The sequence below is a fragment of the Camelus dromedarius genome, chromosome 23, assembly GCF_036321535.1.
Source record: "Camelus dromedarius isolate mCamDro1 chromosome 23, mCamDro1.pat, whole genome shotgun sequence".
Classification (NCBI taxonomy): domain Eukaryota; kingdom Metazoa; phylum Chordata; class Mammalia; order Artiodactyla; family Camelidae; genus Camelus; species Camelus dromedarius.
The window spans coordinates 24,107,756-24,251,934 of NC_087458.1; the positions used below are offsets into that span (position 1 = coordinate 24,107,756).

The 144,179-nt window shown below is 39.5% G+C and overlaps 2 protein-coding genes across 8 annotated transcripts; one reads left to right on the forward strand and one right to left on the reverse strand.

Annotated features, from left to right (window-relative positions):
- The first annotated feature begins 4,130 nt into the window (after nt 1-4,130).
- TOR3A (torsin family 3 member A) lies at nt 4,131-18,423 on the forward strand. 2 transcript variants are annotated; one of them, XM_010992900.3, is made up of 6 exons: nt 4,131-4,452; nt 5,590-5,703; nt 6,306-6,571; nt 8,216-8,394; nt 16,819-16,943; nt 17,545-18,423. In XM_010992900.3, exons 1-6 carry the CDS (start codon nt 4,158-4,160, stop codon nt 17,793-17,795), a joined length of 1,230 nt encoding a protein of 409 aa, XP_010991202.3. In that variant the 5' UTR covers nt 4,131-4,157; the 3' UTR covers nt 17,796-18,423. The 2 variants fall into 2 exon arrangements, with proteins under 2 accessions (XP_010991202.3, XP_031291550.1); XM_031435690.1 differs by lacking the exon at nt 4,131-4,452 and adding an exon at nt 5,021-5,048.
- Nucleotides 18,424-19,497: 1,074 nt separating this feature from the next.
- Nucleotides 19,498-113,888, reverse strand: ABL2 (ABL proto-oncogene 2, non-receptor tyrosine kinase). 6 transcript variants are annotated; one of them, XM_031435688.2, is made up of 13 exons: nt 113,459-113,888; nt 46,387-46,449; nt 44,928-45,098; nt 40,908-41,203; nt 38,067-38,339; nt 36,931-37,015; nt 35,815-35,992; nt 35,014-35,198; nt 33,828-33,980; nt 32,851-32,940; nt 29,680-29,853; nt 28,913-29,146; nt 19,498-28,603 (listed from the first exon to the last, which is right to left on the reverse strand). In XM_031435688.2, exons 1-13 carry the CDS (start codon nt 113,613-113,615, stop codon nt 27,432-27,434), a joined length of 3,231 nt encoding a protein of 1,076 aa, XP_031291548.2. In that variant the 5' UTR covers nt 113,616-113,888; the 3' UTR covers nt 19,498-27,431. The 6 variants fall into 6 exon arrangements, with proteins under 6 accessions (XP_031291548.2, XP_064334115.1, XP_064334114.1 ...); XM_064478045.1 differs by lacking the exon at nt 113,459-113,888 and adding an exon at nt 51,097-51,246; XM_064478044.1 differs by lacking the exon at nt 46,387-46,449.
- Between the last annotated feature and the right edge of the window lie 30,291 nt (nt 113,889-144,179).

A 144,179-nucleotide genomic window follows, 5' to 3' on the forward strand; every position in this document is an offset into this window, starting at 1 on the left:
GCTCCGCTGGCCAGGGCGGCACAGGGCACAGACAGACTGTTGGACAGGGAAGGCCCGTCTTCCTCCCCTTCGCCTGCTCAGGTCTGGGTAGAAAAGGGAGAGGCTGGGTACTACACTGCCACAGGCTTTTAAGGAAGTAAGATGTTACTCACAAATACAAAATGTTTGCAGGGGAGTGGGAATAACTTACTGGGAAGTTAATTTATTTGCTTGAGAGGGACGTGTGGGAACTGCTACCCTCTGTTTTGATCTGCCAAGGATTTCCTCTCAGAGCTGTTGCACAAATAGAGGTTGTGCTTGGTAAGACATCAAACAAGACAGATATGCACCTAAATTTCTAATGTGTTCTATGGGTTTCAATTCTGAAAAAAAAAAAAAGAAAATAAAGATTTTAATAAGTATTGGTGTATCATCATCTTTTCCTCTTCGTCTTTTCTCCCCCTGGTTCAGGACATTTCTGTTGTTTTCAACATGTCTGTTTCCCTGTTAGAGGACAGAAGAAGAGCGCATCTCTGCAGCCACGTGAACTTCCACGTGGGCTGTTTCACAGCACTGGCGGATCAGACCTTTCCACTTCCTCACTAGTCTTCAGAAGGCCATGCCTGCTTGTGACTGGACCGAGATTTTCAAGAGGGTAATTCTTAGGTGCTTTTTGTTTATTTAGTAGAATTCCATTCCTGCAGCTTCTTTAGAGATAAAGAATTACGAATCTCAAAGAACCTGTTGTCAGCACAGCTCCACAGAGGCCTGGGAGAGAGACCGGTGGTTATTGTAATTCTTAGGCACCCACACTTTTATCTTTAGAAATGGAAATGAAGCACCCTCAACCTCAACCAGACAAATGAGCAGACTGAAGATTTTTACTTGATTTGTGGTGGTTTTGTTTGTGCCAGGTTTTGTCACTTGTACTTGAGTACCAAAGGGAGTCCTCACTGACTCACCTCACATGGTCCTTTTCCAGGCCAGATTTCATGCTTCATTTGCTTCTCAAGCATAACAGAGAGATGGTATTGAAGCTGGAAAAGGCAAGCTCGTAGTAGGGTGGGTGTGATTCTATTATGGGCTCATTTTGCCGAGGGTATTTGCCTATAAAAACTGATTTTTAGCAGCCCTCATTTTGTAAAATAAAGACAAAAATGGTCATATGGTCATAACTACTGATTTTTACTGATGGATCTTGTCAGGTAAGTTGCTGAATCCCAGGGAATGATGAAGTCACAATTTGTAAAGTATTGGTCTTTCTCCTGTAGGCATTTGGGCATTGTGCTGGATGCCATCAAGATGATAATGACTGTCTCCTCCCTCAAAGAGCCTGTAGTCCCAGCAGAAGAGATGGCTTGTAAAACAGCAAATGCCTCAGGAACCATGTAAATTAATTAGAGTGGGAATAAGGAGCAGGAAAGAATCACAGGAGTCAGAGTGAGAGGTGGGCAGGGCCTTCCTTGAAGGAGGAGAGATTGATCAGCTTGTCATGTGGTGTGTGTCAAACCCCTGACCCCGGAAATGCAGTCATATGTTTAGAAGAACAGGGCCTGTACTCTGCTTTCAGTACCTGAGTCACCAGAAATACCCCTTGAGGGGTTTCCTGTAGTTTTCCAGGTGTGCCCTGTCTCTTGAGAGGAAGTTTCAGTCCAGTGTGATGCCTCAGTTGCTCTGTGTCTTAGATGTTAAAGGAGCCACTTACGTGAGCTGTGACACATTCATTTTATGTTTTCATAGTTTGCTTTTTACATGCCAGGCTTATGTGGAGAGAATGGCTTGACTTTTACCCAAAGATTGTTTTCAAGGCAAACGGTGTTCTGACAGCCTTCAGCAAGGTGGGGAAGATGTCTATTGCACAGCAAGGTCCCATTCAGATGACCTCAGTAAAGGTACCGTGTGCCCATTTTCTCTTTGAAATACTTTGGTAAAATGCATAATTTTGACTGAGTAGGTTTGGCGCCTGGATTTCTGCAAGTCTAAGAAGCTCCAGGGCAGTGCCAAGGCAGCTGGTCTTTGGACCTTACAGGAGCAGCACTGAGACTGCTTGCGAAGGAATCACCCACCTGTAATTTCCACAGGCGCCTCCAGGTGTCCCCATCACCCACGAGATCCTGCTCCTGGAAGCTGAACAGTGTCTCCAAGGGCTGAGTATGAAATATTGGCAATTTATTGAAAATAGAAGCTTATCTAAAAACTGGTGTTTGGATTCACTGTTTCTACATGAAACTGACTCTGGTGAAAAGAATATATTTTTTAATCTCTCTTAGGAAAAAGAGCTCTTGAAATCAAATTGTCCAAGTACTTCCCAGCTACCTACTTTATTTACCAGAAACTGTTAAATCCTAATCAAAACATCTTAGAAATGAGCAGTTAGCCCTACGTGAAAGTTACAAGTAGAAAATCATTCCCACAGTCTTAAAACTTGGATTTTCTTTAAAGAAACCAGGGTGAATACTAGTAATTTTATCACCATAAACTCACCTGTAAATTTCACTAGTATAAATAAAAGTTTTCCAAACTTTTATTTGTGTGGACCATCCAGAGTCTCCTCCAGGGCAAGGCATATACAATAATAAAGGTTAACATGGAACTGAATTAGTTCATTAACTCTCACGGCATCACTATGAAGTGACTCTTTTAAATCCCCCCATTTTATAGGTGGGGAAACTGAAGCATAGGACAGTTAACACCCAGGCTGACACATCAGAAATGGTAGAGGCCATTCATGGACAAACAACATTTACTGAATGAGTTAATGTTTTCAATTTCCAAATAAGCATAATGGTGTGTCCCTTGTTAACTGTTCTTTGAAGGGTTTCCTGAGCTTGATTGCACATAACACAGCACTGGTGTACTGGCCACTGCTCTGTGGAAGGTTTGGATTTAGTTCTGACGTCACTCTGAATGGCTAAGACATACAATATACATACATAATGTTACTTTCCAGTGTGACTTGCTTGTCACACTGGAAAGCACTTACACAGCTGCTTATCCGATTTCTGTAGCTGTTTGAATGAAAGGCAGAAGCACACGTGGTGAGCTCTTGAGGAAGGAGCAGACCTGGCATCAAGTGCTATCGAAGAGACTGGAGTGACATATGAACCAATTTGGCTGTGACGTTTGTGAGAGATGGCGCCAGTATTCACCTTGCTGTATGGAGAGCCCGGCCTCAAAGCCACTGAGCCTACGAAATTAGTCAAGTCTCATGATTTCTAGACAGCAATTTCTTCCTAAGACAAGATGGCACTTAGGCAATGGCTTCAGTGACTCAGGTGATTTTGAAAAATGCATTAAGTTCTTCAGAAATCTAGCAACTTTGCCATATGCTCATGTTATAGAGAAGGGAGTCCCAGGAAAGAGCCCTCCAGTCTTTTGCTAGTGGTGCCTGAGAAGTTGCCCATAGTCGCAAGCACTTGAAAGCTGCAAACTTAGCCAAGAAAGTGCAGCCAGTACTCAGCCTAACTTGTTTTTAATGGAATATGATTACATTGACAGGAGACCTTGAGATTTTTCCCCTAACTCTGGGAGTTTCCAAAACCCAGATGACTCCAGACTAGAGCCCACCAGCTTCCTCTTGCTTTTGGTGGACTCCCAGCTGTGGAAACCTGCTGACTATTTGCTGCTCTGTTTCAGTTCCCTTTGTAGAGGAGCCAGGCCCAGGGCTGACTCCCCTGGCCGACTCCCCTGGCCAACTCAAGCCCCTGGGTGAGACGGTTGCCCGGTTTCGTCTAACAGGTTGGCAGGAAGTTGATCTGCAGACGGGACCGGGCACAAATGGGGCCCTTACTGGGTAGGCCTCAAATGGGCCACCAGAGCTGCCCTAAAGTAACTGGGTAATCCCAGTGGGCGGCCATCTCAAGGCCTGAGTTCAACCTCTTTGTAGCCACAATCACCCAGAATAGACTGCTGCCCAACAGCGAGCCCCTGTCGGGTGGGCGGCGCCTGCAGTTGGGCTCGGGATGCCTTCCCGGGCACCAGCTGGGTTTCGGTTCCGGACCGGTGCGGGGCTCGCGCTGGGTCACATGAGAGGCGAGCTCAGCCTGCCCGCGGTTCCCGTGGCAACGCCAAAGCCCGGCCAATCAGGGCCTGGGAAGTGCCGGCGCGCGCCCGCCCCGCCCGGGGCTTGACAGAGTCGGGGAGGCGGGGCGGCAGAGGGACCGGCTGCCGGCCAGGCCATGCCTCGCGGGCCGCGGCGTCCGCTCGGGCCCGGGCTCTGGCTCTGGCTCGGGCTCTGGCTCGGGCTCGTGCTGCTGCTGCCGCCCCCGGGCGCGCAGGGACACGACGGCCGTGCGAGGCCGAGCGACAGGGCAGAGGAAGCGGGCTCGGGCCGGGCCTGGACGGCCTTCCAGGGCCTGCGGGAGCGGCTGCGGGCGGCCGGCGCCCTCTCCAGGCGCTACTGGGCGCTCTTCCGCTGCCGCGTTTGGCCCGAGGACTGTGGGGAGGAGGGGGAGGCGCCGGCGCGGCCCCTGGGTAAGACCCGCGGGCTCAGGAGGGCGGGAGCGCGGGCGGGATGCCCGTGGCACCGTGGAATCGGGGCGCGGCGGTCAGCGCCTCGCGCCTGCCCTGGGCCAGCGTGACTGGGGCCACCAGGCGGGCGCCTTAGCCGTCGGCTTTGCTGTTCTGGTCCCGCCTCTGGTCCAGGCTGAGGGCAGGGCAGCTTCTGCGGGACCGGGAAGCCCCATCACTGCCCTCTCCGGAACCACCCCTGGCGCTGCGCCCTTATGCAAACCAGGGGGCCTGGCTGCCCTCCCCAACGCCCGTTCCCGACTCATCCTTGCTGTCTCCCAGCCTGCCCTGGCGTTATTCCAAGGAGCTGCTCTTGCCCACCTTCTTGACGGCTTTAAGGAAAGTCCCCTGTTGGATACACCCCCAAGTGCCTTCTCTGCTGCTGTATGTGGAGGCGGAGCCTGGACTAGGAGTTTCCCCGGCCTGAGTTCTGGATTGCTGCTCTGACACTGACGAAGTGTATGGCAGGGTTGTCACATAACAGTCGTGGGCCCACTGATCTCTGAGGCTCCTTGAAGTCTGGGTCGTTAATTCTGGGTCCTGTAACAGTACTTGTGATGGTAAGCCTGTAATGGTGCTATAAACATCTCATTTAAATCAAAAGACCCCTAAATTCTAGTGAATGGTTTTGTTTTCATTTTTGTTAATGCTAGGCACATTCAAATTGACATTTGATAGAATTTAGAGTCGCTTGGGGCTGGCTGTGATCAGATGATTCTGGAATCTAAAGCAAGTAAGAAGAATGATAATCACCAGTTACTGTTTGTCTTCCTACTCGACTGCAGACTCCTTGCAGGCAGGGCCTAGGTTTCTTACACTTCTGGTACAAAGTGCTTAGAGGCTTCTTTGTTGAGTAAATGGATTCTTTGCTGCAGCTGGAGCTGCATCTCTAGCAAAGCCATCTACTTCTCACAGCTGGAGGTTCCCACTTGTGCCCATTCCGCGGTGCCCGAGGAAGGCCCAGGGCAGAGCAGTGAGGGGTGGCTCTGGAGAGAGGATGGGAAGAACTGCCCTGGTCCATTGGTTGGTCTTAGGGAGGCAGTGCTTGGCTCTCCCTCGGCCCTAGGCTCCATCTCTGCATCACAGTGCCTCCTTTTCCAGGCTGGAGCCTTCCCCTGCTGGGCCAGCAGTATCTGGATATCCTGACGACGTGGTACTGCAGCTTCCAGGACTGCTGCGACAGTGGGGATTGCAGGATCGTCAACAACTTCACAGGTTGGACCTTACACGGCCCTAGGGGCCAGGAATCTGTGGGGGGGAGGCAATTCAGGGAAGTGCCAGGGTGAAGCGACCCAACCTCTGCCTGCCCACCCCTGGCAGCACACCCTCCCTGTCTCCACCGTGGCTCCCAACAGCCCTTGATCCAAACCCTGCAGCCTCGCTCACTGCTGAGAGGAAGTAAGGGCTTTGCTGCCCTCAACAGGTGTTTGCTGAATTGAATTAAAATGAATAAAATGAGAGTGTCCATAAAATACATAGGGGTCCTGAAACTTCCAGGAGGGAGCAGGAACCTCATGGTGGTGGTTGGGGGGGAGGTCCTCCTCCAGACAGGACTCTGCTGACCATCCTGGGACGTCCTCAGGGGTTTCAGAAAGGGTGATTCCATTCTCTCCCTAAAGTCATCCTTGATTTCTCAAATTCTTTAGAAAATAGCCCCTGCGTCTCTTCCGCTGCAAGGTCTGCCCAGTGGCTTCTTGTCCTGAGGCCACCAGACAGGATGGCTCCCACCTCAGAGGTGCTCAGTCTTGACCATGGCCGAGCCTGGTAGGGACTGCGCCTGTGTGCGCCTCTCACCCTGGCCTCTCTCCTGTCCCCAGGCCTCGAGACTGACCTGCGTGTGCGACTGCATGGCCAGCACCTGGCCCGGGAGCTGGTCCTGACGGCAGTGAGGAGCTACTTAGAGCTGCCCCGGCCAGACAAGGCCCTGGCTCTGTCGTTCCACGGCTGGTCTGGCACAGGCAAGAACTTCGTGGCGCGGATGCTGGCGGAGAACCTGTACCGGGATGGGCTGAGGAGCAACTGCGTCCAGGTGTTCATCGCTACGTTGCACTTCCCTCACCCCAAGTATGTGGACCTGTACAAGGTGAGGCTGGCCGTCCTGGGGGGCTGTGCCGGCGGGGCGGGGGCCCCACTGTGGCCTCGACAGCCGAGGCGCAGGCCTCTGTGCTGGGAGGGAGGCTGCAGCCAGCCCTTCCTGTAGGAGGTGGGCCCCAGAGAAACCTGGGTGTGGTGGCTGGGGGATGGGGGCCGTTAGGCAGAACCTGTGACCCCCACAGACGTCCACTCCACACAGACGAGGCCCTGAACAGCGAGGAAGGACTGACCGTCCAAACACTACTCATCTGAGCTCTCTCCTTATCAGCCATACCTGAGAGGCCAGACACTGAGCTTTTAAACAGAGACTCCATCTGTTCAGTTTACTGTCACAGAAGTAGTGGAAGTGCCTCGGGAAGCATGGAACAGAGAAAAGCAAAAGCGTTCACAGTCTCCCCACAAGGGACACAACCCCAGTTGGCATCCTGGTGTACTTCCTTCAAGCCTTTCCCCTGTGCTCTGCTCACTGTAATTGTATTAGGCAGAGTGTTGCACATCCCCCTATATTTTTTAAAGAGACTTATATCATAAGTGATTTTTCCACGTCTTCCCAAAATTACTCATTATATGCCAACAAGTGGGTAGCAATGTCCCTGCTGCTCTGCTATTTTGGGCTTCGTTCATTTAGACAATAGCCAGACGACGACCAAACCCCATCCACTGCCGTACGTCAGGCGCGTCTGCGTCTATCTTTGGCTCTCAGTTGCAATATTTGGAGTGTGTTAACCTGGGAGATTATGTAAGCCTTTGAGGACAGACTGCCTGAGTCACCGGCAGTTTTTGAGTGCAGCCTTGGAGAGCAGGGGTTGGCTAAACTGTCCTAAGGGCAGGCTGCGGGTCAGCCAGGCCTTCCCAGAAAGAACTGGCTGGCTTTGCAGCAAAACTGCCGTGGATCTCTGCTTTCACTGTGAAAACTGACGTGTACACACTCTCTCTCACCCCCTGCACATCCTTTCACACACACATTGAGGGGACAGAGGGCCAAAGTCAGAATCCAGGAAGGCTAGAGGTGGCTAGTGAGTGTGGGCTTTGCTGCAACACCCCACCCTGGGTCAGGAGCTCACCCTGCTTAGTAAACCCTGCAGGGCAGCATCTTTTTAGTCAAGGGCTTACTATCTTGCCTGGGGTGGGAACCCCAGTTTTGAGTTGGCTGGATCCCAGACAAGTCCTCCCCTAGGTTATTCCCTGAGATCTCAGCCAGCAGGCACTCTGCTCCTGGGAGTTCAGGACAGGGGACTGGCCGCCTCCAGGCACTGGAGCCAGTCTCTCCCCATCACCCCTGTGTGAGAGCCCGCTTCCTGCCCCTGGGTGGGAGAGTTAGCAGTTAGCTCTGAGATGAAGCTCATCCTGGAGGGGAGGGAGCAGGGCTGGGGCCACTTCCCCAAAGCCCTCTCCCCAAGCTGGCTCCACCTAGTTGACTTTCAAACCACAGGGTGCAGGAGAAACCCCTGGAAGGCTTGTTAGAGGCAGATGCCCCAGCTCCACCCCCGGAGGTTTGGACTGGGTAGTTCTGGGGGTGGGCCAAGCCCCAGGTGATCCACTGCAGCTGCCCTGGGGACACCAGCCTCACCAGGGCCCTCCGGTCGGAAGGCACCTCCCACTGCTCCCCAGCAGCTCCCTGTACTCCATGCAGGAGCAGCTGACAGGCCAGATCAGGAAGACGCAGGAGCACTGCCACCAGACCCTGTTCATTTTAGATGAGGCTGAGAAGCTGCACCCGGAACTGCTGGAGGCCCTCCGGCCACACCTGGAACACCAGGCCCCCACGAACCCCAGGCCCGAGTGCCCCAGAACCATCTTTGTTTTTCTCAGGTGAGGTCTGAGGAGCCAGAAGAGGTGGGCTGGGTGGGGGGAGGAGGAGCCCGTCCAGGTGCCGCGCAGCGCGTGCACCAGGCCCAGGAGCGGTTACTTGGCCTGTAAGCTTGTGGGGGCTTCTGCGCTTTCCTAGGCTGCCGGCTGGCCCTTTTCCACAAGGGAAACCAACACAGACTCCAAGAGAGAAAACAAAAGCGCAGCTGCTGGGGTGGTAGCAACGGGGGGAGCCTTCGGTCTCCCTGCTCCTGCCCTGATCCTACCAGGGCATTTCTGAAGGACTCTGGCCCCGCAGCACAGGCCGGCTAGCTCCCAGGAGCAGCCTGGGGAAGAGCAGCTGTCCCTCTTCTAGCCTCCTCCGTGGTGCTCTTAGGGTGGGGAGGCCTCCCTTAGCCTCCCCAGTTAGTACACAGTTTCCTGAGGGAGGGACACTCGGAGTCCCCACTTAGAAGGGCATTAAGTTTTGGGTTTTTTAAATTGAGGTATAATTGACCTGTAACATATTAGTTTCAGGTGTACAACATGATTTGGTATTTGTTCATCTTATGAAATGATCACAAGTCTAGTTAACATCTGTCACCATACATAGTTACAAAACTTCTTTGGCCTTCTGATGAGAACTTTTAAGATCTACTCTCACAGCAACTTCCAAATATGCAGTACAATGTTACCATAGCCACCATGCTGTATATTACATCCCCACAACTTATTATTTGACGTTTATACTTTTTGACCCCCTTCACCCCGTTCTTCCACTCCCACCCTCCTTTCCCCCTCTGGCAACCACTAAGCTTGGCTTTTTGGTGTTTCGAGTTTTTTGGGTTTTTTTTTTTTTTGAGATTCCACATGTCAGATTATATAGTATTTGTCTTACATGTCTTTGATTTATTTTACTTAGCAGAATGCTCTTAAGGTCTATCTATGTGTTGCAAATGGCAAGATTGCCTTCTTTTTTATGGCTGAATACTCGTGTGTGTGTGTGTGTGTGTGTGTACATTTTCTATATCCTTTTATCTGTTGATGGACACTTAGGTTGTTTATCTTGGCTATTGTAAATAATGCTGCAGTGAACACAGGGGTGCAGATATGTTAGTATTTTCATTATCTTTGGATAAATACTCAGAAGTAGAATTGCTGGATCATATGGCAGTTCTATTTTTTATTTTTTTGAGGAACATTCCATACTGTTTTCCATAGTGGTTGCACCAGTTTATTCCCACCAGCAGTGCACAAGGGTGCTCTTTTCTCCACTTCCTCACCAGTGCTGGTTATTTCCTGTCTTTTTGACTGTAGCCATTCTAACAGGTACAAGGTGATATCTTACTGTGGTTCTGATTTGCATTTCCCTTGTGATTAGTGCTGTTGACCATCTTTTCATGAATCTGTTGGCCACTTGTATGTCTTTGGGAAAAATGTCTATCACATCTGCCCATTTTTTTATTGGATTTATTTATTTTTTGCTATTGAGTTGTATGAGTTCTTTATATATTTTGGATACCAAACCCTTACCAGAAATATGATTTGCAAATATTTTCTCCCGTTCAGTAGGTTGCCTTTTCATTTTGTTGATGGTTCCTTTGCTGTGCAGAAGCTTTTTGGTTTGAGATAGTCCCACTTGTTTATTTTTGCTTTTGTTGCCTTTGCTTTTGGTGTCAAGTCCAAAAAATAACTGCCAAGACTAGTGTCAAGGATCTTCCTGTGTTTTCTTCTAGGAGTTTTATGGTTTCAGATCTTAAGTACTTTTGTTATTTTTTGTGTAGGGTATATGATAGCAGTCCAGTTTCATTCTTCTGCATGTGGTTTACCAATACCATTTATTGAAGAAACTGTCCTTTGCCCATTGCATATTCTTAGCTCCTTTGTCATAAATTAATTGACCATATATGCATGGGTTTATTTCTGGGCTCTCAACTCTGTTCCATTTACCCATGTGCCTGTTTTTATGCCAGCACCTTACGGCATTGATTGCTAAAGCTTTGTAATATAGTTTGAAATGTAACTCACATACTGGGAGTCCTCGCTTAGAAGGGCATTACGTTTTCAAGCCAGCACATTAGTTGAAAATTAAGTACAAACTACCCTTAAAAATTCCCCCCAAAAAAGTTTTAAAAAAATTCCCAGGGTATACCCAGTTAGAGGATAGTTGCCCACTAAGTCCACCATGGCCAGTTCTTTATCCAGCCTTGGAAGGTCTGCTTCTTTGATCATGAAAGGAAGTCACTGGCCTGCAATTCAAGGTGTAATGTTTTGAATGAAACGCTCTGTGGCTGTGTTGAGATTTGCAACTCGACCATGCAGGACTAATCACTTAACCACTGCACTACATTTCCTGTGTTGCTTGCCTGTGTGCCCCAGGCTCTGGAAACGGCTTTGCAAAAAGTGAATTTTGAAATCAACTTTTCCAACCGTATCTTTTTATAGCAGCTGCAATGGAAGGTCCTGCCCAAGGTCTCTTAAAAGTCAAGTATGGGTCCCTGTTGGCCCAACTTGAATGCTTCACAAGCAGCTTCTTGCACCCAGTGGACGGCACACCAGCTGCTCCACCGCCCGCCCCTGCCATCAACCCCCCCCCCCCAAAACTGGCAGGCCAGTACACGCTTGCTAGGGATTTTCCCCAGCTTTAGGGTGCGCCCTGTGAGGAGACGTAGGGAGTCTGGTTTTTCATCCGTGCTTGGAAAGTGTGAAGGAGCAAGCTGTGGAGGGCGGATCTTGTTTCACTGTAGACCCACAAGACAAGGTGGAACCGGTTTACACAGTTGCTGGGTTGGGGTTTTGGTGTGTTGCTGGTTAAGTCCTTCCGGGTCTATAAGTAAGGCAGACAGGACACTGCAATGCACTGTGAAGGAGGGCAGAGGAGCCCTAATGGGTGATTTTAAGAGAAAAACAAAGATTTTTCTGATTTTTTTAAGTGATCAGAATTGGCACATGAGGACAGTGACATCTTTGGATTAACTCGCCCCTGCAGCTCTACATTACTTATCACCTGGGGCAGCCCAGCAGGGCAGCTCTCGTCCTGAGGCAGTGAATCAGGTGGGGGCTCCGAAACGCAGAGAAGGCCAAATAAGGAATCACCTTGGTCCCCGAGGCTTCCCCGCCCTCCAAGCCCTGGCAGGGGGCGGGGGCAGGGAGCCCTCGGAACTGTTCCTGCAGTTGAGTTCTGGTGCCTGGCTGCCTGGGCACGCCCTTTCCTATCGCAGGAATCCTTTGACTTCGTGCGGGCTTCTTCCCTGTCCGCTGCCTGGTTCCTCCTCCCTCCCACCAGGCCTGAGCCAGCTTCTGCCTCGTGGCTGCGGCTGCGGCTGACCTTTCCCCGATTTGGCCCCAGATGCCTGGGTGCTGCCTTCGCACGGGTTCTCAGCTTGGAAAACCTCCCCCTCGCCACTGTCGGGATTTCCTAACGCGACCCAGGTGACCCAGCTGTCTCTACGCAAATGTTTGCTTTTGTAGTAATTTGGTCATTGACCCGCTGACAGTGCCCTCGTTCCTTCCCCTTCCCACACCCTCGCCCTTTCCCCCAGTGACCCGGCCTCTGTGCACTGTCCCACCGTCCGAGGCCACACGGCCCTGGGGAGCAGATAGACAGCAGGGTGGAGGCAGGGCCTGAGAAGAGAGCCTCCAGGGAAAAGCTGCCCAGTGGGCCTATGCTGGTGGGGGATGCAGAAGCCACGCGGGCCCTTGAGGCGCCTTTGAGCCCCCTGGGGAGGAGGAAGCAAGGACGGGGCCTCCAATTCCAGTGGCGCTGGTGTGGGCCTCGGCCCAGCCCGTGGTCCCTGACAGGACTGGGCGGACTGCTTGGAGCCTGAGGGCCAGCCGGCTGACGGTGCGGCTCAGCACCCCTGCCCTAGGCGCCCAGGATAAGCAGCACCTCCAAACCCCAGCTTCAGGAATTCTGGTGATGGCTGGGGGAGGCAGTGACTTCAGACCTGACTTCTACAATGAAGGAAAAGTGCAGCTGATTCAGTCTGTGGAGGTGGTGTGAACAGGTCACTAGTGTGAGGCCAGCGGATTCATCCTGAAAAGACCCCTAAGCCCGCCGTTGGGGTAAAGTGCTGGCAGCTTCGCTGGGCCCCTGCAGAGTGGTGGCGCCTGCGGGCAGAAGCGGGGAGAGGGGAGGCTGGAGCGCCCGCTCTCAGAGCAGGCCTTCGTCTGGGCCTGAGGGATTCGGGGCCCCGGGCTGGCGCCGGAAGACCAGCACTGATGACGTTGACCCATCTCTACCAAGTATAGGCAGTTCTGTGAACGGGGTCCCAGGCCGGGAACTCGGGCTCCGGAGATCAGAGCTACTGTCCTCGTCCCACTGAAGCTGGAAAGGACGAGGGTAACGAGCGCCTGCTCTCCTTGGTCTGATGTCAGGAGAAGAACGCATAGAAAGGACTTTGATTCCATGAAAAATTTATATTAGTATAGTTCTTTTAACTTTTAAAAGGCCTTGCGCCCCAGCACATAGAAAGTGCTCAAAGAAATGTTTAATTGTTGACTGACCGCTGAATCTCAGGTAGCCTAAGGAGGGCTTTTAAAATTGTCTGGTTCAACTCTCTCGTTTTACAAATGAGGAAACCAAGGCTCAGAGAGAGTGTGATTGAGTCAAGTTTGTATCTGTTCCTCAGGCAAGACTTAGCAGGGAGGCCTGGGGCTTGTTACCGGAGTTCTGGAGAGGCCTCTGAGTGCCCGTCCTCTGCAGTCTTAGGGCTGGTGACATTGCATGTTGTCCTGTCCCAGAGCCGGGGGAGAGGGCTCGTCTCTAGAGGTGCCTTCTGTCCCTGGGTCCCTTCAGGCCTCCAGGTCAGCAGGTGACCTGGGAGGATGTGGAAGGGGACTAAGGTGCTCCAGAAAAGCAACATCTGTCTAAAGGTGTGGTGCTGGTGCCAGAGTGGCGGTCCCTCAGGAGCTGAAGATTAGGGGAGGGGGTGCTAAACAGAGAAGGGGTCCAGGTCAAGTATTGGTGGGTGAGGTAAAGCCGGTAACATGGAAGAAGAAGTCATTGGCTGTGGGACAAAAGAAGAGGAGAAATTCAGGAGGGAGGTGGAGACAGTGTAAACATGCAGAGACGTCCGTTTATTCAGCAAGCATTTAATAAACACTGAGCCCCTGATAGGCACTCAGCGCGTGCTAGGCACTGTGCTACCTAAACAAACAGGCTAAGCTTCTGTTCTCGAGAAACTTCGTATCAAGTGGCATTCCAGGTAGAAATGGAGTCTGCTCCTGGGGCTGAGTAAGTGAATCCTGCTTCTCTCCCCTCTGCCCTGGATGCCTGCCCTGCAGTCCATGCATGTGTACTCCTGCCTTTGCCCCCTGTGAGGAATGCAGGGTGGGGAAGTCCCTTGGCACAGGGCAGGTCCTGCTGCCGCTGATGCAACCGTGGTCTTGCGTGTGCACAGATGACCTGCTGGCAGGCCTTCCTGCAGCAGCTTCCGCTCTGCAGGTGTCAGGGGAAGTCTGGCTGAGCAGCTGAACTTGAGCAGGGTACAAGGCGTGGGGACTGCCCTTGTTCCTGCCAGGCTCTCCAGCTGGGGCCCACGGCCCTGGGTAAAATCTGGCTGTGAGGGGCACACTGACCCCTCCAGGAAGGAGGACTGGATCCCCCGGCAGGGAAGGACACCTGCCCCAGCCTCTCCTTGCCCATCCACGGAGGCCAGCAGGGAGAGAGCCACCCAGCTCCTCTGTGTCCTGAGCCTACACAGGCCCCCGGGATACACTTAGATGAGTTAACGCACCTGAGTCAGAGAGCCAGTGAGAGCTTGGTGGGGACAGAACGCAGGTCCTGGGCCCCCACTCCTTCACTTGCCGGCCGCCCCCCTGCTTCCTTCATGCACTTACTCCCTCACTTTCTGCTGGGCCTGAGAGAAAAGCAGGGCAGAGCTGGGTTTGTGTTAGGAGCTGACAGAAGGGAGCCATCGCCTGGGAGGGGGGCGATGGGCACAGTGAGGTGGAGAGAAGTGCACGTGGGCGCGGGGGGCCGGGCAGGATGTGCTGCCAGCCCCGGGTCTCCACTTCCTCCTCCCAGCGTTCCAGCTTTACTTCTCTCCCTCGTCTCTCTAACAGTCCTCTTTCCTGTGCTTTAGACCCGTAATTCCAGTTGCCCAGTGAAATCACATCCCCTGGAGAGGTCACAGGCAAGTGCACAACACTCATATGTGTGTAACTCCACGCTGGCACCTCCGCCTTCTCTATTCGACGTCTGCTGAGGGGGCTGCAGGCCACGCGAGGCAGACACTTGTTCTCTTTGTTGACCTCCTTTCTCTCACTTATCACATCCATCAGTTACAGGGCCCTGTCAGCTGTGCCTCCTGCACTAATGCTAAACCCTTCCCCACTGCCTTCATCACCTCTAAACGTGGACTACTGCAAAAAGCTCCCTGACTAGCATTCTCTTCAATCCACTGTGGTTCAAGAATGATCTGAGGAAGTAAGGCTGATCAGGTCACCCTACTACCCTACACTCCAATGTCAAAACCCTTCACTGGTTCTCCATGGCCCGTGAGCTGAAATCCACCTGCCTGGCTGACACAGGCCTCCCGCCAGCCTCGGCCCGCCTTGCATGCCTGCGCCCCTCCAGCCCCTCTAAGAAGCTCATAAGCCCCGAGCCCCACGAGCCCTCTCTCTGATGGTCCGTGCCTGGACACATGCCCGGACACATGCCCGGACACATGCCCTCCCCTGCCGTGTCTGGTGATCACTGCTCGGTCTGCATTTGCTCAGAAGCCTCATCCTCCTCCGAGGTCTTCTCCCTAAGCCTCAGTAGCTTCTACATTAGCCCTTGCCACACTGTGACTCACACACACGTGCCTCTCCTTTCCCTCAGTCAAGGGAAAGAACTACATCCTACCATCTTTGTGCTCCCTGCAGCCAGCAGTCTGTGTTTGTCAAAAGGGAGCGAGACAGGGAGGTTGGGAGGCAAAGCAGGACAGTGTCTTTTCTGTACAGACTTTTGGGTTGTGACAAGATTTCCTGGAGGAGGGGAGGTCCAGCTCCTCTACCTCCATTATTCTAGTCTCCAGTGTAATGGCTTCAGTGGTAAGATTATCCACTTGGAAGCTAAATATAAAAATAATGAAATCTAAGACATGACACCATAAAACTCCAAGAAGAGAACAAGACAAAACAGTTTCAGACCTAAATCTCAGCAATATTTTCTTGGATGAGTCTCCCAAAGCAAAAGAAATAAAAGCAAAAATAAACAAATGGGATCTAATCAAACTTAGAAGTTTTTGCACACCAAATGAAACTATCAATACAAAATGAAAAGACAGCCTACAGAAAGGGAGAAAATACTCGCAAACAACACAACCAACAGGAGGTTAATTTCCAAAATATACAAATAGCTCATACAACTCAGTATCAAAAAAACAAACAACCCAATCAAAACCTGTGCAGGCCTAATTGACATCTCTCCAAAGAAGACACAGATGGCCAACAGGCACATGAAAAGGTGTTCAACATCGCTAATTATTAGAGAAATGAAATCAACACCACAGTGAGATACCACCTCCCACTGGTCAGAATGGCCATCATCAAAAAGTCTACAAGTATTAAATGCTGGAGAGGATGTATAGAAAAGGGAACCCTCCTACACTTGGTGAATGGAAATTGGTGCAGCCACTTAGGGAAAACAGTATGGAGGTTGCTTAAAAAACTAAAAATAGAGCTACTACGTGATCCAGTAATCCCATTCCTGGGCATATATATCTGGAAAAGACAAAAACTCTAATTTGAGAAGATACACGCACCCCAGTATTCACAGCAGCACTATTTACAAAAGCCAAGACATGGAAAAAACCCAAATGCCCGTCAACCAATCATTGGTTTAAGATGTGTTTATATATACACAATGGAATATTACTCAGCCATTAAAAAGAAGTAATGCCATTTGCAGCAACATAGATGGACCTAGAGGTAGTCATACTAAGTGAAGTCAGACAGAGAAAGACAAATGCATGATATCACTTACATACGGAACCTAAAAAAATAATACAAATGAATTTATATACAAAACAGAAACAGACTCACAGACATAGAAAACAAAGTTATGGTTACCAAAGGGGAGAAAGGCGGGGGAGGGGTATAGTAGGAGTATGGGAATAACAGATAAGCACTACTATATATAAAATAGACAAGTAAAGAGTTACTGTGTAACACGGGATAATATACAGTATCTTATAATAACCTATAATAGAGGATAATTTGAAAAAATACATATAACTGAATCACTTTGCTGTACACCTGGGACTAACCCAACACTGTAAATTGACTATACTTCAATTTTTAAAAAATCTGTGGGGGGGCTGGGGAGAGAATAGCTCACAGTGGTAGAGTGCATGCTTAGTATGCACAAGGTCCTGGGTTCAATCCCCAGTACCTCCTCTATAAATAAGCAAACCTAATTACCTCCCCCTCCCCAAAATTAACAGGGCTTCTCTCTTTCAGCAACCTTGGAGGCAATATCATCAATGAAGTGGTCCTGAATCTGCTTAAGGCCGGATGGTCTCGGGAAGAAATCAGTATGGAACACTTGAAGTCCCACCTCCAGGCTGAGATTGTGGAATCCACAGGTAAGTGACTCCCGGCCTCACGGAAAATAAGCCTCTAGTGAGAGCCACCGTAGCGGGTCATGTGTATGTGCTGAAAGCTGTGCCCATGAGGTAGACAGGGTGCTCAGGACCACAGAGGACGCGCTGTATAATCAGTCTCCTCATTGTCAACCTCAGGTAGGCACAAGCAAAGTGCCAAGAAAGCCAAAGTCCCTTCCTGAAAATGCTTTGAAAGGGAGTAGTCTGCCCTGGCCCTGGAAGCACGGGCCGTGGTCTATGGAGCGGGTGGACCCTGAGGTAAGAGTCTCACTGTGAGAACCTCGTGGCTCCGCCTCCAGTCGTAGGTAGGGTGGCTCCACCTTCTGCCATCATCAGATGAAACCGTGACCTGGCAGGCACAGCCCCACCCTCTGGCTTCCCCTGCGGCACACACCCCGTTCACCGTGGCCCTCTTTCCCTAAAAGAGACAGCGGCATAGTTCTTGACACAAACCCCAGACAGCCCTCCTGGACTTGGCGTATGAGAGCAAACCTTGCCCAGGCCTGAGGATGGGGGACTCCTTACAACTCCAGTTGGGTTCAGCCCCAGGTAGGACTCCATGTCCCTTTGGTCTTGATTTCAGACAGCGGCTTTGGGCACAGCCGTCTTGTGAAAGAAAACCTGATCGACTTCTTCATCCCCTTCCTGCCACTGGAGTACCGTCACGTGAGGCTGTGTGCACGCGATGCCTTCCTGAGCCAGGAGCTCCTGTACACGGAAGAGGCACTGGATGAAATTGCCAAGATGATGGTGTACGTCCCCAAGGAGGAACAACTTTTCTCTTCTCAGGGATGCAAATCTATTTCCCAGAGAATTAACTATTTCCTGCCTTGAGGGCTAGATGGAAACGTCTCAGGAAAGCTTAGCTGCCTTCCTTCCACTAACAGGACCCCGTCAGCACACTGTCCAGGACCTTAAGGGCAGGCTAGCCTCCAGCAGTCCACAAGTGATATGTAAAAGGAAGGCTTTAAACCAGAGCAGAGCCAATTCTTAAAATCACATGGTGCCTTAAAAAAGAAATATTCCAAAATATGGGCCAGGTGGTTGGAGAAAGCCACGTGGGAGATAAATCCCAAGGATTTATTAGCATCTCAGCTCTTGCCGGCAGTCTCCTGGACTTGGGTGATGGGCCCGAGGCTGCAGTATCTTCGGTGATAGGGAAGGGGAGAATGAAGCTCTGCTTACCAGTGGCAGGGAAGACACCTCGAGTCCGCGGGCTGGGTGGGCCAGCTTTCCAGTTGTTATTCCCAGAGGGAAGCTGAACAGCTCCTACCTGAGAGATCAGCAGAGCCTCAGACTGAAGGAAAAAGTGCACAGGGGAAGTTTGTTTGTTTTAAATCAAATCAGTGTAGCCTGAGACTTGTTCTGCTCTGCAGATTTAAAAAAGAATTGTTTTTCTGAGTTAGGGATCTTGACATGATTGTGTCATATGCAAAGATTAAAATTTTGTATTTTTCTAAAACCCTTGGCCTACCTTCTTACTGAGACCTAGTAATCGTGCTCACTCTGCAGAAGTGCAGATGCCAGGCAATACGGATGGGGCCTGGTGGAGACGGGCATGTGCGGGCACTCATGGAGCTGACGGGGCGAGTGCCTGGTCCGCCAGTTTACTTCAGTTTGCTTTGGGACCACATCAGCTGAGCTAGGGTACTTCAGCCTCTTACTGAAGAGGTGTCCACAACATACTGCCCATATATATGAAAACAGCATTCCTGTGCTCCCAGCTTTAAAAAGAAAAACAGTTGTTCTTGAGGATTGTTATGCAAATTTAAATCCTTACCTTCTCCACCGATAAGCTTCTAGAGGTTTGGTCAACCTCTTCCAGATACGGCAAGGGAGCGACACCCTTACAAACAGAGCTTTCCCTCATAAATGTAAGCATCTCTTGCAAAAGGTTAACTTTGACTGTTTTCAGAGCTTCAGTGTCTGCACTTTCTTAAAGATAACCAGCTTAAAAGAATCCTTAAGCCAAAGCAGCATATTTTGGGGTGGCAAATTCTGCTCCCTGACAAAAGCCATTTTTATTGGACTTTATGTGCATACCACTTGAGTATATGTTACTCATCCTTAATCAAAATGTTACTTCTAAAAGCAGTGAACCCTTTTTTTAAAAATTAAAGACCAAGTCAGACAAGACCAGAATGTCCCCTGTGTGGTTCCACATTTACTCTGTTTAGTGCTACCTTGACTCAAAACATTTTTAGAACTTATTTGAAGCTGTCCTTAGAATGAACTTTGAGAGAATTAAGTCTCATTTTACAGTCACCTCGTGTTGGATGGATGGACCCACGCCCAGCACCCACCTTCTGTATCAGCTGGGCTTCAGATGATGCCTTTGTCCATTTCCAAAACTGTAATCCATCAAAGGATGAGAAGCCACCCCCAAAGAGGAACATTCTAAAGACTGTGCCAGCGGGATGCTTGCTCAAGCAGCTTCTTTACCTCAGATGTTTATTTTATATGTAGAGAGAGAAGTTCCGCTTACAGTACCTATCAGTTAAAATCATGGGAGAAACACTCCAATCACAAGCCCACATTGCCAATAAAATATTGCAACCTTTATTTAAAATAAAACACAAGTTGCAAGCCTTGTGAGACAACAGGCAGACAGCATTCCCCTTTCAAGGGCCTCATTTATTTACATCAAGTTTAACACTGTTAGCAGTTCACAGTCAGACAACAGGGTGAAAGTATTAAATTAGAAAAACAAAACACCTGAAAATATATTACAATAACAATTAAGAACATATACCTGACAACACTGGTAGTGTGACCCATGACTGATGAGTTTTCAGTTAAATCCCATACTGTCTCACTGTGTCCCCTTAGCAATACACACAGGCAGGCCCCCCAGACCTCCCCCTCTGCGCACCCACCACACATACACCTGCAGAGCGTGACCTTTGGTATAAACATTAAACAAGTTTTAAAGAATCTGAATCATAGGTTTTAAGGACAAAGTTCTATCAACCACCATGAAATGTTCAAACTTATTTTTGCCAAGTGAGCATAAAACTAGGGTTTCTCCATGGATAGTCATTAGAGAATCAGACTGCAAGAAGGAGGAGTGTGGGGTCCACCCAGGAGACGGGGTTCGGAGCATGCACCAACAGCTCAGCCAGCCTGTGCGTGGCACACACACGGACCAGGGCACAGCTTCCACTCACCACAGGGAAAGGTCGGGCTCCTATGTCTCTCCCCCCTCCTTTCTTAGTGAGCAGGGCGGCAGTGCACCCTCCACACAGATCTGACCTATCAGTTTTCAAACAGACGCCCTAAAACACTGTAAGATGAGTACCTCACTGTTCCTCCTAGTTGCTGAATACTAATCTCGCTGAGGGACAAGCAGCCTAATCAAGGTGATTTCTCAGGATCTCCGCAAATCTCCCTCATAATGGAGTCCCAAGAACAGTGGCCACAGTGAAAACCGGCTTGTCACAATGCGGGAAGGCTGGTTATCTGGCCCTCGTCTACCAGAAACCTGTCACTTGGCATTCCTGCCACTCACAACACATGGTACGATGCTTCTGAATTGTACAAAACAGTATTTGGATTCTCCACCAATGACCCTAAAGTATCACAGGATCCCGTGAAATCTCAATCAAGAATAAATCTGGCATACCTGTTAGGATGTTAGAACTGCTGAAAAGTAAGTATCTTTATATGTGAAAATTTTACTAACCAGAAGTCCCACTCTCCAAGTGAAGTTTATGATGCTTAATTACATGATTTAAAACTCCTATCCTGAGGCTCAGAAGCAAATCTTAAGCAAGCTCCAAACAAACTCTGTATTTCCTTTCTGAAAGCCTGCTGGCATTTGACAGTCTGCCTCCACCGTGTCCTAAAGAGTGAACTAGAGTGTTCCAAGACCTCAAGCCCCGTGTGTATAGCTCAGCAGCTTGCAATGACACGCAGGACCTGGAAACGTGTTGCTTCGAGTACGATGATGAACAAAGAATCTCACAGAACAGGCACAGATGGCGTGCATGGGGTGTGGTCTGAGGACAGTGTGGGGCCTGGCTTTTGAATTTAAAGGAGACACCCTTTCCCTTAGATGGTCTGCAGGTCTGAAGATCTGCTCACATGCCATCTGTGACCTCAGGCTGAGGTAACAGGGTCTCGCTACTGTGTTCGGGTCACACAGTAGCTGGGAGGGTGAAGGAGATAATTTTTCTAGGAGAGGTAAACAATTCCAATTTTGTAATCATACATAGTGCACTTGGAGGGAGAGGAGGGTCCAGTCAGCGTGTCCTCCCACCAGCTCCCCAAGCTGACGGAGAAGAGTGCAGCAGGCTACCAGATCAGCACCCTGGGTGGAAGGACATCGCACTGACTGCAGCCTGAGCCACCGCGACCCAAAAACTTCATTTCTGCCAGTTCTAATTCGATAATCGTGCAACATCAACCCAGCTGACAAGTCTTTGCCTCTGCAAAATGCACAAAACCCATCCTTGAAGGCACAATCCTCTAGGAATAATCTCTACCACTCCGCTCCCGATCGGCCCAGAATCAAGACCACCTGGCCAGGCCTCCTCACCCAGAGAGAAACACTGCATCTTCTTACCCCGATTATCACAGGGTGCAGCCTTTCCTAATTGCCTGTCCTTTGGATCTAGGCTATTGAGTCAGAAGTGAAGGAAGTATCTTGCATACTTGTTATCTCAAGATAGACCATACACCTCAGGTGGGGGCATGAAAAGCAGCAGCCCAGAGCAGAAACTCGTCTCTTTGGACACTGCAGTAAACATCATAGAAGACAGGCTGGAGCTAAGACAGTCACTTGGGCAGACGCTCTGAAGCAGGGCACAGCCCATTCCACTGCCCTGAAATCTACCCACACTTCCCCAGTGATACCGGAAGACGGGATGGCAGTGAAGGTCTGGCTGTAACAGAGCTGCAGCAAAGCAGGTAATGATAATTGTCACTCCAAGCGCTTTTGGCTTGCTAAAAAGCTAGCCTTGTATCAGATTTTGTAAAGTCTGGTAGATGGAAAATTGGAACTCTCTCCAAAGAATAAAAATATCCTGACTGTTAAGAGTAGGGCAAGTTTTAGAACCAGCCCAAGGCCTCTGCTCTCTGACTAGTGAGGCTGTGGCTAGCAGCAGTTTCCGTGTTGCCATGTAGAAGGTACAGGCACCCCTGGGGCTGCCCTTTCCTGTTTCTCTCCCGCTCCCACATAGCCCAGACTGAAGCAGGCATTTACAAAAGAACTAAGCTACTGGCTGACAGAAGCTAAGAAATACAGAGAGCTGAAGTCCATTGATACATAATAAGAAACTTACATCCAGAGAAACTTACCTACATAAAGGGGACTGGTCACAGCAGGTGCTTAGGGCACAGAGATGGACCCCAAACCCAGGTAGAACAAGTTAATGCAAGCAAGATGACGAAACCCCAAAATCATCAAGAACAAGAACGTAGACAACACGAACTCCTGTGGGGGCACAGCCTGACAGTAATGACGACGTCAGTGGCAAAAGGGGGAGGGAGCGGGGGAGGTCAGAACGCAGCACAGCTGTAACGCACAAGCAGCCGCCTCTGCAATTCACTCTTGAGTGTTTTTATAATGTAACAGGTGAGTTATGTTCAGCTACTCCTCTTAGAAAACAAAATAAACATGGATGATGAATATCAAGCTCATTCATAACTGAGAGGGAATCCTAGAAAAGTGCACTGGTTCTAGAACCATCTCTGACCACCCCCTCCCCACCAAAAAAACCCCAACAAAACTATGCAGGACATAGGTTAAAAAAGACACTGTCAACATGAACGGGTGACAAGTCTGCTCCCACCACATTCTGGGTCCTAAAAGGCTGAACATGTGGACAAACGTTCAAGGGTGAGAGGGTCTCATTCTCCTTGAGTCAAGGTCTGGAAGGGCTTCTTTGTTCTGGAGTGAGTACACATGAGTACTTTTTAAAGATTATTAATGAAACCAGAAAGTTGGTCCCTAGTTTTCTGAAGTTATTCAGTGCTGAGCTACAGTTTTAGCAAAACACTCACTATACCTGCACATATGCATTTAGCAGTTTCATGTTTATAAATGTGATAAACCACAGAGCTGACTGTTTACACATTGGCATTTTCAGGTCCCCCACAGGCAAAAGCTTATGTCAATCAGCAGCTAATTAACCGTTTTATCTTCTAAATAGACATTAATAATACAACCTTTCATTACATTTGATACTTTTCTCAAAGTGCTTTCATATACATTATCTCAGTTATTAAAATGATGTGAAACAAAGTTTTTTTTTTAAAGAAAGAGGAATGTAGAACTAAGGTTTTTAAAACTTAAGTTGTTATTTCCTTATTACAAAGTGCAGATTGCTGTGTCACTGAGGTCTGTCCAGAAGAATGACCCCATAGAACTTTCTTCAGTTACTGAGTTCTACTGAGTGCCTGCTTTACTAGTGTTGCCATTACTCAACATTCAAGCCCCTTAAGGTCAGAGAGTGCCAGGAACGTGTGCTTTAGAAAGTGTGCAGCACCATGCGGACTGATTGTCGATCGGAGCCACTCTTTTTTGCGGCGTCTCACAAGGCAACAGGAATCGTAGGAAGAGCCCACAACGAGAAACTGAACAGACCTGAACTCTAGCCTCGGCTCCGCCACTGACTGCGCTGAGTATGAGCAAGTAAATTAACTGTCCTCCCTTCCAAGTTCTTAAGCTGTAAAGAGTTGCGGTATTGCTAGTGTTCACACAGCGCTGGGTATCCGAAACACCTAGCGGGATTCTTGGAAAACACACTGGCTGAGACCCAGCCCCACAGGGAATTCTGATCTGGGGTGAGGCCAATGCATCGGTGGGGGGGGAGTGTTTTTGTTAATTTCTTTTAACCCCAGGAAATTTTGTCGCACATCCCTGGCTGAGACTCACTGGACTAAGTCTGAATAACAGTAGTAGTAAACGTTTGCGGAGTGCTCCTTATGTGCCAGGCACTCAAGCTAAGTATCCTACACGCGTTACCTCCTTTAATCCTTACAACACCGTGAGGTAGTTACTATTATTACCCCTGTTTTCCAGTGAGGAAACTAAGGCCCAGGAAGTTTAAGTGACTGGCCTTCTAGACTGGTTTTAGAGTGTGAACTCTTAATCACTATCTATACTGTATCCTTTAAACTCAAAAGCTCCATGACTTTGTTAAATAAACATGGGTGGTGCCTTAGCAAAGTCAGCATTTCATTAACTGGGCGCTATTTTATTAGCCAATTTTCAACTGAATTGTAGGAAAATTCTACCTTTTTTCAACACCCCAAAATGCAGCTGGGAAAGGGTCTCCACTATACTGACCTCAGTGTATAGAGGTCATCTGGCAAAACACTGCATGAATTTCTCAGGGCCAATTTCTTTTAAGGCTGTATCTGAAAATCATGATGGAGATCTGTAGGAAAATATACATATTTTAATTTACACAAAGCCTTTTAAGAAAATACTTCACGTAAAGCACAGTCAAGATGTATTCTACACAGAACACTGCATTTTTAGGTAGTAAATCTAAACTGAAATCCCATTATCTGTACATAAGATTCAGGCTGTGGCACCCCAAAGGTATGCACACATACAACCACTGTAGAAAGTATTCAACACCTTGCAGAGGAGGTTTTGTTCCTGCTATCTGCTTTGTTTTTTAACTAGACAAAATTAAACTACATTTTTAATTTCTAAAAGCAGTTTTCTCTGCTTCGAATTCAAACTTTTAAATTTACATATGGTTATTTTTAAAAATCTGGTCCTTTTCAAGTAGAAAAAAGAGAAGCCTAAATTACACTTGACAGAAGGTTGACAGCGCCTCTGTAGCCTGACCCTGAGCCCTCAGCTCCTGAAGTTACACAGTTACAGCATCATGTGGACGGGGGTGAACAGTCAATGCTACTCTCCACAGTGTTGAGAAAAAAAGCAATTCACGAACGAACTGAGCACCTACTGTAGACGAGACAGAGCCAGGTGCTGCCCCTGAGTAAGACCCAGCCCCACCCTCAAAGACTGTTCTTCCAGGAGAAAACCAGGGAGCTTAAATACCCTCAGTAGTGTTCCTCCAAGGCTTATTTTCAGCAAAGACCTCTTGCTTAAAAAAAAAAAAACAAAAAAAAACCCTGAAAAAACAATTATAATCCCTCAACCTGCATCCACAAGGACAAGGATAAACTTAAAAAGCAGCATAATAATATTCTAAAGTTTTAGCTTTCCCTGCCCCACCGTTAAAAGGCTAATTGCTAAAACAACTTCAAGTTTATGGAAATACACGATGAAGGAGAGCGGCAAAGGAGGTGGGTGGAGGACTGCTGGTTTTTACATCCAAGTTAAAGGGAATGCCATCTCCTCTTCCAGCCATTACAGAATTATCCAGATCACCAGCTGCCTGTGCTGCATCTGTAGGTAACAGACAGACCGGGAATTACCCAGCCCCTGAAAGGAATGCCCAGGACTGTCTCCTCCCTTTTTATCCTCCTCTTGGCCTGGGACTCCTTTGGAACAACCATGGTAAGAATCAAGGTTTCCTTTCTTTCTAATGAAAACTAAATTTCCTCCTTGGGCAAAGATGCCGAACTCTGTCCAAAACAGTTTTTCCCCTTAGTGTTCTAGCCCAATTAATACAATCTCAGCAGTTATAAATTTCATTATCTGCTACTGAGCAAAGGCGAGAATGAGAAGTTTGTATTCAACGTAACAGACTGCACAAAAGAGCTTACCAGAGAGGCTCTCAAAGGAACAGCTATAGCCTTATTTGCAAAACGCCCTTGAGAACATGTATCATTACTTTTGTTTAATAAGGAGATGGAGCTATGGCTTGACAGTGGATCAACGACACAGCCCAGGGAGGAAACTCACTGTGCATCAAGGTTCAATTCCTATCTTCCTAATACTCCTTTGGGTGGAAAAAATAATGTATTTTTTTATATTGGGTTCTCCTTGGGGAGGGGAGATGGGGAGACACAAAGTTTTAAAAAGAGAATTAAAAAGAGAATTAGGTGGTCAATAGAATTCGACCTGGTATCAAGAATATTAGTAATACCTAACCAATTAGATTTGTTTCCAAATTAGGGAGCGATCCTAATTAGCTTCCATAATAATAACTGAATAGGGAAGGAAAAGGAATCAAAAGGGATCTAACTGATGTCCCCTGAAAATGACCTGCTCCTTCAATTATGCATTCTTCAATTAGAGGTGAAATGATAAAATAGATATCAAAGAATATTCCCAATATGATCTTTACAAACAAGAACAACACTGGTGGTGTTGGGGGGTGGCCAGTACGTGAGAGGAGGAAAGTACGTGAGAATAACTTAGGGTGATGCATTTAAAAACTGTACAGAGCGAGAGAATGCTCCTCCCTACTCTCTACCTAGACTGGGTCTCAGCTGATAAGGGAGAGGAAAGGTACAGAGCAACAGCCACTAGAACCAAGCCAGCTTCTCCCCTCAGCCATAGGTCTCTGGGCTGACCGCCGGGTTTCAAGAAGAGACTCTTCCCCCTGGTATTTAGTTGATGAGGAAACAGCTGCTCAAGCCCTTGGCCAGCACGTCAGTATGCAGGGGCACTGTATCAGAAGAGAAGGCCCCTGTGAGACCTGGACATGACCATTATTTTCAAATCAATGTTGCTTAATGCCCTGAATGCTGCCAGGAATAAAGGAAGACAACCTGCAAGGAGCAGAGAAGAACCACCAAGGAGACCTCTGTGCCTGTGGTTTAGCTAGGCACCAACAAGCAGAAAGCCAGTCCTGACCCACTAGGAAATAATACACTAGACTGGGCGAAGTGACTTCTGTGAAGCAACGTAAGATGTTAGGAGGAGGTTTCAATCTCCCTGACTACACTTCCTAGCATTCTTTACTTCCTGCACCAATTAACACACCAATGGAAAACAGGACAGGAGCATACAGATAGAGCCACGTTTCCTAATTTTGTATGTAACCATCTGATTTGCAGTTCTTACTACAGCAATGACCTTGAACAAAACCTCTCCTGGCACATTCCCAGCTTTCCTTTCTTCTGTCCCATCCAGTAAGTTATGAGTTGGAGCATCATCCCCGTTAGTACCTACTGGAGCCCCAAGTCAATTCCCTTCTGTGTGGTGCAGAATGAGTGCCACAGCCAACACAGTCTGGGCACAGTCCCTGTAGCCTTGCTGGGAGCAGCCGTGTCTAACCAGCTCACATCACTCCAGCCAGGAACGGGCTGGACTTGGTTCTTCATGGCACAACATACACATGTTCCCTGATGTTCCAATGCAGCTTCCAATCCTGTCCGTGACTGCCCTGCCCCCACCCATCTTCCCTCTCCTATGGGTTTTGCTTTTTGCTATTTTTGAGATGAACCTGTAAACGTGAGAACTCAGAAATCTGAGGTACTTCACAGAAACACACTCAAGTATCAGTCTTCCATTTTTTGAAAACGAGAACACAGGAAACAAGTCCCTCCCCCTCTCCCCTCAGAAACGTGTGCGTCTTCCCACTCGGAGAACAGTGGCTACCTCTGCACCACGTCGCTGATTTCCTGCACACACGACAGTAAGTTGTTAAGGACAGGGTTTGCCCCGGGCACACCAGCGGCTGCAGAAGACACCTGCAGCTCCTGCAGGCTGAGTTCCAGTTTGCTCACAGCCTCGCGGAAGGCAAACTTGTTGCGAGTTTGGGGGATGCAGTCCACATAGCCTGAGCAGTAGTCGAGCAGCTGGTGCCCAGTGTCCACCAGCTGGCTGTTGGGCACAGGTTCCGTGATTGCACTGGACAGTAGGTCAGCACATTCCAGCAGGGCCTCCTTGCTGATTTTGTCAGCTGAGACTTTCTCGGCTGCCTGTTTGGCTTTTCTCAGAGCCACTTTAGTACCTGCTGTGCCGTTGGCCATCCTGGCTGGCGAGATGGAAGGTGTGGGCAGAGGCACTTGAGGCGGAGGCATCACAGGCCTCCCAGCTTTCCCCCCAACGGGCACTGCCCCTGGAGCTGCCTTTTTCCCTCCGTCCGGGGTTTCTGAAGTGGGCTGGCCTGCAGGCGGCTCTTCGGCGGAGTCTGAGCACAGGGACGGATGCTGCAGTAGCCTCACCACTGGTGGGGGGGGTGGGGCACACTTTGGTTTTACCCGGCGGGGTCGGTCCTTGTCTCCAGAGGATGTGACCTGATGCTCAGATAAGAGCTTGAATTTATTCCCCTGAGAGTCTGTGCCAATGAGCTGCACGTCAGCTGGAGTGTGCTTTAGAGTGGGTGAGATAAGGACTGGCACTTTGTGGTTGTGAGTGGTGGGGAGGGCGGCGGCAGCCTTGGCCGGAGAAGACCAGCCTGCCTGTTCGCCATCCTCTGGGACTCCAGCCATGCCAAGTCGTGCCCCACCATTCCTCTCCTTGCTCTTTGGGGCAGCTGCCCCTCCAGCCACCCCTGCCCCTGGAGAGTCCTTCTCTGTAATGGCTGGATCCCCAGAGGGGGTTCTGAGAGGAAGAGCTGTGGCTCCTCTGGGCAAAAGTTTGGCTTTTGGTCTCTCCCTGGTTGGAGCAGCACCTTCCTCTGATTTTTTTGCAAGTGTGTCATTGGCCCTGTCCACATTCTCTTCTGGCTGAGAAGAGGTGGACACTGTCCTTTCCAGCTGGAGTTTGGACCTCTGGCAGTTCCTGGGAAGGGTCATTGCCATCCTATCCTGCTCTGGAAGCCCTGAGGACATGGAAGATGTAGAGTTTGACCTTGGAAAAGGCTTGGAAGTGTCATCACTGGCTGTGGGTTTACCTGCTCGTAAGCCCAGTGTCTTTTTGATTAAGCGAGGTGTAAAGAAGCCTGTGAGGCCAGACCACCCCCCGCCAGCAGCGCCACTGCCCCCACCCCCACCACCGTCGTCATTACAGAGGTTCCTCTGTGCAAAGCTCCCCCCATAGCACTTGGGTGGCACCAGATTCGCCTCTTGCTGGGCAGGAGTGAGAGAGAACCCATCAGCATGCTGTAGAGAAGCAACAGATGAGAAGTTACCCGTGAGTTCATATTTCTTGTGGGGCTGATTCTCCATTTCTCGGAAGGAGCTGCTGCGTTTGGGGGGTGTGGGAGCATTTCTCTTTTTCATGAAGGAGCTGAAGAAGCCTCCCTTCCTGTCCCTGGTGAAGCATGTCTCTTTGGCATCTTCCAAGAGGCTGCTGGGTGACTTGTCTCTTTGCTTTCGAGGCAGTGCTGGGGACCCACTGGGGGCCTGTGCACTTCTAATGAACCCTGATGAAAAACGGCCAATCAGTAACGTGAAAGGTAGGAAGTGACTCATTTGAGTTAGTAAGGCTGGACTGTAAGAACTTTCCAGCATCTATGAAATGTCAGGTGTTAGCAGGACTCAGAGAAAACTCGTAAGTGCATTATCATTTCACACTGCTGTTCCAATGCGATGTGGGATATAAACGGAAACAAAAACCTGAGGTTTTTAACTCAACATTCATCTTTTCTCTAGAAACTACAGCATAACCTGGCCTCACCAGTCAGGCTCAATGAAGAAATTTTGGCCGAACTGTGAAGACAGTAACTACCTGGGAATCAGGAGCTGAGGAAATGGAGTAGGAGACAGAGCTGTGCGCTGGACGAACAGATCAGGACTACCCACGCTGTCGATGCAGAGCCGAGGACCAGAGAGGTAAATAAAACAGACGCCAGCCACACTTTCCTCGGGGAAGACGGGCAGGAAAGCGGAAATAGAAGCATCACACCCCATGGCTCTTTCAACAAGGCAGTCTGACCGCCTGCCTAGGGACTCATACCTGGTGCTGAACTGGAAGCAGAATTTTCTGTGGCATCTTGTGCCCCTTCAATATTCTCCTTGTTCTCCCCCTGCTTCTTCAGCGTCCGGGTCTTGGAAGGAAGTATAGGCAGTCGGGGCAGATACGGAACAACAGATGATGAGGAGGCAGCTCTCCCAAGCTCTTCAGCTACCTCTGTGAGGAAGACAAGAGGACTGATAAAAAGAACAATTTCATGACACAAAGGGGAGTTTCTCTTTTCAGAAAAGGCATACAACTAAGAAGAACTGGAGGATGCAGCACCCAAGTATGTAAGTCGAGCCACACAGTACGTACTCTACATCTGGCTGCTTCTGCTCAGCACTCTCTACTGTGGATTCATTCATGTTACTGCACGTGGCAGGGTTTCTTCTTGTTGCTGTGTATTGTTCGAGTGTGTGAATATACCAACACTCGTCCATTCTCCTCTTGAATATTTAAGCCGTTTCCAGTTTGGGGCTGTGATGAATATATTGCTAGGAACATCCTGCTATGTGTCTTATGCTTCACAATCGTATGCACACACACACCTAGGAGCAGGACTGTTGCTGGGCCACAGGGAGCACAAAAATTCAGCTTTGTTGGGTCTTGCCAATCTGCCTCTCCAAACTGGCTGTACCAGTCCACATCCCCATTAGCACTGTATCAAAGTTCTGGTTACTCTGCATGCTTGCCAGAGTTTGACTTTATGGGTTTTTTTGTTTGATTTTAATTTTAGCCATTCTGGGCCAGGTGTGTCATGGCATCTCATTGTTTTATTTTGTACTTCTCTGATGATGGGTGATTTCCTATGCTCTTTGGTCGTTTGGATATCCTCATTTACTAAGTGCTTGCTCAGTGGATGAACAAAGCAAACAGATGTCTGCAGATATTTTTATTTCCAGGTTATGCATTGCAAAAAAGAGAAGGGTAAATACAATCCATCCACTTTATGCCAATGAAGCAAATGAGGCTCCTGAAAATGTGTTCACCCCCATTAGCATGCCTCAGCTGACTGACTCAGCCTGGTCATGGGTTTTGTGGCTTTTACTAATAAGGCAAAGACATACTTTGCTATTCATTCCTGAACAAAAATGAATTATGGATCTACTAAATTGTGAATTTCTTTTTATTATTTTACAACTTTTTGGGGGGTAATTATTTAAAACATCGACAACTCACCCTCCCCGCACCAGAGTGGGTACGTGACACATAACCCAAGCCACGCCAGTGAGACTCCGTTCTTATGCTGCTATACATGCAGCTGGGAGGCAGACATGGGCTGTAAGGATATGACCTCAAGGAAGCTGACAAATGTGTTCCACGCCACTTGGACAATTAAGAGGATGAGATCAATGCAGGAACAAAAGTAAAGAGATAATGGGTGCATGAAAGTAAGCAAAGGAGGGAGAGAGAAAGGGGAAGGAGACTTGAAGCTATTTGAGTCCACGGCTTCAAGTGACCCAGAGGTCAGCACCATCCTGTTTCTCCATGGTTTGGTTATGAGGCAATTAAATCTTCTTATTGCTTAAGAAGAGTTTGGGTTAGATTTCTTTCACTTACAACTAATAAATACATCCTTTTCAGGTAGGAACTATGCCATACCTCTACATCCTCAGACCTAGTATAGTGCCTGCCACAGACTAAATACTTAATAAAATGTGGGTTCAACAATGTTCAATTTCTTGCTTAGCAATTTTGAACTGAAATTAGCTTTGAAAAACTGGTAAGGGTTGATTTTCTAAAAGGATATAACATTTTCAAGAGAAGCAGAAATATTTAGCCAAGGACTCAACAGAAGTTAAGAGCTTACATAAAAGTACCAAAGAACTGGACCCTAATCTTTGGCCAATGTTCACGACTTCTACCACTTCCACCACTCCGTAAGAAATAAAGGGCACACAGGGAAAAAGAGCTGTGACAGACAGCTGCTCAATCCAGCCCGAAGGCAAGCAGTGCCCTCCCAGCCCCCAGAAGGTCCCTGAATCAAAGGACTAGGATGGAAACACTTTTCACTGAACTTCGCTGGTGCACTTTTCCCTCTCTTCTTACCCACACGGGATAAATCACTAAGGGAAGCAGACAAAAATCAACTTGTCTGATTTCCTCTTCTAACACTTTTTAACTTGAGCTTAAGTACTAGTAAGTTCTGTGTTCAATTATGAAGGAAAAAAAATGTGGGAAATACGTATACAATTCTGAAACTGTATCAAAATGTCTAATAGGCAAGTATAAGTAAGAATTCTGTGTTTTCAGCTCTCTAGGGTTAGTCTCTCTTTATAACAAGTAAGTTTATCATTTGACTTCTGCAGAGAATTTTAAAGAGGCATTATACACAAAAGTAGGAAACTTCCTCTGTGTGTCTACACATTTGTTTTTGTTTTTTTAATTTTTTTCAAATTGAAGTGTAGTCAGTTTATAATGTGTCCATTTCTTGTGTACAGCATGTTTCAGTCATGCATGTACACACATATATTCGTTTTCATATTCTTTTTCATTATAGGTGACTACAAAATATTGAATACAGTTCTCTGTGCTATACGGTAGAAACTTGTCATATATTTGTTTTTAGATAAGAAAATGGTTCTCACTGCTCACAGCTTAACATTCTCATTCTAAACTCCTTTCCATGTCAATATATTTAAGAATATCATTTTGAAGTATTTAACTATATGGATATAATAATTAGCAAAATAGATACTTAAATCATTCTTAACTATTCAATATTATAAACCAACACTCTGATACAACATCTTTATAGCTAAATCTCTGTTCATACTTATTTTCTTAAGATCTATTTCCAGAAATGGAATTTCTGGATATTGCTTTTGTGACTTGGTTCTGCCTCTGTAGGTGTTGTTCAGGCAGGTGAAAAACATTCTCATTTTTTTCCTCTTCTCTTTCCTACATCTTGTTAATGCTTAACCACTGAACTTATTCTCTTCCTGAAAAGACTGAATTTCTAGTTAAAATATTTCAATATTAAAAATGAGCTAGAGACACAAAGATACATTAACAGCATAAAAAGCGAAACAAGAATAATAAAGGCCAAGAATTAATTCAATACCCTGAAATGGAGTCTCAGATTATAAGAATCTATCATTTTTGAAATGTTACTACCATCACCAGCACCCAGAGCTAGCCACCACCAACAGTAAATCACCAGATTCTCACCTTCAGAAATGCTAGAGTCATGGAACATGGTTTCAAAAGCTTGATGTGTTTCAGCAAAAGAGGGCCTGTCAGCAGGGCTCCACTTCCAGCCTATGTAACAAAAGAAAGGCACTGTTAAAAGCTCCTTGCAGGAATTAAATATCCAGTGGCCTGATGGTGAGCTCCACGTGTCAGGACGTGCGCTTGATAAAGCAGAGTTACAGCAAGTTCACGATGACAGTGAGGCAGCAGCTTCTTAGTTCCAAATTCAGGGGTGCAATGAACCCACTTCCTAGGGCTGGTTCTTCCATGCAGCCTCAGCTCCTATTCCCTCTGCTATACGGATGCAGAAGGGTGGGGAGATGGTTTAGAAAATGGCAAGTCCTCTTCCACAGGAAAATGAAATAGTAAAACACCTCTTCAAATTCACTCTTATAAATAACTATCTGTACACATTCAGAAACGTAACAGGGTATCAGAAAGGAGGAACGTGGAATCCACATTTGACAAAGACAGGGCAGTAGGCAAAGCCAATGCTCAAGGAGAAAACAACACAACATACTCAAACACACTGCGATTTAATTCACTGCTCACCTTCCTACTTTCTCAACTGTAACAAGTCAGACGCTTTTTGTTTATTCATCACAGAAGTCACTTTCATGTATTCTCCTCAGTCGTTAATAATCATTTTATGTAGTTGCAAACAGCCCCCCACTGCCTAATCTCCAAACCCAATTTCTTATAATCCTTCTAAACATGCAAATTTTGGGGGGGGGAATTGAGTGAATATTTGGGCCATAGACAATGATTCTTCAGATTCCAAAAAGACTCAATGGTAGAGCGTATGATACCCCAGCTGGCTAATCAATGACCAACTTTATGTCATGAGGTTGGATTCAGTCTTACAACGCTGATAGAGGAAAAATGTTTTCAATTTTGACAATCATCCTGAATTGTTTACTTAAGCCTTCAGACTTGAAGTATGCAAAAACACTCACACGCTCTCATAAGTTCATACACCTTAGGGGGACATCCTTCAGGCTGTTCCATTCGATATCCTTTTTCCAGCAGATCATAGACTTGAGACAGATCAATCCCTGGGTATGGTGACATTCCATATGTAGCAATTTCCCACAACAGTACCCCAAAAGCTGCAGAAGGGATGAAAAAAAAGAGCTTAATTTCTTTTCTCTGATTTATTATTTATTTTATATCATTAAGTATAGGTTAACTTCTCTCTCAAATTTTGGGTAACATATCACACTGTTACAATATCAGTATAGTCTTCTAATTCATAAAAACATGACTTATTCTTCTAAGATATCTGACCCAGGAACACTTCAGGTATAATCTCAAGATGGTTTTCTTTAAATTTCCCCATTTCTATTCGGATTTCCTTTACTACAGTGAGGGAGAATAAATTATGACCATATAAGAGGTCTGTGGTATAGTCAAACTATTCTTAGAGCAATTTATGATCTGTTTAATGATTTTCATAATTTTTAAGTCAGCTAGTACTAGAAGAGTAATATAAAAATGGACTCACTTAAGATAAAGTTCACACTTGAAAAAACAATTTGCTTGACTTTGTCATAGGTTATTCCTGAGTTTGAGATTTCTGGTAAAATGTGACCTAGAATCCTTCAACTATTTCTACTGGCCCCCAGTGCAAACTTCCAGACTTGTTCTGTCCCTTGAACCTCTACTAAGTCATACTGCTTTTCAGAGCAGTAGAAACAAGATGAGTTGCAAGGACAAATTCTAGATGACACTTCATCACACCTCTGAAAAGAGGCTGCTACTCTGTGTCACAGTACTCTGTAAACAAGCAACAAAGCCCAACACAGAAAACAGGGAGCGCCACAGAGAGGGAATCATCAGAACCCCAGTGCAATGCAGTATCTAGACCGAGAGCGCTCTGAAGGCGGGGACTTTTTTTTTTTTTTTTTTTGATTTCTTCTTCACAGCTTCTTTCTACGGTAAGTGCCTCCCTCACACAATGCCTGGCAGACAGTAAGTATTTAATAAATGCTTGCTGAATGACTGAAGAAAGATAGGCATAAAGGCAGAGGATACTGATTATAGAAAAGAGAAGGTCTAAAGAATTAAAATTAAGGAATTAAGCATTTGTGAATAAAGAAAATAAAATGACAACACAGAGAAAAACGTCCCTTTCAACCTTACCCCAGACGTCAGATTTAATTGAGAAGGTGTTGTAGGCAAGACTCTCTGGGGCTGTCCACTTAATGGGGAATTTGGCTCCGGCATGAGCAGTGTAGGTGTCCCCAGTCATCAGTCTACTCAAGCCGAAGTCGGCCACTTTGACCACGTGGTTCTCTCCCACGAGGCAGTTCCGAGCTGCAAGGTCTCTGTGGGAGAGAGAACTCTAGTGTGAGCCCATTCAGACGGTTCTGGAAAATGGTCATGAATGCTCTCTTATTGGTTCTTTGTGCTACAAGCAGAGTAGATGACTTAGTGCTGACAGATAGGGTAGCATTTTATGAAAGTCAGAAACATGGTAGAAAGCCACTAATTATCCATCACTTGTAGGGTACCCATCAAGAGGCAGTTACGTGACGCCAGAATAAAGCAGGCTTCAGAAACCGTTTTCTAAGAATATTGGGATAGGTTTCAGAGGTGAGCAACCGATGCTCTTCTACAAGGTTTTAAATTCTTTACTGAAACAGAAAGCTATTTTTAAAGTTAAGCCACTAGATGGAGCAAAAAGATCCTGGATATAGTCCTGGGCAAAATAAAGAGCTTTCTGTTCTGAAAGAAGCAGAGGCCCTGTATTAATACTTTAATCCGAGTACAGGAGGTTTATAAGTTGGAAATGAAATTACAATGGTCCCTGTGAAAGAGAAAATTACTCTCTGGAGTCGTCTGAGAATTTGGGGCAAGGTTCTCACATTCTTTCCTTTATTTGCACATTAAGCCGAGGTAGCTTCGTGGTTGATTATAGGCAATAATCAGGTTTTTACACACCTATGAATGAAATTCTTCTTCTCTAAATACTCCATTGCGGAAGAAATCTGCGTGGCCATGTACAGCAGTACAACCGCAGTCACCTCTTCTCGGTTGCATTCGCGGAGATAATCCAGCAAGTTCCCATACGGCATGTATTCGGTCACAATGTAAAATGGTGGCTCCAAAGTACACACACCTGACAATTCAACAGAGCTTGTTCTATTAGCATATATTCAAACATTCCACATCACTTTGGCAAGAATAACTGACAATTTTAGCGAGGTTAAGAAGCTGGTTGATAAGGGAGCTCTGTTTCCACTGTATCATTCTCTGGAAATTCATATGCATTTTGATTATGTGCTTGTTTGGGAAAAAGCAGAGTTACCTCAACTATCCCATAGAGGGTCAGGACTACCAACACTTTCAGAGTTCCACACAGGCCCACAATTCCCAGCTGCATGCTAACGACATATCCCTGAAAGTAGCAGCGACTGTGTGTATGTTAAGACTATGTGAGCCTAGCCTGTAACAATGCTTTCTAAAAAGATTATTAACTGATTCCATAGTCCAGGATTTCACTAATATACGGAAGACTCCTTTGTAAGGAACCAAAGAAACAATCTCCTTTGGCACAGTTTGGCTCAACCTGGACACCCAAAGAAACTGGTCCTGTTTTTAAAAGGGCAGTGCTTTCAGCCAAAGGTTTCTCTGCGACCCGAACAGGTGGAGAAGCCAATCTATCACAGCACAGCACTTTTTGCTTGCACAGGCAAGCTGAGGGCAGCTGGTCACAACTTTAATCCACTTCTTTTCAACAGTCCTTTGCTCAATGTCTCTTTATTTTGTAAAAATATTCTGTGATAGTTTTTGGTTTAGTATCATTTTGAAGGATTCTTAACTTTGGATCTGGGGCAATTATCACAAGCTGGGCAATTTCATATATTGCAATCAATCCAGGTCACTGTTTCTTGGGTAACTGTAAACACAGAGACAGCTGATTAAAATAATAACCATTTACTGAAGTAGATTCGTACTGGGAGCTTCCACCACAGGGATTCAAAAGAGGGATTTGGAGATAACAGGGGTGAGGACAGCATCTGTGAGGAAACCTGTGGTGCAGGCAAGCTTCCTCACCTAGCAGTTGTACCAGGTTAGGGTGCTTGATTTCCTTCATCACTGCAGCTTCTTTTAGGAATTCTTCCACCTCCATAGTATCTTCCTGGAAAAGGGGAAAGATAAGAAAAAAAGGAGAGGGACAAGCCCCCATCTTAATAATCATTTGAGTCAACTCACAATCCTAAAACTTCAGCTCTAAAAGCGGGTATCTTTTGAGTAATTTAGCACTTACTTCAAGAAATTTTATCACAACGTAATATGCTCTATACAAGTCCAATTAAAAAAGAAAAATGTCTCCTTGAATTTATTCAGTATTTGAAACTGGAATAAAATATAGTAGGGTAAGCAAAACTCAGCAATCATGTCCTATAACAACTCAAAGAGGAAGAGCCTTGGATGATACCTCAGTCCTCTGATAATTTACTTCTCTACAGCTCAGCCTTTGAAAGGACAGAGAGTGTCTGTCTTCCTGACAAATTCCTTAAAGAGCAATGCTTGTTTGCAAGGCTGTGCGTAGTGTCTCACACTCAGAACAAGTGCTTGCTAAAAGAACTGACCACTACTCATAGGTCAAGGGCAGTCCTTACGAGTGACATGCCAGAGCTACTGAGGCATGTGAGGGAATCTTCAGAGAACGGAATGAGTGATGTAACTTGTAATTTGATACCAGGATGCTTAAAGGTGGTGGTGGGGGGACATATCATATTTCTGTGAATATTAAGAATAAGAAGTGATCTAATCTCATGGAGATGGGAGGAGCAAGCAGCAGAGAGAGAAAGGACAGAACAGGAAAAAGAGAGCCCATGATTCTCCAACAATGCATGAAGAATTCTGTCCAGCGGTGGTTGCTCTGAGGAAGTTAAACAGCTTGTTTTGCTTTTATAACTTGTAATTTGCTTCTAACCTCCCACTAAGACTACATCAGCAGCCTCCAGAGACAAACCTTCCCCACATAATGGGCTTCACTGCACTGCAGTGAAGTCTGCCCCTGCGTTGTCAGCAGTGGCACCAGGGTTAATCATCACCATCTGCTGATGTGCTTGGCACCAGTGGGTGGAAAGTGTTCCAAAGTTAAAGAAGGGCACGTTGATATTTCCAAGAGATTCAGCACAAAAGAAAAAGATGCCTGAGAAGTGTAATTCTCAGCAACCCACCTTCAGTGTTTTCACAGCAACCGTAAGGCTGTATTTCTTCCAGACGCCAACGTAAACCTCTCCATACTGACCACCTCCAAGTTTGTGCTTCATGGTAATATCTGTTCGTTCCATTTCCCATTTGTCATGGATGGGGGACACACCGTAGACGGTAGGCTTATTACACTTGGGTGCTGGGTAGTGTAGTGTTGTCACCAGCCCGTCAGCCACTGTGGAGTGATGGTGAACAAGCTCAGCCAAGGTGCTAAAGCGGCTCTCGGCGGTGACATACACCTGGGGGGAGAGCGGAGAAAAGCTAAGCCAACCAGGAGGCAGTCAGTGTTCCACCGGTCTCAAGGGATGAAAATAGGGCGTTATCTCATTAAGGCAAAGGGAGAATTAAACCATGGTAGCAGAGGGAAACAGAACTTCAGTTCAGTATCATTTAAACCATTCTCCCTATGTTTCCTAAAGCAGCCCTAGTCTTGAGGAAGGGAACGCTTCCAAAATCTCTCTCTGGGTCATCAAGAGCACTGGTCTTCAAGTATTTTTAAGGAAAAAGATTGTGGAGCCCAAATACGTAAGGTAATGGAAGAGACGCGCTGATTAAAGTAGATAAGAGGGGACTGGCCTCTTGTAAGAGTTTATGAAATACCACTTCAGAACCTTGCACAGAACATAACTTAAAAACCACTTATTTTGGGCCGCCTCTCTCTCTCTCTCTCTCTTCGTTTGGAGACAGCCCGCACTGTCTATGAAGTATGTACCTACTTTTAATCTGAGCACCCAACCCCAACACCTCGTGGCCTTTCTCTTGCCTTTCAATCTATCTCTTTGAATAAACCTACTTTAACTCAAAAAAAAAAATCAACAACAAAAAAAATTTATTTTGATTTACTTGGTAGAGAGAGGATATTAAAATATCTTATAATTTTTATTTCAATAGGATGTGCTTTTGAGTGTCTAGGCCATTAAAAAAGCCACAATTTTATTTCAGAGGGTTGTTAACAAAATAGTAGTTAATTTCTGATAACCAGTAAGAAGCATACAGATAGCAGTCTCTGGGCCTTATCTCCCAAGGGCACTTGTTTATTTTTTAAAAAAGAAACATCTATTGTATTTCCAAAGAGTATGCAATTAATACATGGAGAATTGATGACTTTTATAACGTGAACTCACCCACGTAAATATCTCCCACACCAAGAATTATAACATTACCAGCACCACAGAAAGCTCCCTCGTGCCTTCCCAGCTGTTTACCCCTGCAGAGGTAACCACCCTGCTGACTCCTAACACCTTGGATTAGCTCTGCCTGCCTGTGAATCACACCTACACAGGATGGAATCACATAGGTAAGTATTGTGCCTGCTTTCCTGCATTCAACTTTTTAAAAACTGTGATTATAATTCATGTATCATACCATAAAATTCACCATTTCAAGTGTACAATTCAGTGGTTTTATTATATTCAGTGGTTGTCCCACCATTACCACTACCTAACACCAGAGCATCTTCATCACCCTACAAAGAAACCTCTGGCCCATCAGCAGTCATTCCCACTACCATCAGACCCGTCCACTGGGAGTCACTAACCCCTGTAACTCAGTTTTGTGTGTATGAGATTCATCTCTGACAGGGCCAGATATCAAGTATTTTAGGCTTGTGGCCATAGCATCTCTGTCATTACTCACATCTGCCGTAATAATGAGAAAGCAGCTGTAAACAGCACATAAACAAATGGGTGTGGCTACGTTTCAACAAAATTTTATTTTCAAAAGCAAGTAGCTGGTGGGTCATAGTTTTTTCTGATAGTATGTATAGCAGTACCAAGTTCATTTTTGTTGTTGTATGAGATTCCATTTTATGAATAGGCCAAAATTTATTAATCCATTCTACTGCTGTTAGAAAGTTGGATGCTTCCAGCCTCTGACTACTACATGTAAAGCTGCTGAGAACATCCCTGTTGGGTGTAACACCATAAGCAGAGCTGAGTCTCTCCTACATTATCAGCTGTCTGACCTTATTTGGTTTCATCAAAAGTCGTCTGTAAAGTGGTGCAAAAGAGAAAGAAAATTAACAATTTACTTATTTCCTACTTTGTACCAGCCACTATGTTTTATAGAAATTATTTCACTTAATCCTCACAAGAATCCAATAAAATGGGATGGGAAACTGAGGCTTAATTAAGATCACAAGGTTAATAAGTGGTAGAGTTACCCAGCAAACTAGACCTGCCTGCTCTAAAGCCTGTGCTTTCTCCCTACGATGCAGATCACAAAGAGGGAAAGAGTGGAAGAGACAATTCAACCTAAATTTACTGTCCAACAGAACCGACACAAGGCTATGCATTATCATTTATAAAGTAAAACAGTTCCATTCCAGCACACCCATTCTTGTATGGTTGGTCTTTCCAACACGTAAACTGCTAAGTGACTGACTGATCTATTTATATTAACATACATTAATGATCAACATCAGTCTCACAAGCCTAAATTCTTACTCTGTAAACTTTCTGGCAGAGATTATTGTAATTTTCAAAGATACGAGGTTTAATTTATAAAGGCTACATAATGTATTGGATGCCTATGTGCACACTTGTATACTGAACAGCTAACTTACACAGCTGTTTCCTTCCTTCTTCACCTTCAAACCTAGCTCATCATTAAACTATTACCGTAATACTGTTTTTAGTTTCTATTACCATACTCTTTTGACAAGAATAAGCTCCAATAATGCCAAACAGCTCACACTCGTGTCAGTGATTATTTTGCGTCAAACATAAAAACTATATTCTTTAGTCGCTCTGCATACTGAGTCTCAGGAGCGGCCAGCCCGCACGTCGGGGGCTGCCGGCCGGGCTCACCTTGCCGTCTGCAGCGGCGTTGATCCTGTAGTGGTACACGCGCCCCTCGTACCTGAGCGAGATTGACAGCTGCCCGGGGCTGCTCTCACTGTCTCGCACCAGGAAGCTGCCGTTGATCAGACTGCTGAGCAGATACTCCGCGGCGCTGCGAGACACAGGTCCGTGGTACCAGGAGTGCTTCTCCAGGCTGTTCACTGGGGTGATGTAGTTGCTTGGCACCCAACCCTGGCCATTCTTAGAGCGAACTTCACTCCACTCACCATTCTGGTTGTAACCAAGGACGCATAGTTTTTCACCTAGCCAGGAGGCCACCGCAGAGGGAAAGAAAAGATGTTAAGACTATCTCAAACAGAAGTAGTCCACTGTCAAACTTTAAACTCACTGAAAAATGCATCAAGGACTTTTATGCCCCCCAAAATCTTTAAAAACAATGAAAACAAACTTGGCTGTCATCATTGCCTGACTGTATCTTCAGCCTGTAGCTTAAACAAAAGCAGCATAGTTAGAAATGGTTTTCTGGCATTACCTACAGGTTTTTAAACATTTTTTACACCATAGGAAACTCCATGTAAGGTACTAAGGTGGCATATAAAGAGAGAAAGGCTACTCAAGTGTTTGGAAATGACGCAATTTCATCCTTCAAAAAAGATAAATAAAATTCATTTTTCCCTCAGTTTATCAGGGAATGTATCTTATGTATGGTTCAACGTTAACAACAATCAAGGATTTAAGGATAAGATATGTGAAATATAAACTTACTTCTAAATCTCAGTTGGCACCAAGACTACAAAACCAACAATGTTAAAAAAAAAAAAAAAAAAAAAAAGGACAAACCACAGAGCTTTCAGCAACATCTTCAGGAAAAAAACCGTGTTTGGGGAAAGGGTGGCCAGTGAGGACTCCCAAGGCACAGTCTTTTCCAGGACTCAAGTTTTAAAATAGTTATAGTTTTCCAATTTCCCTCCCATTCCCCATGACGAATGAATCACCCCATCCGCTCCTCCAAAATTAGTGTGTGGGAAAGGGAAGTTGAGTCTAAAGTTGAAACCCAAGACTCAAGTTACTCAGAGTGTCACTGCCGTCAACTTCAATGCCCCTGATTTTCTAATGAAGTTGTTATCAACTTTAGACTCCCTAAGCATACATCCTGCCCCTGTGCTTGCAGCACAAACCAAACAGGAAAGGTGAAAGAGATACCATTAGTAATAAACGATAATTTAAAGAATCCTTATAAGGTCTTAGGCCCCCACTTCTGAGAGATGCAAGCCTTCCTATAGAGTTCACATCCACTTCTCAGTGTCAGAAAACAGAAGAAACCCAGCTCAATCAAAAGCACATAGCCCAGCAGTTACCAGGGAGGCAAAGGTTGTTGAGGAAAAACCCAAAATTATTATTCTGGCAGCCATCTAACTTTTTTCAGTGGCCTACAGAAATGTTTTACCGTTAAGATAGCTTTCTGTTAGCGCCTACTAACTCACCCAAGACCCTTGGACATGAGACATTCAATAAGTAAAAATAAGAGTATATGCATGTGCACACACACGAAGACATATATATATATACACACAAATGGATAGGAGTGTGTATGCACATGGTGGTGGAAATGCACAAGTGTACAGATAAATACTTCCCAACCATATCTGCAGGGGAAAAAAAATCTTAGTGTTGCTAAAAAAGCCAAATAAAACTTGGTCGGTAGCTTTTCTCTAATACACCAAGAAAACAGGAAGTGAAGACTAAGTCCAGCCCTAAGTATACTGATACTATTGTTGCTTCCTTACAAAGAACTGACGACAGGTCATCACGATCAGGATACAGTCACACACCCTAGGTCTTTGGCTGGTTTCTCTTTTTGGCAATTACAAGCAGAATTTTCTACTCTGAGAGTTTCGAGTGCCACAGAAATTGACAACGGACATAAATATTGGTCCTATTACCGGAAGAATCCTGGGAGAACTTTGTTTATTCACTGAAGCAAGATATCATCTGCCAAGAAGAAATTAAGTACTGCTATTTTATTTTTAAAATATTTTCTTGTCTTTTCAAATAATAAAATAGCTTTAGCATGGTATCTTTGTATCAATAAGAACCTGTATAAAAATCTGGCATTTCATAGGTTTTAAGAGAAATCACTGTTGGCCATAAGATAAAGAGACTCACACTTCTTGAGCCGCATACTCATGGTTACCCTAACTGGTAACCGATGAATCAACAGACTTTCTTTATCAATGTTTCCTTGGTGACTGAGCTACCTTGGAAACTACTAATATGAAAATTATACCAAGGAAAGAATGTTCTGAGTCTTCACTTCACAAACTTCTCCACTGAAGAACCTAAAGGTAAAAGAGTGTGTTTTAGCCCAAAGAGACTACCTACCACGCAGCATAAAATGTCTCTGAAGTCCTTTGTTTTATCCTAAAACTTTGTGTAAAATTTTCCTCCCAATGCAGAAAACACCCTCTGACATACACATACAAATACCACCACCATCCCGCCCCCAAAACTACCTAAAATCTTTAGATTGACACTAGGAGATAATACTGCTCTTTATTTTTCCTGTACCTTTGAAACCTCCTGGTACATGTATTCATACTGTCACATCCACTCTGGGGACATACCTATACCCTACTTTGAGAAACTCAGTTTTAAGGATTTCTGCTTGTGATGAATTTTTAAAAACTGATGTATATAAAGATTTTATTTAGGGGTAACATTCTTTGAGTGGAGGCCTGTCCTCTATTAATTTGGTATATCCACTCCTACTTAACACCTCAATCTGAACCTTACAAATAAGAAGAATGTGTTTGACAAATAATCATTTAAGTTACAATTTCATTTAGTTAAAAATTACTAACTACTATATATAAAATAGATAAACAACAAGTTTATACTCTATTGCACAAGGAACTAATATCTTATGGTAACCTATAATGAAAAAGAATATGAAAAAGAATATATGCATACATATGTATGACTGAAACATGCTATACACCAGAAACTGACACACTGTAAACTGACTATACTTCAATTTTTTTTAAATGGGAAGAAAATAATTTAATAAAACTAAAAAATTTTTAATTATCCTTTAACATATTTTTCCCTGTAAGAAGCTTTCAGAAGTTCAAAGGACAAGAAGCGCTTATGCAAATTAGCAATTCAACTCATGTACATAATGAGAATGCCTCACTCTCCTATTTCTTTCTCGTAAAAGTTCCATATTTCCTGTCCTTGTTCAAAAAACCAATAATGGATGATTTTACTTGATCATGTTCTTGGTGTTCCCTTTGATAAGAATTTACTACTGAAATAAACTGCTACTCTCTTGAGGTTATTACTACAATAGAAACCCTTCCTACTAGTCCTTTCACTAACCCACATACACACAAATGTGGGACAAGCTGTCTAGGCCAGCGCTACTCAAAGCACGTCCACAAGATAAGACACAGGTGCCAGAACGTGAATCACCGAGCTACCTTCTCATACTAAAAGTCTTGTTCCCAGGAGAAAAAACAAGTCAGCTAAACTAAATAGTTAAGTACTGAGCTTACTTATGTAGTTGGTTTACAATTTGGGTGCAAGTTCTTAATCTCAGTGCAGACTGGTTGCAAATGGTTCTCAGATAGGCAGCATCCACGAACACTGAGTTGTGCTGGGGTCTGGCACCACGACTCATCTCAGTCAGCCACGGTTCAGTGAAAAGAGGCGCACAGTGAACCTTACCTGTGCGGCAGATGAATGCCGCTTACTACACATAGAACAGAATCTGAGGATGAGTAAATGTGTATATTGTGTGGTATTTTTTCTAAAGTATTTTATTTCACTCTATCCTTAATAAATCCTATAAAGTAGATAAAGGCGGCATTATCCCAACACAGGTTAAAAAAAAGACAATGAACCAAAAGTATCTGTGCCCAAATCACCAAGCTAATTTCAGTCAGAAGCAGAAACTAGAAAAGCCCCCTTTATTTCTTAACCACTAATGTAAACTGAGAAGTGAGAGGATGTTACACAGAAGCTCACCTTTAGTGATACTGAGTGTGTTATCACCACTTGCTACAAAATCATAAAGTGCAACAAAGAGATTAGGGTCACTCTCAGTGGCTCCGAGCAAGTTCTCCTTGGAGCTCCACCTGATGGCTTCATTCAGGGCCTGGGGCTCAACATCACAGCCATAGGGGCGGTGCAAGGCTTCTGAAAGACACAGAGAAACAAGGCCGCAGTAAGTCCAAGAACTGCAAATTCACTTCCATACAGTACATACACAGTATTTTAGCTGCTGGCATATGCTAACGGCTCCAGGGTGGAACAAAACTGTACACGTAGCTGTGATGTCATGAAGAATGAACAAATGGCACCGTCTCCTAAACATGAGAGAAGTCAACTCATTCAAAATATACCAAGATAGAGAAAAGAACACAAAATGAGCATTTAACTGTGATGAATGTGCAGTAATCAAAATCAGAAATAAATGAATAGGAAATCCAACAGTTTCCTTAAAATCTCAAAAATGGAAAAAGGAAACTTAAAAAGAAATGGAAATCCATTTTAAAAACCATACAAGATAGTTTCTCCGGGTGATGGTGGCTTTAAGATGGAATAGTTACATGTGTCTCCCAAATACTTAAGATCCCCCACCACCAAAAAAAGGAAATAGTTATGTTTTGTAAGTCCTCCCAAACTACCTTTCTTCCCTTACACTCTCCATATAAAACAAATTGTGGAAAAGATAACAGAGATTTTAAGAAACACGTACAGATGGCATTCAGACCTATTTACATTTAGAAAATTATGGAAATAGTGCTTTTGGGGGAAAAATCCTAAAATTATCTACTAAGCAACAAAAATATTTTGGTTTAACACAAAATATTCTTGGCATCCCAAAATACCTTTGTGTTACTATGCACTGCCTATAACATTGCAGCTTTCAATTGTTAATTGTTTAAAGGAAAAAAAATTTAACCCTATTTTCTTTTTCTAGGTGGTATATTTTTATAAACTATCTATAACTTAATTAGGGCTTTAGAAAATATCACCAACAATGGACATGATTTACTGAGTTTCCACCACGTGTAACAGTTGAAGCCTTGTAAGACCTGGTTTCTTCAAGGCTTTAATGGTTGCCAAGTTTAGTGTGACTACACAAACAGGTGATCTCCATGCCATCTTAAAGTTCACCTGCTTCCCACAGCCCAGGACTATTAAAATACACCGCTCTTCCCCCAGCAGCAATTTTCTTAATCACTAAAGCTGTTTTTAGTGGCTATCTGCCACTATCCAACTGCCTATGTGATATAACAACACTTCTCTAGTATGCCTCTCCCTCCCTCTCCCTCCACTCATTTTTAACTTAAACTTGGTTTTATCATCACACATGAAGGAGAAAAACACTTTGATCTGCGGCTTTCTTTCTTTCCCAATCCATTCCCTCTTCTCCAGCCCTACTGCCAACGCCTTAGTTCAGATCCCCGTCATCTCTCACCTGGACTACTGCCTCCAGTCTTGTCTCCCTCAAATCCATCCTCCACACAGCTGGCAAAGTGATCTATTTAAGACAAAAATTTGACCATGTCACACTTCTTAAGATTCTTCAGTAGTTCACCATCAAGCTAAAATCTCTTGAACATGGCCTTCGAGGTATCATGATCAGGTCTCCACCTACTTCTCCATCTTCACCTTTCCCCCACTCCACACTTCTAATTTTAAACTTTGACAGGTACCATGACACTTCCCACCTTTTTGCCTTTGTTCACACAGTCCTGTCTACCCAGATATGTGACCTCATCCCACTCTTTTTTTTGACTGGCTAATCTCTCCCTTTTTTTTTTTTAAACATTCAAACGCCAATATAACCTCCCCTGGGAAGTTTCACATGCTCCTCCACATTGTGCTCTCAAAAGCATTACACTTGCTGCATTAATACCCCCTTATTTATATTTAGAATACCTTCAACTTATGTTTATTTCCCCAACTTCACAACATGCTCCTTGGTACAGGAACTGTATCTCTTTTCTAGTAAGTTGCATAATATGTGTTCAATAACTGCTGACTGAATGAATGACCAAATTACACAAAAATATAAGTGATGGGAAACAATGAGATGTATTTTAAACTTAAAATAGCATTAACCAATGTTTTAAAAATGGCTTCATAACCGTCTACATGATATAGGCAGACATTCCTCTCATAGGTTGGATGGTCTCCTAACAGTATGTTTAATTTCACTTCATTACATTCCTTCCTCTGCTTAAAAAGAGTATGTATTTAAAATTTCACAGCTTATTAAACTGTCTTACATTAAGAGTGTTACAACAAATCTAAAGACACGTCCAGACATCCTGAAAAGCTGATTTGAAACAAGTATGTTGTTCCTTGTTTAAATGTAGAATTATAGTGAACAGGAACAGCTGTATTATTTACTAAGACAAATTAGGATTACCCAAAACCCAAAATACCATTTTTATATAAAACACGCTTCAAACTGGTCTCATGTACTATGTTTTTCTTTATTCTAATAAAAAACTATCTACTCTAGCAGAATTTCCATTGGGCTACATTATTAAAATGAAAATACCAAAACGAAGTACAGAGAATATTCACAACTTTTTTTAAGTTCTATACTGAATACCACATGATCCACAATAATGTTTCCTGCCAGTGATAGTGGTAACACACTACAATGTTTTATGATTATTACTTGATTTAATGATTATCAAACAGTTCAAGTATATTTCCTTCTTTTTAGACAAAAGGAAGTCCCCCGTGTTTGAAACTGTAAGACCAACAAAAGCCAAGGATAATAAGAACTTTTGTATTACCAAGTCAGAAACAGTAATGAAGCAGACACTAAAGCCAACTCAAATCCTATCAGGCAAAAAACAGCAAATAACATATACTTACATCTTATTTTGTAAAACCCAATATATTAAAATTTTAAGATTTACAAAACTAATAATTTTAGTGAACATTTACTACAAACAAGTCACCATGCTGGGCTTCAGAATACGAAGATTATAAATCACCAATAACATTACTTGCACTTGCTATAAAAAAAACTAGTCTCCATTTTTTCCACCAAATCTGCTTCTCTCACAGAATTCTACACCTCAGATAATGGCAATTTCATCTTTTTCAGCTGCTCAGGCCAAAAACCTTGGAAGTTTGGTACAAACTATAGGACAAATAAATTCTAGAGATCTAGTGTATAACAGTGGTTAAAATTAATAATACTGCATTATATACTTGAAAGTTGCTATGAGAATAGCTCTTAGATATTCTCACCACAAAAAAACAATGGTAACTATGTGACCTGACATACGTATTAGCTAATGCTATGGCGGCAATCATCTTGCAATACACGTACTAAATCAATACTTGTGTATTACACCTTAAATTTACACGTTACATGCCGACTATCAATAAAGGTAGGGGGAGAAAAACAAAAGACCTTGGAATCTTTCATGACTCCTTTTTTGCTCTCAAATACAACGTCCAATCCATCAGGAAATCCTACTGGCACTGCCTCCAAAACTGTAACTGGAATCTGTCCATTTCTCACCCCCTCCACGACTACTACACTGTCACCACCACCATCAGGTCTCACCTAGGTTATTTCACTAGACTCCTAACTGATCTCCATGCCTCAATCCTTGCTCTCTTCTGTCTACTTTCAACACACTAGCCAGCTTTATACACACTAGCCAGCTTTTAAAGCGTTAAGTCAGATCACTTAATTGCTCTGCTCAAAACTCTCTGATGGCTCCCTATCTAAGAGTAAAAGCCCTTACCAGGACCTGCAGGCCCTCTGCAACATGTCTTGCCCAAAACATTTTCCTACTACCCCTTCCCTACTTTACCTCATTCTGACCAAGAGCCTCCCTGCTGTTACCTGAACTCCTACCTCAGGACCTTTGTACTGGCTTTTCCCTCTGCCTAAGACATTCTTCCCCAAGATATCCACATGACACTTCACACAAATGTTACCCTCTTGGTACGGCATTCTCTGACTATTCTATTTTAAAATGCGTCTATTCCTGACCCTTGCACATCCCCCATGTCTCCTTTCCTAATTTATTTCTCTCCATTGCTCTTATTATCACAAAATATGTAATCTATTTATTTATCATTATATTCATGTAAACTATTATCTCACCCTACTGGAATATTAGTTTTATGAGGACAGGTATTTTTGTCTGTTTTGTTCACTGATAAATTCCAAGCACCCAAAAAAGTGAATGTTTATAAGAGGCTCTCAAAAATGATTTGTTGAATAAATGAATCACACTTACTGCTATACTTACAGAGGGTGCTATGAGAGAACAGAATAAAAAACAAAACTCCAGAGTCAGAAAAGGTTTCAGAGAAAAGAAAGCCTTTAAACTGGATGAGCAGTAATTGTGCACTGATGACAGCAGAGTGACAGACTGTCAAAGTGCAAGAACATGCCTATGACATGAGATGCAACAAGCCTAGAGAGGAACTCCATCAAGCTCAAAGGAGGATTTTTCAAAGGCAAGTCAGCTTCTTAAAAACCATGTTATTTGACAAAAAGAGAAAAGACAACAAGACCTATGGCACAATTTTGTGAAAATTAAAAAATATATATTCAGGCCACACAAAACTCTCCATTTCTCAAATACATAAGATGATAAATATAGCGAAAAAGTCATTTTGAGGCTAAAGTACTAAAAGAACCAAAACTTAGAAAACAATTCTTTTTATTCTCCAATCCCCTTCTTCTCATCTCTGGTTTTAGAGTCTTTCTGGTCAAGTCAAAAGATCTTATTTCCTTCCTTTCTTCTTTCTTCCCACTCACACTTTTGTTCTCACAGAACTAAGGGTCAGTTTCCTGTACAGTCTGCCTACACAGGATATCCACTTACACACCATCCTACCCACTAGCACCAAACAAAAGGGGAAATTTTTCAAAGACAAAAGCATCCTAACATCTTCCTGAGGCCAAGAATGAATAAGTAATAAATCACAGAGTGAAAGAACTAAATGGGGGAGAACAAGCTAAGGAATAAAGACAAAAGGGGGTGGGGGAGAAGGAAGAGCAAGTAAACGCCACAGTGTTATCCAGTGGGTCCTGACTATGCCACTTTCCTCACTGGCTTAAGTCAGACAAATCTGGATGATTCAGATGTACCGCACCCGCGCAAATGCAAGTGTGTAGGCTGGGAACGTTTTATTTTTGAACAACGTGAAGTGACTACTACGTAAGGTACTTGAGGTATCTTTCATTAATTCCTGTTATAGAGGTAGATCACAGACTTAAGATGAGACAACAGAAGACTCTAATTTTCACTCATGGAATATAGGACCCAGGTAGCAGGAGTACATTCTAAGCACTAAGGAAATTTTATTACTTTTTTCTGATTACACTTGGAGGATACAATAAAAATAAGGAAAACATAGAAAAAGCAGCTTGTACAAATTACCAGGATTAAACAAGTTAAACCCCAGAATAAAACTCAAACTCCAATTCAAAGATAATTTCTAAATTTAATGTTTAATTTTATTAAAAATACTTTTCAGAGGAGAGGGCATAGCTCAGTGGTAGAGCTGCATGCTTAGCATGCATGAGGTCCTGGATTCAACCCCCAGTACCCCCATTAAACTAAACTAAACTAAATAAATAAAACTACCTTCTCCCCCCTCCACCAAAAAAAAAAAGAAAAAATTTTTAAAATCACTTTTCACCAATTATTCAATGACTTTTATCCGTTTAAGCAGAAAATTGTCAGGTAGTAATTGGAGAGATTAATATACAAAATTTTCAGTTTAGTCACTTTCTAGTATTCTACAAACACTTATCTTGCCAGAATTCTACTTTGTCTGCATATTCTGTAAGAAGCTAATACCTCTTTTAAAAACTAATTAAGGTGGTTGGATAGATCATTCAATTGTTCTCAATACAGCTTAAGTTCTTCATATGACGGCCACATGTATCTTAATACCACAAAATATTACATATCATTCACTCATTCTTTCACTCACTTACTGAGTCCCACTATGAGTCCTTACTTACTGAGGCCCTGCTATGAAACATCAGGAGAAAAATACATGAAACTTCACTGGCCAAGCATAAAGATAACAGATAAGATTAATTTTTTGAAATCTCCATTCATGCTTGATTGGCTATGATTATCTTCCCTCCCCCAGACTACCACCTCTGAACCATACACCATACCTGTCAAGTTGGGTCCAACAGTTTCTGAGGCCTCACTGCACAGGCAGCAAAGGAACGTGTCCTGATCTCTGCCATAACTACTAGGCGGAAGCAGAACTGTCCCAAGGACCATTCTCTGCCCAGAAGCACAAAAGTTCAACTGTTCGATGTGAAGAGGAAGTCCTGGAATTCCACTCTCTAACAAGCAATACCACATGCATGTGACACTTACTCATGTTCTCAGTGGCTAGAATGAACCAATGGAAGGGCAGGCATTCACAAGTCCCAAAGTGGGTGGAGAGTTACCTAAAGGAAAATGTCTAGCAATCGGCAAAATATTGAGTCAGAATGGAGAACTTCAAAACCTCCGGAGTATTTTGGAAAAATAAATAAGCAAAGTAAAAACCAAAACACACAAGTAACAAGTAAGATATGCAGGGATTAGTACACAGACTGGATTTCATTCCTAAGCAATGATGAATTGAGACTGTAGCGAAAAGTTTCCTTGGAGAAAACAACAAAACACCAAATATACTTTTAAGAGAGAGGAAACGCCTAAGGAGACTCATCTTCTGCATCACTTAAATTTGTTCAAGCAACCACAAATCCGAAGTCAAGGAAACAGTTACAATCTGATTTCTAAACACAGAAGCCAGGAAGTGACAGCCTTCAGTAACATTTTGGCTCTCTAACTTAATAACGGTTAAAAACATGGCATGAAAACTTGAATGTTAAAACTTTTAAAAGCAAAAGCCTAATCCTTATTAATATATAGGAACAAAATTAAATAAAATTTAAGAACCTGAAAATGAGAGTACCTTTTAAGAATTAAACTAGTAAAATCTACAAATGATCGATGCCCTTAGGGGCACAATTTACAAATACCAGAATGTTTGTTACTGTACAGCTAAGAACATTCATTGAGTCAATAAATAATTTATTAAGTACCTACTATGTACCAGCCCGTGTGATGGGTTCCAGGTCAATAAAGGTAACAGTAAAATTATAGACAGCAGGACTGAAATAGCGTTCAATATGAAGATTAAATAAAATTATAAAGTAACCTTAAGGAGTGAACAACTTTGATATAGGTAATTATTAATAGTCTTTAAAAAAAAATAAAGCTTATGCTTTCAAAGAAATTAACCTTTTATGAAGCCAGTACTGTTAACAACATAGGGAAAGCAAGAGTTAAGTTAAATGACTACCAGGTTACCTCAATTAGTAACTCAGAATTCCAAATGCTGGGTTGAATTTCTCCTTCCCTAAATTAAAAAAATGTAAGGGAAAGGAACTCCATAGCCCATGTTCTATACATGTCTATATTCTATAACATATGATTTACTATTTAATCAATAAATCTGCTAATTACCAGTAATTTATAGCTACACTTTCAAAGTAATTTATAGTTACACTTTCAATAAATCTGCTAATTACCAGTAATTTATAGTTACTTTCAAATACACTTGTAATCAAGAGAACAAAGGGGATGAACAAATAAACATGTGGTACAGACATATAATGGAATATTATTCAATCACAAAAAGAATGAAATTTTGATATATGCTGCAACATAGATGGGCTTTGAAAACATGCTGAATGAAATAAGCCAGACACAGAAAAATAAATATTTTCTGATTCCATTTATATGAAATATCCAGAAGTTGCCCCAGTTCTCAAAATCTAGTTCTGCAAATGAATGGTTACACAACGCTGTGAATATACTTGAGGCTACTAAATGTACACCTAAAGATAGTTTAAAAGTTTTATATTAAGTATACTTTACAATAAAAAAGTTTAATTAAAAATTTAAAAGTATTAAACATCTCCAAACCTGTCATGTGGGTTATATCTATCATTATTTACCATATTTGAAATTAAAACTAAGAAATTGTAACAAATTAAAAATAACAATAAACCCACTACGTTAACATTTTATTAAAAAATAACTACTCTTGAAGAGAATTAAGAGGCAGGAGTAACACTGTCATAGTACATAGATACGAAAGTACAAGAGGAAGGGATATTTTGTTATTCTTTCAGATTGTTACGGATACTCTTCTTTGACACCATACCAAAACTTGACAAGTAAGAGTCTTTTAAAGGTTACTTGTAACATGAAATCTGAAACCCATAAACAAAATTTCTATAATCTGTCAAATTAAAAATCTGTTGGTTTATCCTGTACTTGGAATGGGTCTATTTTGTCCTTTGAATTTTTTTTAACATCATGAATTGAGCACCTAAAATACTGGTTCACTAAGATGTTGATACGCATTTCATTACACAATACTGATACATCATATTCATTACTATCACCATCTATCTCATTAGAAAAGTTTTAGTACTAGGAAGCTGTGATGGTCACAATGGAGGCTACTAATTTTATTAAATTCTAATTTTTGCTTAAAAGCTCAAATTCTACCATTTCCAACAATTACTATCTGTTTTCCTTGAAGTAGCAAATTCAATCCTTTTTCAAGAAAATGTCTGCCAAATCCCAATTTTGAATAGTTTGTCATTCAGTCTTTCAAGTAAAAATAAGTGTTCCATGAAAAAAGCAGCCAATCTCAAACTCCCAATTTATCCCTTCCCACATCCTTTCCCCCTGGTAACCATAAGTTTGTTTTCTATGTCTGTGAGTCTGTTTCTGTTTTATAAATAAGTTCATTTGTCTTTTTTTTTTTTTTTTTTTTTTTAGATTCCACATATGAGTCTCCATAGGGTATTTTTCTTTCTGTTTCTGGCTTACTGCACTTAGAATGACATTCTCCAGGTCCATCCATGTTGTTGCAAATGGCATTATTTTATTATTTTTTATGGCTGAGTAGTATTCCACCCTCCCTTCTTAAACAGTAGGATATTTCACACTCTTCTTGCTCTTCTCACTTATATGTAAGATCACTCCACAGCAGCACAACACAGAAATAGGTCTCTTCCTATGTACAGCTGCATAACATTTCCTGTCAATTACTACACTTAAATGAGGACAATTTAGAATAAATAGTAAGATTTTATATTCTGGATCATGGCTGTGAAAAAAAGCCAATTAAATTTAAATGGTACATTCATAAATTTGGAGAACTAATCAGTGCTATTTCTGTGTTCAACTCCTATTTAGGCATCCAGACATCTCCATTTAGGCTATAAAGTTACACACACAACCAGAAATCAACATACACTTTTTGCTTAAACATGCTGACCTCCCTCTGAATAATACTATATAGAACTGAATAAGTCACCCCTAAAATAATCTTCAATGATTCAATATTTCTCTACAAAACCAAGTTCAGATAATAACTATATTTTCATTTATAATTCATGGGTAAGAATAGTTACAATAACGATAGGATATCCAGGAGCACCATTACACTAAATACTGCTTGACTGCAGTCACACAGCTCCAAGGAGAAAGTAGAAGGAAAAAAACCTGCACAACTCCCACAGTAGAAACTAGGCAAGGTTCGGAAAAAATCAAAGTCATAAACAGCGTAGAAATAATGTACGAAAGAGCTCTGTGGGAAATGAAATTTAACAAGTTAGAAAGCTACAAAAATTAAGAAAGATACTACAAAAGTGGAAGATAAAAAGATACTTTTGTGATTCTATGCTGCTTTTAATTACCTAAACCCTCTAATACCTTTAACATTTTAGAGAATGAATCATACGAAAAAGTACACATGAAAAACTAATCACTAAAAAATGATAAATGAAAGCTTAGGAAGATTAAACTCAACAAAATTATTCGTGTGACATGCTTTCATTTTTTAAATTGTTTTCAGTTTATGAAAGTGGTGTATGTTCATTATATAAAATTTGGGAACTATACACAAATAGAAAGACAACACACTATCCACTTATACATCCCCACTTATTAAATTATTAAAATAATATTGATAGTTTTGCATCTTGCCCCTTTAATCTGCATCATGTTTCATTCACTCAGCCAGTATTTACTGAGGGGCTACTATGTGCAAAGCATTTTGCTAGGCAGGATATACTAGGTGCTAGGCAAGAAATAAACAAAGTCCATAAGAGACACAGAGAACTTCAGAAAAGGTGACAAGGCCAAAAGCAAAAGAAGGATCTAAGTAGAGAGAATGTAGCAAGCACAAAAACCCCAAGCTAGTAAGGAACCTGGTACATAGAGGAAATGAAGATTGTGGCTGTAATTGAGGAAGTCAGAAGAGGAGCATGAAAAAACAGTAAGGTAGACAGGGGCCAGCCAGACCAAGCACTTAAAGATTGAAAATTCTATTCCAAGTACAATGGAAATTCACTGAGTAGTGCTAAGTAGGGAGGTGATATGTTATGACTTCCACTTTGTAAAACACCACTCTGGCTACCAGGTTAAAAAAAAAAAAAAGGATTAGATGGGGGAACAAAATTAGAAACAAGAGAATATGCAGCAGTTCAGGAATGGGATGTTGCTGTGAAATAGAACAGTGTCAGTGAAGGCAAAGAAAAGTGGAATTGATAGGGCTTGCAGATTACTTGGATATAAGGAGAGGGAAAAAATAAAGAATGGCTGCCAGTTTCCAGCCTTAAATAAATGGGTAGATGGCCATGTAATTCACTCAAAAGCTATAGTAGTATAAATCAAAAGTTCCACCACTGAGAAATAAATTTGAAAGATACAGTTAAACAGCTTGATATATAAACCTGGAGCTCAGAGAGGATCCTGGGCTACAGACATCAGCATATTCAAAACCATGGATTTGGATGAGCTCACTTTAGGGAAAGGAGACTCTGCAGGATCACACTTACAGGGGAACAATGACTGGAATACTGCAGATTTTTCATCTGAAACTTTGTGGAGTCCAGAAAGAAATGAAAAAACATTATCTTAAGCGCTGAGAGAAAAAACAGTCAGTCATCCCAAATCCCATCTCCACAGAAAATATCCTTCAGAAATGAAGGTGAAATAAAGACACTCTTAGTTGAAGGGAAGAAGAACTCGTTGCCAGCAGACCTGCTCTAAAAGAACTATTAAAGGAAGTTCTTCAGACAGAATGGAAATACCAGAAGGAAACTTTATTCATTAGGAAACTTGATTCATTAGGAATAAAGAAAGAGAAGCTAAACTGAAAATAGAATAGACTACTCTTCTTGAGTTCCTTAAAATATGTTTAATGGTTGGAAGCAAAAAGTGTAACACCGCCTGTAAGGACTCTTCAATATAAGTAAATATACCATATAACAACTATAACATAAAGAGAGGGAAGAAAACAACATGATGGTAAGATTTCCATATTTCACTTGAGGTGGTAAAATAGTGACTCTTAAGTAAGGTATGAAAAGTTCAGTAAGTATAATGAACTCCCTTGAGCAATCACTAGAGAACCCATACAAAGAAATATAGCAAAAAACACAACAGATAAATTAAAATGGAATACTAAAAAAATGTTAACAATCTGTGAGAAGGCAGGAAAAGGGAAACAGGAACAAACAGAAAAAAAATAAAACAGTAGACCCAAATCCAAACTTTAACAATTACATTAAATGACAATAGTCTAAACACAATTATGTGCAGATTGTCAGAACAGATAAATAATATGATCCAACTATATCTAACAGAAACTCACTTCAAATATAATCATATAAATAGTTTAAAAATAAAAAGATGAAAAAATACACCCACACAAAAACTTGTACACGAACGTTTATAGCATTATTCGTAATAGCCAAAAGTGGGAACAACTAAAATGTCCATCAATTAATGAATGGATAAATACAATTATTCAGCAATAAAAAGGAATGAAGTGCTGATACATGCTGTAACACAGATAAACCTCGAAAGCATGGCAAGTGAAAGAAGCTGGTCAAAGTGAACACATACTGCGTGATTCTACTCAGGTCTAGAATTGGTAATCTACAGAGACAGAAAGAAGATTAGTGGCAGTCTAAAGCTGGGGGCATGGGAAGGAATATGGAATGACTGCTCATGGCTATAGTGTTTATTTAGGGGCTAAAAAAAATGTTCTAAGAATAGACTGTACTCATGGTTGAAGAACACTGTGAATATACTAAAATCACTGAATTATACACTTTAAATGGGTGAATTTTATGATATGTGAATTTGTATCTCCATAAAGCACTAAAAACATTATGCTATTTAAAGTCTACATGTTGCATGATTCCCTTCACATGAAATGTCCAAAAAGAACATACATAGAGACAGAAAGCGGGTAAGTGGTTACATGGGCCTGGTGTAGGAAAGCTGACTGACTACCAACTAGCACAAGGGACTTTTTGGGTTATGGAAATGTTCTAAAACTGGACTATGGTGAGGGTTACACAACTATGTACATTTTTTAAAAAACCACCGAATTGTACATCTTTTAAAATGTAAGTTTTATAGGCTATACATAACTGAATAAAACTATTTTTAGGCATAAAAGGTAAAAAAAAAAAGCAAAATCAGACTTCTGTTCCAGTTTACAATGGGAACCAGCATTCCTTGGTTTGTGGTTACATCACTCTAATATTCAAAGTCAACATCTTCATGTCTCTCTCTGCTCTATCTTCCTATCATCTTCTTTGCGTATGCAAAAATCTCCCACTGTCTTCCTCTCGTAAGGATAAATGTGATTGCATTTAGGGCTCATCTGGATAACCCAGATGATCTCCTAATCATATCTATAAACACACTCCCTCCTTTTATTGCCATATGAGGTAATGTTCATGGATTCCACGTATTAGGTCATGGATATCTTTTGAGGGGCACTTTTCAGCCTACCACAGCTCCCAAATCCCAACAACTCAGATCACTGTCCTGAGCAACAGATCACCTGACTCTTACAGTCTATGGATAAGTACACTTAGATATTCTAAAAGAGCCAAAACCCCATTTTGTTCCTACTTCTGATTTCATTTCTTTTTTTGGTTTAGGGTGTGTGTGTGTGTGTGTGTGTGTGTGTGTGTGTGTGTGTGTGTGTTTTGTTGGTTTAGGGTGTGTGTGTGTGTGTGTGTTTTGTTGTTGTTAATGGCACAGCCATTCACCTAGGCATCCAACCCAGAAAACTCACCATCATTCTCGACTCTTCTTTATTCCCTAATTTCTTCTATCACTATATCCTACAGATTTTGGCATCTAAATATCTCTCAAATCCATCTCTTCCTCTCCAACCACTACAACTGTCCTACTTCATGCCTTCTTCATTTCCTTGCCTGAGCTACCACAACATCCATCTACCTCATCTTCCTGCCTTCAGTCTCATTCGGCTCCAATCTAATATCCACAAAGGCTCCAAACCAATTTTTAAAGGGCAAACCTCAAGTTATGTTCCTACTTAAAACCTCTAATTGGCTCTCTACTGCACAAAGTTAAATTCCAAATTCCTTAGCATGGTATAAGAAAGATCCACCACGATCTGGCACTTGCTTACTTCTCCAGCCTCACCTCTTACCATTCTCTCTCAAATCTTATGCTTCACCCAAATCTACAGCTCTACCAATAGTTCACTGAACATGCCAACTTGTTCAGTCTGTGTACATGCTAATTCTCTCTTCCTAAAATCCTCTTCCCTTTCAGTTACCTAGTGAACTCATCATTTAACACAATTCATATTTCATCTCTTCTGTTCAATGTTCTCATAAGTATTTTCTCCCATACCTAAAATAAATTTATAACTCTACACTGCATCACAATCACATAGATTGATGGGAGGGTAGAAATACTGTACCATACAGAAAAATACAAAGAACTACTATTTTTATGTCTGATTCCAGTCCCACTCCACTCAAAGTCAGGGACTATATGTCTTACTCATATCCATTTTCCTAAAGTATGTACTTAATATCTGTGGACACATTTTTTCTTAATTATTGAAGCAGTATTTCCCATTTTCTAGACTCTAAAACACACATTAATGAAGACAATCATTATATGAATCATTAAATGAAGACATCATTTAAAAGCAATCTTGGGAAAGAAGGTATAGAACAGTGGCAGAGTGTGTGTTTAGGATGCATGAGGTCCTGGGTTCAATTCCCATCACCACCATTAAAAATAAACAAACAAACAAACAAACCTAATTACCTCCCCCCTCCAAATTAAGTAAATAAATTAAAAGAAACTGCCACTTAAAAAAAAAAGGCAATCATGATCCCATCACCCAGATATAACTACAGACAATATTTTTCATACATTTTTATCTAGTCTCTTCCTTATTGTGTCCTTAAAGATGTTCTTTAACACATACTTGTACATCAATTTTTAGCTTTGAGGTTAAAATGAAAATATAACCTACCAATTCCTGTAACTTAAGATTTGAAATCCAGCAATAGGAGGAATTTAGTCCATAGATTTGTTTGGGACATATGCAAATTTATTTCATTTACATTTTTATTTTACATATTCAGATTCCTAAGACCCAAGATCTATAAAAGTGATATTTAAGAAATTCAAAGCAACTCTATCAAAGGTAAGTTGTTTTTATATATTTATAAAGCATAAACAATTCTAATTTTCAAGGATGAACAAAATTTAAAATGAAACACATGTTGTGATCCATTCCTGAAGTATTTTGGCCATTTATTCGCCAAAATACCAACTGCCCAAAAGTATAAATAGTCCTCACGTGTTCCCAAAATTAAACAGCAAAGTTACCAAAGTCTGGATATTTCAGAAACTTATCCTAACGAGCGTATAATTTTTGTTTATTTTTATACGTCACACTTAATTATGCACTGATCTCTATGGGAGAAAAGTTGAAGTCTCCTCTCTCCTTTACCAGATCTTCATTCTCCTCACAAAACAGAATCAGAATCTTGACTTTCAAACTCCACCCTCAAGGAAATGGAGGACTTGTTGTAATTCATTATATTCAGAGATGCTGATTGGTCTGTACTTTCTCTACCTACTGTGTTTTTCCCTTGTTTCTTATTGAAAGGCATGGTTTTTTTCATGCAACTAAAGAGGTAAGATCTATAATCTGGTCCTAGCTAATTATATTTCTTATATTTGGCTTGAGGCCAAAACTCCTCCTAACAACAGAAAGTGTATCCTACCTTGCTTAGGTTAGGTGCATGCACAGATGTCATCCTTGAAAGAAAACCCTGTTTAAAAGAGTGATACAAGGAGACTTAGGAATTCTTACGTTGTCTCCAAGAGAACCTCTTTAACAGCAACTCCCTAATAGTACCCTCTTATTATTTCCTACATTATTATTTGCTCTCTTTTTGAAGGTATAGTTGTTGTGAGACAATATTAAGATATCCGCATTTGGGAAAGAGTCACCTAGCCTTTGGCAGATAATACTCTTTAAACAGACAGCTGTTTGCATTCAACAATGTGATCATTACTTTTCCTCTGTGTTTATCACTGTACCTTGCACGTAGTAGGCACTCAAGTATTTCTTAATTAATGTTCACAAAACTCCACTAGCATGAGGTTTTCATGCATGACTCTAAATGACTACAAATTTAAAAAAGCAATTCTAGGTCTCTCTACAGTATAATAATAGCTACCACTTATGGAGCACATATTATATACCAGGCACTTCACAAACCTTAATTGATATATTATAATTTATAATGTTATTAACTACAGCCTTGAAGGACAGTCATTAATATCACCAATGTATAAATGCTCAGAATTGCTAAGTAGATTATTCAAGCTCCAGAGCTAACTGGTGAAGCCAGGATTCAAAACTTAGGCCTTGTTTAACTCCAATTCCCATGCACCTTTCACTATTTGAGGCTGTCTCTCTTATTCAATAGCGAGTGGTACAAAAACAACTGGGAAAAGTGTTCTTCTTATCTTTTGGAGAAGAATCTGAAAACAGCCAGACTCCCCAAGTGATTCCACTGCTTCAACTGTCCATACATAGGATGACAGTTAAGAGTCAAACCTAAGACTAATTCTAACTGATTAGAATGATACACATGTGCTCACCAACCGGTCCATTCCATTATCTCCCAATTCTTTGAAGAATCTTATTTAGACCAAAACAGAATATACTATGTCTTTACTTTTGACTTGTCCTCAAATGAGCTGAACAAGTCTTCCCTTAATGCATGGCTCATCTCATAAACATCTCACATAAATAAAATACTGTATACATGGGTATTCATTAGGAAATATTTCTTATAGTTCTAAAGATCCTCTAACCTTACCCTTTAGGATACCTGTCACTGCCCTGTAGATAACTCAGTAACATAACAATCCTTTCATGTGATGCTAAAAATCAAAAAAGCTGGTTTTCCCTGTTTCAGACTGGTAGCACTAGTTTTCCAATGTCTCTGAAGAGGCATGTCTATGTGTATACACTATACTCCCTATACTTGGGTCCTGGCTGCAAGCTATTTCCTGCTGGCTGAACTCAGATATTTCCAATGGCCTTAACTAAAACAAACAAAGACTTTATTCATTACCCTTATTTCAGCAGCTACTGGCTGTCCAAAGTAACAGAACCCTCCCTAACAGCATGAGTGTTAGAGGTAAGAAGGAAAAAAAATACTTCAAATTACAAAATTCTTTTCATCTAGGGCTGATATTAATATATATTTTTTGTTTAAATAATCTATAAAAACATACTCAGGATTCAATCCCTATGATTTCATTGCTGAACTCTATATTTCTCCCCAGCTTAAAATAAGACCACCAGTGAAGTTACAAAATTACTGAAAAATTTTAATGATATATCTTAGTTAATAAAGCTCTCCATTAAAGTTATTTTTACTAGAAGATCTGTCTGTGAATACACAGTACTCTAAATAACTAGTACTATGTAAATACTATGTATTACTTGACTGGATACTATGACTCATAGTTAAAGTTCACTATTGTCACTGGTTTAATTTATGATGTGGGGTAAAAATCATACAGGGCAGCAAAAACGTCTGCTTTAACACCACCACCACCACCACCACCACCACCACCACCACCACTAATGTCTTTCCAGACCACTAGTTCAAATATCAGGTGAGAGTCACAGGGGAAGGGAGAAGAGGAAAGGTAGGAGGGGAAAAAAGAATACTTCAGAGGTACCCAAAAGATAAAAATACAGAATCCTTAAGAGCAAGAGCTAGTAGTTTCTTCATCAGGACGCTGGGCCCAGCTCAAGAGAGTAGTGGCTTTGTGCATTTAAACCATCCCGAAAGTATGACTAATTTCAATTTTCCTTTTCAGTTTTGCCAGATTTCCACCCATACTATCTTAATGGTGAAAGGGCAGAATATTGTACTAACAACATTTATAGGACAGACTAAGGAAGAATGTGAATCAGACATCAAAACTCTTTTTGAATGCTGAGTCAGATTGTGAGGAAAAGAAATAAGAGATATGGAAGAATACAAGGTTGAAAAAGCAATGTTATACCAACCCTATAGGAGCAAACCTTAAATTCTGGACTTTTGAGCACCACATCACTTAGGAGCAATTGAGAAGACAGAGAATGAGAGACAGTTAACATCTAATAGTTGCTGAGTATGTGCTTATATAAACCAAGCACTTATATCTATTACCACTAATTCTCATCTTAACACTGATAGAAATATACTGGGGGAGGGTATAGCTCAGTGGTAGAGCACATGCGTAGCATGCACGAGGTCCTAGGTTCAATCCTCAGTACCTCCATTAAGATAAATAAATACATAAAAACTTAATCCCGCCACCCCTTAAAAAAATACAGAAAATTTTAAAATTAAAAAAAATACTATTACCCCATTTCTCAAGTAAACAGACCACATAATGCAGACTATATACATTTTTAATATTAATTTTGACTAAGATTTTAACTAAGATTTGAAATTCTGCCTCTGGCACTTATAAGCCTTAAAATTGTGGGCAATTAATAACTGAGAATAAATAAAGCCATTGTATTAATAGCAGGGTAAAACAGAACCATAATAGTGTCACAGAAATATACATGCCTTATTAAATATCCTTCCATGCCAGGGATCACTTGCCCTGAACTACCAACACCAGAATGTTTTATAGACACCCTCCTTCCCCCAAGTCAACTGACTGTTCAGCTTTTTGACTTGTGCAGCAAAATTGACCTCTGACCTAAAGCTAGAAGTGGGTGAGTAAAATAAGGCTTATTCTATGAGGAGGGTATAGAAGGAGGGTATAGAAGAAAAGATAAAGCCAGAAAAAGGTATCACAAGAAGAGAAAACTACAGACCAATATCCCTTATAAATATAGATGCAAAATTCCTCAGTAAATTACTAGCAAATCAAATCCAGGAATGCAGTAAAAGGCATATACACCATATCAAGTGGAATTTATCCCAGGAATACAAGGTTGGTTCAACATACAAAAATCAATCAATGCAATACACCAAGTTAACAGAATAAAGGGAAAAAGAATATGATCATCTCAATATAACTGCTATTCTTACTATGGGGAAAAATTTTAAAGCATTCCTATTTAGATATGTAATTTCTAGTTTTTTAAAATTGATGTTTTAAAGTCATACCTTACAGAATTCTTTCTAGTTGTCCTTAACAAGAATATATGAAAATATCAAGTCTCATTTTTTGAGTACCTAACACATGTGAAGTGACAGGCACACGAAATTTGATTTAATTAAAACTGCCCTGAAAGGTGGCTGTTGTGAGTATAAATAGGCAGTAAAGCATAGTAGTCAAGAGCACAGACTCTGAAGTCAGTTCTCTGGGTTTGATTCCTAGTTCTACCACTTACTATGTGACCTTCACCAAGTTAATATTTCTGTGCCTCAGTTTCCTCATTCAAAAATGTACAGTATAATAGTACCTATTCTTATAGAAGTGGCATAAGAATTAATTGTTATTGTATGGAAAGATGTTAAAACAGTATCTGATACAAAATAAGAGTGATATAAAATGTTAGTTATTTGGTTGATGAAGATGAAAAAGCTGATTAGAAGGCATATACACCAAGCCCTATTTTTAGACCTTAACAGTGAAGTTTCTGCCTTTTCTATCAAACTGTATTGAATGCTTGGATGAAAGCTGGTTTCAATTTAATGTGAGTAAAATGCATACTATAAGGACGGATAATCTCCTTTATCTGGAATCCTTAGAACCTGATGTCCAAGATTAATTAATTTTCCAATTCATAGAGAGGGTCTATGCTAACACTTTTCACAACTAAGGTAATAGATAATATAACAGTCATAGAGCACATGAAGATTATTGTATCTTGCTGGTGAAGGAGTGGTAAGTAGTCCTAGACAAGATAGAGGCTCAAATGTACTTAAAGATTATTTCATAAATTATCAGCAACAGCTGTTTATGATGGGATTTCTGGTTCAGGCAAATTCTTGATTTTCTATGAATTTAAGAGATTAGTCTGTTTAAGAAAGAGGCTAGATTCTAGGTATTTAGTTGCTTTAGATACAATGGAAATGTTTATGCCAGTTATAAAATTCTGGTTTTTGTGAAGTGAAGAAAAAAAGTGAATGAAGGGCCACAAATGGCAAATCTCCTTTTTCATGGGTGGGTTGTATTCTATTACATACATATACTACATCTTCTTTATTCACTCATCTACGGATGTGCACTTACGATGCTTCCGTAACTTGGCAATCATAAATAATATTGCTGTTAATAGCAAGGTGTATGTGTCTTTTTGAGTTAATGTTTTTGTTTTTCTCAGATATATGCCCAGGAGTGGAGTTGCTGGACCATGTGATAGTTCTATTTTGGGGTTTTTGAGAAAACTTCATATTGTTTTCCATAGTGGCTGTACCAATTTGCATTCCCACCAAGAGTGTACAGGGGTTCCCTTTTCTCCACATCCTTGTCAACATTTGTTATTTGCATTCTTTTTGAGGATGGCTATTCTGACAGGTGTAAGATGATATCTCATTGTGATTTTAGTTTGCATTTCCCTGATAGTGGTGATGTTGAGCAACTTTTCATGTTCTTGTTGGCCATCTGCATTTCCTCTTTTGGAAAGATGTCTGTTCAGTTTTTCTGCCCATATTTTAAATGGGTTGGTTGTTTGTTTGCTTTTTAATTGAAGTAGGGTTGATTTTAAATGCTGTATTAGTTTCTAGTGTACAGCATGGATAGACTTGGAAGGTATTATGCTAAGTGAAATAAGTCAGACAGAGAAAGACAAATACTATAAGATATCACTTACATGTGGAATCTAAAAAAATACAACTAGTGAATATAACAGAAAAGAAACAGACTCACAGATGTAAAGAAGGAACTTAGTGGTTACCAGTGGGGAGAGGAAGGGGGAGGGGCAAGATGGAGGCAGAGGATTAAGAGGTACAAACTATCAGGTATAAAGTAAGCTACAAGGATGTACATGGGGAATATAGCCAATATTTTATAATAACTACAAATGGTGTATAACCTTTAAAAATTGTGAATTACTATATTGTATAACTGTAACCTACAATATTGTACATCAACTATACTTCAATTTTAAAAATATTATATTGTAAAATAAATGCATAAATTTAAAAAAGTATTTTAAAAAAGAGGCTAGAAAATAAGGTGGGAACTATGCCTATTTCCCTTCAAAATTTGCCATGTCTGGTTGTTCTTGTAAATGTGTATCATTACCTTGCAGCCTTCCTGGAAGTCTGATTAAAAACCATAGGTAGCTACACTTTAGTACACTTGACTAACAGACTAACAAAGAATTATATTAATCTTTCAAATAAACTGGATTGAATGTGTAATGTGTTTAAAATACAGGTGTCTCTGAAGCTGCTTGCACTGATACAAAGTTTTGAATACAAATTCTCTATTTTCTTCACCATTCCTACATACCAAAACACTATTTAAATTGAAAATCAAGCTTTTGGAACATATATCAATATATATCTAATTATCATATTAGTATGTATCTAATAAGTGCACATCTTATTATCTAATTCTCATAATAATCCTGTCAGGTAAATAACTTATCCAAGATCATAAAGATTTGCTCCAATTTCCTTCATCTTCCCTACATACTATATTTTATGATAAAACTTCACCTTTGAAAGATAATACTGAGACATAAGTCTTTTTAAAATACTTAAATTATATCCTTAATAAAATATTGTGTACCTTATATGACAGTTCACAATTTTTTAAACGAAATCATTTAATTGAAGACTTCTCAACCATGACACTACTGACATTTGGGCTGACTCTGTTCTGGGAAGCTGTCCTGTGCATTGTAGGATGTTCAGCAGCAACCCTAGCTTCTACTCACTAAATGCCAATAGCATCCCATTCAGCTGTGACAACCAAAAATGTCTCAAAAAGTTGTCAGATGTCCCCTGGATGACAAATTGCTCCCAGCTGAAAACCACTGATTTAATATTTACAACAATCCTATGATACACAGAGCTTGGACAAAAGTTCCATCTGAGTGATACTCAAAGCCAAGTTTTCAGGCTTTGAATCCAGTACTCCTTTCTCTACAACACACTTACTCCCCCTTATATGCCCCCAACCCATAATCCACAGGAAGGAAAATATGTGATAGTGTGACCTTCCTTACAAATACGTACAAATGAAACAGTCACAAAACATATTCTTACCACCTGTGATGCATTCTTACGTTCCCTTTCCTTCTCCTCTCTACCATCTCAGCTGCTAGTGGATTCCCACTGAACTGATTTCACAACCTGTAATTGGAAAATCACTAATGCAACAAAATGAACCAAGCTATTATATTAGTGTTCTAATGTGTTTTATCAAGTTTTTCAATATCAACAATAGTACAAAAAGGTATTAAGGTTAATCCTAGTCAGACTGAGATGATCTGAATCTTCTCAGATTTTGTTGCTTTAACAAAATCCCAAATTGAGTGGTTCCCTAGAGTAGGTTCTCCAGCTTCAGCACAACTAAGAATCACCTGAAGAACCTGTTGGAAAACACAGATTATGGGACCTCACTCTGAGTTTCTGATTCAGTTGGCCTGGGATGGGACCTAAGAATTTAGCGATATTGGTGGTACTGGTATAGGAATCAAACATTCAAACCACCTCCTAGAACTTCCTTAAAAATAGAATAAATGAGTCATAAAGAAATAACTTTAAAAAAAAAAAAAACAAGAAGGATATAAGCTGCATAACCCATCTCAAGATAAGAGTTAATATATTTCTAAATGCTTGTTTCAAGACCTAAAACTAAATGAAATCACATATCTATATATTTACTAAATAATGAGTATTTATCATGTGCCACACTATTTGGAGTAACATATTGACTTACTAGTATTTCCCAAAGTGTGTTCCATGAAAGTAGATTAAGCAGTTATCACAGGCCAAGTATTCCATAATTATTTAAGATTAAGACAATACTCAATAAAACAAGTCCTGCAACAAAGAAATGTCTAACTTATTAAGAGTCATTAATGCCCTCATGTTTACAGCAGCCTTTCAGAAGGCAGCTACCGCAGGTAGCAATGTATCTCAGATTCCTTTTCCCAGGCTCTACTCACTGAGCATCAAAAGACTAGTATTCCAGGGAATGTACTCTGAAGTATGAACAGAGGGGGAGGAGAAAGGTTTAGGTACACTGATAAGTCAAGCACTTCATACACATCAATTTAAGTTATCTAATTTTTCATAATAATCGCATCAGGTAAATAATTTGTCCAAGATCACAAGATGACTTATAAAGTAACCCACATTTAAAACCTGGCTGTTGGTCTGTGTCTGAAGTCCTGTGACACTGTGTTTTCATACGAAAAGTGATGTGAACAAGAAATATTACTCACTGAGGATATGCAAAGGCCAAAGAAAAGTGAGTTAAATGCTAAGACATTAAAAAAAACAGGCAAAGGACTTGAACAGACCCAGACCCTTCACCCAAGAGGTTATGTAAATGGTGAATAGGCACATGAACTAATGCTGAACATCAGCAGGCACTAAGAAAACGCAAATTAAAACCACCATGAGATACCACTACATTCCTATTAGAATGGGGAATATGAAACACATCGACATTATCAAGCACTAAGGATGCTGACCAACTGGAACTCTCAAACATTGCAACGGAGAATGCAAAGTGATACAACCACTCTGGAAAACAGTATGACAGTTTCTTACAAAGTAAAAAACAAGCAAACCATATAATCCAGCATTCATACTTGTGGGCATTTACCCTAGTGAAATGAAAACTTACATTCACAAAAACCTATGAAACATTTATGGCAGGTCTATTCATAATTGCTCCAAACAAGAAAAACCTAAGTGTCCTTCAACACATGAATGGATAAACTTTCTTATGTCCATACAGTAGAAAACTACACAGCAATAAAAAAGGAATGAACTATTGATACACACAACAACCTGCATGAATCTCAAAGGCATTATGCTGAGTTTCCAATAGAAGCCAGTCTCAAAGGTTACATACTGTATGGTTCTAATTTGTATGACATTCTTGAAGAAACAAAACTACAGTTGACCCTTGAACAATATGAGTTTGAACGGTGCAAGTTCACTTACATATACTACAAGTTTTCACTAAATACGTACTACAGTACTACAACAATCTGCGACTGGATGAAACTGTAAATGTACAACTGCAGATACCAGGGCCGACTGTGAAGTTATATTTGGATTTTCCACTGCTCATAGGGTTGGTACTGCTAACCCCCACGTTGTTCAAGGGTCAACTGTGTACTGATAGATAACACATCAGTGGTTGCCAGGGGTTAGGGGTGGAAGGGAGATGTGACTACAGAGGGACTGCACAAGAAAGTTTTGGGGGATGATGTAATTGTTTTGACGATGTGCTTGTGGAATTACACGAATCTATAGGGGTTAAAATTCATAAAACCATATAAGAAGCAAAAAAAAATCAATTTTACTGTAATTTAAAGAGAAAAAAGGCCAAATATGGGGCTGAAGCACATTTTCACACTCATTCTATGAAAATAATAAAAAGTCATGCCATAAGAGTATCACAGAACACTAAATTTTAACAATACCTATAGATGAGAATTTTCAGCTTAATTTAAGAATCTAAAATTTCCACACATTTATTTATTTATAAATAAATATCCTTCTCTCCAGAATTGTGACAGAAGTTGAGAGGAAAGTAAGATCCTTCCTAAATACATAAAATTTGTGGAATTCAGCATTCCAAAAATCTTTGCATCTTAACAGAAACACATCATTGCCTATGTCGTTTAGGCAAACGATAAGGAAGTATCTATGGGATGAAAGGAATGTGCCAATCCTCTTTCCCTCATGGAATTCTCAAAGACAATGTAGCTGGCACCTGGTACAATGCAAGCTCAGAGCTGACATTCCTTAGGAGGGGCTCACAAATAAACCTAGATCATTCCTACAGATCTACAATACAATCCTTGTAATCTAAGCAGTCAGCTGTTATATTGAGACTAGGGAAGCAGGCAACAACTGCTTACATATATACACACACACATTTCTGCATGGAATGCATATGATGTGCCTAAGCCCACCTAAACAAACAACTCAATCCACACGCAATTCTAAAATGCCTAACTCTCAGTATTAATCAGTGTATTAACTATTCAAATATTTATTGAACATCCTCTTTGTGCCAAGCACAATACAAAGCACCAGGGATAGATCAGTAAACCAGAAAGATGAAATCTGGCTTTCATGTATCACCTCCAACTTAAAGACATACAAGTCATTTTTGTATCAACCATCTGAAGTAAAGTGAATGAGGGCGAAGGCATTACAAGTAAAGGGTGATTAATGACAGCAAACTGCATAACACATTATGGAAACAAGCAAACAAAAAATCAGTATGGCTCCAGGGTTTCTGTTTGCATTTCTGTGAGGAGGGGAGAATGGCATGAAATGAAGTGCCTGAATGCTTGACCAGGAAGTTCAGATTTATCTTGCTGGCAATTCGAAGCCATTGATAGCAGTAACAGTTCCAGTAGTTTTTCATTCAGACAAATACGTATTTTGAATTTTCTGGATTACGGAGGGGACAAATAGTTTAACCAAGGAAATAGAAAATATACACAAATATACACTAGGTCACTGAGATACTAGTTAAATATTGTTTCTCAATCTTCAATAAAATACTCACTTATTAACTCTTTTCCCAAGGAATTCAAACAAAGAACATTCTGCACAATATTAATAACTGGTATTTGTATTCAACTTTACTATTTACAAATAATAAATAGTAAAATCATTTTCAACATATACAGCCAACATTCACACTGTTTTAGAAAATTAAAGACTGAGAACATATGTTAATCGAAAAACCTCCCTGTTCTAACATTTAAATTATATATAAATGAGAGAATGTAACCAATGTACTTACACTGGCTGAAAATAGTACAAATTAGTTCTCTGTGGCTCAACAATATCTCTTTCTGGCCCTAATTCTACAACCTTAGCTTAGGCCACCTTCACTGGTCACCTGGGTTTTTCTGATGGTCTCCTCACTCGTCTCTCAGTCTCTGGTCTTATCTAATATCAACATAATATGTGTAAACAGCCAAAGGCAATTTTTTCTTCTAGAGTACAAGAAAATCTGATCAAATTACTACTCTATTTAAAACCTTCCTACGATTTCCCCACTGCATTCAAGTCAACGTCTAATCTCCCTCATACATCGTAAAAGGTTCTTTTGTGGTGACCTCAGCCTTACTCAGCCTTAGTAAACACATGACCTCTCACCTCATACTTTGGACATACTCAACTCTGTAATCCTCCAAACCCTCTTTTCCTTTGACAAATATTGTTCCCTCAGTCCCCAAATACTTTGTGCCCACTGCCCCTACTCTGACTTTGTCTGGCTAACTCCTACTGTTTCAGATTTCATTTTAGGTGTCTCATTCTAGAAAATATCCATGGACATGAGAGAAAACATCTCATAAAAGAGGCACACAATAGGTTGGATTGCTGCTCCCAATTTTTTAGTTCCTCCTTGTTACAGAATTATACATCCAAATTCTTAGCCAAAATACTTTGCAGTTACCTACCAGAACAGGCAGAGTACATTTCCCAGCCCCACTGAGGCTGGGCTTGGTCACATGACTTTCTCTGCTCAATAGTGTGGGTAGAACGCCAATTTTGAATTCAGGCCTTAACACTCTCTCCATGAGAAGACTATGAAACATGCAGAGCAGACACATGAGCCTGGAGCCAAAACCAGCTGAACCCAGTCAAACTCAACTGGTATCAACCAAATCCCAGCTGACCCAGAGACTCATGAGGGAGAGAAAAGAAATGTTTTAAGTCACTGAAAATTTCAGAGTATTTGCTACACAGCATTAATGCATTTCCAATAAAATCTTACTTTTAATTATCAAAAATATACTTAAATTGTTTTGATTATGTAATAGGTTAAAATCTTAAATCATAAAAATTTTTAAACATAGAGAAACTAAAAATCATCTAATTTCAATTTATATACCTATCTTAGGTGCAGGGAATTATGATATGGTATCCAGATAATCAATAAAATGAAATATTAGGATAAAATTCTAAGAGGGAAGTGGAATAGAAATACAAATACAAAGAAAAGAGGAATAATTTACAACTTTTAGCTGTTAAAAAAGAGTTTATGTAGTTTTAAAAACGGGTATGGTAAGTGACAAATCACTGTGGTATTTAAATTCCCTGGATACTTCTTTAAAATGATGTAATAGTTTTATTTTAAAATATCATTATTTATAATACATCAAAAATCATATAATTGGCAACTGTTGAAACTTGTGATGAAAAAAAAGTTTTTAGACGTCACCCATAACATATGCAAGAGAGTAAAACAACTATTTCCTTCCTTCTGGAGTACAGTTCTATGAATGTAGTACGTGCATTGATTCATGTAATCATCACGTTTTTGTACAAGATACAGAATAGATACATACATTTCCCTCATGTTATCCCTTTACAGTTACATCCTCTTCTAACCTAGACATTCCAGAAGTTCTTTTAGGATATATGTGAACAAAAAAGTGTAAAGAACACTGCTGTACAACACTAACTAGCATGACTTACTTGCCCAGTGACTGAGGTTTCAAATTTTCAGCCAAATTCTAGTTCATTCAGTAATATTAATGAAAATATCCCATAAGTGATGGTAAAATCTACTCTGGGGATCAAATAATATATTCAAGTCAATTAAAATGGAGTTGGTTAATATACTTACCCGACTCACAGTTCATTTCAGTCAACATTTAAGTTTCTCCACAATATTCAGAGAATGATACAGACTAATTTAATCTGGAAACTATTCTTATCTTTAAATAGGTTTGCTTGGTTATACTAAATAAGGATTAAAAAATCCCTGAGTTAGAATTTTCTCCCATTTCCTGCCTGCTCTAATTTTTCAAAAATTTGAGACTTCAATAAAATACTACTTCTAAAGAGCAATTCCAAATGAAAATCATAAAAGTGTAATACAAACAAGAATAAACTCTTCTGCATACAAAAGGGTTTTAACCCATCTCTCAAAACACCAAGCATACCACCACCAAAAGAAGCATCAGAAAAGTCAAAACGAAGGAATGTTAAACAGCTATGAAAAAATATAAACAGGTAAAGTCAAATACAGGAAATAACCTAAAGTAGTTCTTGTTGAATTACTTAAGAATATTGTTTTCATTCTATCCAACTCTATAGAAAAACCTGGGAACAAAGGTGGATTATTTTAGCCATTAAGATTAAACATTCAGTAATACTTCTCTCTAAAAAAAAAATACACAATACAAATCTCCAACATAGTAGTATCTGAGAGTAACAAAGAATTAAATGGAAAGTAGAAACTTCAGTAGTTTGTGTTAGTATTAATTAATTAATACATACAGAAATCCCCATTCGCTCAAAACATTTTGAACTAATCTGTTCAAGGGACTACAGTTGTGATATAACATGATTGGTATTTGGCTCTATAACTACTGGCCATCTGTGCAGAATCACATTGATAATTCTACAAAACCTCTTAGTAACACATCACATTTTGAACCCAGCTTACAGCAGCGTTTTACTGTTAGCAAGATACTGGGGGAATACAAAGATGAAAGACAGCAAGACTGCCCTCAAGGAGCTTAACATTTAAGTTAGAGATTTGGGTAGAATAAGTTCATTTTACACTGTTATAAAATAAAGAACCATACTACTTAATAATGCTACACCTAAATACAAAGAAATAGAAATAAAATTCTGTAAGGGAACTCTGTGAAACTTCAAAGAATGAGTTTTCATGTACCCAGGAAAAGAGCAATAAAACCATCAAATCTAAGTGTGATCACTGTTGGTCACAGGCACACCTTACTCATTGCTGTGATATTTTCCCAAGGAGGGGATCCTAATACCCTTCTCCTTATTAAAACTAATCACAGAGCTAGAGCTTAAAACAATTCATGACAAAGTAAAAAGCAAATTAATTCACCTTAAAAATAATAAAAAGTTATCAGCATTTTCAAACAGCAAAGACTAGAATTAAGAGTTGGTTTATGCAGCACCTCAAGAAAAGGTAATTTGTTAATCAGGTCTTGTCCTAGGGAAGGTCACAAAGTAGGCCGTAATGGGCAGGTGCCCTCCCTTCCTGACCTCTCTCACCAATCTGTACCCTCACTTCCCAAGGACTCTAACCCTTCACAATGCTTTTGCTACTCTCTGTACGCACACATCCGTGAATGCACATACAGACTGTCCCAGGTCAGCTTTTTTCTATCTGAAGGACTGAAGTGATTTTATCTTTAACTGGAGAGTGGTAATAGGGGGAAATGAACGGATTCTGTTTGTTTTTACTATACAGGAACTAAGGGTGTTTACTCTTCCAGGCAACATCTCTACAACTGTGCCCTAGAACCTTAGAATTTATAAAGATAATACGATAGGTAACTTCTACTAAGACGTTAATGTACAAATTAATGGTGCTGAATCCCACCCCCTCTATTATAGCAATATCTACATTTTAATAAATTATATAGTTAAAAAGAAATCCTCCCAAAGAAAGAATTTTAGGCATGAACTAGCAGACAGACACTGCTGGCGTTCCTAAAATCATGCCATAAAACCTACTGTATCCCTATTAGAAATACACATGGGCTAGCTCTGTTTTAACTCTGGCCAAAAAGCAAGCAAATCCCTTCTAAACTTACCAAATTAAAAGGGTCAGACAAATGTCCATCCAGAATACCATGGGGAACTCTGCATTGTAAAACATGTACATAACAAGCCTCACCTAGACTTTTAGACACTAGTATTAAAAATCGTAAGTTACAAAGAAAGGTTTTAGTTAAAAAAAAACTTCCATATGCATTGTTCCAGAACCCTCAAGAAATACTTTAAAAGCATGTTCTAAGAGATAGCTGATATAATTAGAGTAACGCAGTAACAAATTGTAAAGCTACAAAGGCCATTAACAGCTTTTTAGAAATAACCTTTTCCTTTGTGAAAAACAATACCAAAAGTGAAGGCAGGGAACCTACAGATCAACAAGAGATTTAAGAGACATATCAACTCCATTAGATATGATATTAAATATTACAACAATTATTTAAAATATCATTGTGATAAATAGGTCTTATCTGGATACTAATTCAAAAAAGAATGACATCTGAAACACTAACTGGGTATGTGACTATATAAAAGCAAGCAAAAAAACGTTTTTTAAAAAAATAAATTACAATGACTTTCAAAAAAACCCCTGAAGCGTAACATTGTTACCAGGGGAAAAAAAAGATTTCAAATATACTGGTAACCCAGCATTTTTGTTATGGTTTCCCCTTATTAATTATTTGTGTGTGTGCCCACGCATGCACATTCATATCAAAAATTTTATATAAAGAAGAAAAAATGCCATTTTTTGCTATTCTGACCTAGGTACATGCCTTAAAAGCAGCTGTAGAGCCTCCCTTCAGTACTAACGTATTCCCTTCCTTTGTGACTTTCCCTCCCCTCCCCTGCATGCCCTGGAAACGTGTTACTCTACTCCTACCTCCTCACCTTGGATCAAGGAAGAAGCTAACCTGACCCCCACTACTTGCAGGCACACAAAGCCTTTCCAGTACTGTAGTTGGTTTCTCTTTGATATTCCTCACTGACATCCCCTGCATCTGTATGTACACCTGAGAATTCGTGGGACATATTTTGAAATATATATGAATGTTACTTCATTCAGTCCACGGTATGATCTTAAAACCTTCAACAACTTTCTTTTTTAATATATATCCATCAACTTTTCTGTTGGTTTTCAGCAAAAAGGAGAAGGTAGAGAAATACAAAAAGGAGATTAGCCCCTGACCTCCTCATAGGGCCTTTACCTTTTGTTATTCCCTGTGAAATTTCTTGAGCACTTTTTAATTTCAAGAGCAAGAGAAAATACGTGAGAAAGGGGGTTTCTTAGGGTTTTGCTTTGTTTTGGTTTGGTTTGGTTTGGTTTTGGTTTTTGATTGGCAAGACAGAAATACATGGCCACAGCAGCAATAGGAATTTAGGGATACCAAAACAAGAGAGAGAAAATTGAGTCAGAATGTTAGACCAGGCTGAATTAGATGTTGAGTTAGCTTCTTTACCCTATTCCCTTCACCCCTTAAACTGGCCTTCTGTTCCTTGGCCAGTCTCAGAAAAGCAAAGCCACCACCAGTCAGTTGGAGCTGGTAAAGACTAGACTTCCATAGCCAAGAATATTTCACAATAGTAAAAGCTTAGCAAATATTTTGTGGCTTATTTAGAATACTGCAACAGACAAGTTTAAAGCTACCTAAAGGAAATAAATTAGCTATTTGAGGAGTGGGATGAGAGGGGGCAGTTACTCTCCTTAAATGGATGTCCTTAAGGAATAAACATCTAGCTCTTAATTTTAGTCTCCTAGCAGACAAATGTCCTAGGAAGTTCTACTACTGTCTGGTATGCTACTGGCTTGTAAATCTAATAAATGGGAATGTGAGCTCATGCCCTAGGCAGTAAGGCATACAGGCTGATGAAAGGGACAATGAAGTAAATTAATAAAGGAGATTACAGGCTAGACAAATTCTTACCACAGACTCCACAATCAAAAGAGGTTACAAGAAATTGATCAAAATCAATTATCAAACACAACATTGAAAGTCAACTATACTTTTTTTTTTAACGGAGGTACTGGGAATTAAACCCAGGACCCTGTACATGCTACACATGCACTCTACCACTGAGCTATACCCTCTTCCCATACTTCAGTGTTTTAAAAAATGAAAAAAAAAAAGGGGGGGGTAGAAATAAATTAGGAGTTTGGGATTAGTAGATACGAACTACTATATACAAAATAAACAATAAGGTCCTACTGTATAGTACAGGGAACTACAGTCAATAGCTTATAATAACCTATAATGAAAGAGAATATGAAAAAGAATATATACATGTGTAACTGAATCACTATGCTGTACAACAGAAACTAACACATCGTAAATCAACTATACTTCAATTTTTTAAAAAATCAACTTATATCAGTTCTTTTTAACTATATGCGTGAGAGTTCTCAAAGTTCTAAGAGTCTCTCACTTTGGCAGACAAAGGCAAATATCTGGGATAGTCAAGTGCTATTCAAGAAAAAAAGCCATATTAGGCAGTTATTAACAGCAACTAGTTTTTAATGTTGTTACATTTTCCTAAGAAAAATACAAGTAGTCAATCATTTTTTAGGAGTAAAACTCTAGACTTTGATGAGCCAAACTTAGGAGTGAGTACATGGATAGAAAAAAATCAGCTTTAACACCCTAGTCTGGGGAATAGAGGGACTAGTGAGGTGCATATTTCTGTTACTGACAAGAACAACGAGGTTTAAAAAGACTGTAATAGATTAAAACACAAACAAATAAAAACACCCTAAAAAAAAAAAAAAAAAAAACAGAACAAAAACTCTGGTTATACACTGGGCTGTTACACTAGGCATCTTGATTATTCCAGATGCCCTGAGATTCAACCCAACCCTTCTGGCTTCTGCCAAAGAAGCACAGAAACAGCCAAGTTGAGTTCCAAGAATAGTCATGACATACCATTCCCTTCCAACTAGTCACCCTCAAGGAGACAGCCAGTCTTTAGGAGTACACTGCTCTGGGACTAAAGGGTAATGAGTTGTAATCACTGCTTCCTTCCTGATCCACTGAAACCCAACTAAACAGGAAAATAAGGAACCCTGGATTTAACAATAATTTATTCACTGAATTTTTTAATTTTAGAAAAAATGGGGGGGGGGTAATTAGGTTTCTTTCTCTCTCTCTCCCTCCCTTTCTTTCTTTCTCTCTGTTTTAATTTAACGAAGGTACTGGGGATGAACCCACAACCTTGCACATGCTAAGCCTGTGCTCTACCACTGAGCTATATTTCCCTCCTTATTTATTTAATTAAATAGCAACTATCTCATGTAATTCATTGAGGGCAGCAATAATAGGCTAGAACTGTTACTTCTTTCAGAAATCTTGTTTTCTGACGCTATCTGGAAAACAATTACTAAAATCAACTTTTAAAATACTTAAATATAGAAGATGGCCCCTTTTCTTGCAAAGCTGAGGTAAACTGTATATTAACAGGATACATAATCGGTTTAAAAGTGGGGTTTTGGTCAAGGAATAATAATTACTTATACTGTTCTTCCAGTAGTCATTAGCAGCCAGGGAAAAATTCTTGATAAAATTTCTTTACCTTACTCCATTATGGTCTTTTGGCATGTCATAACCTTCTAACAGAATGCTCATAACGTGAGATCTAAGACTTCTGGCCTCCCTACTCATTATATGTGCAATACATTCTGGTATGTAATTCAGGTGCTAGGCAAACATACGTGTGTGTGTACACATACACACACATATGTTTCATCAATGACATAACTACACAGAATGGAATAAACAAAATTTGGCAATAAAAGGTCCAAGTTCCAAGATGCCAAAATCCTACTGAAAAATCACAACTGTATTAAAGCATGTACTGACTTAAGTTCTTGCTTATATGTCAACTAAATACACTTGTTTCAAAATACCCATTTTTTGTTACGAGAACTATTCTTTCAGGTTTTAAATTTGCAGTTATCCTTGATTCCCTTCTCCCCTTTATTTCAAGCTTTCATTAAGCATCTAGAGATAATTATCTCTATGCAAATAGTGCTACACTCTTAAAAGTAATCTGCTTTAGGGGGTGAGGCTATATATAGCTCAGTGATAGAGCACGTGCTTAGCATGTGCCAGATCCTGGGTTCAATCCCTAGTACCTCCATGCATAAAACTCCAAAAAAGAAAAAAAAAGTAATCTGCTTTCTTGTAAGTGCTAAGTATTTTATTATGCAATTCTATATTTAATATATATGACAATATATAAATACAATATATATTTTTATATGTCACTAAGCAGGATGGTGTGCAGCAAAATCTTTTTTGACATAATTGTACAAAAAGTAAATTTCTGCCTAAGTTATGATTTAATGCCAAAGCATACAGTTTAATTAAAGTTTACATTTCAATGTAGATGTATCTGAAAAAGTCTTTAATAAACTTATATAAAGTGGTTCATATCTAACAAGTAAGAATTAGTATTTGACTTCAATTGAAAATAAAATAAAAATCTATCAACATTAAAAAAAATTAATATTTGGAGACTTGTATATACTTGTATCACCAGACACACAGAGGTTCTGTCTCCTAGTGTATGTCAAACTGCTCTTTTTTTTAAAAGGGGAGGAGAGGACAAAAGAAGCGCAAATGTAAACATCATGGAAATTTATCATAATGTCAGTGAGGGAATTTTAGAGATAGGAGAACTTTCTACATTATCTAATTCAAGCTCCACTTTTGAGGATGAAGTAACTGAAATACAAAGAGAATTTAAAAGACTCGTCCAAGGTAATATATAACTAGTTAAAGACCTTATAGTTGGAATTATCTCCTAATAATGAATCCCAGTACATCACATACATTGTACAGTACAATGTAAAATGGTCAGCTTCTGTGGAAGTTTGGTGGTTCCTCAAAAGCCAAATAGAGAATTATCACATGACCCAGCAATTCTACTCCCAGGTATATACTCAAAAGAATTGAAAACAGGGATTCAAACAGATACCTATATGCCAATGTTAACTGCAGCATTATTCCCAACAGCCAAAAGACGGAAACAACCCAAGTGTCCATCAAGAAATGAATGGATAAACAAAATTGGTATATACATACGATAGAATATTATTCAGCCATAAAAAGGATTGAAGTTCTGATACATGCTATAACATGGTGAACTCTGAAAACATTATGCTAAGTAAAATAAGCTAGATACCAAAAAAAAAAATATATATATATATACATATATACTTCCACTTATATGAAATGTCTAGAATAGACAATTTCACAGAGACAGAAAGTAGATTAGAGGTTTACTAGGGACTGTGAAAAGGGAGGAATGGGGAATTATTGCTTACTGGTGATATTTTCTGCTTGAGTTGTTAGAAAAGGTGGAAACAGTGGTTCAACAGTTGCAACACATTGTAAATGTAATAAATGCCACTGAATTGTACACGCAAGTGATTATAACGGCAAACTTTGTTATGTATATTTATAACAATACAAAAAAATTTTTAAAGAGTTAAGTCCTGTAAAAGCTGAGGTGGTATAGGCAGGTAGTTCCAGCATGGAAGAGCTGGCCTGCACTAGGGTAAGAAAGTGATTAGAGATGTCTTCAATCTCACACTTAAATTTTAATTTTTTTAAATTATTTAAATCTAAATTAATTTGGGCTTTCACAATTGTTGTTTACAAAATTATTATTTATGGTACTTATATTCATGGCCCCAAAATCCAGGACATTTTTAGCATGCTTAAGTTTCCTTGAATACTGTTTCACCTAAATGATTATACAACTAAATTTAGGAACAGAAGAAGTCAAAACTTATGGTAAGATGATTAAGAGTCTGGGCTTTAAAAAGGAAGAACATCTAAAATAAAGCCTTCTTGTAGGAACAAATAATGTGTCATCCACTGACTAAGTCATTAATTCTAAGTAATATCCAGATGACACAACTTCTGACGTCAATAATAAAAAGGAAAGCAACACTGATAAAAGAGAGTAGAAATTAGGAAACACAAACGGATTAATAATAGTTACATCTAAAGTAGGAACAATTTAATTAGCTACCAATTTAAAATGTGCAAATTCAGATGTACTGATCTAGAAGAGTTTAAAACTTATTATAATTTTCTTCAATTATTTAAAGAGCTCAGATAATTCTTCCACATGAAGATGAAGTCTGCAATTATAATCTTCCTACTCAATATACCAATCCCACAATTAGAAATCATATTATACGAATTATGACTTATGATATATACTCATTGGAATACTGATTATTTCTAAGCAATTTTCACTTTGGGAAGCAAAGAAATGAAATTAAAAAGCCAGGAAGAGTCAACATAAAGCTACGAATGTAAATATTAAGAAACAAGAGCAACAGCTATCTTAAAGGCTTTTTGTAATAGCAAGTGCCTGCGAAGAATAAGCCAAGAGCTAGGGAGTACTAAAATCAGTAAGATGTGGTCCCTGGCCCTCAAGAAGCTCCCATACTAATGAGAGAAATAAAAAAGTACATCAGCTGTTATATACAGAGATGTGGCCTGAATGCTTTGCTATCACAGAGCCAGAGTGCTGAATGGTCTAGTCAAAAGCAGAGAAGGCCTCTTAAAAGATTCTTGGCCTGAGTCTTCACAGAAAGTCAAGAGTTAGCCATGGAATAAAAGATAATATGTTAACTGCACCCCAATGTTCATAGCAGCACTATTTACAGTAGGCAAGACATGGAAGCAACCTGAGTGTCCATCAATAGATGAACAGATAAAGAAGATGTGGTATTCATATAGTGGAATATTGCTCAACCTTTAAAAAAATGAAATAAGGCCACTTGCAGCAACAAGGATGGACCTAGAGATTATCATACTAAGTGAAGTAAGGCAGAGAAAGACAAATCTCACAGGATATCACTTATATGTGGAATACAAAAATATGATACAACGTTACTTACAAAACAGAAACAGACTCAAAGACATAGAACACAAACTTACAGTTACCAAACAGAAACTCAGTAAGGGATGGAATTCAAAAATGATGCAAATCTTTAAAGAATACAGTATTTCTACAATTTGGACTACATCTAATGACACAGAATAGAGGAGACTATTAAAATCAATCTAAGCACATGTAAAATGCGTTGATGCCTTTAGATGTTCGAGTACATTCATAGAATATCAAAAGACACAGCACCAAGAGTCATAAAACAAGAGAATGATGCAAGCTTCTAAGAATTATGTCAACATTATTAAAGCCCAGAGTAAGCAAACATTCATAAACAATGTGAAAGCCAGAAAAAAACAGAATAACTTAAAATCTATGCTTTGAGAAAGAAAATGAGGAAGGAAAGGATGGGGCTTCTTGCTGGAAAATACAAGCTAAATAAATAGATGACACCATGCTAGGAAAGAAATAATAACATAGAGACTAAAGACAGCCAAACTTAACCAATATGACAGGGGAAAAAAACCTTTAAAAATCACTTGTGGATATACTTCATTTTCAAAGATTGATTATGCTATTAGCTTCTTCTGAATGATTTCTCTATAAAATTATTTCTGTATAAAATTTAAAAAAAAATTTTTTTTAACTTCCGGTTACCAAAGGGGGAAAAGTGAGGGCATTGGGAGGATAAATTCGGAGTCTGGGATTAACAGATACACATTACTATATATAAAAGAGATAAACAACAAGGACCTACTATCTACCACGGGGAACTATATTCAGTATCTTGCAATAACCTTTATTGGAAAAGAATCTGAAAAAGAATATATATATATACACATACATAAAATATATATACATATATATAACTGAATCACTCTGTTGCATACCTGAAACTAATACAACATTGTAAATCAACTATACTTCAAATTTAAAGAAGTATGCTAGCATATAAAAAAGTACAAGCGCAATACATATATATGTGTGTATGTATATGTACGTATACAGTTTTTCCTTCATTCTTCTAAGAAATATTTCTGGGCTACCTACTACGTGCCAAGCACTGATCATGTTCAGAGAATTACATGTATTTTAGTACAGCTGAAGCCTAGAGAGCATGTATGAGACTAGGCAGGTACCAGATCATAAAAGCCTCTGATGCTCTGCTAAGGAGTTTAGACCTCATTCTGAAGATGATAAAAAAAAATAAATGAAAGCTTTTTAAGGAAATAACAAGATCAAAGTTGGATACATGATTCAGGCTCCTATACAATCTCTGAGGAGCTGGCATGCAGGCTGAAAAGGAAAAGTAGTAAGGAGCTGATATGACCAGTGTTACACAGGTATTGTATGAGGAACAGCAGCAGCTAAGGTCTACCACTTCTCTTGTTCTGTCATCAGACTTCACTCTAGTAGTCTCCACAGAAGGAGACAAAAGAGTAGTAACAGAGAGGAAAGGGGAATTCCTCTGGCCAAGGTACATCAGGGTCATCCACAGGGAACTACTCATTTTAAACAGAATACTATATGAACAAAAAATTAGAGTATATTAAAATATTATCTGATAAGATGGTAAATTTTATGCTGTATGTATTTTACCACAATTAAAAACAATTTTAAAAAAAGGGAAGAAAAAACATCTGCAATTTAGGTACCCTATTTTTCTGCTCTGGCAAACATCAAAAATGTAAACTTCAGTTCATACTCCATTTAATTACAATTCTCTCATTCTTCTTTCACATTTAAAGAATTCTTCAAAATCTGCCCCCCACCACAAAGCTAAATGTTTAAGAACAGAAAGAAAAGGTATGATAATTACTACCATACTAGGGAGAGAGAGGAGAATCATAGCTCAGATGGACATCATCCAATAGCCACTACTCTTTTCTAGAGACCTGCCATGGTACAAACTGCCATGATAAAGAATGCACATGGATTTGGGCAGACACATTCTAACAGCACAGCTGTTTGTTCAGGCATGCTGCTGAAAGAATAGTGCATTTCTACTTGTCCTGTCTCCCACCCACCATAAGCCCCCTCACATAAGGGAGTTTAAACTACACTGTCTTATTCACACCTCTAAAATGTGTGTGTGTGCTTAATAAGATCACTTCGGTAGTAACAGTAGCAATGACCCCTTCTAACATTACCCTTAACCCTAAGTTAGTCTCTGAAGATTCCTGAAGAGAAAAATAGATTTGTTCATGTATATTTCTCAAAAGTCTTCACTTGAGATTGCCATTTAGTTTCAAAGAGAGGATAACAAGTCACAAATTTTCATAAGATTGATATAGTATGGTAGAGGAGTAAGCACTGAGACAGTGATAGAGTCTGAGTCCTAGGTAGCTTTGTGACCTTGGGGAAATTGTCCAACCTCTCTGAGCTTCAGTTTGTTCATCCATAAAACATGAATATGCTTACCCTATCTACATCACAGGGGTGCTGTGAACATCAAAGAACTAAATGTAGCCCTACCGCAGCCACACACTGTAACGTACTCTTCTCAATAACCTTAATTTCAGGCAATCTCTTTTGAATACATATTCTATCTTACTAACTCACTCCTTCCAGTACATGGACTCTGATCATCATTTGATCGCACCAGGATCTCACATCTACTGACTCAACAGTTTTTTCATTATCCCACACACCCTGAAGTCCTCTCTTCTCTTTACCCAGTTTAAGTTCCAGGAGCCATCAATATAATCACTTGCTTCTCTCTCACTTGGACATACTCACTTTTCAAAACCACAAGCTTGATTAAATTCAATTCTCTGCCTATTCTCCTACTCCTAAAATCAATATGGTTAGAGAGAGGGAAAAAACCCACAACCAAGCTGACTGGCCTCACTTTTTTTTTCCTGGCCTCACTTTTAACTCATGACCTTTAACCTCAAGTGAGCCCTTAATTCTGCCTAGTAATCATACTGTATTTTCCTTGTTTCACTCTCCCACATCTCTAAGTGACAATAAGATGCTCTCTTCTCTCTTCTCAAACTTCTAATGCCTTCTTCCATTCCCCTTTTTGCCCTCAGCTGATGACTTTGCTTAGAAAAACTAAAGCTATTAGAATTTCCAGGAATTACCACCACATCCACTCACAGTGATCAGCAACTAATTGCGCCTTCCTTCTTGTTCTAAATGAACAACTATCTGTTCTCTTTTCTCTAGCCAATCCCTTCTCTAGTGCATTAGCTCCAATCCCTCCCAAAAAACTAAAAGATGTCAGCTCCAGCAATTCTCCACCCAATAACTCCCTCTCCTTGGCAGATATTGATTTTTTTCTAACCAAATATGTGACCATCTGTAATTTAAGAAAATGTTGGCTCTAAAAATTGGATGTCTGGTTCATTTGGTTACTGAGATTTTTCTTTTAGATGATGATTTTAAAAGCATGTAACAATACATGTTTACTGCAGGAAAATGAAAATAAGAACTTAGAAATTAAAAAAAATATTATCTCCCTCCCCTTCCTTTATACCAGATCACTTCCATGAGCATATGAAATGCATATGAAAATGCTGTAACTCCTTCTATCACAAAAACTATACTAGCAGAAACTCTGCCAGGTTGAATTAAAACAGAAAGAAAGAAAAGGTATAAAATGAAAACAGGTCTTTGGGTCCCCACATTCCTATGAGAAAGTAGGCTGAGAAAATGACTCAGCTGCAAACACCAGATACATTTTATGAAAAAGGAAGACTCAAGAGGACTGAACAAAGAGGCTAACAGAGGCTATGTAACTTTTACAAGGTCTTACAACTAAGTAAGTGGCAGAACTGGGATTTAATTCAGAAAGTCTACATTCTTAACTAGTATATCTACTGTGTGCCAAGTACATTACATATATTATCTCTTTCAATCTTTACAATCCCATTCAATCTTTTCAGTCCTGTGACTTAAGTACTAGTAGTATTCCCATTTTATAAATGGAGAAATCTAAGCTTAGCTAGATTTAGTGACTTAAAACACATCTACAAAAAAAAAATTGTGCTTTTTAAACATCTATACTATATTCAGAATTGAGGAGATAAAATTTACAAACCAAAAAAAGATAAACAAAATACATATTATATATTATATTTAACAATTTCTTAAGTATGCTATTATAAGAAAATTATTGCACCAAAATGTTTAAGTAAGGGACAGGAAAGATGTCTCAAAAATAAGAAAATAATAGAATGACTGTACTCTTAAACCATGAAAATTACTGACTTGAGTCTAATACACACTAATGCTAAATATAACCACTTTCATTAAATTTATTGTATATAACAATCCTTTTCTAGTTTCATAAATTTTTTTATTGCATATCTGCTATGTGTTATTTTTACTGTGCAGTATTTTACTGTGTCTACAGGGCAGTATTTTACTGTGTCTATTAATAATTACATTTGATTTCTGTAGCATGCTTTCCAGTTAAAATCTTTCAAGGAAGTGAGGCAGGCACAAGTGTATCTCAGTAAGTTTTCAAAACTCAAATTGGATACAACTAATCAGGGAACACAATTTATATTACACAGAATGCTACTGCTTGAAATTCATGATCAAGGAAAAAGTTTAACTTTTACACATCAACATTTTATATTCCACTTATTTACATCATGAGCAACCTAACTGCTTGAAGTCTAAGAATCTTTTGACTTTTAAATATTTTTTAGCATATGGATACACGCTGAAGAAACCAAAGCAGTTTCAAATTCTAAATGTCACCTAGTCAAATTGGAGAGGAAAAGGAGCCCCAATTATTTGTCAAAACTTTGCAACACAGCCTTTACAATTTAAAAATTAATATACATTACAAACTCACTTTCATTTCTTATCCTATTCTTCAGTAGAAGTCAAACTCTAGAGAGATGACACCTAACTATGTCTGATAAAGCTCACTGTATCCAGTACTGCTGCATATTCTATTAGACTCATAACTAGTCTCTCTGCTTTCGCCTCTGCCCCCAAGAGTTTATTCTCCACAAAACAGCCATACTGAATCTTTTTAAATCGAATCCCCCCATCCCAACAGATCCCTATCCTGCACACAACTTAACCTTCTTTCTCCTTCTATGGATTATCTCCTCGCATCCTCCCCATGGGCCAGTCCCGTCTAGACAGTCTAGCCTCCTCCGCTATTCTGGAAAGATTAAAACCCTCTGCTTTACAAATATTCTCCAAAATCTACCCTTGGTGGTCTTCTTCCTGGAATACTTATCTCCTGAAAGTCCTAACTCTCACTTCTTGAGATTATTCAAATTTCTACTGAAATATCACCTACCAGAGGCTTTCTCTGACCATTCTATCTGAAATAGCATCTTCTCTCAGTCTGTCGTTTTAGCTAACTGTATTTTTCTCCTAGAACTCATCACCACATGACAGTAAACAAATATTTCGTGCCTGTCTCTATCCACTACAATGTAATCTCCATGAAGGTAAGGGATTTCATTTGTTCAACACCATATTTCCAGTGCCAAGAAAAAGCAACTATTAAATATAGTCAGCCCACCAATATTCATGGGTTCCACACTGGCAGATTCAACCATTACAGGTGAAAAATACTCAGGGGGGAAAAAAAACACCCAGACAGTTCCAAAAAGCAAACTTGAATTTACAACACAGCAGTAATCATTTAAGCAGCATTTACATTGTATTTACAGGTGCTAGGTATTTTCACCATGAGCATCTTTGCCGCAAGCAGTTTTCACCAAACAACTAACTGGCCATAAGACCATTTTACATAAAAGATAAAATAACTGATCGACAGTTTTGGTTTCATTACACTAGAAAATGATAACACATCAGTTTTTTACAAATCCTTTGGTAAGCACTGTCATCCTTCCCACCCATCAAAATCTAAAGGTTACCAGGCTATGGCAAATATAAAAGAGGTGGCTGGTAATTTCACAGCAGTTTTCAAGAGCACTAATTACTGATTCCTTCAGCTAATTTAGGTACAACAGCTTGTTCTCTAATGCCACGTTTACCAATTTTATCGCTCAGTATTAGAAGCCGGAGGCGAAAGAAAAATCAAGCTTCTCCTATATCCCCCTCAAAGAGATGATTACGTTGATTCCTGATGAGTATAAGTTTTTTGAAAATGGTTTTGCTATTTGAAAGTGAAGAACGTGATGCAGACAGAATTTAAGTATTTGGCACTGAATCTGCTTGCAGTAAAACTCTTCGGGGCAAAGATTCTTAGGGCAAAAATACCAGACACAGTATTTACAATGATTTACATAACATCTACATTTTATTAGGTATTATAAGTAATCGAGAGATGATTTAAAGTATACAGAGGATGTGTGTAGGTTATATGCAAATACTGCACCATTTTATATAAAAGATTTGAGTATCCTTGAATTTTGGCATCCGCAGAGGGTCCTAGAACCAATACCCTGCAGACACCGAGGGACAACTGTAAATGAAAAATTTAAACATCTAACTCTAGAATCCATGCTAGACTTTAATTATTCATGCATACAAAGAAGTCCTTTAAATAATAAATGTTAAAAGTGTGTTTAAACTGGGAATATTGATTGCCTCCAGAGAAGAGAAGTGGATGGCTGAAGGGAGATAAAGGACGATTAAATGCATACCTCTTAAATCTTGAACTATATTAATGTGTTAACACTATATTACTGTGTTAACTTTTCATTAATTAATGTGTTGTCAATTTTGAACTACATTTGTTAAAGTTTTACTAATTTAAATAATTTTTTAAGATTTAATAGTAATATTAATGATGAAATTACATAAACTTCCCAGTTCAATTCTGAATTTTCAAGATGTGGAACACTATTGGCAAAAATACGACATTCTTCATGTTCTGAGGTAGTTTACTCAGGAATTTCTCAGAGCACAAGAAGTTTTATGTTTCCTTTTTAAATGTTTCCTTCCTCTTATATCAACTAGTTCCCTTATTCTTGTACCACTAGCAACTTGCTAGCTGCATTCACTAGTTCATTCATCTAGAGTAAAACAGCCAAACAGCAAGTATGATAATGCCTTTACTAGTTCCGAGCTTATTCGCCAAGGACACTGTTATCAGAAATTTTACCACCAAAGATAGCAATAGCAAAGAATATTCTAAGATATACTCTAGTACAGTCAGAAGTTAAAGACCTGGCCCTGCTCATGGAGTTGGGGGAAGAAGGCTGAGAAAGGAAAAGTGGAAGCAGCTATTCAGTCACTTCCCATAATCCATTCTAACCACAGCTAACCCCAAAATGGATAGGAAGTTACTCCCAGTTCTCTTGAAAACAATGCTCCTCTCAGTTGTCATGAAGGCCATGTGAAGAGGGTTAACTTTCAGAAGAGAAAACCCAGTATGATAGTAACAAAATTCTTCACGGATCAGTTTTAGAACTAATGGCCTTCACAGTACTTTACATTTGCATTATATCACACAGATGAGAATTAAGTTTGGACCTAAGCAAAAACACTATAAATGGTCTTTTGTTTGTTCCCTTCCTTAAAACACACATACCCACACACACACATTTTATTGCAAACAAATAAAAAAGCATAAAAGCAAAAGAGTGTAACTGTGACATTGTGACATTTTGCCTTTCCTCTACTCAAAATATAACAAAACATGACCCAGTCACATCTCACTTATTAATTAATCATTGTATATAGCAGGGAACTTAACCATACGCAACAGTTACAGAACTAGTTATGAAAAATGGCTCACAGGAATGCTCTGGCTCTCATTCCACCACAGGTATACATGACTGGCATCCAGGCCACACTAGTCAATCTAATCAGACAGACGCATAACTGAAAGGCCTAAGTACCCCAACACTCTCTAGCTCTTCCCAAATTTGGCTAAGGAGACGACAAACAGCGTCAGAACGTCAAATACAATCCTTCTACCCAACATTGTTATCGCCATAATATCCTATAAAATTATTATCCAAGCTCAAATTAAAACAAACTCTAATTCCTATACCATCTTTATTTTCAATAGACAAATACATACATATACTTGTTCTTATCCAAGGCTGCCTGATTTTCCATTTCCCAGATTGTGCTATCATGATGGCACATGATTTCACCCACTTGAGTACTTATAAATAGAAATCAGGTGAATTGATGAATTAACTGTGACAAGTCACTTTATCTTTAAGAATCTAAGTTTGAGGCATATAGGAATGAAATTCATGTCATGTAGAAAACTCATACAATCATATCTAGTAGACGAAATTTAAAAAATCACTGAGGAAAAATAAAGAATAAAATTTTGGTTAACCGAAGTATTTTTGGAAACACTGAGCCTGATAACCTTTCCCTAATAAATAGAAGAGCCTACATTCTTTCCTTGAAACTTCACTATTCTAAAAATGGAATTCAACTTTTTATACATTTTTCTTTAGAGTAGTAAGTAATCGCATTGTGTCTACTTAAATTACTAGAAAGAAATCAAGATAATATTAGTCTGTTGAGTATTTTTAACAACAATTCAATAACTTGAATTAGCCTCTGCATTATGTACATCTAAAGTCATATTTCATGCTTTCTAAGATGTATATATGTTATTATACATGATATAATGGATAAAAGTATAATAAATTCAAACCAAATAGCTTTTCTGACCTTCAAGTGAGAGCACAATTTACAAAACAAATGAGAACCATTACTTTCCCATATACTAGGGAAAAAAAAAAACAGTTTTTCTAAAGTGCTCAGTCTGAGGCACCACCATCAGAAAAAGTAGCCAACAAATCGCAAGGTGAATTTCCACACTATAAAAAATGCAGCAAATTCCATAATCTCAATTATATGTTGAGTGTAAAGTAGTCAAACTCAGAAACAGAACAGAATGGTGGTTGTGCTGGAGAGAGAGGGAATCAGAGATGTTGGTCAAAGGGTTCAAATTTTCAATTATGCAAGATGAATAAATTTTGGAGGTCTAATGTACAACATGGTGACTAGAGTTAACAGTAATGTACTGTATACTTGAAATTTGCTAATAAGAGAGTAGGTCTTAAGTGTTCACACCACACACACACACACTCTCAAAGAAAATGACAACTATGTGAGGTGAATATGTTAATTAGCTTGATTGTGGTGTTCATTTCACAATGTATATATACCGAAACATCACACATGTTGTATCAGCAACATACATCAAAACATATCAAACAAACAACTTGGTGTCTTAATTAAATATTTTGGGGTGGGGGAGGGTATAGCTCAAGCAGTAGAGCACATGCTTAGTTAGCATGCATGAGGTCCTGGGTTCAATTCCCAGTACCTCCTCTAAAAATAAATAAATAAATAAATAAATAAACCTAATTACCTCCCTCCCCCTCCTCCAAAAATAAAATAAATAAATAAAAACATATTATTAAAAAAAGTACGTACAATTCCCATGTCTATTGTACCTTAATAAAGCTGAAAAAAATGCTGCAAATTTTTCCAGAGATGAATATTATTGTCAAATAACCCAAACCAGTCCTAAAAAGTCTTTTTTTTAATGTAAGCAAGCAGGAAAGTAATAATTTTATTAAGTATAAGATAATTTTTAAACTATAACAGCAACTGGATTTTCTTCCTAAGTACTGGAGTATCCCCTAGTGGACTGGTGAGGAACAGTTTTTTTGGTTATTAAATTGAACTTTTATAAGTCTTTGATCATAACAAATACACTAACAATCCTACCTCAAAAGTGTATCTTTTTCCATGATCAAAGCAAATACTTATTTTGTAATTTTGAATTCAGTGGGGGCCCTGAAAGACAGAACTAAAGCTCTTACTTGATAAAATAAATATTGTTTACAATGTTCCAAATATAATCTCTTCTAAGAATTATTATATAAAATGAACATGAATTTGGAAATTTAAAATCAATCCTCTTTAACAGTTTCCTAACAATATAATTTAAAACAAGAGACATTATTAAGAAAATCATTCAAATTATCTCACTGATCTAAATATCAATAATCAAATTATGATTAAGCAGAGTACTTTCTAAAGAGCCAGTAGCTACAAAAAATGAATTAAAGAAACTACTAATAAAGGCTTGAAATGTTTAATGTTTGTACATATCATAATTTCTGACAACATGTAGAATAATGACTAAAAAACAAATTTTTAAAGGTATAAACACTCCATATACAAATAATTATTTCATATTTTTGCAAGTAATCAAGTTAAATCTAATGAAGAATACAAAGTATACAAAGCCTTTTCAATCATACTTGAATATACTGAAAACAATGCTACCATGCTTCTTCCATCCACATGGTCTTTATACATTCTGTTCCCTCTATATGAAACACTCTTCCCCACTCCTATCCACTAACATTTAATTACTACCCATCCTTCATATCAACTAAATCAACATCCACCTCCCTGACTGATAAAATTCCACTACTATTGCTTCTCACAGCAATATGAATCCCACCTTTTGTTGATTTACTTAAGAAATGGCTGCTCATTTTATTAGGTTATTTAGAGGGTTCTACTATCCTACAAGGTTGTTGTGAAAATTAAGTGATACATGTGTAAACCACTTAGAACACTGTTGGCCACGTGTAAATACTATTACTATTGGCCCCATTAAACCCATCAGAGATAACATTTGCTTCTGTCATCTAAGACTATTCCTTATAGAGTTTTATTTTCTTGTTAAAAACACTTCATTATTAGCATTATACCGTACTAGAGTTGGTCTAATTTATTCCTTGTCAGATTGTTTGATATCCCACTCTTCAAGAGGCAGAGCTTAATTCTTTACCCTTTGAGTAGAATTAGGGACTCACTCCTAACAAAGGGAGTAAGATGGAAGTGAAGTCGTGTGACTCAGGACTAGGTCATAAAAGGTACTATGGCATTCTGTTCACTCTCTCTAGGATTACTTGCTCTGGGGGAAGCCAACTGCCATACTACGAGGACATTCAGACAGCCCTGCAGATGGGCCTACGGAGCAAAGAACTGAAGCCAACCACCAGCAACCATGTGCATGAACCATCTTGGAAATAGATCCTCCAGCTCCAGACAAGCCTTCAGATGACTGCAGCTCCAACTGGAAGCTTCACTAAAACCTCACAAGACACCCTAAGCCAGAACCACCATCCTAAGGAACATCTAGACATCTGATACCAATAAATCATGTGAGGTCATAAATATTGGTTGTTTTAAGCTGCTAACCTCCGGGGTAACTGGACACTCAGCAATAAATATAATTAATATGTTGCATATGTTTAAAGAAAAAAGGAGATGATAGTAAATGAAGAAAAAGACACTACCAAAAAGGAACAAGTCAAAAAAAAAAATTAACCTGATTTTAAAATGGGCAAAAGACTTGAATAGACATTTCTCCAAAGAAGATATATAAATGGCCAACAAGTACATGCAAAGATGCTCAACATCACTAATCACTAGGGAAGTGCAATCTGAAACTACAATGATTTATCACCTGACATCCATTAGTATGGCTACTACCAAAAAAACAGAAAATAAGTGTTAACAAAGATGTGTTAATACTGGAAGCCTTATGTACTATCTATTGGTGGGAATGTAAAATGGTACAGCCACTAAGGAAAATAGTATGGCAACTTCTCAAAAAATACAGATTTACCATATGATCCACTTCTGGATACATACCCCAAAGAAATTAAAGCAGGGTCTCAAAGAGTTATTTGTACACCAGTGTTCATAGTATTAGTATTCACAGTAGTCAAAAGGTGGAGGCAACGCAAGTTGCTTTCCATTGACAGGTGAATGGATAAACAAAATGTGGAAATGCATACAATGAAATATCATCTGACACATGCTACAACATGGATGAACCTTAAGAACATTGTTAAATGAAATAAACTAATCACAAAAGGACAAATATTGTATGATTCTACTTATATAAGGTACTTAAAGTAGTCAGTCATAGAGACAAAGTAGGATGGTGGTTGCTGGGGCTGGAGGAAGGGGAAATGAAGAGTTATTGTTTAATAGGTACAGAGTTTCAACTTTGCAGGATGAAAAGAATTCTGGAGATAGACAGTGGTGATGGTTACACAATATGAATGTACTTAATGCCACTGAACTGTACACTTAAAAAGTGTTAAAATGGTAAATTTTATACTCTGTATATGCATAATTTTAAATTTTTAAAAAGACATTTTAAAGAGAATCAAATAGAACTTGCAGAAATGGAAAATAATATAATCACCGAAATCAGAAGTTCAATGGATGGATTAAACAGCTGATTAGATCAGGTAAACAGTATTCTGAAGAAATACACACAATGTAGCACAATGATACAACAACTGGAAATATGGAACAGACGTTAAGCAGTATGAGAACAGAACAAAAAGTCCAACATATGTCTAAATAATGTTTAAAAAGAAAAGAGTAGAGAATATGGGGAAACAGGCAATATTTGAAGCTACAATTACTGAGACTTTTCAAGAATGCTGAAGTTTCAGAAAACACAAAGAATCACCAGCAGGATAAATAATAAGAAATCTAACACTTAGTAGTTACTTTGTAGTGAAAGTGCAAAATACTGAAGACAAAGGATTTACAAAACCACCAGAAAGAGATGACAGGCTGACCCCATAATTATAATGACAGCTAACTTCTCAACAGCAATAATGGACCTCGGGGAAAATAGAATAATACATTGAGAAAGGTGAACATTAAAGCAGATATACTTCAAGGCTCAGAGAGTTAGTTAGCCTAGTACTTTAATCTAGGGCCTCTCTGCCCCCAGCAAAAAAATAAATAAACTTACAGTGAACTAAGTCTTAATCTGATGTGCCTATCACCAGGGAGGGTGTTTGTTTTTTTCAGAATACACCTGCTTGGTTCAGAAGGAACACATTTTCATTAATTTTTTTAATAGTCTGCAGATGATTTTGATACATACTCCTGGTTAAGGAGAGGAGGTGAAGGAGGAAAAGGTAAAGAGGGAAGGAGGGAATATAATAAAACTAATGAAACAAAACATTAACAATCGGGGAAACTGGGCAAAGAGTAAAAGAGTTACTAATTTTTTCTTGCAAGTATTCAATAATTCTAAATTTCAAAATAAAAAAAGCTTAAAAAGAACAAAAATACATACATACACCAGATTTATACAATTCTGTTTTAAGATGCCACTATTTCTAAACACTGATTCTAAAAATCATAACAGGAAATCATGCCTATAAATTAGTCCAAATTGTCTCATTATTACCTAGAAGTATTCACAATGAGAGAACAGACGCTGAATGTGCTTAATCAGTTACTAAAACTTACTAACACACAGGTCAAATAAATCATGACGACCTCACCATAAAAGAAAACATTCATAAAGTTTCTATGCCTTTCCTAGCCCCTCTTAACTTTGTACTTAAGATAGTTCTTAAAATAAATGACGAAATTTCCACTGGGTGATTTTGGAGATAAACTTAAAATTTTCATTTTCTAAAACCTAATGATTCTTCTCTCCTCACTGACCTTCCTACCCAATCTCACATCAAACCAATAAGAGAAAAACGACTTTCACCTTCTTTCCTTTTTCCCCTTTAAAATTTCTTTAATGTCTCTACATCTGGAAGAGAATAAAAAGTAAACTAACAATTTTTAAATCATTATGAGCAAAACATAGTAGTAGAAGCTTTGTATACATTATCTTAAATTAATTACCAAACCACCCATACAGCAGGTATTCTCAACCTCATTTTATAATGGGGAGGAAATAAGTTCAAACCATTTAGTTAACAAACCACAATTCTAACCCAAAACTGCCTAGTGTCAAAACCCCTGTACTTTCTACATCACAGTGCTTTGAGTCACATTTGTTGTCTCACTTTAAGCTCTCCTTTCAGAATAATGTATTTCTATAAAGTACAGAACCTTAGCAGATAGCCCGACACCACGATACAGTTTTACAAAAATAGAACCCTGGACAGAAGTTTCTCCAACACAGATTAAGAGCTTTTCTCCCTCTCCTATAGACCCCAAACTTACTTCTAATTTCACTTATTCTATCTACTACCCTATTCAGACATAACTTAAATCAAAAAAATGACGTCTACCTATTGGATACCCTCATGTAGAAGCTTTATATAAGCATGGTAGAGTCCAGTTATAAATTTATTTGATCCACTGCTGTGTCGGGGGGTCCCCAAGATCACTCCCAGACTCAGTGGGTCACTAGGAGGACTCAGCACATAGTTGGACTCATAGTAATGATTTTATTAAAGTGAAAGGATACAAAGCAAAATCAGCAAAGGAAAAAGGCAGAAGGAGCAATGTCCACAGGAAACCAGGTACAAGCTTCCAAGAGTCTTCTCCCAGGGGAGTCACACTTGACTCCTCCAGCAGTGAGTTTTAACAACAGGTGTAAAATGTAGTCTAAAGGGTAAGCTCCTTAGAGGTTCAGTACCCAAGGTCTTCCTCAGGGGCTTGTCACACAGATCCCCTCTACCTACGACTAGCTAAACTCCAGGCTGCCAGATGGAGCACAGGTGTTCAGCCTAAACCACATTGTTGTACTAACAGTTTAGATACAGTGAGCCACTCTTCTCGGTTCTGGGAACAGTAGAAACTCTCCCAAAATCCAAGTTCCCAGACGCCAGCAAAGGGCCAACCTTACAAGCAGGGGGGTTCTAAGGATTATCAGTCTCAAATCTGCTACGTTCAGTCTTTTCTGCACTGAGATGTTCCTTTCAGAAACAGTATTTTGTTTTGTTTTTGGCAATCTCTGTTTTCTACCCAAAATGTGTCCTAATTTCCTGCTATTTTAACTAAAATTTCCTTTCCTGAGATTTATATGTTTTTTTATAACTTATCAGACACTTATGCCCAACTTTTAAAACTCTTTTACAAGCCACAGATACACTTTATACACGAAGTTATGATTAATTTCTGTATCTATCCTTAAGGAGAGTACTTGTGAGAAAAAAAATCCTTTTAAGATTTAAAGACAGTAAAAAATTAGTCTTAGCATGCTGGGATAAAAGCATTTGATGCAATTCAGTAGATATTACTGATCATTTATACTGCAACATACTCAATAACTGTTAATATACTTTTTTAAGAAGGAAAAGGAAAAAAGTGGGCCCCAGTTCCATTACATTTCTACAAATTTCTAATTAATATGTACATTTACAAATTAGCTGTTAACATTGTGGCTGTGCTATTCTTTTATAAATCACCACCTAAAACTAGACAGTAAACCCACGCTTTCTTCTTCTTGAAAGAAGTTAAACTCATGACATTTTAAAAGGAACAGAATATAACCTTGCTGTCCTCCTCCACATTTTTATTTTCAAGTTAATGCCTCAGACTAAGTATGTTCTATTCAAAGGGTCATATTAAAAAATTAACATCATAGGAATATTTTACTTCAGCTTAAAAAAAAAGGAACAGTTTTTAAATATATGTATACAAATTTGTACTTTCTTACTTTGGGGTTATATCAGCAAATTAAGCAATGCTGGATTATAAGTGAATTAGTTATTGATCTGTACCCTGAAATAACTGCTGAAATGTCTTCTTTTTTCCCTATAATCTCTTCCATTACTGTATCCTGTCCTTAAACAAACTTAATATGAGCTCAGAAGAATGAATACAGAAGTCTTTAATGAGGAACTTATCTAACTAAGGAAACAGGAATAACAATAAAAAGTATAAGACAAAAGTCTGGATGTTAAATAGTGTGAGGAGGAGTAAATGCAAAAGAAGTTCTAAAAACAAGATCAAAAAACTCTTTCTCCTTTAAGATTTACAAGTTTCAAAATATATAAAGCGAAAAAAAGATAGTTAACAAAAAACTGCATGTATTTTTATATACTTTTTGGTTAACAACACAAATTATATGAAGGAGGGCTTAAAAGAATACACATCAGAACTTCAATGATTGTTGTCTCTAAAAAGGAAGGTGGGTTTGGGGGTTTGTTTTGTTTTACTTTTTGCTTACATTCTTTTTTTCTTGTAATGAAATATACTGCTTTAGTAATAAGAAAAAAATATTTTTTTCCTTTCCCTTTAAAGAAATAAAGGAAATGAGTAGTAAATAAATGGCTTTTCCCCCAAACTTTATTTTAGTTTAACGAAGAAGTAAGATCTTTGTATTAAATAAACATTTTATACCTGGACAAATACTATAAAATACAAACATTACACATTTGGCCATTCTTCTGCTTGCTTTGTAAGCTGTCCCTATCAAACGTAATGACCAAAAGTAAATAAATTAAACACTCCAGGAAAGATCAAGTTAGAAACCAGTTAATATGCACCATCACCCTCCGTATTAGTACAGACTGTCCTCTCATTGAGGTCCTCCTCTCTAGGTAACTGTCTTAGATCATTCTTCACTACCATTATTTTCCTAAAAATCATCCTCCTCAAAGTAAGCTGCTTTTTTCCGTTCTATATTCATTGCAAATAACAAAAAAACAAGCTACAACACAGAAGCCCATGCATTAAGAAAGACAGCTCGGTATACTGGAAAGCACGGTGGGCTAGGTAACGTCTTACATTAAAGTCCAGCTCTGGCTGTGCCACGCATTATACATTATTTAATTTAGTATAAATAGGAGATAAGAGAATTCTCTTATGGTAGGTTATCTTAAGATATTTCTGTTTACATAACATCTGCTTACTGTAAAAAATAAATAATATAAACACAGGTAGAATTAAAAGTCTAAGTTTCCTACATCTCCCTTCCCACAACCACTACAGAGCCTGAGAAAATACTAATAGGATGCTTTTTTAATAGACTAGCTGATAACTTAACCTTTTCATTCACAGGTGTCTGGACCATAAGGAACCTCCTCTGAATATCACCCAGAGACTCTAGAGTTTGAGCTCAACATAGTTACGAGATAGAAATTTGGATTTTCTCTCCGGGGGCTGGGGAGGGGTGGTTAGTGTGTTGCATATAACACAGAGTGACCCAATATTTAGCAACCAACAGAGCAAAGTAAGTTAGTCACTACTGTTCTTCATCAAATATTTCTAGCTGCCCTCCTAGGCACATTGCAAAACTCCACCTTCCCCTTGACATGTCCCCTTGACACAATGTCATGCCAAACGACTTGCTGTGCCCAATGAAATATAAGAGGAAGTGACGTATGTCCCTTTTGATTTTTAAAGTTTCCACTAGTACTTGATTCACCATTCTCTCTTTCCCTCTGCATTTCAACTGCCAGCATTCTAGAATGATGGAGGAAGACTCTGTTAGCCTGGGCATCTGGGTGACAAAAGATAGGCAGACCCCCCTCCCCCACCACACACACTGATCTACATTGAACAGGTAGTGTAACAAACTTTTGATGTGTTAATCCACTAAGACTGGGGTGGGGAGGAGTTGCTGTTACCAACCCATAACCTAGTCTATTCTAACTAGACAAACCAACTGATTCTGAAGTTAATATAATAAAATAAGCAAGCATGAATAGGCAGGAATATTCTGAAAATAAAAAGCAATGAAGAACTAGCCCTAATGAATGGCAGCAACAATAAAGAGCTAATACTTACATAGCACTAACTACTTGCCAAACATTATTCTAAGCACTTCATATAAATTAACTCATTTAATGCTCATCACAATCTTACTAGATAGGTATCATTATCTCCACTGTACAAATAAGGAAAATGAATTACAGGGATGTTAAGTAACTGGCCCAAGATTACACAGCTAAAGAAATGATTAAGATTTAAAGAAAGACAGTTTAGCACAAGTCTATATATCCTTAGTCACCATGCGATACTACACATTACAAAAACACAATAATTAAAACAGTGTGATGCTGACACATAATCAGGTAAATCAACAGAAGACCAGAAAATTCAGAAATAGAATCAAATGCACACAGGATTTTAGTATACAAAAAGGTGGATAAAGACAGTTTATTCACTAAGTGGTTATTTTGAAATCCCTATATCCTTTCTGTCAGCAAGTCCAATTCAAGGCATTTATTCTATAGCTACAACTAACATATTAAAACAATACATATAAGAGTTTTCACTGCAGCACTGTTTGAAAACAACCTAATTATATAATTCATCCATCCAATATAATGCTATGCAGTTTTTTTTTAAAGCAAGTTCTTTATTTACTAACATGGAAGAATTTCCAAAATAAATTTAAAAAAGGAAGGTGTAGAACAGTATACATAATATGCCTCTATGCTTCCATTGGTCTTAAAAAAAAAAAGGCTGGGGAAGTATACACAAGCAAGTGGTATTCTGGATTGCCAAGTCTGAGTGGCCAGGGAAAAGAGGGGGACAGAAACACTTCCATACCGCTTGACTTTTGAACCATCCAAAGGTACTGAGCATTCACTAAATAAACAAATGATTTAAATTTTACAAGAGAAAAATACTGAGCCATTCAGCAGCAGGGATAAATGCCAAAAGAAAATACTGAGAGTTGTCATGATAAAGAGAAGCTGAGCAGCCATTACACTCCATATACTACAAGCTGAAACTGAGAAAGCCAGCTGGAAGAAAGGAAAACTGAACAGATGCACAGAGTAAGAAAGATGCCAAAACCTTGCAGCCCCTGAAAGAGAAAGACGGAGTATGCAGTCTTAATTTCTAATGGCTTACCAGCTCCAGTTTCCATGAGGCCCAGCTGTACAATGATTCCTATCATGGAGTGTCACAATCCCCAGGGTACCCACATACAACACACCCTTCCACTGGAATTAGCTCCACTGGTTCACCATCCCCTTTTTCTTTCTTTTCTTAAGGCCTCTACAACTAGTTTTTCTATTCGTACGAGTGAGAAGGTATATTAGGATAATTTTTAATTGCCCTTTGTGAGAGAGGAAAGAATGAATGTGACTTATCTAAGTGAAGTGCTGGAAATACCCAATTAGAATGCTGATAATTGTACTAAAATAAAGTAAAACCACACGCTATGCTTCTCTATGTATCTAGAAGCACTGAATTGTGGGAATTAAACCTAGGTACAGAAGAAGCCTAAATACAATATACTATCTTATATTAAGGTCTCAAAATTATCTCAACCTTAACATTACAATAATTATTTTTTAATGTATTTAGAACTTTTGAAACTGAAGTATATTAACTGATATAAAGGTTAGAAAGGCAACTTTAAAAAATATTAACAGCTATCACTTTTTGAGTACTTACCACTCATGATGCACCCTCTGGGAATTTTACACGTAACTACTATTGCATTCTCACAACTCTATGAGGCAAGTATTAGCATGACTATTTTACAGATGAGGAAACAGACACATTAAAAAATTAAGAGCCCTAAGAGACCTTTAAAAATATGTATTCCTAGGCAAGTTATTTATTTTCTACCTATGTCAAGATATTGGTATGTTAAACCATAAATTTAATCCAGGATCTAAACCCACACAGTCTAACACCAGAGTCCATGCTATTAACAGTATGCTTATAAATGGCTGCAGCACTGACTGATGTTATAATTGAAAGCACTCAACTAGAAAACCCAAAAGCTTCAAGAATTGCAAGTGTAAAAAATCTGTTTACACCAGGGAGCAAACACAAAGTCATTCCTGGTAGATCAGTAATCTCTGAAATACAGTTTTTTAAAGAAATATTCTCCTGGTAAGAGTAATTATCTAGCTTTCTTTTATTAATATTCTTCTAAATTCAATTCTAAAAAATACCTGAGAAGGCACAAAACTAGTAATATGAAGGCTAGTCTCAAAATGAACAAAACAGTAATATCCATTAATCCTTAATAAAGTGAATTGTATATATTTTTCCTTCTATTTTATTGTCATGAAAGCTTTGAGAAGACAGTAGAGCATCAGTGCAGAATATCTTCCTTTAGGTGCACCACAAAACTTAAGTCAAGCTCTTCTTCCTACTAGTTATGTGGCCTTAAGGCAGGAGACAGTCTCTCTCAACTATCCATCTTCATCTGTAAAACCAGGAAATATGCGTAGCTTCCAGGCTTGTTCCAGGAGTAAATGATACAGAAGAATAAAGTGTCCAGACACAAGCACCCAATCCTCTCCCAATGCTGTTATGCTAGCTATTATAGCATAATGGTTAAAAGCACAGGTTTCAGAGTTAGACATGCCTTATTTTGAGACCCATTTTCATCACTTATTTGCCAAGGACTAAATGTGCTCTACAACTTCAACTGAAGATTTTAATAAGAAACATGTTAATACCAAATACTTTAAATGAGAAAAAATTATTTTAAAAAGGAACAAGTAACAATAATGAAAAACGGTGTCAAATTTATAGTTGCTACAGAAAACTAAAAATACCTATCAGACATTTTGAATATCTGCCTAGCTCACAAAGACCCTCCTGAAACATCCTTCTCACACAGTGGTAGGCCCTGAGCAGCCGAATACATTCTAGATTAGCAGTTCTCAACCAGGGGTGATTTTACCCCCAAGGGGATTTTGGCACTATCTAAAAACACTTTTTGGTTGTTACAGTCAGAAGGTGAATGCTACTGGCATTCAGGTGGTAGGACTGGAGAAGCAGCTAAACACCCTACAATGTACAGGTCAACCTCCACAACAAAGAATCACTCAGCCCAAAATGTCAATATTACAGAAATGATCTGACTACCAATCACAGCAACTCTCCCAGAAATTTGGAACTGAGACTAAGAAATCAAAGTTTACTGTAGACCGTCCTTTTGATCAGAGAAGAGAGTACCAAAAAAAAAAAAAAAAAAGGAAAGTATGGTACAAATTGAATGTCTAAGAGAGAAGAACAAGTGAACAAACAGAAGCCAAAACAAGAGACAGAAAATAAATACTGCCTAGCTTCCCAGCAGCTTTCCACTTCCTGCTTCTGGGCCGGCCTGGCTGCATTCCTGTCCTAGAGCCTCCACTATCCCCATATAAATCTTCTACGTATTACACAAACTGTAGTTGGTCTCTACTACTTGCAGCCAAGAGTCCTACTCACACGTATTACCTGCAGGAAACTGCTAAGGTAGAAGAAATGACCACAGCAGAGTATGTAATGGTTCAACACCAGTAAATCAGAAATAAATTTGATGAAACTTCATAATAATGAAAAACCAATGGTGAGGTATTGAAAAATGATCGATGAGAACTAATCTATAAGTATAACAAGAGGAAATAGAAAAGGCAAACAAGGTGGAAACCAGGGATCAGTCAAAATTTCCGAAACTAGAAGGACAACCAAAATCCAGAGATAGGTGGTACATTACATAAAGATTCAGAAATAATTATTTAAAACAGACTTCTCCTCAAATATCTACCTATCAAACTCTTAAGCTTTAAGAGGAAGAATTTTGTACAACTCAATAACAATTCAATTAAAAAATAGGCCAACACTGAATAGACCTTGGAATTTTTCCAAAGAAGACATATAAATGGCCAAAACAAGTATATAAGAAGGCACTCAGCACCACTAATCACCAAGGATATGCAAATCAAAACCACAATGAGCTATCACACCATACTGGTTAGAATGGCTATCATTTAAAAAAAAAAAAAAAAGAGAGAGAGAGAGAGATAAAAGTGTTCCCAAGGGCATGGAGAAAACAGACCTTGTGCACAGTTAGTGGAAATGTAAACTGGTGCAGCCGCTATGGAAAACAGTATGGAGGTTCCTCAAAAAATTAAAAATAGCAGTAGTATATGATCCAGTGATCTCACTTTTGGGTTTATACCCAAAAGAAATTAAAACAGGATCTCCAAGGTATATCTGTACTCCCATGTTCACTAAGCATTATTCATAATAGCCAAGATATGGACACTACCTAAGTGTTCATCAACAGATGAATGGATAAAGATGTAGGAGATATATCCCCCCCACATACACACACAATGGAATGTTATTCAGCCATGAGAAAGGAAATCCTGCCATTTGCAACAACTTGGATGAAACCTGAGGGCATTATGTTAAGTGAAATAAGTCAGACAGAAAAAGGCAAATACTGTATGATAACACTTGTATGTGGAATCTAAAAAAGCTGAACTCAAAAACAAAAGAGAGTGGTGGTTAACCAGAGCTAAGAAGTGGGGGAAACGGAGAGATACTGATCAAAGGGTACAAACTTTCAGTTATAAGATTAACAAGTTTTGAAGATCTGATGTACAGCACGGTGATTATAACTAATAATACCATATCATATATTTGAAAGTTGCTGAAAGAGTAGATCTTACATGTTCTCACCACAAAAAAGAAATGGTAATTATGTGACTTGATGGAGGTGTTAGTTAATGCTATGGTGGGAATCATATTGCAATACATAAATGTATCAAATCAACATTTGTGTATCTTAAACTTACACGATTTATGTGTTAATTCTATCCCAATAAAGCTGGAGGAGAAAAAGAGGAAGAATTTTTAAAGTAAAAAGATTTTACATGCTACTAAGAAAGAACAGATAAATATAAAAGGATAAGCATGAACTCAAGACTTGAAAAAGGAACAGCTTAGTAGAAAATCTGCCAGAGCTAGAGCCACCTTAACACAGCCCATGACAAGATGACTTTCCTCACTGAAGACAACTAGTAATTTCAAGAAACAGATAACCTGAAATAATTAGATAAAAGAACTTACAAACCCATTAGAATTTTTCCAAACAGCAGGATTAATAACAGAAGAAATTAAATAGAAATTGAAAACATATAGTGATAAAGACAGAATGAAAACATTATGAAATTCTAAGACTTAAAAGTGCAGTTAGCTTAAAATAGGGTGATGAAAGGAAAAACATACACTGTTTACCTGGATAATAAAGCCAAATTTAAAGTAACTTTTTACCAATCAGTAACCACAAAGAAAACTCAGGTTAATTCAAAGCACCTCTATGAACTAAACTCTGCATTATAACACACAGGTATAATATCCCTAAATGAACTACTTGCTGAATGTATCAATTTATTTAAATACTTTGTGCCTGTTACTGTTAAAAGTACAGGTACTCTGGTGGTGAACAACATCAAATTTCTGCTCTCAGAGCTTACCATTCAAAGCAGAACTGTCCAAGAGAAACACAAGCCACAAGTGTGAGCAAAAATATGTCATTTAAATATTCTGGTAGCTAGGATAAATTTTTTAATCTGTAAAATTAATTTGAATAATCTATTTAATCTAATATATCTAAAACATGTAATCAATATTTAAATTTACATTCATTTCTTTCATACTAAGTTTTTGAAATAGAGTGTGTATTTTAACAGCTCTTCTCAATTAAGACAAAAGACATTTGCTCAACAGTCATATGTGGCTTAGTAGCTGCCGTACTGGACAGTGCCAACCTAGGAAGAGGGGCAGGGACTATTTTTATTTTCATTTCAAATCTTCTCATACTGTTTGACTGTTTATAAATTGTCCACATGTATTTCTGTGAAAAAATAACTAAAAAAAGAGTTTTCTGGTCAGAGCAAATAGCAACTCCAAGCATCTATTTTATGCAAACCTGTAATCAACCTACTCTCAATATGAAAAATTCAGAATAAACTGTAGTATAGTTATACAATGGAATACTGAGCTATACTATTTCATCATGGATTGTATCTCAAACACACACAGTATAAAAAAATAGTTGCAAGATGATACATCTGGTATAGAACTTATGTAAATCTTTCAGATATATAAAGCTACAAACTGTCACACACACAGGTATGCACACACACTCTACAGATAATTACAAGTGGAATAAAATTCAACTGTGCAGGGGAGGTATAAATACCATCAGGGTAGTGTTAACCTAACCTCAGGACACGAAGGGAGAAGAATGGGTTGAAAAGGTCTGCAAAGGGTATTCAACTGTCTTTATGCTTTATTTCTTTTATTAAAAGTGTGACAAAACATTAACGTTTGTTAAATCTGGGTGGCAGGTACCTGGACTTTCTGTTACATGCTGTACTTTTCTGTATGCTTGAAATATTTCCTTTTAAAAAAAAATGCTTTCTTCATATACTAAGAATAGACTTCAGAGTGTACTGGTATCAGAAATTCAACTTCTGATAAATACACATTTTTATAAAAGAAAATATTTTCTTTGTATCTCCTTAAAGTTAAATCTCAGTTTCATAGGATTAATCACTTCACACTGAATCTGGCCTTAGAGTTAGCTAATGGATTATCAACAGAGTTCTAAAAATGTATTGATTCAGAAGCTAAACACAAGTCCAGATGCAATCTGGAGAGAATTCAGAATTCCTCTAAGAGCACCTCCTAGATGCCTGGAGTTGCTGTTTGCTCTGACCAGGAAACCCTTTTCAGTTATTTTTATCAGAGAAATACACACAGACAATTTATAAACAGTCAAAGAGTATGGCAAGATTTGAAATGAAAAGATGTATCCACAGAATACACCTTTTTCATACCTAAATGGTTTACATTTACCAAAATCAATGCTCAAAGATCTCAAATACTGATGTAGCACTGTAACTATGAATTGTCAACATCAGGAATGTATTTTACCAAACTTAATATTCCCCTCAGTGAGAAAATATAAATGGTAAGCTTTATTCTAGATGCTAGTCACCAATAATGACACTTCCTTATGCAAAATGCAGAGAAATAATTTTTCTAGTTGCCCTATTAAAATATACCAGGGAATTTCTCTGAAGACACATTTATAATATATGTATAATATTTATGTGCGTATGTACACATTTCTGTTATATATATACTTGAGATAAATGTACTACATACGCCTTAGCTATTTTGTAGAAAGTAAATGGACAAAACATGTATAATTACTACCAAAGATAGCAGCCAGAATTCATTAAGAAATAAGGATTGGTGGTCTCCACTACGCCTCCTTCGATTAAATGCCTTACAGTATATTATGTATCATAGACGTATGATAAGGATGAATAGTAACAATAGCTTAAAACTCTTCCAAAATAATCCTTATTTTTAAAAAAAGCTCTCTAGGAATATCAGTTTTAAGAAAATAAAAGTATTGGTAGAACATTACTTCTAAAGAAAATCTGGTTGTCTACCTAGAAAAAGAATTCAAGGAAAAATGACTAGATGCAATATGAGTACAGGAAGGCAACCAGACCCAAGACTGACAAACAAAAATCACTAGTCAACTTATATACTAGCAATAAGCAATTAGCAAATGTACTGCAGAAGAATTACACTTAGAATCACAAAAAAAAAAATTATAAGATGCCCACAAATAAGCCTTACCAGGAATTTCCAAAAATAATACTAAGGCAATGGAAAATCTTTTACTTAAGGACACAAAAGATGACCTACACTGGCAAAGGGACAACATTTCATTATATGTAAAGACACAATAATGCAACAATGTCAATTCACCTTCAAATTAACCTGTAATACCATACAATCACTAACAAAACCTCATCAAGATTTCAAAACCTTAACAATCTTATCTTAAGAATCTCTGGAAGACATAATATGCAGTAACTTCCAAATAAATTTTGACAAAAAACACAGCAAGGGGGGTTACCCAGATAAACACATATACTTCAAGCTTATAATTCAATTATAATTAAAATTCATTAACAATGTGCAGGAAGAGATAAAGACGAATGGAACCATGGAGAGAATTTTAAAAAGAGTGTACATTTGAGAATTTAACATATGAGAAATAAAGCTCTTCAAAGCAGTGGAAATTGATGAACTATTCAATAATCAGAACAATTGTGGTTCCAACCTCAAATATTAATTTCAAATAGGTTCAAGCTGGTAATAAGAAAAAAAAATATGAGAAGAAAAACAGGAGATCTCTAATAATCTTATAAACAAATATTGATCAGTAAGAAAGTGGTTGGTATCTAAACAAAATGGTTAAAATATACATCCAGAGAATGAAACACTAGAAAGCTGTTAAAAAGAACAAGAAATACACACATACTAGCATAGAAAGTTCTTCCAGACATATTAAGTGCAAAAAAACAAATCTCGGAGGGAAAAATTCATTCAGTATAATTATTTACTTGCATTAATGAAGTGGCAAGAGAAGTATTAATATGTACACTCACAGGTATAAATACATAAAAAGTTCCGGAAAATACACATCAAACATGAACAGTAGTTTCCTCTAATAAGGGAATATGCATTGTGGGTAGGAATATCAAAGAGGAGTTTCATGTCTAGTCTAGTCTGTATGATTCTGTATTGATTTTTTTTTTACATTGAGCTACCTCTCTATAAATTTTATATAATTTTAAAATGCAAATTTCAAAATTAATAAAAGAAAGCTACTGTAACAAAAATCTTCAAGTATCAACATTTCTTTCCTACAAGAAACAGATGGGTGCCTGTTAGCACTGCTAGTTTAAGGAAAATGTTTTCTTAGTAATTATCTGGAACCACAAAATGCTAAGTAGCAATCTTTAGTTCTAACTCAGTATTGTTATTTTAATTTGCTAGAATTAGCATAGGGAGGAACATGTTAACAAAACTGTATGTGTACATACTGTATTTTGTATTAAGCCACAGAACATTTTCTTTGACCTTCACCACATCAAGTAAAAGGTTTCTAAACCCTCCCTTCTCCTTGGAAAGCAAACCAGGGAATATAAATTGCCTGGGCCTGCTGAGATTTGTGTTCTGCTGCATCAAAAGCCAATACTGGCAGAGTTCACTATGGATGGAGCCCACAGCACCACCACCACACTCAGCACATTTACAGCAGGAAGCAGAGGGGAGAAAAGCCCAATACAGTTCTTGTTTTTTTTAAGCAACGAAAATTAAATTTGGTGTAGTAGTATGTTTAATGTGTATTAATATATGCATTTGACTGAAAGTTCAATTGAAAACAATACCGAGAAATCATTCCAATTAGTATAATGACCACAAATTCACATACTGAAATTATGCCCTCAACCGAAAAAGGCAGAGATTAGTAACCAAGAGTTATACAAACTATCACACTTCCCCACTCATAGACACACAGAACAAGACTAGTTTTTTAGCTGTTTCATGAGAATGCTCATCAGTATCTACTTAAGCAGCACCATTCTTCTGGTCGGCAGTTCTGTCTAAATTATACCTAAAAGTTCTCTCTGAGACAGTGACATGGGCAATTAGTGAAGAATAACTGAATAAAGAAATGTAGAAAATACTCTGGAGTGTTAAGCTAATTTTTTTTTAAATTCTGTCATCTTACCTAAAAGGGAAAAAAAAAAAGTCCTTATAAATTGCATACTACAATAATAAACTACATGGATTAAGAGGCTACATAGATTTCCAGTACAAGTAGAAAAGAAGTTGTAACATATCAGCAGGGGTAGGGGATACAAAAGTCTTTAAGTAAGAAGTATTAGTAACACCAAGCCTAGAAATTAAGCCAGTAGTTCAACATTACCATGAGATTTCAAATTGCATTGTAAGTGCCTGCTACTCCCTTTGTTAGACCATAATATCTATGTCTCAATCCACAGCCACAGAGTATACAGATCTAACCTTGGCCTACCATTCTGAAAACCTCATCACTGATCTCAAGAGAGATGGGGTGAAAAAGACTAAAAGTCTTCCCATATACACACACATACATATACTTATGTATACATACATAAACCCCCAAAGGTAACCAGGCACCATCTTAAACCACAACTACAGAATCACAAACAGGTATCCCAATTTCTTTGGTCTCTAATCTTTCTCAATTTAAGCTAGTAGGGGTTTACGAGCTTAAATGAAAAAAAAAAAACAAAACTGGTATTAAGTACTTACAATATGCCTGGCACACAGCACTCAATAGCTGGCAAATATTTCTTCACAGCTTCTTCCAGGGACTAAGGCCCACTGTAAGTCTGTCAGCAAAACCCTATGTGTCCTACCTACCTTTTCCCTGATAATCAAGATTCTTTCAAAAATGCATCTCTCAACAGACCTTCAACATATAAACTCTCAGAGATTAAAAAAAAAAAAAAAAGTTGAGGCCAAAGCATCTCTTCCTGCCACAAAAAGGTGGCATAAAGCAGTGGACACTTGCATGTGGACACTAGACTTGGAACAAATGGACTTTTGAAGCTGTTTTAAGTGGAAGACAGTCAATACATTATGTTTTCTGACAACTGACAATCTTTGAATTACTTTTGATCTGCTACTCTTCTTAAACTCCCATTACCAATGGTTCTCAAAGTGTGGCCCCCAACCAGTAGCATCCTGAAAATTTGTCAGAAATGCCACTTCTCAAATCCCATCTCAGACTTAAATAAGAAACTCTGGGGGTGGGACCCAGCAATCTGGGTCTCCCCACTGAAGTTTAAGAACTGTTCTATATGATTTGATAATGTATCTACAGTGAAGCTCCAAATTTATCTATTCCAGAAGAAATCTGTTAAGGCCGATGAGGTTAACATTCTTAAGTATTTTGAAATCTCATATGCATAGTATATGAGAAAAAGCTCAATGTGACTCATAAAATTAAGAATATAAAAGTTCTACTAAAACATGCTTTTAACAAGAAACTTTGTAATCAGAGGCAAAAATGATACAGAGAGCCACAAAAAGGTCTTAAAAAGGATGTCAGATGAAGAAGATTACAATATAAAAAGTCATTAAATACTAACTAGTAAACAAATGTGCCAGCTTAGAATGAGGTCTCAACCCAAACTTTACATTTGCATTGGCCTGTGTTTCTGGTTCAGCTTCTCTGAAGGAAAAACATCCGTATGAAGAGAGTAAGAAAGAATCAGGATACATCATCTTAAGAGGATAGCATTTACTTTCAGAGGAAGGCAGGCCCAAGGTGATTTCAGATCCCAAAAATTTCCCTACCTTTTTGTCACTTTCTTAAAGTCCTTTAATAATTAAGAGTCACTTGAAAGAAAAATAGAGACTTAGCGAAAACAGAGACTTCACATTTTAAGGTTAATTTTTAATAGCATTTTCAGCAAATGAGTGAAAGAAGGAAGTAAAGCTGAAATGAAATCACTCAGCTATTGTGAGGTATGTCAGATATTAAAGACAAGGAAGTATCCAGCCCTAGATTACTAGTCATGGAACATCAGCTCACCAAGAAGGTTCAACAGCAGAGTTCAAGAGAGTCACGAAGCACTCACCCCTCTCACACCAAAAACATCCCAATTATTTTTATGCCTTTTAAATTACATTCACAAAAAGCATGTTTGGCAAGGCAAATTACTATAACTTACCCACATATTAATCAAAAAATACCATTCTCATTTTCAATGAGAAAATACCTTTTCCTTTTTCTACACAAGAAAAATCACTGATTCTGATAAACCATTTCTATATCATATGTACATTTTTACTGACTAACTACATATAATATTTGATCTGTATTTAAATTTACATGTAAATTCAACAGCCTGTCAGACCTAACTTTCATACATGAAATTATGTGCTAATATCTCAATACCTGAAACTCAAGACAGTGATTTGTATACCAGTTCTAGGACTCAGGTTTTTTGTGTAAATGTCAAACGATAGGTCCATCGAGAAGCTTGTGAATCTAATTCAATTCATTCATTCAATTCAGAATCTACCATGTGTTTCTAAGCAGTGGTTCTCACCTAGGGGCAACTTTGCTCACCAGGGGACATCTAGCAATGCCTGGAACAATTTCTGATTGTCACAACTGGAGGGGAGGGTGTTTTCCACAATGGGGTGCTACTGGCATCTAGTGAGTAGAGACCAGGGATGCTGCTAAATTAAACATCTTACAAAACACAGGACAGCCCCCCACAAAAAAAAGTTATCTACTCCAAAATGTCAATACCACCAAGGTTGAGACATTCTGATCTACAGAGGTTTAGAAACACCCACCCATCTAAAAACAGTACTCACTTCACCTTTGTTTCCCATATTATTTGCAAATTCTATTCTTTTCATACTAGTCTTTGTCAACCCCTATTCTCATCCTTTCAATCAACTTCTAACTTCCAAACTTGTCAATACAGCCAATTTCAAAACCTTATAGTCTTTGACTCACCCCTATTTTTAATAATAATAGTAGCAGCAGTACTAGTAGTAATGATCAGAGCTAACACATAGTTAGCCCTTACTACCTGCCAGGCACTATCCTAAGTGCCCTGCATATATTAACTCATTTAGTCTAGGTACTACTATTACCAGGTATTCTTCTTATCCCCACTTTACAAATGGAGAATCCAAGGCACCAAAAGGTTAAATAACTTGTCCAGGTCACACGGATAATAAGCAGCCAAGCCAGGTTTCAAATCCAGGCAGAATGGCTCCAGAGTTCATGCCCTTAATAAGAATTCCAAAGTGGTCTCTCTTCTTGTATCCTCTGTATCAAATCATAAAGACTGTAAGTTCCACAAGGACAGGGACCTTGTTAGACTCACAGCAACATCCTCAGAGCTCAGTACGTAACAGGTGCTCAAAAAACTTTTCTTTGTTCAATGAATGAAATAGCCCTTAAATTTACCCCTCCTGTTTCCACTGCCTCCACTCAAGGCCACATCTTTCAGCTATTCATTCTCGGTTTGTTTACATACCCTATTAAACTAGCCAGTCAGGTAAACTGATATAAACTCCTCTGCATATTTTCAATAACCCAAAGTATTCCAAGTTTTCTTCCCATTGCTTCTCAATTAGAATCATAAAATCTTAGAGTCAGAAGGTACTTTAGAGATCATTCAGTCCAACATTTAACAGATAAGGAAACCCCAAAATAGTGAGTAAATCACCCAATCAGGTAGATCTAGGACCAGAACTTGATTCTTGCAATTTTTGCTCTAGATTTTCACTCCTGGAGGATTTGCTTCACTCATGACAGATGTCTCCTCACTATTCCATCAACAAATTATGTTCATTTCAATTGTTCACGCTTAAATTGTTTCTCCTGCACAGTCTGTCCTCTTTTTCTTGCTCCATAGATCCAAATCCTATCCATCCTTCAAAATTTCTTCCTATTCCATTCTTCATGACTTCCTCCTCTGAAAATCTTTTGTCCTGAAAAAAGATGCTAGAGAAAGAGGATCACCATTGCCTACTAGGTCAAGTTTAACACATAATAACAACTCCCATAAAGCAAAACTACTTGGATCATTTCTTCCCTGAAAACTATTCACCCATTCTTTACACCTGTGTTTCAGGAAGTGATTTCAGTAAAGACTAACGTATATGGCACCTTCATAAAATGTTCCTATACCTGGGAGTGAACTTCACGCACATCCTTAATAGTAGACACGTAACGTCTGAATGGCCCCAAATCACCTCTCTTTTCCATTAAGAAATTCAGCTTACTCACAAAGTCCAAACCCAGAACTCTGACACTACTCACCTAGCAGCCACAGCTTCTAGGGTCCATCTCTTTCTTTGCATACCATCTGTTTTTACTTCCTCTAAAACTGCATTTCTAAGGAATAATTCACACTTCTTTTTCTTCCTCCTCTTCCCAACACTATGCAACATAGAATAACCCTGTCTCTTTTATCTTCTATTATGTTCCATATTCCTCTCCAGTGAAACTCCCAATTTGTTACCTCTAATCCAACCTCAGCTATCCAGTCTTTTATACTGAAGTCACCTCTCTCTCTTCTGCCTCTCTCAGGTCTTAGGGCATTTCAACCCCCATGAAGATGAAGGTTAATTTTGTTTTTCCCTCCTCTCCACTATTCCTTCCTCCAGACAAACCTCCTAAAGAGTGGTGTGGGTGCAGCTCAGAGTAAAGTACAAAAGGAACCACTGGGCTGTAGGAAAAAAAAAATACACTAGAACTCCTATTACGCACTTTTTTTTCCACATCCTTTCTTAAATTCTGTTTCTATGTACGCTGTAAGTTACACATCAGTACAACAGGACAAGTATATAACTAATAAAGGTACATAAACATTTGGAGTGTATGACCAAAACAGTTTGGAGATAACTACTCTAAAAGTATCTTGATAATGAGCCCAAAGTAATAGGTTCCAGACTATATAAAGAACATAAGTATCTACGTATACATGCACACACAGTAGGAAGGAAAACTCACGTTCGTATCCAAAGTCCTAACCATGACCACCAACCTCTAACCCCTGCGAGTCATCTGAGAACTGTGTCCTACTCAAACAAGCAAAAACAGAGAATGGTTTGGCAAAGCCCTTCATTTCCAGCTTGGGGGAAAAAAATTCAAAGTTCTGAGATACTACCTTTATCTTTCCCACAGAAGGGTATTTCAGGGCACAGTTCACTATCCTGACACAGCTTATCGCCTGACTTATACATATACTTCCTACGCTACTCTGTCCTGACATTCAGTTCCTATTTCCCGATCCCTCGAGGCACAACTCCCTTCATTAACCGATTTATACTAACACCTGGATTGAGCTCACACCTCCCTTTATCTCTCTCTCCCCCGGGGATACTATCCACCGTCCTCCCGGAGGCGCAGAGTCCCGTCCCAGTGTAGAGGACAGTCCATCCAAGGTCCCTAAGACCACTTCTCTTTCCTTCACTCCCAGGAGCTGCCAGCCAGGCTGGAAACGGGAGGGGGGAGGGGTGTGACTCGCCTCCCGTGACTGGCCCAGATGGCAGCGATCCGCCCCCACTCCCGGGCACCCCTCCACCCCTCGACCCCCCAGGGCTGCCTGTCTGCCTCCCTCCCTGGCCCAACCCCACCCCCAGCCTCCCCCACGCCCTCACGCCGGCTCCCGGACGCACTCACCATGCTGGGTGAATATATTGAAGCCGGCCTCTGCGGTGCGCCCCGCCAGGTCCCGCCTGCGGCCGGAGGGCCTGGCTGCACTGCTGCCCCGGATCCCGCGGGGTTGCGACTGCTGAAGCCCCGGAGCCTCCCCGACGCGGCCCACCTGCTGCCCCATCCCTGCGCTCGCGTACTCCCGCGCCCCCGCGACCCCTGGTCACATTCCTCCTCGGCTCCGGCCTCGGGCTCCAGGCGCTGCTCCGGCCTCTCCTTCCCAGTCCAGGCCCCGGCCCTAAGCGGTCGGGCAGCCGGCGGCTCCGCACCGGGACTCCTCACGGCAGCCGCCGCGCTGCCTCTCGGCACCTCACAGACTCTCCTTCTCCCTCCCCATCCCGCGGCTCCGCGCCCCCAACGCTGCTGCTGCCGCCGCCGCCATCTTTAAACCACCGAGCACTGAGAGAGCGTGGGACAGAGCGTCTCCCGCCCCCCACCCGACCAGTCACCTCCGCCACTCGGAGGGAGGGCTTCCCAGAGGCCCCGCCCCGCCCCGCGCCGGCCCCGCCCCGCCGGCCCACGCGCCCCCGCCTCCCCGCAGGGTGGGTCCCGCGTACCCACCTCATTGGCACGTCTAGCGCAGATTCAGGTTTTTCGGCCGCTGGGTTCCTTCGCGGCACCTGGGCCTCCCACGTCTGAATCCTTCCTAGCCGACCCCTCCCACGTTCCGCTCTACACACTACCGCTTTTTGCGGGGTTGGTCGGTCTAAAGCCTTCCTTGTCCCACCTCCACCTGTCAAATCTATCAGTCACACTGAGCGCCCCAGGTGCACAGCTCATGAACAGGCACAGTTGGATCAGAAAAGCACAAGGCTTTCCATGCTTGCCATCCAGGTGAGGAGCTCTAAAATGCCTAGGAGAATTCATTTAAATACGCTTGTCAGCAGCAGACCTACAGTGAAAATTAAGTTACACAAATTTACCTGGAGATAGTAATAAAGTACATTGTTATTTCATTGTGATTTTTTGAAATTATTACATGATGTCAAGTTGCACTCGCTCGGTTTTCTGCTCTCTACAGTCTAATTGGAGAAGCAGTTGTGACCCCATTCCTCGTTATTATATTACCATAAATGCCTCTTGAACTCCTTTACCATCTAACCACGTATGTTTCTGTTACCCTTACACTGCTTGACAGTAAAGCTAATCTGCCCACTGCCATGCTTTATATACGGTGTATGTGGTCAGATCTTCTTTTGATGACAAAGGAGGAAAAAAATACTGTCTTTGACCCTCTTTCTGAGTCGAAATTTACTCATCTTCAATTTATATTGTCTAAAAAGAGTGACTCAAGCAAAACAAATGTTTTTCATCTGCACACATAAGCATATATATGTATAAGTATTCACTTTTCACTTGTCATCTACCCACCCCCGCATGTTTTTGCATCTTAATATTGATCCAGTTTTTTACACTCTCGAAGAACTTGGTAATTATTCTTTAGCTATTCCTCTGGCTTCTCTGTTTTCTTTATAAAGAGTATCAGTTTTGGAAATCCCACACTGAAATTTTGCTTTAAATTAAAGCAGAGAGTATGGAAACCATTGCAAAGAAGCAACAAACCAGCCATTGGGAAGATAGGTTTCTAGGGGGGAAAGGTGAATGTAGCTCTCCTTTAATGTCTTTCATAGAACCAGGCTGACCTTAGATGAACCATCCACTGACATTGATACTCACCACTATAAGAGTGCTATGAAATTATTCCATTGCCATCCAGGGTATGACCAGAAATTAATGAAATTGCTCACCAAATGGGAACAAAAACAGTATGCTTTAGCACTGGATACAATGTGAATTTTCCATTTGGATCAAAGTTTTCCTGTGTTTAAAATACTTAGTGTTTCCTTTTAATTCCTAAAGTACTTGCAACTACTGGAAAAAAAAAATTCATTCACAAGGGATAAAGTTGATCATAGAGCCAGAATTTGGTTCGGTGTTTTTATTATCTGAGAGAATTTAATTCAGGGGTAATGATCTGGCTCTGCTAATTCATGCAGAGTTTATAATGGATGAGTACAGTATAGTGCTCCTGGTAAAGGCAGGGACTCTGAAGCCAGGCTACTTGAGTTCAAAACTGGGCTCTGATACTTCTTAGCTGTTTGCTCTTGGGTACATACTTAACCTCTTTGTGCATCAGTTCCTCATCTGCAAAGTGATAATAATAACAACAGTACCTACCTTACAGAGCTGTTGTGAGAATTAAATTGGTTAATGTTAATAAAACACTTAAAACAGTATTTGGCATATAATAAGAGCCATGCAAGCACTTACTATTAGTACAAAAAAAGGTAATATTTTCAGAAATCCATCTTTTCCAGGCCTAATTTTTTCAGGAGGCACATGCTTAAATCATGGAGCAAATTCTACAGTATTTATTCAGGTGAGCCCCCCTCCACCACCTGCCACCTTGCATTTAACTAGAAACAAAAATACCAATCAACCAATAAAAACATGTAGAATCACATATCACTTCGTTAGTCATTCCAACATGATCATCACCAGCGACCCGCTCACGTGAACATGTGAAAAATTACCTTTGCTTGGCATATGAAGATAGCAAAGATTCTTGAGATCCTGCCTAGACCAAAGCAAATATCCTGTAAGTGGAGACTTAGGATACAGGTATTATCTTGTAAATGTTTTTCAAAGTGAAATGGGAATATTCAGAATTGGGGTTGGGGAGTGATAGGCTGGGGAGAAACCTACTAATTTAGGTATGGGACACTATTTCATCTCGATATAACAAAGCCAAAGTGACTTGCCTGAGAATTACATTTCAACACTTAAAATATTTACAACAATCCCAAGCATTACTATCTCAAACTAAATTAAGGGCAGCTGTGAGCTCCTGGCGGGTACAGAAACCAGGTGAAAAAAAGTAGCAGGGATTGTGCACAGCAGCACAGGGACAGCCTCACTTGAGCAATGGCCAGGGGATTGCATGAAAAATCAAACACATTACCATCATCAACAAGACATATTGAAGACACAAACCCTCAGCATCTTCACCTTCCCTATAATAGGAGCAACACCACTATTTCCAGAAGCAAGGAGCTTATAAGCAATGCCTCACTGATCCCTGTCTTAATCGAACTGGACTTCCAAGCTATTGCCCCATTCTTACACTATCTCCCACACTGACTTCTTTCTCTACATCTGTATGGACACAGTTCATATGGACTCAGGTCATCTCTCTGCTGATATCTCCTGTGACTTGCCTTTTCTTTCTAGGTTCCCTCACCTTTAGCACCAAGCAATTCACTAAAACAAAAATACTTCTCCCTCTCATTGCTTTGCGCGAGCTTCCCCTCCCCTTCATTATTTACAATGTCTAATTTTTTCACCTAATGTTTCAAAATCATTTTCCAGGACACACTGGATTATGATTGCCTAATGTTCATCAGCTCCTGTTCCTCAAACGCCTACCCCATCTGCGGCAGACATATGTTTTATCCAATAAGCCTATTTCTAGGATGTCTTCTTTTTAGTTCTGACTTTTACAATATGCAGATTATCCCCCAATATGACTCCCAAGTGACTCCCTTTACAGGATTCAGGATTCTCCTCAAATCCTGCTTCCTTCTCAGGAAAATCTCAGACTTACTCATAGAGATAAAATCGTTTCCCTGTACCCTGCTTAATCCATACGTAAAACAACCACAGCTAGTAACAACTCTTTCCCTATAAAGTTCAATTACCTTCCTCCACACCCTTAAATGTGTTTAATTGTAATACTTGGCTCAAAGTCATAAGGCTGAAAAGAACCTTACAGGTCACCTCGGTTAATCTTCTCGATTTCCCGCTACAATAACTCCAGGGAGGGAGCCCTTTATTCTGAAGGGTTCTAATTGTTAGAACCTAAAGATAAACTGACACATGCCACCCTGAAGCTTCCACCTGTCCCACCCCTGGTCCTAGTTCTACCCAGTAGCTACACAGAACAAATCTCACTTTTCTCCTACACAACAGCCCTTTAAATATTTGAGAGCTGTCATATTTCTCAGAATCTTTTCTTTTACTGTATGATGCAGAATGCTTGTATAGTTGTTTATCTCTATTTACATTACCTACATGGGCTCAAAATGTTTAAATAAATTGGAAGAAAAAAATGGCATTTTATATGCAGCATTTTCTTTTTTCTTTTTTTCACCTTGAGATTTAATTGACATACAGCATTGCCTTAGGTATACAGCACATTGATTTGATACACTTTTATATTACAAAATGATTACCACCATAGAGTTAGCTAACACATCCAGCAGTTCACAAAATTGCCATTTCTTTTTTGTGGTAAGAACAGTTCAGTTCAACTTAGCAGGTTTTAAGTATGTAATACAGTATTATTAGCTATAATCGCTGTGCTGTACATTGGATCCCCGGAACTACTTATTTACCTTGTAACTGGAAGTGTGTACCATTTGACCAATACCTTCCCCTCAGCCCCCCCAGCCCCTGCTAACCACCACTCTAGTCTCTGTTTTTATGAGTTTGGCTTTTTAAGTTTCCACATAGAAATGATATCATACAGTATTTTTCTTTATCTGTCTAACATATTTCACTTAACACAATTCCCTCAGGATCAATTTATGTTGTTGCAAATGGAAAGATTTTCTTCCTTCTCATGGCTGAATAAAATTCCACTGTATATACAGGCATACCTCGTTTTATTATTCTTTGCTTTATTGCACTTCATAGATACTGCATTTTTTTTCACAAATTGAAGGTTTGTAACAACCCTATATCAAGCAAGTCTATTGGTGCCATTTTTCCAATAACATTTGCTCACTTCGTGTCTCTGTATCACATTTTGGTAATTCCGGAAACACATCGAACTTTTTCGTTATTACTGTATTTGTTATGGTGATCTGTGATCAGTGATCTTTGATGTTACTGCTATGACTCACTGGCTCAGATGATGGTTAGCATTTTTAGCAATAAAGTATTTTTTAATTACTTGATAGACTACAGTATGGTGTCAACATAACTTTTCATATGCACTGGAAAACCAAAAAACTCAAGTGACTTGCTTTATTGCAGTGGTCTGGAAGCAAACCTGTAGTGTCTCCTGAGGTGTACCTATATGTAGCACATCTTTTTTATCCATTCTTTTTAAGCTGTTTGTGCCTGCAGTACTTTGGGTTTTGTTTATGTGTGGTTTGTCTCTACATTGTTGTCGTATTAAATTTTTAAAGGCCTAGAGAGTGCCAAATACAGTTCCATTTACAGAGCGACATTTTAAGTTTTTTTGGATGATAATGAGGAGAAGGATGTTAAGTCTTATCTGGCTGGGACAGAATAAGTGATTCTCTTTGAAGATAAGGAGGTGGATTAAATGTCCTCGTGTTCCTTTTAGCCCCAAGGGTCTATGATTCAGTATTTCTTTGATTAAAAAATTTTATAAATTATTAAAAGGCTATTTCAAACAATTGGCAAAGTGCTATATGAATGTTGCTAGTAGCAGGAATAGCATCTATTCATTTTAAATTTATAAATTAGTGCTCCTTTTCTACGGCAATAATGAAATAGCTGACTAAACAGTCCATTTAACATGTGGCTTATCACCAAGCAGTGTAGTGGAATTGAGCCTGGTTTAGAATTTATGTGAAAAGGGTTTTTTTCAGTTATCTGTTGCGGAATAGGAAACTACCCCAAAATCTAGTGGCCTAAAACAATACTGATTTATTATGTCTTGCAACTCTGCGGATCATCTGCATAGTTCTGCCAATTTCACCTCGGCTCAGTCATCTAACAGCACCCTGCTGGGGGGTCAGCTGAGCTGGAAGGTTGGCAATGGCCTCATTCACGTATCTGGCCGTTGGTGATGCTGTGTTGGGTCTCCTCCGTCAGCCTCTTGTTGAGGGCCGCGTTATAACCCTCGTCCCTCCCACTCCTGTGTTAAAGCCCTGACCTCTAGTACCTCACAATGTGCCCATGTTTGAGACAGGATCTTTAAAGTGGTGAATAAGTTAAAATGAGGCCCTTAAGGTGGGCCCTCATCCAACATGACTAGTGTCCTTATAAAAAGAGGAAGTTTGGACACAGCCACGCAGAAGGAAGACCACGTGGAGACACAACGAAGAAGACGGCCATCTACGAGCCAGGGAGAGGCATCAGAAGAAACCAGCCCTGCTGACACTTGATGTTGGGCTTCCAGCCTCCAGGACATCAAGAAAATAAATTTCCGTTGTTTAACTCACCCTACCCGTGGCACTTTGTTATGGCAGCCCCAGCAAACTAGTGCAAACAATCTAACCTACTGGAGAATAAGAGATGTATTCGTTTACTAGGACGGCTATAACAAAGAACCACAGAAGGGGGACTTAACAGAAATTTGCTTTCTCACAGTTCTGGAGGCTTGAAGTCGAAGATCAAGGTGTCAGCGGGGTTGGTTCTCTTGACTGAAAAAAAAATACACAACCTAAAAAGGGAGACTTTTTTTTTTGAACAATATAACATTTTTTATTGATTTATAATCATTTTACAATGTTGTGTCAAATTCCAGTGTAGAGCACAATTTTTCAGTTATACATGAACATATATATATTTATTGTCACATTTTTTTCTCTGTGAGCTACCATAAGATCTTGTGTATATTTCCCTGTGCTATACAGTATAATCTTGTTTATCTATTCTACAATTTTGAAATCCCATCTATCACTTCCCACCCTCCGCCCCCTTGAGACTTATGTTTTATGTGGCAGACTTTCTGATGACTTCAAGCCTGGGAGATGGCCTCTCATGTTGCTCTAAGGGACTGCTCTGAAAAGGTAAGGGAGGAGCCAGGATATATGAGTTTTTGCAACAAAGACCAGGTAGTCAGAACATCAAAAGATTAGTGTTAATTAAAGAAAACCAGGTATCTCAAGTTAAGGAATTTAGTGCTTTTCTGTGTATAGGAAGATGCAAAATTCTGGGCTCATTGAACTCTTTCATTCCTTTGATATGCACCTTAGCCATCGAGGGCCAGTATCCTGTGCCTCCCAGTGGGGGCACCACTGGGGGTGGCTGCAGTGGCTGATGGCTGGATGGTAGCACCATCAGGGGCAGTTGCAATGTGATGGCTTGACGGCTGCAACATCTTTTGTTTGCTCATATGGCAGGCAATATTTTTTGTTCACAGTTTCCTCTGAGGGCTTCGAGGAAGAATCTGTTCTTTGCCTCTCTCCTAGCTTCTGGTGGTTTCCTGGTAACCTTTGGTATTCCTTAATGCATAGCATCACCCCATCTCTGCCTTTATGTTCACATGGCATTCTCCTTGTGTGTGTATCTGTGTCGGCTTCTTCTTTTTATAAGGGCATTAGTCATATTAGATTAGGGCTCACCCTAAAGACCTGATTTTAACCAGATTACCTCTGTAAAGACCCTATTTTCTAATAAGGTCAAATTGTGAGGTAGTAAGAGTTAAGACTTCAACAAATGAATTTGGTGGAACATAACACTGAGTCTCAGGATTCTAAGAGAGCAAGAACAAAAGCCGTAAGATCTCTTGAGTCCTAGGCATCAAGACTCCCACAACATCATGTCTACTACTTTCTGTTAAAGCAAATCACAGGCCAGCCCAGATTTAATGAATGAGGAAATAGACTCCACTTCTTATTAAGAGGACCAGAAAATATTATGGCCACACTTTCATTCTTCCACAGGGTCTTATCATTTTTACAATTAAGTAGCTGTATGGCTTTGGGCTAATCATAGAAGCATAGATGCTTAGAATCAGAAGGGATCCAGATCAATCTTATCCACACTACTGAATAAATTTCCTCTGCCCCTTTCCCACTCCCAAGCTCTCCTTCTCTTTCCATTCTATGAGCTATTCCTAGGTGAACTCATCAAGCCTCTGTGTCTGTGATTATGTTGTTGCCTCTGCCTTGAAAGCCGATACCCCCTTCTTTTATTTCTGTCTTTTTATTGAAGCATAATGTTCATATTAAAAATTGTGTGTGTGTGTGTGTGTGTGTGTGTGTGTGTATACTCCTTGATGAATTTCACAAACTAAATAAACATACCCGTGTCATCAACATCCAGGTCCAAAAGCAGAACATGACCAGTACCCTAGAAGCCCTCTTGATGCCCTCATCCAGTTTCTACCCATTTCCTCCCCACTCCACAAAGGTAACAACTATCCTGCCTTTAACAGCGTATATTAATTTTTGTATGTTTTGGTACTTTATGTAATGGAGTCATACTGTATGTAATCTTTTGTGTCTGACTTCTTTCACCCAGTATTATATGTGTGAGATTCATTCGTATTTTTCTTTGTAGTTGTGTACCATTTATTTTCACTGCTGTATAGTATTCCATCATATGAGGATACATTATACTCTACTTATCCATTCTACCATTCATGAAAATTAGGGTAGTTTCATTTGGGGTTATTACAAATAATGCTGTTATGAATGTCTTAGTACATGTCTTCTGGTGACCATAGATATGCATTTTGTTGGGTATTTACCTGAAACATAGCATATGTGATATTTAGCTTTAGTGGATACTAGCTAATGGTTTTCCAAAGTGGCTTTACCAATTTTACTCCCACAAGTAGTATAGGAAAGTTTTGCTCTCTCTGAATCCTAACACTAGATATTTTCCATCCTTTAAATTTTTAATCCATTTCACACTTCTTTTACTAACTAACTCCTATATGTCTTTTTAAGACTCAGCTTCGGAGTTGCCTCCTCCAGGAAGCTTTAACTAATATACTGGATTAGGTGTCTCTTCTCTGGGACCACATTAACCCTTGTCTATGCCCCAGGCTTTAGACGTTACCTGTTTAGAGTTATTGAGGTTACTGTGAAGGACAAACTAGCCCATGTGGAAATTGGAACCAACTTTGCAGCAGTATCTATCAATACGTATACTCAGTATGTAATTACAGAATACATACTGTATATACAACTTATATATTCTTTTTTAAACTTTTTTTATTCAGTTACAGTCATTTTACAATGTTGTGTCAAATTCCAGTGTAGAGCACAATTTTTCAGTTATACATGAACATATATATATTCATTGTCACATTTTATTTTCGCTATGAGCTACCGCCAAGATCTTGTATATATTTCCCTGTGCTATACAGTATAATCTTGTTTATCTATTCTACATACTTCACTTAGAATGACATTCTCCAGGAACATCCATGTTGCTGCAAATGGCATTATGTTGTCGGTTCAACGTATATATTCTTTTACCTAGTAATTCCTAAAAATTACTTACACGTTTATACAAAGATACATGTTCTAGTATGGTCACAGTATTGTTTTTAATGGTGAAAAACTGAATGCAAAGTAGCTGTTCATCAATATAAGAATAGTTAATGTAATACTAAGCATTAGTTAAAAAAAAAACTGAAACTGGTATAAAAGGCTTTAAAAATGTCCAAAGCTTGTTGGGAAAAAACCCCAGCAAGTCACAGAGCAACATGAAAGCTTCTCTGGATGGGGTAGTGAGGACCAGTTGCCAGAAAAGTCGGGTTAGGGGAATACCAGGTGTGTTACCATTTTGTTTGAGCAAACTTCAGCATTTGCTCCTATGTTTATGCCTTCTTTCTGAAAATTCCTCTCTCAGGTTCCTTATATATAACATAAGGTTAATCATGTCTACCTTCAAAGGTTGTATGAAGAGTTAATATATGTGAAGCTTTTAGAACAACACAAAATTGTCTCACCCCTTCCCCAGCCATAGTGATTGGTCTAGAGGTGGTCAGCTGACCCTAGCTTGGCCAATTACAGTCCTTCCCTGGATATTCTGGATTCAGAATTGAGAGAGGCTGCCCCTCTTTGAGAGCTTGGACTGTGAGATGTAAAGCACAAGATATTTTGTCAGCCATGTTGCCCCTCATTTGGAGCAGACAAGAAGAGAGAATTGGTATGCAGGGAGAAAAAGAAAGCATTTATGTTTATAGTTTGCTTTTTGCTTAAGCTAGTTTGAGCTGATTCTCTGTTATAGTCTTAGTCAATACAACCAATACAGTCAATACAAATGCCACTCACAACCATGCTTATCTAATGCATATCACTCATACATAAATGGCAAATTGGAGAATGATGTCCATAGAGCAAGCAAGTTGTGCTACTTCATTCATACCTTTCCTAGCATATGGATGTTTTGACATGATCAGTAGTAAACTTTCTCACAGTTGAAAAGAAACCTTTCGCAATAAACGAAGACTTTTTAAAAAAAGCTGAATATCTCTCATAGAAGTGCCGTCTTTTATTGTATAGACAAGTGCCTTCCTTTAAGTGTCTAGTTTGGTGGCTTCAAGAACTACTGTATTTTCCACGGAGCTCGCCAGAAAAGCTGTAAGTGCAGATGAAGAAGCCACACAGACATTTTCACATGTTTTCCTTGAGAGGACTTGCCAGAACTTCCTCAGCCTTGTTTCCTCTCCAGCTTCATGACTATACCTTTTGTGACTCTGCTTCCTGCAGAAGAAGCAAACTGAATTTATTTTTCAGTGTTTCCTCTGCCTAACATGCAGTCTCCTTTCCAGGTTGCCTGGCTAACTCCTTAGCTCTTAGTCTAAGTCTTCCCCTGGGAGGACTTCCCCACCTCTAGTCCAGGTCAGGTTACCCCACCTCCACACTGCAACTCATTATCCCCCACCAGCACGTACACCACATTATTGTAATTACTGGTTCAATACCTGTCTTCCTCCTGGATGCTAAGCTCCATGGGATCAGGGAGAGGGTGGGTCTCATTTACCAGTGTAGCCCCAACAAATCATGCAGTGCCTGGTATACACAAAGTTGGCCATTAAATATTGATCAGGTAAAGAAGAACATTCAAAATCTCTACTTTCTATCTTTTCTACAAATAATTTTTCAAATATATTTCTTTTGAAAATTTAAAGGGAAAGCTACCAGAGTAATAAATTCCCATTTTAGGAGAAAATTATAAAGTGCAGAAAGTGATCAAGAAGAATGCAAATGTTGTCTATAATACCACTATTCAGATATAAATATTTTTGGTGTTTTTCCTTTCAGTTTTGTTGTTGTTGTTCATTTCAGTAGACATACACACACACATACAAATTTTTGTTAATTTTATTTTTAAAATAAATAATACACAACTTACTCTGTCCTAAGGATTAAAGTAATACAGAACATAGATTAAACAGTAAAAGTTGTCCTTTATTCCTCCCCTCAATTGTTAAAAGTTGGTTCACTTTTTTTCCTCCAGCTTTATTGGGGTATAATTGACATATGACATTGTACAAGGTTAAAGTATACAATGTGATGGTTTGATATGTGTATATATTGTGAAATGATAACCACAATAAGGTTAGTTAACACAGCCACCACCTCACATTGTTACTTTGTGTGTGTGTGTGTGGGGGTCCACTTTTTTTAAAGCAAAATTGGGATCATACCATATACTTGTGGTTTTTGAATTTTATTTTACCCTGTTCAACAGTAAGAAATATATTTTACATTACAATCTAGTAACACACACACATACATACATGTATATGCACCCACACACACATACATGTATATGTACCCACACACACACTAATTGATACATGACTGAAATTTTTAAAATTTCAGGAAACAATATTTACTCTCATGATATACTCATTTTCTACATCTATTTGTTTCTTAGTTTGTGTAAACACTATACCTAGAGGGCCAGCTTGGAATGGGTTGTCAGAGCCCAGGTAGAGTGACAGAGAATTCACGTTGGGAGGACAGCCAGCCAGTGGGAGGCGGGAGTGTCAGAGCCCAAGCGGGTGAGCAGGGCATCTCCATGAAGAAACAGTCTCACATGAACTGTCAGAATCTGAGTAGCGTGCGAAGTGCAACCATTTGGAAGGTGTGGCCCAGCATGGGGTGTCAGAGCCTAGATGCTCTGAGGAGAGTATCCACATAAAGGAGGAAGCAGCAGTCGTGGGAGATTCATTACATACAAGGGACATGATCAAATAAGGGAATTTATTCAGAATGTCAGCCGGGTTGCTCACTATCAGAGAGAGGAGTTACAGACATAGAATGAGAAAAAAACTAAAAGGAACCCTATGGTGTTACATTATAACAGAAGATTTTGGTGTGTTCAGAACTGACTACTTAATTTGTAGGGCCCTGTGCAAAATGGAAATCTGGAGTCCCTTGTTCAAAATTAAGAATTTCAAGATGGTGAGAGCAGAGTCTTAAACCAAGCAAGGGCATCTTTCTGAGTGTGGGGCCCTGTGCAACCACACAGGTTTCATGCCCATAATGCCAGCCCTGGATGTATTCATGGTTTTTTTAATCTACATAGATGGAAATGTACATCTATATTTATTTGTAAATATGAAATATGGTGTATAATTTAAAATATATAATATCTCCTACTTCTGTCCACGAAAAGATTTGAGATCAATAATATCACAATTTTAGCATTAGCACATCTAGTGCCTATATCTTGACTTCTGAATACCATTCTATACTAAAAGGAACCAGAGCTCCTTAGAGAAATGGTCTGAAACAGGTCTGGGTAGGAATACTTTTGACTCTAGGGCTCTACCAGAAGGCAGTGTTCAGAGAATTGTGGGACATGTCAAAAGAATGCAAGGGCTAGCTTGAATGGGCTCCCATTTACAAATCTGAAAAATTTGACCATCAAAATAAATAATTATGAAAAAAGTAAGTATATTCAGGATAATGGGATCCAAATTTATCATTATTGGGAAAGGATGTTAGAGATATGGAAAGGGAGAAAACTATCAAACAAAATGGGAAACCATGAGTCCATATTTATGTAAATTAACATACAAATAATTTGAAAGTTTAATAAGATACAAGTTATGCACATGTTCCAAATACCTCCCTACAAAATATATATTAATAAGCAGTTATTAACAAAAAGACAGCACAATGGAGAAGACTGACAGACACCATCTTAATCAAGTAATCAGAATAAGTAGCATCACCAAGACTAATCAAAATCATGCTCCAGCTAAGACTTTGCAAGGAGAAAACATGGGTATTTCTACCAAAAGTGAGCAGTCTGAATCTTACCGTGAGGAAATCTCAAAACCCCAAATGAGAGACATTCTACATTCTGTAATCTGCAAAAGTGCACCATGGAAATCAAGGGAAGACTACAACTTCAGAATGAGAGAGACTAGCCAGGCACCCCAACCCTGAAGACAGCACACCATCCTGGACAGATCTGTTATTCTAAGGAACATTTGGCAAAACTTGAATAGGGTCTCAAGTAGAAGGTACCAATGTATGAGTGCTCATTTTCTGATTTTGATGGCTGTATTGTCACTGTATAGGAGAACGTTTACAGAAGATACGCATTAATGTACTAAGGAATAGTGTCACAACTCACCCACAATTTACTCTCAAATAGTTCTGTGGACAAAGACTGTCACCTGCCATTTCAGGAAAGGCTGTCGGCCATTGCAGCCACCCCCGACAGTGCACCCTGAGGGGATTCAGGATGGAGAAAAACAGGATACTGGTCCTAGATAGTTAAGATACATGTGAAAAAAAAAGCAACAATTTTAACAAGCCCGGACTCTTGCATCGTCCCATACATAAGAGAAGCATTAAAATCATTAACTTGAAGTGTCTGTTTTTTTGTGATTAGCAGTAATCTTTTGATTCAACTGCATTTTTTTTTCCCAGCAAAAGTTTCTATGCATCCCGGCTCCTTCCCTATGTCTTTGCTTTTTTTCCTCCCTCTTTTTGAGGGGGTGGTAATTAAGTTTATTTACTTATTTATTTATTTTAATGGCAGTACTGGGGATTGAACCCAGGACCTCATGCATGCTAAGCATGCACCCTAACCACTGAGCTATACCCTCCCCCCTCTCCCCTATGTCTTTGGAACAGTCTCCCAGTGCTGTCTTCCCAGGCTATGGTCTTCCCTCAGTAATGTCCTTGACTAAAACATAATTCTCAGCTTTCAGGTTGTATATGTTTTTCAGTCAACAGTTTAAATGCCTTACTATACACACACACACATAAACACACACACACACACACACACAAAATCAAGATATATAGCTCTATGAAATTACCCTCATTGACTAATCTAATAACCTTATCAAGAAAAGAAACAAGGGTACTTTAGAATGAATAATGGTACTTTGGAATTGTTTTTAATGAACATTGGCTGTCTGTCTTCAGTGGTTACTGCTTTTTTTGATATATGCTGACAGATTATCTATAAATTAGCTTTTGGTTAGGGATTGATATTACAGTCTCGAAGGAACATATTTCTGAAAATTGATCACTGCCAGTCTCTTTGCTTATGTCTCTCTGACATTTTAGGGCTTGCCGCCAGTGCCAGAGTGATCAACCTTCCTAGCTTGCCATTACTGATTTTGTCTAGTCATTAAGCCAATTAGCATAATAATCTAAGTTGATACACAGAAATTTCATATTGAAATATAAGCTAGAAATAAAGAAACTGATGAGGAAGTAAGTAATCCTAAGGAGTTGGGCACGTTAGATAGCAAGAAAAAAGGAAACTCCTGAATGCTCACAATTTGTTTTATTTTCTTGATATGATTACAGATTTAAAAATTAGAATCATTTAAAAATTTCCTGATCTGAACATGAAAAAATGCTCAATATCATTAATTATTACAGAAATGCAAATCAAAACTATAATGAGATGTCACCTCACACCAGTCAGAATGGCCATTATTCAAAAATGCACAAACAATAAATGCTGGAGAGGGTATGGAGAAAAGGGAACCCTCCTACACTGCTGGTGGGAATGTAGTTTGGTGCAGGCATTATGGTAAACAGTACAGAAACTCCTCAAAAAACTAAACATAGACTTACCATATGATCCAGCAATCCCACTTCCGGGTGGAGGTGGGAAGGGATAGATTTGGGAGTTTGAGATTTGCAAATGGTAGCCACTATACCTAAAAATAGATTTTAAAAAAGTTTCTTCTGTATAGCACAGAGAACTATATTCAATATCTTGTAATAACCTTTTATGAAAATGAATGTATGTATATATATGCATGACTGGAACATTATGCTGTACACCAGAAATTGACACATTGTAACTGACTGTCCTTCAATAAAAAAAAAAGAAATCTCCTCCCCCCAAAATTGCTTGATTAATTAACTTGATTATGGTAAACATTTCACAATGTATACACATATCAAAACATCATGTCATACCCCTTAAATGTATACAATTATTATTTGTAAATTTATCTCAATAAAGCTGGAAAAATATACCATAATTGGCATATATTCTTCTACCACATAAAAGGGAGGTAATGTGGAACTGTGTGACCCTTTAGGTGTCAGACACTCTCACTGGGACTTGGTTTCCTGTACTGTAAAATGAGGGATGCGTTAGATAACTAGAATATATATTCTGTTGGAAAGGTTAACTAGCACCGTGAGTATCATTACCAAAAAGTGCCTTTCCAGGTATGACAAGGGGAAATACACGATCATCAATTTCAGGAAAAAGAACACACCTAAGCTAAGGATCTGGAGACTGATAAAGCTTCCCTGCTCATGTAACACTGGCAAAGTCCTTGTGTAATCCAAAGATGTGTGTATGCCTATTTGAAGACTATTATTCCAGTTAATGTGATAAAATAGCAAAATAGAATGGTATAGGGAAACTGATTATTTGTGGCTATGATTGTATATTCAGAAAATCTATGGTGCTCAAGTAAATAGTTTTAGAGCTAATGCAGCAAGTTAAAATGGCTAGATATCAGTAAGGGTATGCTAACTTAGTAGCTTTCCTTTACAGGAGCAATAATGAGTTAGAATTGTAAGTAAATTTTAAAAATATATACACACACATGCATATGTATGTATATAAAATAAGTTGATTAGAGATGTGTTAAGTAAGAAATAAGTATGAAACTATAATGAAGAATATAAAGATTAACTTAATAAATAGTTCTTGAGGAGGAAGACATTACAAAATATATAACTTTTTCTAAGAAATCGTTTTATCACAATTCTAATAGAAAAAAACCCTTTGATATAAAATTAACATCTATTCTAAAATATTTTATATGAAATTAACCACATATATGTGTATAGTTTACACACACACACATATATATATTTGGAGAGGGGGCTGTCTGGTACGGCTGTATTCCAGTCTGGCTCTCTGAAAAGCTGGTCCCCTTAGCATTGGCCATTCACTCACTAAATATTTATTAAGTCCTTACTGTGTACAGGTACTGCATGGGGTCTAAGGTTACAGCTGTAAAAAAGCAAACAAAATTCCCTTGTCAAGAAAACTGTAGTCTAATGGGGGGGCATTCAGCTGAGATAACAGATGCTATAATGTATTGTGTGGTAAGTGCTAAGAGAGAGGAAGTGACCTAAGAGCACAGAGGGCAAGGAAGGCTTCCCCTAGGGTGGGAATCTAGAGGATGAATATGAGTCAGCCAGGGGAAGCTGGGGGTTGGGGAAAGGGCAGAAAGAGACATCCTCCAGGCCCTAAAGAAGGCCGCTGAGAGCAGGGCATAAGCGGGGAGCTATGAAGTCTTCTATCACTTTTTTTTTTCTAGCATCAGCAAATATTTGTGAGTGTTTGCTGTGTCCCCTGTGAGAGATACGAAGAGTGGTGGATGATCACGTGAGCGGTTGCAAGAGGGAGAATGTTAAATATAAAAAGCTAAATATCAACACAGGAACAAAACTGCACAAGAGAAGTCACAATTTTTGAGATATAAATTCAGTTGACACTTCAAGTGACTTAACTCAATGCTTTTACATTATAATTTGATTCTTTTGGGGAAAAAAAAATTGAATGCACAGAAAAGTTGGAATAACAGTGTGAAGATCCTTATTCCTGCCCACCTAGATTCACCAACTGTTGACGTCTTGTTGCACCTGCTCCGTCTCTCTCCATATGTGTACACACACTTCCCTTTTGCCAAAACATCTGAAACTAGCTTTTAGACATCCTCTTACACCGCCCTTGACTAGGTCAGCCTGCATCTCCTAAGAACAGAAATATTCTCTTGCAAGAGCACAGTGCCCTAACTACACCGAAGAAAATTATCACAAAGTCAGTCGTATCACCCAGTCAACACTCACATTTCCCCAACTGTCCCCAAAATGTCTTTCATAACTCTTCCCCCTATGTGTCACATTGAAAAGTGCTTCTGCATCTTGTAATGTACTTCTACTGTGCCTGGAAAAGAAATGTAACCTCTTTAGGTCTGTTTCCTCCCCTTAAAGATTAGCTACACATTAACAATTATTCTACTTGGACTCATTGGCTCTGTGATGAATGACTTAGGATGGGATCCATGAAGAAAACAATTTGAAGAGCATTTCAAGATAGGCAACCACATGACAAAGAGTAGCCTCTAGGTGTCCTCCTCGGATAGAGGAAAGCTGTTTGTTACTGAGGACTTTTCCAGAGCAGTCATTATTTGAAGAGGTGTGGTTTTTCTTTAGTCAATGTAGATCAAAGAGTCTATCAAAGATAAGTGCCTCAGAATTCTAAACAGAACATAAATAAGCTCAATGTATACGGTTCTACAAACATTTGGCACACATGAACTAGGCTGCAAATTGGGAGATGTGAGGGTAATAAATAAAGTCACAGGGCAAAAATAAACCAGTATAAGTATTCAGGCTTGTTTCCCCTACTTCTGTCCGTTTTGAAAAGGATTTTTTCATTGCTCAATAGTGTATCTTTGTTATAATTCCTCAGTCAAATGGGCAGATAAAGAAATGGAGGCACAGAGAGATTAAATTACTCGCCCAAAGGTCACATACCTGCTAAGTAGCAGAACTAAGATTTGAACTCAGGTGGATTGGCGCCAGAGTCCATGGGCTTCTGCTTGTAATGATGCTATCAAGCCATTACAAGTAATGAGCTCATCTCCAATTGTCATCATTCTTTATCTTCAGAGATACTTGCTACAACATGGTCATCACAGAGGAGTGAAACGGTGTGAGAGGTCACTTCATCTTCATGTGCTGGATAAATCCAAACCATCTGAGTGCATTTTAGAGTTTCCCTTCCTCTGTTGCTAAAACTTCGTATCACTGTACATGAGCCTAAACATTAAGGTTCTTTTGGGGGGGTGTCATTAGGTCTATTTGTTTATTATTAGTGTTTTATTTAACGGAGGGACTGGGGATTGAGCCCAGGCCCTTGTGCATGCTAAGCATGCGCTCTACCACCTGAGCTATACCCTCCCCCTAAGGTTCTTATTTAAAATAGAATTGGTCCCCAAATCTGAAGTTGGCCTTGGAATCAACCCCAAGTTCTTAATGAGTCTGAAGCAGGTGAGATTTAAGGGCCAGTCCACGCTCCTGGACTAGCTCACGGAGGGGAAGGACTCCAGGAAGGTAGGAAGGAAGGGGCTTGCAATGAGGCAGAGTTGATGGCGCTGTCATTGATCTGTCTGAATGCCTTCCCTTACTGATGAAAATATTTTAAAGTCCCAAAGTAAAAGTTAAGTTTACAGGGTTGACAGTCAAAGCAAACTAAATTACTTCAACCTCCATTTCTTTTCTGGAAGAAAAGAGTCCAAGTTGCCTTCAGGACTGGGTCAGTTCCAATTCTTAGCCCTGCCCTTTCCCCACGCATATATCACGTAGACTGTAGTTCTTTTGGCTTGTTTCTAGAACATTCTAAACATGACAGAGACAGAATCTTCTTTTTCCTGGAGAAAGGATACCAATGTATCCTTTCAAGGAATTGTACAGTCGTAGGGACATTTTCATCCCACATGTAACACTGTCGATACTTTCATTCATTCATTCAACAAACGTTTATTGTTTGATTACTATGTGCCAGGCACTGTTCAAAGCAGCTGGGATGGATCAATAAGCAAAAAACAAGGATCCCTGCCTTCATAGAATCTATATATTGTCTCCTGAGGTCTAGTGACATTTCTGAGACCCTATCATTCAAACAATTTTTCTCTGGTTGTTTATTTGAAGAATATATGGAAAACGTGTTTTTCTTTAAAATATGTATCTAAGATGTGCATCTAGTGAGGTGATATTAAATTGTACTTGGTTTTATTTTTATCTGTGGCTTTCCTAACCATTTCCAGCCTATTCCTAATGTAATGATTCCCAACTGGGAGCAATTTTGCCCTCTAGGTAGGATTTCCTGATTTAGCAAGGGAAAAGACAGGATGTCCAGTCAAGTTTGGATTTCAGATGAACAATGAATTTTTCAGCATAAGTATGTCCCACATATTACACATGTCCTGTATAGTGTACTTTTTCTGACAACCCAGCTTCTGGGTTTTGCATTGTCTGGGACATTTCTGGTTGTCATAACTCCGGGTGTGGTGCTATCAGCACCTGGTGGCTAGAGGCCAAGGATGCTGCTAAGCATCGTGCAAACACAGGCTAGCCTCCCACAACACAGAACTGTGAGGCCTGAAATGTCAGATTTGCTGAGGTTGAGAAATCTTGCTCTAAAACGATGATTTCCAAAAAGAAAGAGACAGATCAAAAGCACCTGAGACATGTTTTCAAAATTGTACATCCCCAACCCTCCTCTACCTAGGGTGAGGGATTTGTACTTCAAAAAAAAAAAACTTCCCCATTTTATTTAGGTATGTACCCCAGGCCCATTGTTGAAAACCAGTGCGCTGAATGAGTCCCAAGAAAATTAAAGGAAGAAGAAACCCTCATCTTTCCTTTTCCTGAGCTCTCATTGTATGGTATTCATAGCAAAATTAACATTCTACTTTGCATTATAAAGTTGGGGTACAGTATAAATAAATAATCTACAACAATATATTATAGAGCACAGGGAATATACCCAATATTTTATAATAACTATAAATGGAGTATAACCTTTAAATATTGTGACTCTCTATGTTGTACACCTGCAGTTTATATACTTTTGTAAATCAACTATACCTCAAGAAAATAAATACAAAAAAGTTCAAAAAATAAAAAATTAAGTTGGGGTACATATCATATCTTCCACTAAGCTTAAATATGTAGGAGATATTTAATCAGTAAATGTGGGTCCCTGCCCCTCCTCCCTCCCTCTAGTGAGATAAGCACTCAAAAGTTACCTTGGTCATCTTTATCCATCGACTCTGAAAATGACCCACCCCCACCCCCTGCAATCACACATCCACTAAAGTGGGTGTTCAGAGACCCCAGGACTCAATCAGGGCATCTGGTTTCAAAGATAAGTAGGTCAATTATCTGGGAAAGATAGTTTAATTCGGACTTCCGTGTTTGGGAGTTGAAAATAAAAAATTTCCTGACTTGTTGAGCTATGGATCCCCCTTATGAAAGAAAGGCTCTGGATCACAAGTAGTGAACATTTCATTCACTAAGGGAAGTAAACATCCCAGATGGCCAGGGATGGGTTGGGAAGGGAGGCGTCAGTTCCTAGGATGAGGGGCTTTCAGTGCTAAAATCAGGAAAGTCCTAGGCAACGCAGTACAAGTTGGTCACCCTAACTGACACAGTGCTCTTGTGGTGTCTGGCCTGTAAGGTGATTGGATCTGGGAAAACCAAGCCCCAACAGAGCCCCTTTGAAAAGCAACCTCAGATGAGCTTCTTATTAAGTGAAAAGGACCATCCTCCCTCAAGGTTCTATCATTGGCCTGTGCTGAGATCAGGGTCAGATGGGTACCAGTATCTGGTCAGTAGAGGTAGACCAGTGGTCAACGGCATCCCCTTATATCACTGAGAAAGAAGAGGAACAGTAGGCTGGTCAACTTTAGGGGCTGCACACTAGGATGTTTTATGAGTTAACACCAGCTGTTTTCTTATGTTAGTTAATACTAGCTGTTTCCATAGTTGGTGGTTCTCAAACTTCAGTGTGCATCAGGGTCACCCGGAGAGCTTGCTGGGCTCCACTCCCAGAGTTCTGATCTGGGGTGGAGACTGAAAATTTGGATTTCTAACAAGTTGCCAGGTGATAATGATGCTGCTGGTCTGGGGCCACACTTTGAGAGCCACCGTCTTACGTGAGTCCTCCTCAAAATCTCAGTGGTTTAGCATAACCTTCATTCAGCCAGCAGTCCAAAGTGTGTGTTTGTAGTTAGATGGTTCTCTTAGGCAGATCTCCTCGGAGTGGTGACTCAAGTATCTTAAGTTCCATCATGGTTCTGCCATCTTCAATATTGTGTCCCCAAGGTTGCTCTAGGCATTATCACCTTCTAGGCATCAAAGGGAGGAACAAGGATAAAGAGTCACTCCTGGAAAGTTTTTATGGATCAGATCTAGAAGTTAGTATATTATTCAGACACATGGCCACAGTTAAGTGCAAGAAAGGCTAGGAAATGTTACTGAGCTGTGTGCCCAGGAAGAAGAGAACATGGGTTTGATTTCTGCTACACTCCTCTCTTCTGGCCATCCATTTCACATTTTTTGTTTTTTTTTGTTTTTTACCATACATAGAACACAATCCTATTTTTCCACCAAGGGAAACAACCCAAAGTCTCTTGCAGTCATCACATCAAGCTCAAAAATCCAGTATCTCTAGGTGACACAGTATTTTCCACTAAGTCTGGATATAGCTCCTCATGGTCTCATGACTTTTGAATTAGGAAAACAAGTTTTCTATAAGCTATCCTTCTCCCCTCCCCTACATTCAGTGGTGGAGCCAGAACATACTATCCACAATAAAAGAAAGAAAGAAACACGCAAATAGAAGTCCCATTCAGGAAAAGGAAGAACAGGAGATAACACACAACTGCTAGTCTTCAGCCATTGTGAAAACCAGCTGGGCAGGCACTGTGAAGACCTCTGTCTTAGGGTGGGAAGAGTTTCCTTGATTAGATCATGGTCCTGCCCTTTGGGAAGAAACCCTGTTACCATTTTCCTCTGTAGTCCCTGGCTCCATCTTCTGAGAGGCTCTTCCTTTCCCATTATCCTTCATGGCCACAGCTGAAGCTGACATTGGAGACCGTGTCATCTTTGGGGGGCTTTCATAGCATGCTCCCTGCCCAAGTAAACATGGAGGCTTAAGGGTTGGTTTTAAGTTTCCTGGATAAGAAAGAACTTTTATAGACTAGAATTGAGAGTTCTTTATCAATACAATTCCCTCAAAAACTTAGATATTCTCATCCATTTTCTTTTGGAAAGAGTCAAGTGCCAGTAACTACTCCCAACATTGCTTTCTAGACCCAGGGTTGCCAGATAAAATATTGGAAGTCTTGTATTTTTATTTGCTAAATTTGGCAACCATATATAGATCCAGTTCACAGGACTGTCTTACTTCTTTGCTTCTTTACCTCATGATTTGCTCCTTCACCTAAAAGGTGGTTACCTTAAGGCTTGGCAGAGAGAGAATGTCTTTAAATTAATTGCCACACCATCGTCATTTTGTTTACTCAGTAGTCTTACTGAGTTTTTTTTCACTCAGGGCTTTTTCTATTTCATCCCTTAATATTTGGAGTCTAGCAGTCAGAGGATTTCCCAGCCCTATAAATCTCATGATCTCTAGGTTTTCCTCACCCTCTTTTATCTCTGCTTGAATTGAGTCCAGCTCAATTCTAGCCTACGCTCATCTCTCTCAAGAGTAACAACTTACTGAGAGCAGAAAGTTAAACCTCAAACACGCTAGCACACAAACTCTTTCCAACCACTTCCCCTGGAGCAAGGGTTTTTGACCTAGGGGTTCTGTAAATTGGATGGCGTATTAAGTTCTCTGGAAGCAGACCCTGAAATGAGGATTCACGTGCAAGCGATTTGTTAAAGACTAACCAGGAATGAAGGAAAAGCAGATGATGATAGGATAAAATTTTAGGCAAAGTCCCAAGTTCAGCTGGATCCCACAGGAGAAATATGGAGCATATGTTATACTTCAAGACAAAGAAGCTGTGTTGTCATACATCCTTACCACTCAGTCATTGGTGATGTGCTGCCCTTTGGAGACTTTAACACCCATGTGGTTTCAAAATTCTGCATCTGTAGACAAAGGGCTGCAGCAGCCCAGGGGTAGCAATCTGAAATGAGTCTCAGGTTAGAGCTGGCAAAGCACAGGTAATAGAAAGAGTGGGATTAGCAGATGGAACCCCTAAAAAGGATCTGAGGAGATCAGACAGAGCACCAACACTGTCCACCAAAATGGGGATTAAATTACATCTTTATTTTCACTAACCCTCAACCAAAAGTTAGCATTTCCTTTATTCAGTTATAAATGTAGGCAACAAATCGCAGTAGGATGAGCAGTTCCTGTGAATTATATCACAAGTATCATATCATATAATAGTTGTTGCACACATGTTGTAACCTATCTCAAGATACTGTTTACACTCATAAACACATCATTACTTTGAAGTTATGATAGTCCCAAAATCTGCAGTCGGCATGCTGGAGATCCAGGAGTGCTGATGGCACAGTTCTAGTCTGAGTCTGGAGGCCTGAGACCCAGGAGAGCCGATGATGTAAGTTCCCGTCTGAGTTTGAGTCCCAGGTCAGAAGACCAGTGTCTCAGCTTGAAGACAGTCAGGCAGAGAGTGAGTAAATTCTCCTTTATTCAGCATTTTTGCTCTATTGAGGCCTGCGATGGATTGGATGAGGCCAACCTCAGACAGGAAGGAAGGGGCCAGGGCACAGCCATTCAAGGAATGACACAGCAATTAACACCAGGATGGCAGAAAATTCAGCTCCCAACAGACCTTGAGGCCCAAGATGGCAGGAAATTTGACTTCCAGTAGACCTTGAGCTTCATTATGTATGTGCTCACTGTAATGTATTAACATGGTAAGAGGCACTCCCACAGGCGCCATGACAGTTCCCAGGCTGACCATAAAAGGTCAAAAAGTGGGCGGTGGCCTAATTCCTGGAGATTCTTGCTCCTTCTCCAAAGTAGTTATAATAATCCTCCCACCTGTTAGCATATGAAGTTGCAGAGCCCATTAAAACTAACAACTCCCGTACCTCGTGGCCACTCTCCCTTCCAAGCGAGATGGCCCACACTCTGTCTATGGAGTATGTATCTCTCTGAATAAATCTACCTTTACTCAACTGTGGCTTGCTCTTGAATTCTTTCCTGTGTGAAGCCCAGGACCCACAGTTGGTGGGGCACATACAAGGGATTCAACTGAGACCTGGGACACAGCCATCAACTCACTCCACGTTTTCCTGTATCACACCCACATTGGGGAGGGCAGTCTGCTTCACTTGGTCCACTGATTCAAATACTAATCTCATCCAGAAACACCCTCAAAGACACACCCAGAAGGTTTAATCAAACATCTGGGCACCTGGTGCGCAGGCAAGTTAACACAGAAAATTAACAAGATTCCTAGACCTTGTTATTTAATAGATTAATAAAGATGCAAATATATTACTGTATCACATGTTTGCTTTTTAAAAGTATTTCACTAAGCATTTGTCGATGCAATTGGTTTCCTTGTGCACATTTATTTTATACATTTAAAAATATTACTCAGAAATGGGATCTGTAAGCTTCACCAAACTGCCCAAGGGGTACCTGGCACCAAAAAGAAAAAAGGAAAGAAAGGAAGGAAGGAAAGAAAGGAGATGAAAAGAAAAAGAGTAAAGCTCTTTGCCCTAGAATTACAAATTCATTTAGGCATACCTTCATCCTTCTTATGTTATTTTAAGTCACATTTTATCAAGCCTTCTGTTAGTGCATAATATGTGTCTCCATTTTTCTAGATTTGGGTATCTGTTTCCTTACTTCCCACAGCTGATCCGCTAAGCTAACATCACAAATTTTAGGTTTTTGCTATGGCAGCTACAGAACTCTAATGAATGGATTTGTACCCTTTTAAAAGAGACTCCAGAGAAATTCCTTTTCCCTTCTGCTATGTGAAGACACAGCAAAAAGATGGCCATCTATGAACAAGAAAGCAGGGCCTCATCAGCTGAGTCTGCCAGCACCTTGATCTTGGACTCCCCAGCTTCCAGAGCTGTGAGAAATAAATTTCTGTCAATTATAAGCCACCCAGTCTATGATACCGTGTTACAGCAGCTGAACAGACAAAGACAGCAGCACTCCATTTACCTCCAGATAGCAATGTTCTGTATTGTTAAGGTAAAACTATCTGCTATGATAAATAAACCCTCAGTCTCAGTGGCTTAACAATAAAAACAGTTTATGCAGTGCTCATGGTTCATGGCATATGGTTGTCCTGGGTGATTCTCCTAGGCAGCACCCACTCCAGGGGTGACTTAGGTACCCAGATTCCTTCACCTTGCGGCTCCACCATCTTCGCCAGATGGATTTCCTAGCCAGTTAGGAAAAAAAAAAAAAAAAAGAGAGAAGAGGATTGTGCCTGAGAGGTTTTTATGGCTACAGCTCAGCCACATGACCCCATCTAACTGCCAGAGAAGCTGAGAAATATAATACAGCTGTATGTCCAGAGAGAAGAAATGGCTTTGGTGTAGGATTGCCAGATAAAATATAGGACACCTAGTTCAATTTAAATTTCACGTAAACAATAAATAACTTTTTTGTTCTTGGGGGGGTGGGGGGTGGGGAGGCAATTAGGTTTATTTATTTTCAATAGAGGTAGTGGGGATTGAACCTAGGACCTCGTCCTAGGGCACACTACCACTGAGCTATACCCTCCCCCAACCTTTTTCTAGTATAAGTATGTCTCATGTAATGTTTGGGCATCCTGTGTTTTTATATGCTAAATCTAACAATCTTGGTTTGATGATCAGCTAACAGTCTCTGTCACAAGAAGGATGTCAGACTGACCTTTAGAACTGCTTAAGGCCTTGAGTTAATTGAAAATTCATGGGGAGGAAGGAACCTGAAGAGAGAGTGATTCTAGACTTCCTGATAAGTGTGACTGGGACTAGTGCAATTTATTTAGGAAGATTAAAAGATGGAACAATATTTTTATCATGTGTTCATGGAAGCAGTAAGTTACATTCCTAGGGGCTTATCCCAGGATATTTGTGAATTCCCATCTAGTATGCTTATATTATGGACTTATTGAAACTCCCAAAGTGGGAAGTATTCACTATTTTCTAGACAATGGCGACGATGCTGCAGACAGGCTAGAGCACATGGTTGGCTGTGGGTACTTGAAATGACTGCTCATGTGGCAGACAGAGACTAGTGGTCTGTGGTAAGCCTGAGTTTGAAAGGATTCTAGACTATGCTTCAAAACCAGGCAGATATAGAGTGGTTGGCAGAATATGCAAGAGGGAGAACGTGATGATATTAATTTCTTCTTTGTGATCCCTGTCCTTGGCGAGTTTTATGTAAAGTAGATGTTCAGAAAGTACTTTCTAAAGTTTCTAACCCAGACTCCAAAACTTTCTAAAAATAACAGTGCTCTTCTTGACATGGACTGTGGCAAGTCTTGGTGTACAAGAAAACCCTAATTACCCCAAGCCTGGACAAGCCATCAGAGACATGCCTAACATGTATGTTGCAATAGTCTGTGGGAAAGGCTGTTCAGCCTGTGATGGGAATAATGATTTTCAAAATCTGAGGGTATTATCTGGAATGACCTTTCCACTCCTGGGGAAGAAAGAAAGAAAATTTTAGGACACATTGCTGAAGTTCTACAAAAGAAGCAGATATCAAAAGGGGACTAGATATCAATATAGCGCGCCAGGGATGGTGCCCTAAAAGTTATTGATGATCCCAGGTAGAAAATATATGAATGAAGTGAAGGGTTTGTAGGTTCTTAAAAGAATTTGGGCAAAACAGTTCCTTCCATTTTTACAAATTATGATTGTATAGAGTAAAATTCACCCTTTACTAACACTGTACACTAGTATAGTTCTGTGAGTTTTAAGTCATTTAACTACCACCAAAATCAGGATACGGAACAGTACCATCTCCCAAAACACCGCCCTGTCCCTGTGTAATCAACCCGTGCCCCAACTCCTGCCAGTTCCTGGCATCCACTGACGTGTTTTCTATCCCTATTACCTTTTGCCTTTTCCAAAATATCATATAAATGGAATCATATGTAACTTGGTGAATCTGACTCGGTTCACTTAGGAATCTGCTTTTGAGATCCATCCATGTTGTTGCATGTGTTAAGATTTGGGAACTTAAAAGTTAAAAACAAATTTTTTTTGAGACTATAGAGACTCATCAGACCTCTCTGGTCAAAAATTTTAAGACTAGACTCCAGAGAAAGGAAAATCTCCAAATTCACAAATACTAAGACATCATACACATTTACAGGTTTTGCTCCCAAAACTTATCTTCAGTGGATGCCATGGAAAAATCAAGTCTTCGGAGACGCTGTTCTCAGTGAAGAGCAAAGATGGAGGATAAAGCTGTGAAAACTGCCTTCAAGATTTCTACAATTAAGGAGTCTAATTCTGAGAGAGGAAAAGAAGACATAATCATTTTGAAAGAGCCATCAAGACCCACTCTAGGCTCCCTGCAGTCAACTGGGACTATCAACTACAGCTTTGAACTTTGGTTGGAGGTGATCATCTGAGACGCTTAAGGCCAGAAGGAACTGTCTAGCTATGTCCATGCTTTTATTTTCTCTTGAAAAAAATGGGTATTTATAGAGGGCTGCACAAAGGAGAATCTTAAATCTAAGGCATATTTTGGAGTTTTCAGGAAACAAAGGTGAAACTAGAGAAAGGAGGAGCTGAAATGAAGGCTGATACAAGCTCTCCCTCCCTTCACAGATAACGAAGGATCCAAGATAGAGAGACAGCAGAGGCTGGAATGCTCACAAAATAATAAAAAATGGGCAGAATAGGGGCTGGTTACATCCAAGGTAGACCCTCTCAGACTTTGCTGCCTGAAAGGTAGTTACTGTCTATTCTTGGAATCCCACAGCAGGAACCAAGGAAAGTATGGGAAGGAGGGCCCTTAAATATAAATAAGGAGCTGTTTCTTCCCTCCTGTGGGGCCCAGAGACTTGGGGGATAATCATAAGTCTGAGGATGAAGAAACCTTGGCTGGATATTCAGGCTAGAAAATCAGTTTCCATTTGGAGCTAAATTTAGCTTTCTCTTTGGAGCTAAATTTAGGAGCAACCTGCCAGGCTTCCAAAGAGGAAAGGAGAAAAATTAGCCAGAGCCTTGGGTCCATAACGTGGCAAATACGTGAGCACATCTTGATTCTAGGTCCAGGGCCAGGCTATAGCCCGTAACGCGTCAGTGCGTGTGGATGGAGGAGATTGTTATAAACAAGCATCCTGCCAATGTCTTGGCAGAAGCCAGAACAGAGGACCAGCCAGCACTCTGTAGAGGCCAGGTGCCACTTGCTATCAGAATTCCATCTCATGATAGCAGCAAGACATTCTGTGCACTGGTTACCCTGGATTCTCCAAGCGTCCTAGGCTACAGGGATCCAATAGCCACACTCGGAGGAAAAGCTAGGGATGAGTAAACTGCAAGCTCAGGGACTAGAGAAGTGGAGTCTCTGGTTACATACATTCTTATAAAACCGGACCATATAAAGCTCTGTACCCTAACAATGCTTTCTAAAATTTCTCACTTAATTAAATCTTTATTGAGTGCCTATTATGTACAAAGCACTGTTGGGGGAGGTCACGTTCACATATTAACGCCCTTTACCCTAGTAACTCAAAACACTAATATTACTGGTAATACACTTACAAAGTACTAATCACAATGATCTGCCCAACAAACCATTCCATAATTTCTTTTTAAAAATATTTTCTTATTTAATTTTTTATTTTATTTTGGGAGAAGGCAATTAGGGTTATTTAATTTTTTAAATGGAGGTACTGGGGATTGAACCCAGGACATTGTGCATGCTAGGCATGCACTCTACCACTGAGCTATACCCTTCCCCCGTAATTTCTTTAGGAATTATTCTGAAAATATTTAATGAGATCCTATGTACTAAGTGCTAGGCATTGGAGTAGGCTCAGGCTCAGAGGACAGAAAAGTGAACAGGTCATCATTTACCTCAAAGAATATGGTCTAGTGGATAGATATCATATAGCCATTATATTTATATTTATACATATGAAATTTAGAGTCCTGATTGTAAACATTGTCAACACTGGATTGGCTTCATAAAAGGGAGGGATGTGTACAGTAAGAATAATGAAATGCGCTCATGCACATTTAAAACCACATAGCACAGAGTCTGACACATAGCAGGTGCTCAGTAAATTTTTATTTATTTACCAGATGACTGTATTTGAAGGTATTCGCCTAAGAAAAGGTATTGGAGGAATGTTTGCTAGTTATATAAAAAAAAAGAAAAAGGAAAGTACAGTTTTCAACATGCTATGGTCTGCCTCTCACACTGAAGGAATTTCTTTTACACTATCTCACCCTTGACCTGTAGAAAGGTTTTACATATGCTATCAGAAAGGGCAATTCTCATTTACCTCTGTAATTACAGGGAGGCATTTTATGGGGCAGTCCCGTCATACTGGCGTAAGGGATTAGGCTGCTAGTTAAGGCTGTATGTGGTGAGATTTCTTTGAGAACCGCCTGCCCCAAAATACCCTGATCACAGATTTGCCAGCATCCTTGGAATCACTTCTAGCAGAATCTTGACTTTGGATAAGATACTATTTCAAAAAGTTCCTAGAATGCGATTCTATTAGAGAACACGTTAATAAGTCCATATATGTTAAAATGTTGGCAGTAATTAGTTTATCAGATCAATTTACAAGACAACTAGATATCTCTGAAGAGTGAGTTTTGCTGTATATAAATTAAATATGGTTAAAATGGACAAAATGTCAACATATAGAGAAATGACACCTGGATTTTTAGAGACATCCAGAAAATTATTAAATACATTTTCTTGAGTTAGAAAAAGAAAGTGCAGTCTTAACAACAACATTACTTTGGGTTTATCTAATGACTTTCTTCTGAGAAATGAATTGCATATTTCTTATTTCTATTATTCTGACTCATCAACCTCTAAGGTAATCTATTTTATTTTATTTATTTTTTTAATGGAGGTACTGGAGATTGAACCCAAGACCTCATGCATCTTAAGCATGCTCTCTACCACTGAACTGTACCCACTCTCCTCAAAGGTAATTTATTTTAAATCTTTATGTGTAGTTTAAACATAAATCCCGAAGACATTATATAAATTACCATCCAGAAATATTACAAATAAAATTCCACTGAATGGGGCACTAAAAAGAAAGCCCTGCTGGTATAACATAAATTCACTTCTATTATATTTGAAGAACTCTAAAAAGATATGTTCTTATTTTCAGAGGTGTGAGCCCAGTATTTTACATTTACCTCTTAGGTGAACTCTGTGCTTGATTACCCAACGAATTAACCTGTAGGCACAGGAATAGCCAAAGCCTTGCAAGAAGCAGGTAAATGAGGAAATCACAAACCCCAAGTGACTATATTCTCTAATTTCCACTCTGGCATGGGCATATCCATATGGTCTGATTTTCCAGTATTTGTCTTCTTCTTCTCATAAAAATTGATGTCACAAACAAAATAATTAAAAACCAGCCAGAAAACAAACATTATAACTCAAAAAAAAAAAAAAACAACAACTCTCTTTCCTATTTGACCTCTTTCCTGGGACTCAAGTTTAGATGTTATCTCCAAACTAGCTCCTTACATCACTTACATGCACGACTGTAACCCCAGCTATCTAACTGGCTTTTGCGGTCACTTTCTGGAGTTGTCAAAGGTCAATAGTTCTTTAATGCCTTCCTATACCCTAACTGCATTGAATTAAGGGATTTTAAGTGATGATGCTACAATACTGACCTTCATTCTCTGCTCATTTTACAATATAATCCCCAGGCTTATTAACATACTCTGGATATTCTCATCTAGGATCCTAGAAAAAAAAATCTTACTCTCTATTTACA

Excerpts from the sequence above, each read along its gene's own strand:
- TOR3A (XM_010992900.3), top strand. The coding sequence starts at position 4,158 with ATGCCTCGCGGGCCGCGGCGTCCGCTCGGGCCCGGGCTCTGGCTCTGG. Across the intron at positions 6,572-8,215 it reads AGTATGTGGACCTGTACAAG|GAGCAGCTGACAGGCCAGAT; the intron begins GTGAGGCTGGCC and ends TACTCCATGCAG. Across the intron at positions 16,944-17,544 it reads TGAGATTGTGGAATCCACAG|ACAGCGGCTTTGGGCACAGC; the intron begins GTAAGTGACTCC and ends TCTTGATTTCAG.
- ABL2 (XM_064478041.1), bottom strand. The coding sequence starts at position 51,292 with ATGTGGTATTGCTTGTTAGAGAGTGGAATTCCAGGACTTCCTCTTCAC. Across the intron at positions 35,199-35,814 it reads AAGAAGAATTTCATTCATAG|AGACCTTGCAGCTCGGAACT; the intron begins GTGTGTAAAAAC and ends TCTCTCCCACAG. Across the intron at positions 32,941-33,827 it reads GTATGAACTTATGAGAGCGT|GCTGGAAGTGGAGCCCTGCT; the intron begins GTGAGTGTTTTT and ends TTTGTTACATAG.